Source organism: Ruditapes philippinarum, unplaced genomic scaffold, assembly GCF_026571515.1.
Source record: "Ruditapes philippinarum isolate M1 unplaced genomic scaffold, ASM2657151v2 ctg4697_1_1_1_1, whole genome shotgun sequence".
NCBI lineage: Eukaryota > Metazoa > Mollusca > Bivalvia > Venerida > Veneridae > Ruditapes > Ruditapes philippinarum.
The window spans coordinates 1-144,179 of record NW_026857280.1 but is presented as its reverse complement, the minus strand read 5'-3'; the positions used below and the strand labels follow the sequence as shown (position 1 = coordinate 144,179).

At 32.1% G+C, this 144,179-nt stretch overlaps 5 protein-coding genes and 1 long non-coding RNA gene across 10 annotated transcripts in view; 5 read left to right on the top strand and 1 right to left on the bottom strand.

Annotated features, from left to right (window-relative positions):
• Positions 1–20,330, top strand: part of LOC132749266 (fibrillin-1-like) — a 20,839-nt gene extending 509 nt beyond the window's left edge. The window contains exons 1-17 of the mRNA XM_060738988.1: positions 1–855; positions 3,412–3,528; positions 5,506–5,585; positions 6,053–6,151; positions 6,652–6,774; positions 10,591–10,854; positions 11,146–11,268; positions 11,634–13,484; positions 13,747–13,844; positions 14,138–14,199; positions 15,110–15,258; positions 15,967–16,069; positions 16,239–16,270; positions 16,560–16,668; positions 18,599–18,633; positions 18,998–19,080; positions 19,403–20,330. The exon at positions 1–855 is cut by the window's left edge and continues 509 nt beyond it. Coding sequence (XP_060594971.1) covers positions 779–855; positions 3,412–3,528; positions 5,506–5,585; positions 6,053–6,151; positions 6,652–6,774; positions 10,591–10,854; positions 11,146–11,268; positions 11,634–13,484; positions 13,747–13,844; positions 14,138–14,199; positions 15,110–15,258; positions 15,967–16,069; positions 16,239–16,270; positions 16,560–16,668; positions 18,599–18,633; positions 18,998–19,080; positions 19,403–19,429 — 3,432 coding nt within the window. The 5' untranslated portion in view covers positions 1–778 and the 3' untranslated portion in view covers positions 19,430–20,330. The remainder of the gene's footprint in view (positions 856–3,411; positions 3,529–5,505; positions 5,586–6,052; positions 6,152–6,651; positions 6,775–10,590; positions 10,855–11,145; positions 11,269–11,633; positions 13,485–13,746; positions 13,845–14,137; positions 14,200–15,109; positions 15,259–15,966; positions 16,070–16,238; positions 16,271–16,559; positions 16,669–18,598; positions 18,634–18,997; positions 19,081–19,402) is intronic.
• A 13,903-nt stretch (positions 20,331–34,233) lies between these two features.
• LOC132749264 (uncharacterized) lies at positions 34,234–39,275 on the top strand. The gene is made up of 3 exons (XR_009628387.1): positions 34,234–34,322; positions 38,569–38,685; positions 39,196–39,275. It is a non-coding gene; the product is annotated as an uncharacterized LOC132749264 (long non-coding RNA).
• A 1,757-nt stretch (positions 39,276–41,032) lies between these two features.
• On the top strand, positions 41,033–64,428 carry LOC132749263 (uncharacterized). Its single transcript, XM_060738987.1, has 21 exons — positions 41,033–41,152; positions 41,965–42,087; positions 42,617–42,739; positions 43,349–43,480; positions 45,332–45,454; positions 47,545–47,658; positions 50,624–50,749; positions 51,244–52,120; positions 52,715–52,826; positions 53,273–53,426; positions 53,637–56,846; positions 57,270–58,259; positions 58,648–58,745; positions 59,020–59,081; positions 59,618–59,766; positions 60,222–60,324; positions 60,491–60,522; positions 60,822–60,930; positions 62,104–62,138; positions 62,843–62,919; positions 64,145–64,428. Exons 1-21 carry the CDS (start codon positions 41,071–41,073, stop codon positions 64,151–64,153), a joined length of 6,840 nt encoding a protein of 2,279 aa, XP_060594970.1. The 5' UTR covers positions 41,033–41,070; the 3' UTR covers positions 64,154–64,428.
• Positions 64,429–66,644: 2,216 nt separating this feature from the next.
• LOC132749262 (clavesin-2-like) lies at positions 66,645–107,216 on the top strand. Of its 4 annotated transcripts, none has more exons than XM_060738985.1 (6): positions 66,645–66,830; positions 97,914–98,075; positions 99,673–100,103; positions 100,773–100,883; positions 103,442–103,626; positions 104,944–107,216. In XM_060738985.1, exons 2-6 carry the CDS (start codon positions 97,943–97,945, stop codon positions 105,080–105,082), a joined length of 999 nt encoding a protein of 332 aa, XP_060594968.1. In that variant the 5' UTR covers positions 66,645–66,830; positions 97,914–97,942; the 3' UTR covers positions 105,083–107,216. The 4 variants fall into 4 exon arrangements, with proteins under 4 accessions (XP_060594968.1, XP_060594969.1, XP_060594965.1 ...); XM_060738986.1 differs by lacking the exon at positions 66,645–66,830 and adding an exon at positions 91,158–91,189; XM_060738982.1 differs by lacking the exon at positions 66,645–66,830 and adding an exon at positions 91,198–91,400.
• Positions 67,866–91,168, bottom strand: LOC132749261 (uncharacterized). Of its 2 annotated transcripts, none has more exons than XM_060738981.1 (10): positions 91,056–91,168; positions 87,694–87,925; positions 86,352–86,476; positions 85,604–85,740; positions 83,622–84,646; positions 82,471–82,660; positions 79,870–79,938; positions 78,743–78,834; positions 71,775–71,864; positions 67,866–67,987 (listed from the first exon to the last, which is right to left on the bottom strand). In XM_060738981.1, the coding sequence occupies exons 2-10, from the start codon at positions 87,895–87,897 to the stop codon at positions 67,910–67,912; spliced, it is 2,010 nt and encodes a 669-aa protein (XP_060594964.1). In that variant the 5' UTR covers positions 87,898–87,925; positions 91,056–91,168; the 3' UTR covers positions 67,866–67,909. The 2 variants fall into 2 exon arrangements, with proteins under 2 accessions (XP_060594964.1, XP_060594963.1); XM_060738980.1 differs by having other exon boundaries at positions 90,997–91,135.
• Positions 107,217–113,372: 6,156 nt separating the features above from the next.
• LOC132749260 (uncharacterized) lies at positions 113,373–144,013 on the top strand. The gene is made up of 12 exons (XM_060738979.1): positions 113,373–113,554; positions 119,313–119,438; positions 120,045–120,100; positions 121,151–121,266; positions 129,743–129,888; positions 131,078–131,255; positions 132,212–132,346; positions 133,286–133,309; positions 134,185–134,265; positions 135,867–136,033; positions 140,623–140,737; positions 143,917–144,013. The coding sequence occupies exons 1-12, from the start codon at positions 113,401–113,403 to the stop codon at positions 144,011–144,013; spliced, it is 1,395 nt and encodes a 464-aa protein (XP_060594962.1). The 5' UTR covers positions 113,373–113,400.
• The last annotated feature ends 166 nt before the right edge of the window (positions 144,014–144,179 follow it).

The following is a 144,179-nucleotide window of genomic DNA, read 5'->3' as shown; positions in this document are numbered from 1 at the left end:
ACTTTACATTTGAATATCTTTTATATATCAAGTATCTTCTTAAATAACAAAGAGCATGTGTTCACCTTGGCAATGTTGAAAATATGACATTTCATTTTTGTACAAGATTTACACCAATTAAAACAAATAATAATGTAATGAAATATAATATTTTAAAGAATGTTTGTGAAATTGGGTTGGTCGTGATTAATAAAAGAGTAACTAACATTTCATATGGACGCCAGGCCTTTTTTAAAAATTGATTATTAAATTTGTTTGGAGAATTGATTTAGTGATTTGAAAGAAATTCTAGTATGCGCGTTATATATCATGGAATTCATTAAACAAACCTGAAAAACAACATACAAGAAATGTTGACATTGGTATAACACAATTCTATTTTTTTAACTAACGGTGAAGGAGTATAAATAGTATGTTGGAATTATAAAGTATGGAAGTATCAAATGCGATTAGCTATGTCTGTTCTGCAAATCTCGACAAAAGTTTTATTTATTAATTTATTTATTTATTTTTTACTTATTTATTTATTCATTTATTTAATATTTATTTACTTATTTTTATTTATTTATTGTTTTTGTCTCGTCGACTTCTCGATACATATGTTTATACATGTATAAATAATAAACCTAATCGAGCATAATAGCATTTTATACTTAGTTATACACGTACTTTACGTATTCATGTATTTTCATTGTGATATGGTAAATATAATGGCCAATTCTTTTGGGCGGGTTCGGAATATCATCCAATCGTGACTGTTACATAATTATAAAAGTACATGCATGTTTTATTTAGTGTCATTTGTGCGATCATGAGCGGTGCAATAAGGATAGCTTTAATCGCCTTCCTTGTAAGGTAGTTATTTTATTCGGTTGTAAATAAATATCTTTTTTTAATATTTATTTATTATCATTTAATTTGTTGCTTAATTTTAGATGAATTTTTATATTATTTTATTTGAGTTCTTATCTTAATTTTCAGTAAACATTTAGCTCTTGATGAGGTTACATCTATGTCATTTTTACGTAAAGTACAGACTGATTTCTTTTTGAACATTGAATATGATCTTTTGAAATAATTGTTGTTTGTAAGTATTTGTTTATTCAGAAAATGAATCGTTATCTTTTAGGAAGAATTTATTTATGTTTTGAACGGGAATGCTTTTTGAAAACTTCAAACAAAACCCACTGCATTAACCAAATTTTATTACAGAAATAAAATTTGTTGTGAAAGAACTGTTTAATTTTACATCACATGAGAATTACATAGGGGCCACTGATTGTTATATTCCTTTCAAACGAATTAGCAAAGTGTCTTACAAAGATTGTTGTTGTTGTTATTGTATATCGCTGGAGATGGTGCTAAAGGAGCATGATAGATCTTACACCTGTCATTATGTCCAATTAAACGATTCAATCAAACATAATAAACCTTTCAATTTTAGAAATAACTTTATTTAAGTTTAGTTTAATTCAAATGCAAATTATACATTTACGGAGAAGATTACCATAATGGCAATGTTAATGGTTCACCAAGGAATTAATGCATAATAATTATAAAAATAGTATGAATAGTAGTAATAACTATTTTATCAGCAGTTTTTGCATCTTTTTAAAGTCATATTATGTTTTGAGTTGTCTTTCTTGTCTTGGGGATGTCAAACACTTAAATTTTAAAATAGAATCACGTGTTGTTTTTTTTTCCTGGTAGAAAGCCTGTAGTCCAGGAGTTACATACTCTCTTATCTTTTTAAATCCCTTTCAAAGCAAAATTCTGTATATATTTAATCTTATTCAAACTAGCTAAGTCATTCTAGATAGGTTAAGGAATTCAGATACCTTTTTGCAACTTTTACAATGCTTGAAGATGTTTATGAATTAAGTATTATCATAAAAGCTATACCTGGACACTGGTTTGAGTGGATGGAAAAAATGTGCAAACCTTGATTCTGTGAAAAAAGCCAGTTTGTTTTACTTTTATGCTTGTATTTGATTTCGAAAAAAAATGCTACCAGCATTGATCATGTGATACATAATTAAAATTATTATTGTAACAACAAAATCTTATTTTATATGCAAAAATAACTTCTCAAACTATATTATGGAGATTCAATTTTTGCAATAATATTAATGGGAATTGAAGCATCAAAGATTGATGGTGAAATGTGCTAATATTTAAAACTATATATGTATTCAACTATCAAGAAAACAACATAAGGAAATGACAAGCTGATTCATATCTGTGTCCCGTCTGGGTTCATTTTTCTTAAATTTTTAATACGTTTGATAAGATATCACTGATCATTTCCCCATATCATGCCAATTCCGTATGGTATGATATGATCAATACATTTTGTACAACAGGGACATTTTCCTGTTCGGAATAAGATAATATTATGCTGGTAAAACCACTATCAGTGTTCTAATCCACATTATCTGACGGGTCATTCTATGTTTTCCTACACCAGATGTTTGTCATGATTTGGTAATGAAAAATTATAATTTGTTTATGTCTGACATGTATGAATCTACGCTATCACACATTCTTTCTTTACTATAAAAGAAAACTATGACCACTACTTTAGGGAATCGCTTCAATGAATCAGTGATAAACAGAACAGTAACTTCCTTTACAAATTACATAATAAACGCATACGAACGCTCAAAACAGCAAGAAAAATGACGTTGTAAAAGGACCAATTGGTTATCTTTTTTATTTTATGTTAAAGATTGAATTGTCCTTATTTTTGAAAATATGCAATGTATTTTTTTTATATTTATGATAATTGATTTCTATTGACATTCGTAAATATACATATAGAGGATATTTGTTAAGTTCAGTGTAAGATCGGAATATATTTCACCGAGTGAGCACCAAAAGGTATATTTCACGAGTGGCGCAGCCACGAGTGAAATATGAACTTTTGGTGTTCACGAGGTGAAATATATTTCGATCTTACACTAAACTAAACAAATTTTCTTTTTATTACATGCTAAGAAACGTTTAAAAAGACATTTTATCCTAGTACTTAATGAAAAGCGCGCCATATTCTAATACAACGTGTCGTCATTTACGACGTCATGTCATTAAGCTGGTTTCCAGTACTGTGTACGCTGGTATTTCACTGAGACAACGTAACGGGCTTAAATTCAAAACAGTGAAATTATCAAATTGATAATTTCTCTGTTTCAAACAGTGAAATTACCAGTTTATAAATCACTGATATATTTCTATAATCCACCGAAAATGTAATAAATTGCATTTATGTTTAGATATCTGCACGATATATTTCATCATATACATGTTATGTCTAAATCGGTGTACAATGTTAGACGTGTCTGCACAATTGACTATATTGGCGATTGATAAATCAGTTATGAAACAGACATATTTGCACTTTCGGTTTTTCAGGGGTATATATGCTGGGTATTGTAATACCACGTATTCATGTCAAGCAACATGTTCTAATATACAGACGTACACAAAAGCATGCGGATGGTTCAACTGGGGCAGATGTCCAGCATCTCGGTAACTTTCAAGACTATTCAGATTGAAGCGTTTATCTCTATTATACTTTTAAAATTTATTAGATAACAAAAAACTAAAATGTGATATTTCAACATTTCTCTACAACAAAATAAAATAGTTGTCAAAATTCAAATATCATTTTAAGTAGTGCATAAGTTGACATTTTTGCATCGGAAACAGAACGTGAACTATTACGTTATCAATACATATTTCCTTAATAAACTACGAACTTTTTTAATTCTGAAATCACTTTGCGATGTGGAAACTTCCCGTGGTCCGGTTTCCGGGCACCTGGGATCTTAGATGTATATATATACATACCCCCTTTGCCATCTATATCAGCAAACCTGCCATGCAGATTGCTAATCACCTTGCAAAATTTATACAAAACACGCTTCCTTGCTGTTATTTCTGCTATCCTCAGTCATCTGTCTAATTCAAACTATTTGTGTAATAAATTTAGAAAGGTTTATGAAATATATGCCTATGACGAAATAATCAAGATAATAGAAATCTTATATTTAGTCATTGAGGATTATTTTGCATTAACATGGCATGAAAGCATGATTGAGTGATTAAGTGATTCACTATTATTTCATACGAAAGGTGTTCCAAAATTTATGTTACTTTTGTGTTTTCTCTTTGATATAATTCGTTAAAAAGCATTGTATCTTGCACTGCCCCTCCCCCTCTACCCTAATGAACGTTTTCAGTCGATCAATCCACTTTTTGAAACAGTTTTCGTACATTTCAATGGGTATACTCATAAGATACTGGTAAATGGCAAAGCCCACAGCATTTCTAGATTTGTACTTTTATCCAGACCGGTGAAATTTTAGGTTGGGGAACAAGAAATATTTACAGGGAGCTAGGTCTGGTGAAAATGCGGGGTTGTGGAGGACAGTGACCTCTTCCGCCATCAAAAAATCCGTAACAATTCGTGCCTTGTGAGCTGGCGCATTGTCATGCCAGATCTGAGGTACTTCAAACCTGTTTGTGGGCGGCGGCGTTTACAGCGTTACTTAAGTTTGCAAAGTACAATGTCTCTGTAGTACGTGCCTGCGACAGTTTTATCATTCGGCACAAGAATTTGCACGACTGGGCCCTTGTTATCAAAGAAATATTACATACAAAACCTTTTAATTTCTTTTAGCAATGCTTGGGCGCCTTGCGTTTTTGGTCGCCCAGATTTGATTAGAGCATTTTCGTTTGGGTTCGAAAAAATACACCCATGTTTCGTCACCTGTGACCAAGTTGCCGAAAGCCTTTTTGCTGTATTTTTGGTTATTTGTTTCAACAAAAGTTTGGCCTTTTCAACTCAGGACCTCTTTTGGTCGCCAGTTAGTGAATGTGATATCTACCTAGCATTAATCTTACTTAGCCCAAGATGTTTCTTCAAAATGCAATGAACACGTACTAAAGGCTAGTTTGTCATTCTAGCCAACTGCTTGACAGTGTACCTTGCGTCTTTCTTCAGGATTTGTCAATGATATCAATGTTATGATTTGTCGATGCTGTTGCAGGGCGGCCTGTGTGAGCAGCATCTTTCAGCTGCTGGTGTCTCGACTTAAATCGACCAACCCACCTACAAACAGTCATATACGACCCTTGACCCTTCCCATAAAGAACACACGTCTCGCGATGAAAATTCTTTGGCTAAAAACCAAGCAGAGACCTACTTTTGATAAAGACCCTAACTTCAATCACGTTTTCAGTCCTCTTTCCAGCCATATTTGTATGAGTGTAACGATTACGCTGCAAAACAATGTACACAGTACCAAGGTTAGTGTAATTGTATGCGAGATATTGACCAATACTACTCTCCAGGTATCACGCTATCGACATGTATTGGATTTGAGTTCATATAGCATGATTTCCCCCAAGAGATAGAACCCGAGTAACATTTATTTTGGAACACCCCTCGTATGCACTATCACGTTTGACAAACAATTATTTGCATTACTTTATTCCATTCAGAACCGTCTACACGCATTGTACAAAAACATGCTACAAAAAGAAATGTTGTTTTGGCTATACTGGAATAAGCTGTAACAGACGTAAGTCTGCCTATTACTTATCCACTCTACCTTTTGAAGCTATATTTAATGACTTTTGTAATTTCTATTTTTACGAACTATTCTTCGTTGGCAGAAATTATTTACAATAACAAAAGATCAGCATATCCTACCATTTCAGCAAATTTCAATTAGTTTATACTTATTTCTTTTTTCAGTTAAAATGTATTCTTGCTCATTTAATCAACGTCTTGCCCCTGACGGGGCTTGAACCAACGTTGTCAGCAACCGACGAATTAACCAATTGGCCACGCCGCCACACAATATCATATTTACTATTCAGTACCATTAGCAAAATTAATTACAGTATATTTTGTGAGGATTTTTTTTAATTTTCTAAAATAAAATATGTTTAATAATATTAATAATATTTGTGAGTCATAGAAATTGAATTTTTAAGTTCAACGTTATCATTTAAATGATATAATTATACTTTATCATTTGTACAGCTTTGTGTTTTGGTTCATATTCGTGTCCTAACGGTGGTACATGCCAATCTCCAGACATGTGTAGATGTCCACGTGGCTTCAACTCGCCCAGGTGTACTGGTAATTACAATTATTTTCAGATTGCGTACAATGAAGATTATTTTGGTAAGGAGCTTGATAAATATATCTGTACATAATTTGCCAAATAAATTATACTCTCTGTATCACTTCATTAAACACAAGAAATTTTGTATCGTAATAACGTTAATGCAAATATGTAAGACTTAAATAATGCTGAATTTCACTTGCCTGAAAATGAATCACACTTTCTGACTTCCGTGCATTTCTGGCAAAGCAATTTTAACTATAGTAAGATGCAAGATGAAGCCCTTTAATGTTGTTCTTGTATTTGAAATTCTTGGTACAATTTTTGGAAACTAGAATGTGATAAAAATGAAATGTATTCAGATATAACTAAAAGTCTTTTTTAATAAATGACATTAACAAAATTGAGTAAATGTGTGATCCTACTTATTGTACAAAAAATCAATAACTATTTTTGAAATTTTGTAGAAGTGTTTTTGCTGGTTTGTTTTTATCATGATCTAATTTTTTTAAAGATATTGACGAATGTAGCAGGAACACACATGGGTGCCAGCACAATTGTGCTAATACTTATGGCTCTTACCATTGTTCATGCAGAGCTGGCTTTAGCCTGACCTCGGATCTCAAGTCTTGTATAGGTATCGTTGTGTATCATTCTAATATCAGAACTAATAAATGTCCTAGTTATTAACTTGTGTTTTGGTGATTGCTGGAATGTTAATTCTTAATCATTGTGACTCTATTTATAAGTTTATATTTATGACTCTGTGAAACCTATATTGACACGGTCTCATTAATTGAAGACGATTCTAGACAATATCTGTTTTTTGTGTTTCTTTATATGTCTAAATATCTCGAGCATTTTTTTCAAAGGATATCTTTAGGAAATCTTTATGTTAATTCTATAGATCATAAATGTATTGGATTAGATTTACTAAGAAAGTTTAGAATTAATTTAATTTTCAATGTTTTTTGTGATTAGATAATTGCACCGTTCAAAAAGTATAGAAATTTATTTACTAAAAGTTATTCTGACCTTTGCTGGAACAAAACAACATTTTTAACAGAGATTTTAATGGTGCAGGCAAGAGTGTGTGTTTATTTTGGACCATACAATATTATTTTAATATCGAGAGATTTTAAAGCATCTTGAACATTGTAAAATGACCTTATATAGTTTACATAGTTGTTTGTTTAATAATTAAATAAAATGATGTTTTAATGGTTCTGGTTATTCTTTATGATACATTTTAGGGTTAGACCGTATGAGTATAAATAACAGTATATCAACATTAGAAATGTATTATTACATAAAATGTTTAATAGTTCATCTAGTGCTGGATGTAAAGAATTTAGTTATTAGTAATGAAATTCATAATTTTTATAGCAATGGAATGACACACAAACAATTGAAAGAAGTTTCTCGACAGGATTCGTATCTACAGATATTTTACATCAAAATTTACGATATCAGTATATCATTGAATCATATAAAACATAAACATCATGGCAATTTTGCATACTACTGTCTTTCTTTGGTAAACTCTTTAACGATCATATCACCATGTCTGTGTTTTAACATGTACCTACTGGTATTAAATTCTATAATATCATATTGTACCGTTTTAAGTATTAATTTATTTGTTCCTGAATTTTGATGAAGTAAAGATCAAGTGTGTTAAAGAATTTGACTTCTTATTTGTTATTCAACAATAATAATAAAAATATTTGTCTAACATAATCAGGTGTTTTATTGAACAAAACTAAGAAACGCATGCTCACGTATTTTTTGTGATTGAATTTAGTTGCTTTATTAAGTGTATAGAAATATTGTTATGTAAAAGCTTATTTACAAAACATGTAAGCTATTTTTATGAATAAATTTACCTAACTCTCAGTATGAATTCATAACATAATATTTTAGAAATAGTGTTGTCTATAATGAGGAAAACTTTTGTAGGCACAATACAAAAATATTCATTCTTATTTTGAATCTAAGGATAGCTTCCACAAAGGAAATATCCAATATTTCCTGGCGATAGTTGATCTCGAGTCAGAATACAGCAAGTGGCCGTTATTGTGAAGCCATTTCATATCGATACACAAAATCAACAACGTGATAATTTCGTGTGAGACTTGGAAAAGGAGGGTATAAACAATTATGTATCAAAATGACCATGGTTCACATAGATTGTGAATTGAAAAAGGGGTATAGAAGTTGTAGTTTCACAAAAAGCAAAATTGCAAAATGAATGTGAAACAAATACTTATATAGATATGTTCAGTCAAATGCTTGTAGGTCACAAGGGCTTCAAATATACTTAACCCTTTCCCCCATGAGCATAATTGTGAAAAATGGCCGTTTTTCAAACTGACAAAGCCTGTTACAAGGTTCAAACTGCTATGAAAAAGCAATGAAAAATGCTTCAATACTAAATAAACTTGGCACAAAATGTTGACTGGACCATTGCCCATTGGTAATACATGCTCAGTCTTAAATTTCCTGTTACCATGGCAACGAGGGGACATTCTCAAAATTGCCAAAAAAAATCACTATTTTTACCTCGATTTCTTCATCAAAAAATTTATTTCAAAGTGCTGCAAACTTCTCAAAGGGATTGAGATAGAGTCAAAGGCTTTTCAGCGTTGGTTACACGTTACATTATGATCGACCTGGGGTCATTTTTTAGCCTCTCACAAGTCCAAAATTTTCTTGGCGATGAGGCGGAATCCGCCCCCCCTTCAAACCCCCTAACAGAAGGGGGCACATCCCCTTTCTGGCAACCCCCTGATGTATCTTTTGGATGGGGGGCGGCGCCGAAAAAAAGTGCTCAATTTTTTTAGCAACATTTCTGAAACGAAAACATGTGTTTGGGGCCCAAATAGGACATTTTTTCACTCTTTGAGGCCTAAAAAAAAGGGGGGGGGTCGAAAGTGCGTTGTTTCGCGTATATATGAGGTAAAGGGTTAACAAAAAATGATGAAAAACTTTGGAATCACCTAAAAACTAAGTTTTTCCATGTTAACATGTGGTCTTTCACCTAATTTTGGTGAAAAATTGTTGTTTTGTAACATCTTTATTTTTTTAGTTAACCCTCTCCCCCATGAGCATATTGTGAAAAATGGCCGTTTTCACTGAAAAGCCTCCTGTTACAAGTTCAAACTGCTATAAAACTATGAAAAATGCTTCAATACTAATCGAACTTGGCACAAATGTTGACTGGACCATTGCCATTGTAACTACATGCTCAGTCTTAAATTTCCTGTTACCATGGCAACGAGGGGACATCTCAAAATTATCAAAAATCACTATTTTACCTCGATTTCTTCCATCAAAATTTATTTCAAAGTGCTGCAACTTCTCAAGGGATTGAGATAGAGTCAAAGGCTTTTCAGCGTTGGTTACACGTTACATTATGATCGACCTGGGGTCATTTTTAGCCTCTCACAAGTCCAAAATTTTCTTGGCGATGAGGCGGAATCCGCCCCCTTCAAACCCCCTAACAGAAGGGGGCACATCCCCCTTCTTGCAACCCCCTGATGTATCTTTTGGATGGGGGGCGGCGCCGAAAAAGTGCTCAATTTTTTAGCAACATTTCTGAAACGAAAACATGTGTTTGGGGTCCAAATAGGACATTTTTTCACTCTTTGAGGCCTAAAAAGGGGGGGGGTCGAAAGTGCGTTGTTTCGCGTATATATGAGGTAAAGGGTTAAGAAATCTTTTCCTCATATACTGCAATACCCAGAGCTAAGATATTTAACATGTTGCATCACATTGTGTACCTCGATATAAACAATGCCCACGAGGTCAGAATTGGCGACCCCAATTAGGGAGTTGTCAAATAGTTATATAGTGTAAGGTAAATTCTACCCTCCAAAATTGCCAATGTCAAGAGCTCAAAAAATTGGCATGAACCGTCACATTAATGATCCTCTAAAGACGTTGTATAAATTGTGTCCCTTGGAAACAAAGATTGGCCCCTTTCCGGGGTCAATTCATTTTTAAATATTTATACAGTTAAACATATCTAATGCAATGCAATATTTCTCAGCGGACATCAACAAACATTTTGTCAATAATGTAGTCTTGATCAAAACTGACAAACCCGAATATATTATATTAAATACTTATGCATTGACGGTGGCAATCTTTATCTAACGCCCTCATGGTCCAATTGATTTTGATTATCAACTTCGGTTAAAATCTGACTTGCTCCGCATGTTACTTGATTTCGTATAGTTATATATTCTTTTTAACTCCTGACCAGGTTTTTATAAGTCCCTGTTGTATCCATAATGTTTTGGTGTGTATTGAGGTATAAAGATAATATTGAGTTTTCTTTTCGCCTAAAGAAATAGACAAATGCATGGAGTATGTCGCATTACGCTGTCAAACTTGTGGCAACAAAGATATTTGGTACCTTTGAGTGTAATTGCATTTTTTTTATGTTCAGAGGTTCCGAAGTTTGAAAATCAGCTTTACAATCAGACTGTCTTATACGGCAGCGATGCTACATTCTTCTGCAATGCTACAGGTGATCCGGAACCTGATATATTTTGGTTAAGGAATGACACAGTTATCCCAGGAGACCGTTTAAATGTGCTAACCGTTTCAAAAGTTACCGAAAATGATTCTTATGACAAGTACAATTGTATTGCTGGGAATGAAGTGACTAATATCACCTCTTCTGATGCTTATATAAATGTGGTACTGCAAGGTAAATACGCTACATAATGTTAAGAAATAATAAATCTTAAATACGAAATAATTGTATAGTGGTAATTTCAAATATTCTCATTCTCTATTGTTATGTTTAGACAATATGTCAAATATTCATGTTTGCAATGGTAATCGACTAGCGTGTATGACAACACATATATTGCGTTTGTAATTTAAGTTCCTACTAAAATTTTCAAGCTAAATACAGCGTTTTACTTTGAACAACCTATGTTACTTACAGAATTATTCTAGTGTTCTGTACGTATCATTTTACAATTATATCATACAGATGTTAATGAATGTAAATATGGTGGACATAACTGTACACACGTGTGTAATAACACGATAGGGTCATACATTTGCTCCTGCTTTGACGGATACTCTCTTGATGAAGATGAAATAACATGTTCAGGTAATTTAAATGTCCTTTTAATCTTGTGCCACATTAAAATGTTTTTAATTGTACGTAAGGTATTTGTTAATAAAACAGAAGCTATTATAATGAATGTTTGTCTTTTTTCAACGGGTACAACTGAAAATAAAGGTTCAAAGAGGTATAAATTGTGACCTTACATTTGCATCGATACACAAAACTTATTTAAGGGCGATAAACACACGTCATGTGTGTGGTAAATAAATAATGACTTTGTGAGATGAAAAAAAAGGTTTTATAAATTATTAAACTTATGTCGATATATTATAGAAATTATAACAATAACAATATACGTAGCAAAGATATTATTCAATTCTTTTCATTTGTTATCACATAACACACAGATATCGATGAGTGCAGTACAGAACAGAGCGTTCTTGTTTGTGATCAAATATGTAAAAACCAAGTAGGCTCATACACTTGTTCTTGTACAGATGGATATACACTACAAGAAGATATGAGAACATGTGTCGATTTTAACGAATGCCTGGATAACAACGGTGGTTGCCATAGCATATGCAACAACATTGTCGGCTCATTCATTTGTACCTGTAATGAAGGATATAGTTTACAAGATGACAACAAGACATGTGTCGATATTGATGAATGCCTGAATGCAAGTGGTGGTTGTGATCACATATGTAGCAACCTAGATGGTTCGTTTACATGTTCTTGCAAAGGCGGATATAGTTTGCAAGAAGATATGAGAACATGCATCGATATTAACGAATGCTTGAATGCAAATGGTGGTTGTGATCACACATGTAGCAACCTGAATGGTTCATTCGCTTGTTCTTGTAACGATGGATATAATTTACAAGAAGATATGACAACATGTGTCGATTTTAACGAATGTCTGGACAACAACGGTGGTTGCCATAGCATATGCAACAACATTATTGGCTCATTCATTTGTACCTGTAATGAAGGATATAGTTTACAAGATGACAACAAGACATGTGTCGATATTGATGAATGCCTGAATGCAAGTGGTGGTTGTGATCACATATGTAGCAACCTAGATGGTTCATTCACATGCTCTTGCAACGGCGGTTATACTTTACATGAAGATAGGAGAACATGCATCGATATTAACGAATGCCTGAATGCAAGTGGTGGTTGTGATCACACATGTAGCAACCTAGATGGTTCGTTTACATGTTCTTGCAAAGGCGGTTATAGTTTGCAAGAAGATATGAGAACATGCATCGATATTAACGAATGCTTGAATGTAAATGGTGGTTGTGATCACACATGTAGCAACCTAGATGGTTCGTTTACATGTTCTTGCAAAGGCGGTTATAGTTTGCAAGAAGATAGGAGAACATGCATCGATATTAACGAATGCCTGAATGCAAGTGGTGGTTGTGATCACACATGTAGCAACCTAGATGGTTCGTTTACATGTTCTTGCAAAGGCGGATATAGTTTGCAAGACGATAGGAGAACATGTGTCCACATTGATGAATGCCTGAATGACAACGGGGGTTGTGATCACACATGTATCAACCTAAATGGTTCATTAATATGTTCTTGTAACGATGGATATAGTTTACAGGAAGATATGAGAAGATGTGTCGATATAAACGAATGCCTTGTCAACAACAGCGGTTGTGATCAAACATGTAGGAACCTGGGTGGTTCCTTCATATGTTCTTGTAACGGCGGATATAGTTTGCAAGAAGATGGGAGAACATGTGTCAATATTGACAAATGCCTGTATGACAACGATGGATGTAATCACACATGTAGCAACACTAATCGCTCATTTTCCTGTTCATGTAGTGACGGATATAGTTTACGTGACAATAACATTACATGTGACGATGTCGACGAATGCTTAATTTATAACGGTGGTTGCGGTCAAATTTGCATCAACACAAACGGCTCGTTCAGTTGCCTATGCAGAGATGGATATTTCCTACATGCAAACAGAACATCGTGCGTAGACATCGATGAATGTCTTGATAACAATGGCGGTTGTAACCAAAAATGCGAAAATCAAAATGGATCCTTCAAATGCTTGTGTAATGAAGGGTACCAACTCGACATGGGTTCTCTTTCTTGCCTTGATATAAACGAATGTGAAGAGAAAAATGGTCAATGTGAAGAAACATGCATCAATTTTGATGGAACGTTCATTTGTAATTGCCAACAGAAAAGACTTCTGAATGAAGACGGCTTAACATGTAAAGGTATGATGGCTAATATTGTAACATATTGCAGATTATTTCATTTATGAAAATCAATATAGTCAATAATGATAATAAAATACTATTCTTTTCAGTAATGGAATAGATTTATTATATTTTTAAGCAACAAGGCATTTTAATTTATGATGCAATATATGGACGCGAAATAAATCTTCCTATTGAACCTTAAAAATTGAAAATAAAATAGTAAATGAAAACGTGCTGAAACAGCATTAACTTAATTACATGTATCGTTTCATTACAGATGTTTCTGGTACATTGGTATCATCAACTATACGTCTATCTATAGAAAGTGACACAGCTTTAAGAAACTATACCTTGTATACAGAAATCATGAATGCAGTAATTATATATCATCGCTGTCTATAATGTATTTTTAAAAGTTTCATTAACATAATATTATGTATTTGGCTTGATTTTAAGTGAAATAGATATTAGAGGGTAGAAAAATATACCAAAAATATGTATTGTGTATTTGTACTTTTAAACCTTTTGATATGATCACAATAGTAGTATGAAACTTTGATATACTTGTCAATAAATCTTAGAAACAAGAAATGCAACACAGACAAAATCTACAGTTTTATTTAAATACTTTTCTATGCAATTGCTAAAGGTAATTTATTTTGTTGTAGTTGCAGAGTTACTTCGAAGCAACATTAAAAGATTTAGTTGTCGTTTCTGTCCACTCTATAAGGTTAGTAAAATATATTCTGATATGGGAATTTTTATCAATGAATAAATATTTAAATAAATCAATAAGAAAGATAAAAAAAGAACATGAATTAAAAAATTGAAAAGAATAAAAGAATTAAAAAAATAATTTAATAAATCTTAAATTCGGGGTGATTATATACATGTATATTTATAACTTTTTCCTGTGACTTTTTGTATGACGCTGATTATATTCTAAAAAGATTACACCATAACATTTTTGTACAGTAGATGCAGGAAATATGTTTCATATTTTAAGCTAAAAACTACTATTTCATCTAATGTTGTAATCCATAGATTGTTTTTATTATTTTTATGTACTGTATATATAAAAATTGGTACATATTCTATATTTTGGTTTATACATAATTTATTTTAGTTCGATTTTGTAGGTAGCTATAAGCTTATAGACACACTTTCGAATCCATTCCTGGAAACAATCAGTACTGAACAATGAGTAAAAAGTTTCTTGCTCAGTGAAACAAAGTCTTGCCCCTGACGTGGTTTCAACCCATACGGCTAGCGATCATTAGATTACTTGTCCGACTCGGTAACCACTCGGGCATGCCGCAACAAATTAATAACTTTTTTTTTCTTTCGACTCATAAAATCTGATAATATGATGCTGTCGTATTTAATACAAATTAAACTTTTGTCTCACTGAATGTTCTTGTTGATGGTTATTTGTTAAAACGATAGATTTAGTTTTGGTTGAAGGAAAGAGAATTGCATGAAACATAACTAGTGCATGTCATAACTTGACATACCCTTAAACACAACTGCATTAATCTCAATTTGAAAACAAGCATTTTATCAAATGTAGTCTAAAGCGCTGACAAACTTCAATCATAACAATAAGTATTCTGATAAGATGAATGCATTTGTATTTACAGAGCCGGAAGTATTATTGTAGATTACACAGTCATTATTGATGACAAGGAAAATCAGACTATGTTAGCTGATACAGTTGTTCAGACGATTATCAATTTAGACGAAGATGGAAGCCTGGTTATTGATGGAAAACCTGTTCCTGTGAAACCAAGTAGTTTCTATAACATTAGCTATTCCTTTAATAATTGCAATTTAAGCACAATTTAAGCAAAATACTGAAGTTACTTCATTCTATCCATCTAACGTTTGACCATCAATCCGGTACATGTCAAAAATCTGGAAACAAAGTGATCCCTCGGAAGCATCGGAAGTACAATCACAACACAATTACATGAAAATTGCAGACTCGGTTTGATTGAGTCTGTACATGAGGGATGATTAATGGGTGCAACATCCCTCATGCCCCCTAGCACCGGCTTGAGCGGTACTCAATTTTCAACACTTAAAAGTGTTTGCATCAATAATCCCGATTTGTAGTTTCTTTTTATTTTTTTAATATTTAATAATTTAACATTTGACAAACGGAAACTTTTATGTTTATGACAACATGAAGAACCACTTTTTATTTTATTATTACAATCAAATCCTTTATCTGTCAAATAACATACATTTTTTTTTACTTCAACTAATCTTTAAACGTTTGATTTACAATCATGCCAAAGTTAACACAAGAAATGTCTATCATAACTTATTGTTCTATTTATTCAAATATCCACTTCCAAAAAATTCTCTAAACATATAATATATACATTCTGTATTATATTCATGTATTGAACTTGTGATCGTACATGTCACACTTCAGTTAAATTGTGCTTAACTTCATGTATCATTTATCTATATATATCACATATTTTTTCAGTATTTCCAGCAAATGCTGGTCCATGTGACCTACGTGAACTTCTAGCAGGACCTTGTGATAATAACACAGTTTGTCAAGTTGTTAGCAACAAGCCAATTTGTCGGTATGAGCACAGATTTTAATAATTAAAGTAAAAGTGTGTCAATTTCATAACAGATCTAGCTTTAAGTACAATGACTTGAGGTATCCTTCCTTACAATGTAAATTTAGGGATATGTTTTACACAAATAAACTAAATAATTTATTTTATTTTTCATTTTTTATATTTTTAGGGAGGCAAAAAACAGCATGAAAAACGTCGAAGGTAATACTGTTTTAAATATTTTTTATGTAATATGTTGTAATTCATTTTGTATTTTACATGTAGAATGACATAAATTAAGAAATCTGTCAAAAAGTTTATATTCAATGTTGACCTTGTCGTACTGCAAAATATTAATTTTTATGTTTCTTTTTGTATTCAGTTATGTTTGAGTTCATAGTGTTTTTTTTTAGTTTTGATCAGAGATTGACGATGCGGATATTCCATTTCATATTTCGAAGAATTGTAAAGATGGTTTCTATTGTTCAATACTTCGTGATGTTTATTGCAGAAGAGAGTGATCGTATCATTGTTGGTGTGGTCTTGGGAGTTGTTACTTTCTTAGTGACAGTGGTATTGTTGATAGTTTATGTGTTGAAGAAAAGAAATCATATAAAATGGTAAGGCAATTCTAAGGTACTAAACGTTAGTTTAAATATATGTGTGTTCATCTTCTTGAGCACTACGCCCATAAACATTTTCTTTTTACAAACATTTTTTTCTTATACAACTTAACCAATGTTAAAATACACCTAGGGATTATCCCTTTCAACAAGTGTCAATTGTTTTTTAGGAATTGACACTTTGATTACAATAGGTCTCCATTATTTGTAAGACCTATAACATGCTTGTATTCACAAGTCATATGTGATAAAATAATAAATACATAAATGTTCAAGAACTTCAACCATTATCTGATTAATTCCAGTCTGAAAAACACCCATGTTCTGAAAAAGATATTTTTCAGCAAGAATTTTAAAATTGATATATCAATGAAAACACTTGCTTATTAGCCAACTAGCGAAAAGGATAGTGCATGCACGTGTATATCATTTTATGCATATCGCAAAATATTAATCTAAAAATATAAATCCAATCATTTATTTTAATTAATTACAAAGCATTTGATCGAAAAGCTGTGCACTGTATTCTTTGATGCACGAAGAATTAATATCTTTTATCATTCTAACACTCTAACTCGTCAAGAAAAAAATATATAGTTGGACTTTATGTTCGGTGGTTAAATTTGTTTCCGCCTCAGAGTTTCCAATAGAAACATTCTTTAAAGCCTGCTCTAGTCGGTTGAAAAGGACTGTCGTTAAGTATACTGTTCGAAGAAACATTTTGAGATTAATGAATTTTGTAAATGTTGATAAAATATTTTTGTGTGTGTATATTTTTCAAGTAATTTATAGTGAAATAAATGTGAAATTTAACTGGTTTGTGGCATTGAAAAGCGTTCTTGATTTGACTGTTTTTACTCGCGCTGTTTGGTGCTACATTGTGAGGTCACGTAAACGACACTTTAAACGTCAATTAAAGAAATTGCTGTTCGGATTTATTTTCTTAATTAAGATAGTTTTCAGTACAAAATTCAACAAAAAATGTTTTTATTTATAAGATTTTTTCAAACAAAATGGCGCCGTTAATGTGTCGGATTGAAATTACAGAAGGAAGAAATAAGAACGGCGAGTGCATTGTTGTAGAATAACGCACGTTTCCGGTCTTCTTTGTCTATATAGAAACTTTTCCGATCGTGTTAGACTTCCTTATTAAGCATCCAGTGACATTTTGGTATAGGTTTTCGAATTAGTTTCAACGTACAAAGATATCCAAAATTGTCTTTACACACAGTACCACTGTAAACATGTATGCCTGTTGTTATAATGTGATATATATTTTAACCGATATTTTCTTGACAAAGCCATTTACACAAAAGAAAAACACTTGAGCAATTCTGCCCATGGCGATAACAACAGTTACTATTGTGTAGACTCTCCATTTTGTCAGCGTTTTACTAGTGAGCTGCTCAGAAACAAAGTACATAAAGGGGTCCCAATAAATTTTAATTATTCGCAAAACGTTGATCAACTTAGCATTATCTGTAAAGAAACTGTAGTGGTGTATTTTAAGTGAGAGAAACTCGTATCTGTCCATTCCAGAGAAATAATTAACACTCGGCTTCTTTGGGGCCTCTCTCCATTATTTCTCAGGAATGGACTGATACTTCGCCTTTCTTCCTTGAGTAATTCTTGTCATATTAGTTCTGTGCATGCAAATCCTTAAATTTATTCACATTATTACACAATCCTTTACTTCAGGAGAAAGTGCTTACTACCGGTTAGTTATCAAAGGTTTCGGGGATAGAGATATGACCGGAAATGTACTAAATTTGCCCTAAATACACACAAAAACAAACGAAATCAAACAAACTAAATTGTCTGTCGTAAATATTACCAATTCAATAGTGAAAAATGTAGGATCGCATTTTATTTTATTACATTATTTAATTAGCTAATGTAAGCCATTAAAATTTAAATACATTTGCAGGACACTAAACGGAAGAAAATTATCACGTAAATCAGGTTAGTGAAACAATATTTACACATTTTATTACCACATCAATAATATTAATGGTAACCATTTATATATCTAACCTACCTACGATTTTGAAAGCTTTTCTACTAGCATTTTTTTATAAAAAGGTACTTTCACAATGTTTTAACGTTGCGCCAGGTTCCATTTAGCTTATTATTTTTTTCAATTTCTAAACGATACCTTACAGGACTTGTAAGTGCTCAAATCTCATAAAGTTAATTAAGTAATATCAATATCATACGATGAATATTCCATCAAAACATATTTTGCGGCTAATTAATAATTTGTATGAAGTAAAATAATTATAATTCAATATATGAAATATTTCTGTTGACTTTTTTTCTGGGGTAGAAGAAAATGTTGCACTACCTTACTTAAGCCGGTGGATCCGGAATCTGTCAAAAAAGGCCCCAGTCACCGCTTCTGTACAAAGTGTATGTATGCATTCATAACAGTCTTACTTTCAATTTATATCACTTTCAGAATTTGTATTCATCAAATTAATAATAATAATCAAATTAAGATTCCATGCTTTATCATGATTGAAAACATATTCTGACACACTTTTAATTAAATGTATTAACTACATCTTCGTAACATGCACATTTAATCTTTATTGTAGTTCTTGTTTTTTTTTTTTTTTTTTTTTTTTTTTTTTTTTTTTTTTTTTTGTTTTTTTTGTTTTTTTTTTTAATTTTGAATTTTGACGAATAACGTATGCATACAATTATAGCTGAGCAACCTTTCTTTTTACAGATTGATAAGTGTGTTGACCAAATCTAAGTGCCAGGGATATATTTCCAAAGCTGGTCGCAAGACTTTTACACAAAAACAGTGTTTTTTTTATCCTTCTCGTTTTGACAATTACATTAAACGCTTGAGTATTGCATTTTAATATCATACATATATTTTTTCCAGAAATGACATTAGATATAATATACATTTTTTCCCTTTTTTTGTATTTATAGGTTTTGTTATTGCATTTGTTGTTTTATTATTAAAATATAAATGTATATTACTGTTTAGGGCCGTCAGCTTCTGTTCTGTACAGATAGCACCATGAACGAGCAATAAAAAAACATGCGGTCAAAAAACAGGAAAACCAATAACACCTTATAATGTTTCCCGTCGATAATTTTTGTATATATTTCATATAATGTGTCTCTGTAAAATCATGCAATCATTCCAGTTAAGTCTGGTAATACTGATTTCTATTTTAAATCATGGACGTTTTTTATCAAATGACCACTATTTTACATCAACGGAAAAAAATTGCATCACGATATTGACTTTGAGAACAGGACTGTCTTCCATGTAAAATGTATAATATGTTTGGAATTTCATGGTTTCTGTAAATACAACCATCATTGGTAATTCTTTCAACTTTTTATCTTTATCTTTCTACAATGTTGATCTGTAAATATTATATCAAAGATATTTAGCTCAGATGAGTATAAAATAAATGAATTTTCTTATCGGTCAATATAAATTTGATTACTCAATCTTTTGAATTATTAAAAGAATACTGCTTATAAAGTTAGATGGCAATTTTGACGAAGGTATCTCCGTTTAGTATGCTCTTGGTCTATGTTTATAGCCCTAACCCATTATTATCATCTTAGATCTGTTATACTGTATTATGTTGCTGTTTATGCTTATTGTGGAAGTTTCTTCTTTTCGAAATAAATCCTCTAAATAGCAATGTTTTTTGTTTGTTTTTGGTTCTTTTTTTCTTTTTTTTCTTTTTTGTTTTGTATTTAGTTATGTGTTCTCCAATTAGTAATTAAATTGCTATTATTCGTTTTTAAGAAGTTATTCTTCATACTATTTTTGATATCCAGACTTCATAATCTATGTTCCCCTTCTAAAATTCTGTTTAATTTAGTTCCGCAAAATGTTTTTACGTTTAGCTCGTACGCCGCTTTTCATTTAATGACCCTAACGTTCCAGGATAACCGCCTTATGAACACATCTGCGGATGTTTCCTTATTCGAATGTCCAACATTAAATGTTAAAAATGTTGGTGATAGAGAGGGGGCGTAGGCAGTAGCTTACAATTACCAATACCGTTCATAAACAGACTCAATCAAACCGAACCTGCAATATCTTCAATTCTGTCTCCTTGTTTTGGCGTTATTTAAGAGTTCCCTTTTTCTCAATGTATGTACACGAATTCCAACTGAAATCCATGTATAACAGGAATTTCAATCGATACAGAGCGTAGTCACGTTGGTTAACTCCTTTTTATAGAGATCGACCATTTACACTGCCAGTTTTAGTACAATATAATTGGGTGAACTAACTCCAGTTTCAGGTCTCATATGCATGTAAGCAATATAATGATAATTCAACAAGTCAAGACAGTCAACGCTAACAAGGTCATACTTCTGTCACAGAATCACAGTGAGAAAAATATGCAACATGGCCAAGACTTAAACCCAGGACACTTAGAGTAACGTTCTGTAACTCTACCACTAGAGCTTCCAAGTAGCTTTCAAATTTTCTCCCCTACAACAGTTGAATTAACTTCCATAAAATATACAATGAAAGTTTTCTTTCAATACAATACAATATCTTTATTGCTTCATGGGCCACCAGCCTAAAACAAAACTTAGTTTACAAGTAATTTTACATATGTACAAAACAGTGTAAAAGTGTTATGGTAATAGTACAAATATTTAGTAAAATACGGTAATATACATCAAAATTCACTGCAATTTAAATAGAGAAAAATGTTTTTATACAGTTTGTCTGGAAGAACAATTGCAATTGAGAATTAATTTGATACATTTTCAACAGTTTAACCTCATCCGAAACAAAATGTAAGGCAAAATATGCTACAATGTAGGTAATCGCAAAGCCAAATGTATATATTGAAAAATTTGAACATATCAACATTTCAATATAAGATCAGTTTTACTTTAATATATATGCATATCTCACTCTTCAAAATATGAAATTTATTACACACATAATTGCATCACTGAACATGGCTGTCAGTAGCCAGCGATTGTCTATGTCTAGTGCTTTACAGTAAAACAAGACCCTGAATAATTTGATTTTTATCAAACAAATAGATGACTTAGTTAAGAGTCTTGGATATTGATTTTTGTTGAATTTTGCTGAGTCTCAGATATTGACAAAATAATTTTGTAAGTTCGCAAAAAGCTATTTTATTTGTTAGACCTTGGACTGAGACTGTTCTGATCCTGCAGATTTGTTAGAAGTTTCAAGTGGGTGCAGACATACGGGGTACTTTTCTTGGAGAAACCATATGTTTCTACCATATGTAAAACATGAGTGTCACATACGTTTAACATGTGGTGCATATTTACCTGTGTACTTTTTTTAAAGCTGCATGCCTCTGGACGAGCCAAATTATTTCAAGAAAATTAAACTTGGGGAATGTGTACTAAGATTTTAAGAAAAGTAAAATATTAAAGATTCAAGTGATAATTTATATCTTGTGTGCAATTAATGACTAAGTTTTGCAGTATTTATCACCATATTTCTATTGCGTTTGTAACGCAGTACAAACGCAGTAGGGGCTATTTTTGCATGTTTTGATCTCATTTTGGTAAGTTACATGGTTTATAAGTGCCGATTGCAATGTGTCAATTACATTCTTTGTTCACTTAACAATATTTTACTTTTTATTACATTTTCAAAATTTTCATGAAAATTAGGACATATCTGGAGGCTAGCTGCTTTAATTTATCAAAAAGTAACGAATAATAGGTTGAAATATATCTCTATAAGAAGTATTATAAAATGTTTTAAATAGTTTTTCCTTTTTTTAATTTTACTAGGCTGGTCTAGTTACAATTGTTATTTTGTTTAAGTATGAGTTATTTCCATAAATAAATTATTAAGTAACAAGAAAATATAAGCAATAACATTTGACCTTTGATGGCCAAGGTCATATATTAATTATCCAACATATACGTTTCGTCACAATTGTTGTTTTGCCCACGTTTGATTTTAATCCCTACACAAATAACAAAATTATTACAAAAGTTGACCATGATGGTCAAGTTCATTTCATGCAAGATCAAGGTATATTTAACCTTTAAACAGGTCTTGTCCAAGATAATCCATTCATTTATAACAAATAACAAAGGTTAAGCCATTTTTTATTTATTTATTTATTTCATTTATTTATTGATTAATTTTGCTTGTTTTGTGTTGCACATGAAGATTTGAAATAAGCAATTTTTCATGACACAATTGCAGAATGTCTGTGATACATTTGATATATAAACTAAAGAACCATGCTTGCAAATTTTGCGTACGTTACAGTTACACTATGGTTGCATATCAAATATAACTGCCAAACTTAATTGAAATGCGTAATTAATGGAAAAAAAACCATGAAATACTTATCGAAAGAATACCGATGGCAGTTTTTTAATAAGGGGTGTTTTCAAGTCAAATTACGCAGCCTTTTCAATGTACGCACACAAAAAAACCGTGCCAAATAAACCAACGAAAACCAGTTTTATTGTCGTTTCACTCGGATGAGCTTTGAGAAAAATGATCTCGTCAAAAATTAAAGTGATTTATTTCTTAAAAATAGATAAATCTGCTAAATTACAACAATCTAAAATCTGAAATTTTTAGATGAAAGTTTTTAATTGTTGATAATTTGTGTATAATTTGTGTATTTCGTAATATTTCTCACAATTTGTCCTTTGTTTACAAACATTGTACTTAATAACTAAATAAAGCATGTTACTGTTGGAAAATTTATTATATATAAAATAAAACCAAGAGTCGTTTCATTATGAATGATAGATCGTTAAAATGGCACATTAATTTAATTTTGAATAGATTCATACATATTTGCCACGAGCAACCCGTGATCATGGTTCAAATAGTTTTGGAGACCGCCTACTTGACCTTTGTAACGGTTTAAATTTATGTAAAAGTAACTGTCGTTTAGAAAATGATTTAAACATAGGTAAAACAAACTGTTTTACACATAATGGGAAAAGCCAAGTTGATTTATTGTTGACAGATTTAAGAAATTTTGAGGTACACTTTTTATACAGTGCACTCAAACCATTCACCTGTTCCATGTTGCACAGATATCCCGGACCGCATTTGCTATAGATGGAATCCGGATTATATAAGCATTATATGCAATTATCTTTACATTATATAACACAAAATGTATAACAGTCACTGGTCAGCTTGTTGACATTTTTACTCATTTTTGACAAAAAATGAAAATAAATATTTTTGACACGACGTAAAAACCCAAACCAAACACGTGTATTCTTAACCAATACAGCAATATATTAACGCAATGTCTCGGTTCAATTTTAAATTAGCTGAAAATGAAAATAATTTATACGCTAAAAGATTTGCATTTGTATACATGTATATATGATGTGTAAAGTAAATAACTGCACTCTCGCTATGTTACATGCATGTACTTGAATATGTGAATGACGATGAACTGTTGAGTTCAAGTCAATTTTGTTGAATAAACTTCTGTTCTGTTTTCAGAAAACCATATTTTTTAATTCTCTAGAAATGTTAAATATTTGTATAATAATGTTATTTTTATACTTCTTCAAACCTTTCCGACATTTAAATGCTAATTGTATGTACCGCTATTCGCTAATACAATTATATAAGATGGTGGGAAATGTGACCTCCGCCACCTTTGCAACCGTGATGTCATGGGTACTCCTGACTCCCGACCACCACTGGGATGTCAAGTCGGGAGAACACCTGGCATGCCATCGCAGGAAGACCTTATTGGAGCGTCTGTGCCCCAGGCCGTGCTCTGGTGGAGTCCAGGTCGACGATAGAGTAGGCGGGAACTACCAGTTCCCTCCAATCTGAAGACTTTTTCTATAAAAATACATTATAAAATACATGTACATTCAATTGACTTACATAATAAACGCTAAAAATAGTTGTATTTTCTAATTAAAGGGAAGCAAATGCAACGATACATGTGTCAAGTAAATCTATGTTTGTTATCTCCCCTCTTCTGTCAGTGCACTTTATTACATTGAGAGAATTTAACTATTCATGGAATTTCTTTTTTATTCCTTATCATTTTGTTGTTGTTAAGCACCAGACTTCTCCATTTATACCTTGATAATGATTCTCATGTTTACTGAAATAGTATATTCAGTTAAATACTTATCATGCACCGTGATATTGTGCTATATGTATAAAAATGCTGATATGTATGGTGGCATATTTCTGCCACCAGATAACCTGATAATTAACTAGTTAATTAAGAGGTTAACTAGTTACGTAACTAGTTAACCTCTTAATTAACTAGTTAATTATCAGGTTAACTAGTTACGTAACTAGTTAATTTTTTCAATAAAGAAAAGATCATAACGGGAAATAAATGCATGTTTGTGCCCGCAACTGCCATCCCTTATTGTCAGCTTAATATTAAGAGGTTAACTAGTTACGTAACTAGTTAACCTCTTAATTAACTAGTTTGTTATCAGGTTATCTGTTGGCAGAAATATGCCACCATAGATATGGCTATTGAAATCGTCAATTTAATACTACGCACGTATTTGTTATTATTATTATTTTCTTTCTTTTTTAGTTTCCGTTTTTCATTAACTTAGGAAACTTAATTACATTTTCAATATTGATGTTCTATGTCAATCCAGTGACAACTTGTATTTCAATCGAATCACGTTAGTAAAATATGAAAAAATAAGAAATAAAAAAACACCATTCATACCATATACCTTTTTACAAAGAATAGAAATTGAAAATTGAAACATTTTTTTGATTCACAACAATACGCATAAGCAATATTTATTGTAAAATTACTTTAATGGTTGTATGTTCTTTTCCCAGTTGTGTATTGACCATTCCCACTGCTTATAATCTTGTTTATAAATTTGAACACATGTCATTGCATAAATTAATACATGTATTTTGTATTCTATGTTTTCCAAATAAAGAGTATGTTCTGTTTTGATAATGCATTTAGAGCATAACGACTGAAAAAAGTAGTGCTGAATGTGTGGTAATGTGTAGCAAAGATAGAAAATGTAAACAAAGTAGTATTTTGACTTCCATATTCACTATAATCATACCAATAGCCAACAGAGCAAAGAAGTAAAACGTCATGTATAATTATAGCTAAGGATGTTGTTTTCTTTTTTTCGGAAGATGTAGTAAGATACCATAAATAAAAAGATTTTGAGAAACAAAATTGATAGCATTCGTCAGACATAACGTGTCTTGATGAGTTTTTAATTTACAGTTTTGAAACTGAAAGAATACGATAACCACCAATTGTATCATAGTTTGGGGACCTTTCTGTTGAAAATGTGTCAGAGTAAAATCGTATACGTATACATGCACAGTGCGTTAACTGGAGTGCAGGTATTAGTTACCCGCACTCCAGAGCATGCCCATTGATTGGCTCATTTTTGCTGGGGTTTACATTTTGCGACGGCAGAGGAACGGAAAGCGACAGAAATATCATATTCAGATGTTCGTTTATTGGTTCCTTTTTCCCGGGGTTTCATATTGTGACAAAAGGGAGCGTGTTTTTATGTTTGTCTATGATACAAAAGAGAAAGAACATCAAAACACTCGGCAATCTGATTAATACTCGGGGGGGGGGGGCTACGCCCCCTCGTTCAAATCAGATAGCCTCGTGTTTCGATGCTCTTTCTATTACATACCAACATAACACTGTGGTGTCGCTTTGCTTTTCATCTTTTTTAATTTAATGTTTTGGCGTTACATGTTCAAAAAGATGTTCCAAGTATATTAATAGCCTAACAAGTATTATTTCTTACTTTGATTCTTTATAAATCTATGCGTCGATACACACCACGTCAACTTGATAATGATTTGCAACGGAAAGCGTACCTGAACACGCCCACCAGCTATTGTGAATCGTGTTTTTTATTTTGTGACTCCGTCTCTGACCTTTGAAATCTTTAAATGCCCATTATCAATTAGTCTGGATTACCTGCCCTTTGTCCTATTTGTTTACAATAGAAGCTGGGAACCAGACTAATTATCAATCTCTTACGCAGTGATCCCCCCCTCCTTATCAGTACAGAGCTACCACAAACATTTTTATCAATATTTTGAAATTTTATGATTTTTAGCTTTTTAGCTTTTGATTTTATTTCTTATTATTTTTTATACTTTTGATATTTTTTGGTAAACGATAACAAACGTAGGTACGTAAAGTTCAGAATAAAACAGAAAGAGAAAAATGACGTTAGCTCTTCTATGTAACGGTCGATATTTACATTTGAATGTCGACGTCATGTGACTTTCATCATCATGTGACGTCTGTAAAGGCAGTGATTACGATTCTGCCAAGGGAGGTAATCACTGTGAGGGGTTTGGCCCATTATTCCTAATTTTTATGATTGGTATCTTGAAAAAGTTTCAAAAACAATAGTCGCTTATTTTTTAATTCACAGTCATGCTCTTTAGGAAAGATATTTTTCAAAAGGCTAAATATACACACAAACATAGTTTATCTACACTTTCTAATAAACGTTATATATAAAAACCATAAAAGCAAATGAACTTTGAGGTCAGGATTGTAAGAAAAGTGACGATATTTACAATTCAAACTAGAACTGTGTCCAAAGGACACGGATGCCCCCACTGACAACATATATATGGTATATAGTGAACAAATTAACAAAGGACCATAATTCTGTTAAATTTGGTCGCAGCAAAAATTCCTTCCTTTACTTTCATCTACACATTAAGGTTGTTCATCCTTGGAAGTTTAAGCAAAATCTGCCATCCGGTTTAAAAGGAGTTGCTTTCACAAAATTTCTATATGGTATATAGTGAAAAAATCAACAAGGGGCCATAATTCTGTAAAATTTGGTCGCAGCAAAAATTCCTTCCTTTACTTCCATCTACACATTAAGCCATTAAGCTTGTTCATCCCTGGAAGTTTAAGCAAAATCTGCCATCCGGTTTAAGAGGAGTTGCTTTCACAAAATTTCTATATATTATATAGTGAACAAATCAACAAAGGACAATAATTCTGTTAAATATGGTCGCAGCAAAAATACCTTCCTTTACTACCATCTACACATTAAGGTTGTTCATCCCTAGAAGTTTAAGCAAAATCTGCCATCCGGTTTAAGAGGAGTTGCGTTCACAAAATTCCTATATAGTATATAGTGACAAAATCAACAAAGGGCCATAATTCTGTTAAATTTGGTCGCAGCGAAAATTCCTTCCTTTCCTACATCTACACATTAAGCTTGTTAATCCCTAGAAGTTTAAGCAAAATCTGCCATCCGGTTTAAGAGGAGTTGCGTTCACAACTTTTCTACATAGTATATCGTGAACAAATCAACAAAGGGCCATAATTCTGTTAAATTTGGTCGCAGCGAAAATTCCTTCCTTTACTACTATCTACACATTAAGGTTGTTCATCTCAGGACGTTTAAGCAAAATCTGCCATCCGGTTAAAGAGGAGTTGCGTTCACAAGATTTCGGGACGTACGGACGGACAGAAAATATAGATATAGATGAACTTTACGATCACATTAATAATCTTTTCGGGGAAATACCTGAAACTAATGATCAAGAATCAGAATTTAGACAAGAAACCAATATTTATGAAAATTTAGATAAAAATATTACCGAGAATGAAATTCGGAACGCAGTATATGGACAAAAAAGTTTTTAAGGCACGTGGTCCCGATTGTATATCCACAGAAATTATTAAGTCGTCGTAAGATATCATTTCTCCATACTTACTTAATATATTTAATAGATTATTCTTAAATTCTGATTACCCTGAAGCTCGGGGAGATGGATATATTATACCAATATTTAAAGGTGGAGACGAAACTGACGCAAAAAATATATCGGGGTATAACTTTAAATACTATAATAGCAAAAATATATTCTCATGTACTTTTAAATAAGTTTACTAATTGGATTATACAATATGAGAAAATTGCTAATAATCAATTCGGATTTCAAAAAGGGAAAGTACAGTCGATTGTGTTTTCATTTTGCATTCTGTTATTTCAAAATTATTAAATTCTGGTAAAAAATGTATATAGTGTATTCATTGATTATGAAAACTGTTTTGATAAGATAAATAGATCATTTCTCTGGCAAAAGTTTTTAAGTGAAAACGTTAGCTCTAGAATGGTAAACACAATAAAATCTATGTATAGAACTGTTCGATTACGTGTAAGGTTTAATAATAGACTCTCCGAGCCAATTCTCTCACACTTGGGAAACAGGGAGACCCGAGTTCTTCTTTGATTTTTATGATGTTCGTAAATGATATTGACAATATAAATACTAATCTAGATAGATTATTCACATATGAATATTTTATTTTATTTTTAATTTTATACGCAGATGATCAGGTGTTATTTGCAAAATCACCAGAATCCTTACAATCAATGATAAATGCTATTGAAATATATTGTAATACATGGGGTCTGAAAATAAATACTTCAAAGACTAAGGTTATGATTTTTGAAAAAGGCAGTAGACAAGGCACTAAGAAACAAAAAGAAAAACGACATTGTTATTGTGATGATTTATTTTGAAAAAAGAGACTTTAATCAACAACAAAAAAAACAATATAAAAGATCTAGGATGATGAATAAAGGTGTTTGATCTAAATACATAGACACAGAGCATACTGAACAAATAATCAATACTCTTCTCCAACTTTATAAGTAAATGATTCAAAAGTTTGTGTAAACATGTTTGTATTACCCGATAAGAAAATTTGTATATCTTGTATTCATCTGAACTTAGTTTCTTGTATATAATCTATCAATTTCAATTTAAATTACAGATCAGATAAATAGTTGAAAAAAGCTCCAGAATTATCTATGATGGTTCTTTTTACAGGAAATTTGATGCATGTTTTACATGTAAATTGGAAGGCAGACATTTCATCTGCGTCAATACCGTAATACAAAGATTCTATTCAGATGATTTCAAAAAGTATATTTATGATAAAAAAACGTCCATGATTAAAAAAAGAAATAATCAGGATTAACAAGTTTTGTTTCAAACTTAAATGGATCAATGGGATACATTATATCCAATATATACAAAAAAAAACCCGACGATGATGACGTTATAATGTGCTGTTAGCTGAACGGTACTTTCATCGTATTTTTTTTTGCTCGTTCAGCAGATCAGAAACCTGACAGCCCTCGAAGATCAAGCAAGCGACCACTTGATTAAAGATAAAAAAAAACATCTGCCTATTGAGCTTTACTGTCTGAAATAATTAGAAGTTTTAAGAAATGTATTTTATATCAAAGTCTATGCAAAAAAATGATGACACGCTAAGTGATGCTTTACATGCGCAAAAAGGCAATATTCATCAAAGCTTTGGGTCTAGCTGTTTTGGACAATAATACATTTAACAAGAACCACGCTAAATATATGACGAGAACTTGCCAAACTATCAATCTGGATATATAAATTCATCGTTATTAATGAAAATTCCAGATTATATACTGACCGAATATTGAACGGTTCAGACCATGGCTAAACGGCTATTCTTAGAAAGCATGGTTAGAATCTTTTGCGGACAGCAGTTTAAAGGTTGTTTTTTGCTATAATAACCGACGTTCTGTATATAAGGAATAATGTGAATATATTTATAACGGCGTATGTAAAGAACTTAAATTGCAAGTATCACCATTGGCCGAGTTGTATAACAGAAAATGTTTGGGGCATAGTACTCACGAAAAGAAACACAAGAATAGTTTAACTGACATCTTGTCCAATTGAATTGACTTACCATTTTATATAGTTTCTTTTCTTTAACACACAAACTATCAGCAATATCATTGTCACTAAGAAAACAACAACTCCCAATACCAGTCCAGCAATTGTAAGATAATCCACCTCTGCAATAAACATCAAGAAGTATTGTATGATAATGATCAATAAAAACCATCTTTATAATCTTTCGAAATATGAAATATCCTCCTGAACATTTTGTGATCAAACTCAAGAAAGAACTGTTTTAACACAATATAAGTAGATAAGTGAATATTAAAAGAAACATAAAAGACAATAATTTGTAGTTAGAGAATTTCAAGTTTTGATAACAGCTTTATTGACAGATTTCATAATTCGTGTCATTCTACATGTAAAATATAAAGACACATGATTTGATTGTCAAACAATTTTTATAAATGATATAATACATGTAATAAAAAGCGCTTCTTTTGACATGAACAGTTTCCGTTTGTCAAAAGTTAAATTATTACATACTTAAAGAATATAAAACTACAAAATATTATATTGAAAAATACTTGGTTGATGAAATAGAGTTAAATAATTTTAATACTTTGCTGAAAGTGCTATAATTAAAATATCAGCTAATGTTAAAGAAACTACTTGGTTTCACAGGAACAGGTTTTCCAACAATGTCCAGGCTTCCATCTTCGTCTAAATCCAAAATCGCTTGAACAACTGCATCAGCCGCCATAGTCTGATTTTCCTTGTCATCAATAACGACTGTGTAATCTACAATAATACTTCCGGCTCTGTTAGAACAAATGATAGGATGAATATGTGCAGTCAATATAAATATTTTTTATTTTTATTTGTGATTGAACAATAAAAAGACAAAGTCATATTCTGAACGGTACCTTTTCAGTTTTCAATTTTATGTTTTCAAAGTTGTTGAATACACCTGGTGGTGTTACGCCTGGTGATATAGATATGAAGAAGATTTGACAGGCTAGGAATACGCTGATGGACAATAAACCTACTCAGGTATGTAAAATTTGTACAAATATTCATGTGACAAGGCAGTTGTCAAATCTGTATATTTCATATTAAGGTGCTTTACACTTGATGTTTACCCTTTTAGGGCCAGAATTTGTATTACAACGTATTTGCTATGCAAATTTCTAAGAATAACAGGAACATTTATTACATTTACTCGTAAAATATTTTAACTGACCAGGCTCTTTGTGGGCTGCTATAACTCTTATTCATAATTTAGGGGACAGATAGTGGTAGTATCATGAGTGAAAGTTTTCAGGATTATCCATCTCCTGAAAAGCATCTGTTTCCTATGTAAAACTGTAGAAAAAACTGCTAAATTCAGGATTTTCAGGATTTTTAAAATTATCGACTTTCACTCATGTAGTATTTATTTTTATCACACACCCGTGCCGATTTTGCGACTCCGTTGACTCAGAATATAATTTTTCGAGATGAATGTCCCATTTGATGTACATGTAGTTAGAGACCAAGAACTTGTGTGCCAAATTTCACATCATTTGCTCTTATCGTTTTTCCAAAATACTTAATCTAATTGTGAAAAAGACCAAAATTGGGCTATTATTGTCTTAAAAATACAATTTTCAATTTGTTTCTATGAATATTTCTTTATTATCTTTTGAAAATCTTGCTGTTTAAAGTGCACCATCTGAACTATGTAAAATGTTCAACTCAACTATGAGTTTTTAACCCTAGTGGAGTTCCTTTAAACTGCTAATGCTCTAACTATAAATATGGTAGCTGTCTTGTTGACCAAGTTTAATGTAGGTTATGTTATGTTTAAAGGTATCAGATTCCGTGAGTGGACAAACAGTTGTTGATCCAAAAGGATATCTTACAGATCTACAGTCTATGTTACCGTCACATGGAGGGGACATCAAGTAAGACTATTACTAAGTAAAAAAGATATCACATTTTCATTGATAGAGAATAAGGTCAAAGGGGTAAAGATCATCCAGGTTACAGAAAGCTTTATAGTTGGCAATTTGCTGTTGCAATTTCTTCAATGTGGCTCCCGAGAGAATTCATTGATGTATCAGATAGTTCTTAATTATTTCATCCTCACGGGAGATTTTTTTCCATTTGTAAAATTTAAAAAAAAATTGATGAAAGATGATGGTTCTTTGTATTAAAGGCACATTATGCCTCAGAAACAAATAAATTTTACTTCCTCAGAAAGAGCAAACATGCATTTTATAATGTTAAATAATAGTTTTAGAGAATGTTAGCTTCTTGTTACCTAATGTATTTTGACATCCATACAAAATACCAATTCACTATAACTGTACTTATTGCCAAAAAGCAACAGGTGAAAAATATAGTTTAGGTACTTAGCCAATAAGTAACCTTTTGGATACTAAAAAGTACACCAAAATTAAAAAGCTTTTGAGACACATAAATAAAAGCAGTTCTGAGGCATAATGGACCTTTAATGTTCTCTATATTGCTTGAAATATTGCATGGTGAGGTACTGCACACCAGTAGGTTTTAAATTGTCATAAACTGATAGTCATACTGATGGTTTAAGTTAAAACATAAATAGATGATTATTTTGAAAGATATTGTGTTCTGGAAGATATTGATTTGTGATACTGATGTTATTGCTTTGTGACATGGTGACATGGTGAGCTTTTGTGATCACTTTTCGTCCGGCATCCGTCTGTCTGTAAATTTTTACTTTAAATGACATCTCCTCATAAACTGCAAAGCCAATTTCATCCAAACTTCACAGGAATGTTCAATTCGTAATCGACTTAAAAATTGTTCAAAGAATTAAATTCCAAGCAGAACTCTGGTTGCTATTGCAACCAAAAGAAAAAACTTAAAATATCATCTTTTAGAAAACCGAAAAAACTAGAGCTTAAATATTTGGCATCATCTAGTCAGTGTCTACCAAGTTTGTTCAAATACATGCCCTGGGGTCAAAATTGGCTCCGCCCCAGGGGGTCAATGATTTTCCTTATACATGTATTAAGTAAAAACTTAAAAAAAATTCTTTAAAAAAAAACAAAATAGCTAGAGCTTAGATATTAAGCATATACTGTATATTAAATGAAGCACAAACTGTCGATTTAGTTGTGTCCACGAATTGCAGTTAAACAATCGTCATAGAATCCATTTAATATTTAATTCGTTTTAAAGATGTCGAAACATAAAAGCGAATTATAGAATTATTTTCATATGTCGATATAATAATAGTTTTACTTTGTTGTAGCAAGGAGTCCAGTTAATCAAGCTTATAAATAGCTACTCTAAATACGGGTTTCTCATGACATAACTACATGAATTATATTACATTTTCTCATCATTATCCCCCTGTAAAACGTTAAAATCATTTTCGAGTACGAACATTTTTATATACTAGATAAAGTGAATTGATCCATAATTGAGGGTCCTCAATAATTTGGTATTATTAAGCATTATACATAAGAACATGTCATGAAATAGCTTTAAATGGATGTTGCTGGTAATGATACATGATCCGATATTACATATTCTGATATAGCAGATAATTTTAATAAGATATTTTAGAACAAAATATTATTATTCATCATATAAATTTTCAAACAAAACCACTTAGAACTTAACCAACATTTAATTTACAAGCAATTTCTAAAAGGGTAACCAAAGTGACACGTTTCTAGTGTTTAATCAATAATTAAATTACTTTTAAATAGAAAATGTGTCCATTGTAGACCAAGCCACTTTAATATAATATCAAATTTTTTATTCGTTTGGCAAAATTATATGTTTTACACAATACAATTAGAGTAAAAAAATGATCTGTCGTATACGCCTTATATAACAAAAAGAAATACCACGATATGTTATTTGATATTAGAAGAATGACAATGAACGGCGCACTATGGATTATTAGTGTTGCCCTCCTCATAAGGTAGTAAAATTTAATACAAAATGAAATATAACTTTTAGTAATCTTTCCATTTATTTTATTGCATTACTTTCGTTGTTATTGTATAATAAATACCCTTTTCTTATATATTCTTATATCACTTTTTTCAAGTAAAAACTGATTACCTACTGAATGTTACTTTCAAAAATAAGTATGTACGTTCGAGTAATTTTCATTATTTTTAATGAATTCGTGTTTGATTTTTTAATTATAAGCCGCTACGTTCCAATCTAAATTTGACAATACCTCGGATTTCATGATTTTTGGAATGCAAACATGTAGATATGTAAGCTTTAGTTCCATAGCATTATTTTGTAAAGAAAAAGCGTAAGTATGACGTAAGTATGACGTCAAAGCGCCCCCTATCGGCGGCGAAAAAATGCGTTTTTTATCAATAAAACGGCCCGTTTTTTATCAATTCTTATCCGATTTTCTCTGTTGTTCAGTAGACATATGTCTATTGAAGTCTTTCTTTTATTTTTGCTGAATATTCTGCGATTCTAGAATAAGCAAGAGAAGAGATGTAAAGATAATGTGCGCGATGTGCACGTTCTTTGTGACCCTTTGAAATTGTTTATTGTCTATGAAATGATTCATGGTTTTACGTTGACTCCTGTGGAGATGTCATTTATTTCGGAAGGGAAGTTTATATTAGTACAGACTTTGTGAAATACTTGTGTCGTTAAATTCCCACCGCTTTATTATTATTGCAATAATGTTGAAAACGATGTAAAACCCACATTTTTTCAAAATATTAAGTATAGGTTAAAGTTTATTACAATACGTACTAATAAATTTTAACCGGCTTGGTGTTTTAAATTATCTTTTTAAACAGTCGATTTACTAGACTGATTAACAGTTTGCGGATTTACCAAAGTAAATGTGACGATTCATTTGAAATACTGCAATCTTATTGGACAAAAAATAATTTCAAACACAAAAAATATTTCAAAAATGACAATCTAAAAATGTTCCTACTTTACTGATCTATACTATTCGAAATGGAAGTTTATGCAGTACCGAGTCCCTAAAGAATCACGAGAATGAGCGCACGCGGCACGAGTCACGTGCGTTACTCTGCAGACAAGTTTGAGAGGGAGACATGTATCTAGAGAGGGAGAAATGTATCTTGGTAAAATTATAACAATGACTGAAACGGGGCTGTGATTAACGATCTATATCAACTGCCACCAACACTGCATCGAGTATTACAGTGAACATTTTGAAAAAAGCCGGCTTTATTGTGACGTCACTGACGTTAGCCATGCGCCGGCGTATAAAGTTTAAATCCTTCATTTACATGTTTTGTTATTTGTTATTAAACTACAATAGGATAAATAGATAAAATTCCAACAAAACTAAAATTTTATCAGTAAATGTTTCGCTTTAATAAGCTTCATTAGCAATTTAAATTACATGTATAATATAACAAACACGTGATTTATAAAGTCTTTTTCAAAAAATAAAACAATTAAGTCTAACATCGATGTTATAACAAGTTATATTATAACAAAAGTCGACATAATTTCTGAACATCCTTCGTACCATTGGATGGACAAAATGTCAGTATAAATATATTATTTGTCTTATATTTTTTGAATTGAATAATGATGGTTCACTGAAGATCTCCACGTTGCACCATATACAGTATATAAACATATAATTTATCTTACAATTGATCTCATGAGAAACCATATTAAAAAAACAAATGCAAAAATGTTTATTTTCTATCGTATACGAAGATACAACACAATGTAATAACTGGGCATAGTTTTTTATTGCATTGTTAAGCTTCGATATGTTTCTCTTCTTTTTCGTTATCGTGTTATTGATCTACTAAGTTTTTAATTGTTAGTATCAAACTTTAACATGATATTAAATATTTGTCTGATATTTGATATAAAGTTATTGTTCGTATGAAATTTGATATATTGCCATGTCTGTTAATCGTGAACCGTTTTAAAAATGCAGTAATTTCTATTTATAATTTTCTTGTCAACACTGCGATATTAAATTATTCATTTACGGGATTATATATACTTTTGTTATCTTCAAGATTTAAAACTTCCCTCTACAAAAGACACTGGCAACTGCGACTCTTTTGATGAGCTGTTGACCTTTTTTATCAATCTTTCAATTGTTTAGACTTTAATTGGACTAGTGATACTAGTTTTTGCCATGACTCAATAGTATATAGAACGCTGTGGTCTTGTCCAAAATTAATCTGATTTAATTAGCATTTAAAATAAATGACTGTAAAAAGATCAAGTCGTAGGATTTTAATATTTATTTGAAGAAAAAAAAATTATGTTCTATTAATAGTATCCTTATCTGTGTTATTTTAAAGCAGCACGCTTCCAGATTCATGCAAATGTTCATGAAAATTTTGAAAATGTATTTGACTTTGTAATATTGTGAAGTAACCAATAGGAAACAATTTACACATTAGCACTTAAAAGCCATGTAAATTACGAAAAAGTGACAAGATGTAATTCTATGTTGAACTCGAGTTTCATTGTTGTATTGTATCAATTAAATCTGTCTACTCAAGACGAATTATGTCTGTTTGAAAGCGAGTGATTTTATTATATATGGAAATGCGCTGCAAATTATATAACGATAATACTCATAATATTAATAAATGTATATTGAAAAATCCATTCAAAATATAATCATCTCGACAAAAATGTCTCTGCACATTTAAAGATCCTGTAACACAATTTTTTCATGTTTTTATTTCATAAATATGATGCTCAAATTAAGATATGTCAATATTATAAGTTCCAATAAGCATTTTTTACAAAGATATTACCCAATTTAACATTTCATGTAAATAAAGGGAGGTAATTAGAAATTTATTTTCTATAAATTCTAAGTCAAATTTTCCAATAAGAAATGAATGCATGTAATTTATGATTAAATATAATATGCACAAATATTTGCAGTACACATTTTACATATTCTTCAATGCTTGAAAATCGTTTTATTTGCATAATTATATACATATATATTTTTTGCAAGTGTGGTATACACACAGTAACAATATCATTCACAAAACATACAGGATCTTTAAATATAATAGAAAAACCACGTAGTTTGTAAAGACTGTAATGAGGTCAGAATGTATAACTCCTGTATGTCAATCTGTAACAAAAATTGTGTACAGTATACCAGTACATTGTGGGGTGTACTTTTTTTTTTTCAACAAAATTATTTTTGTTTTTTTAAGAAATATTAATGAAGGCAACGGAACTTAAAACTTCGTGTACAATATGTCAAGTCGTAAAAGGCATACTTCAAACTGATATAATCCCACTGGTGCTGCCAGTAATTACATGGTTGAATAATAGATAATAACTTGATAACTTAATGTAAAAGTGACTGTTATATGCCAATAATGCATATACATGTATATAGTAAGGTAGTTTTCTTTTCTCGAAATGCAACAGTGGCGTTAACAATAAATGTACACATAAAGTATTGATTTATTATGTTGACGTTTTCTGTTGCTACACCATTTCTAGTTGAACCAATCATAGTGAAAAGATATTTTGTTTCAATACTAGATACACAAATCACGTTACTTTAATAGATACAAAGACAGAGGGTGTTATCTGTGTATATATGACAAATCTCTATTAATTTATGGATTCTAAACCTTGGAACTATTCCATATATTATAATAATCACAAAACAATCTTATTATTGAATAGTTTGTTTTATTTATTGTATGGTATTGTGATTTATTCTATTGTATTATTTATTCAGTTGCGTTTAGTTAAATTTTATTGTGTTTATTTGACTTGTATTACTAGTATTGAATCTTGACATGCTTGACGGATGAAATACTTTAAACAAATCATTAAATGTACCGTGAATCGTTATTATAGTATATACCGGCGCCATTGTTTCAATGTTATTATTGTATTCATTTGCTGACATATTCACGAGCATTGCTTTTTGTTGTGCATTATTATTAAAGATATTCGATACCTATTAAGATTTATATTTACACGCGTGCACATTGTTTTTCTTTTCATATTTGTAAATCTATTTTGTATAAATAAGAAACTTCCTCAAAATAGATTTATTGTCGGTACGCATTTTTGTTTAAGATGTTAGCATTATAGTCTATGGGTTACAGTTATTTTTGTCCGCTGGATTAAATTTTTTGTTTGTATTTGTTGACTAGTTTATCACAATCATACATGTCCTATTGAATTTGTAGGAGTGGTTACTCTGATTATTGTACGACACCTTACCCTTGTCAAACCACATGCCTGACATCGGAGACTTTATACACAGGATGCGGTCTGTTTTGGTGGGGCAGATGCCCAAAATATCGGTAAGTTAAGGACTGTTCAAATTAAAGCGTGGAGTGTTTATTTGTTCGTACTTTTCTTCTTTTTTATGTTAATAGCATTATTTATAAGTTGGGTAATTCTGTGTTTTTAATAGTCTAAATATTTATAGTTTCCAGTAGATAGATTTCTACAGGAAGATGTGTTTGTGAAAATGTAAATGACCAACTTAACAATATCTACAGTATATGTTATTGTAATTTCCATATTTTTTTTTCTAGTTTAAAACTACTCGGTGTCTCTTTTTGGCGTTCTTCATTTCGTTCAACGTATAAAGATATAATTACGCTTCAAGCCGAAAATAAACTGTACATTTGTATTTATACAGAAATTCATGCTTAAATGTCATTTTAATATAATTTAAGTACATAAGAGCAATCTTATATTTTTGTCATTTGCCTAAATTTCCCTTCAAGGAATAATCTGTGTGGTTATTTTTAAAGATAATGACTTTCTTTTCACTTTCAATCTAAAGAAATATTACTTAATTTCAGAAATGTTTACAAACAATGTACAAAAACATGCTATAGAAGCGAATGTTGTGACGGTTATTCTGGAAGAAGCTGTAGCATACGTAAGTTGCTAAATCTGCCCCGTCTTAAAGCATTAAAAAATAACTGTCCCAATTTTTTGAAAAGCGAACCTATGATAATGCTCGTGAATTGTTTAGCTCATTACAAATACTCTTTAGTGATACTCAAACTTTATAAAAAATATTTTGTCTCCTACCTATAAACTACCTTCCTACACTATTTTTGTTCATTGCTGTTAGCTTTAGCCCGCTTTTGTTCTTCATTTATTTACTTGAAAATTGTTTTAAATAATTTATTAACTTTCATTTTTCAATCATAAAATTTGTTTCCCTTTAAATTTTTAAAAACTTGTTTTTTTAAATTTTAAAGGGATCCAAGATATAACATAAATTTTTTCCCTTTTTGAAAAAACAAACTTTGTTTCATGGATCGGGCTTCCCTGTCTAATGGGGGTTTTATGCCAAAATCCAGAAAAAAGTGGGGAGTTGTCTACGTGGGTTTACTGAGCCCCGATGTCAAAGGAAATATATAATTTTTTCCCACAATTAAATAATTTGTTGATTTCTTCTCAAGTAAAAACGTTTCTACATTTAAGGGATGTTTAAAAAGCGGTTTTATCACATCAAAAATTTCCCAAAACTTTTCAATTTTTTTTTTAAATTTAAAAAAGCTGAAGTCGGGGTTTCTTTTGGGTGTAACGAAAATTAACTTCCCAAAACTATCACAAATCAAAATCCCTTTTTTTTTACATTTTTTTGTAATTTTTTCTCTTTATTTTATTTTCATCCACCATTTCCAAATGCAAGAGGTAAAGAAAATAATTTAAACCCAATATTTTAAAACTGAAACATTGCCCACAGTGTTTTTTTAAACCAAAAAATGGGAAAAAAAAAAAAACAAAAAGGCTTTGGTTTGGGAAAAAATTTTCCAACCATTTAAAAATTACGACAAATTCCCTTTTTGAGCCTTTTTTCTTTTTAAATAAAAAAAATGTATCGAGATATCAAGGGGATAATGTTTAAACAAGGTTATTATAAAAATTTAAATTTTTTTTCTTTAAGATATTAACGAATTGCAACAGCACACCCCGGATGTCAAACAAAATTTTGAAAAACTCACGGGGCCCTTTCCGGGTTTTACCCTTTAAACCCGGTTTGTTTTTAACCCGGGGAAACTCAAGTCGTGCTAGGGATAAATTATTCACTAAAATTTAAAAAACCCGTTAAAAAAAAATGATTTTTTTTAATCTTCCCGAACAAAATTCATTGCCGAACTCGTCATTGTTTTGTTTAATAGGCCTTCATATATATATACCATATAACAACTGAAACATTACGTAGCAAATATTAGAAAAAACGTCATTTATAGCACAGATTTAGCAATTTAATTAATTAAAGAAAAAGATGATATATGTTGCATTTTGGAAAAAAGCTTGCGTCGTTGTAGAGATCTATTTCAAGGAAGAAAACAACTTTACAGACAGGCGTTCTTTTAAAAGTCATCCTGACAGATCAATAAGATCCTGTTTCGATCATGTCTATACTCCTTGTATTTCCTTAAAACAGACGTCCAAAGCTTTGATTCTTTTTGCATGTATTTGTCTTTAAAAAGCAAGTCTGTGGTTGATTTACTGCAAACCTGACCGACCTAATGATGATTTTTCTCAACCCATTCATTGTGCTATTTTGCTAAATATTTGAAAAGAGAGTTGAATGGTTTTGGCTTTTGGATCTTTTGTGTCTGTTTATTGCTATGTGTTAATTACTGATATATTGCTTCAATATATTTATCATAGACCTGGACGAATGTAATGAAGACAATGGTGGATGCAGCCACATGTGCACAAACATTGTCGGATCTTTCTACTGTAGTTGTAAAGAAGGATACAAACTGAACACAGACGGACGATCATGCGAAGGTACGTTCTGCAGCAACCAAACAAACAAAGAGATTGTTCATAAATGGAAGAACTCTCAAATAAATATATCATTAAAATATTGTTTTGAACTAAACATTGGGAAAAGGTAGCTAATTGTTAACAACTTTTAGCCAGGTTCATCTTCATAGGATAGTGGTAAACAAAAAAGATTATTGAAATAAATAGATAAAACGTACGAAATTTTTGTTTAATCAAACGAGCTGATATAGCTAGCGCTTATAGTAACATCATTATAAAATTGAATATGGTGGCATAATTTTGCCATCAGTTAACTTAATGAATATTGCGTTAACTATATGATTAACTTGTTAGTTTTTGGGTTAACACGATAAATAACGATATTTAACATCTAAACACTAAAACGTGACCAGAATTGCCAACACTTACCAGTTAAATAATAGATATTTATCTGTTTATCTATAAAACTTTTTTGTTTGTAAACTTAAGTATCAGCTAATTATCTCTTTAACTTGATAACTTTTAGTTAATAGATAATACGGAATGTTCCAGATATATTCCTAGAGTTATCTAGATAAATTTTCAGTTAACTAACTGAAATATGCCACCATACTAGGACATATTTCAATCTACAAAGATATACACATGGAGATGTGTGATGTTAAAATACTTTTAAAAAATACATCTCAGGTTTATAAGACTGAACGTTACCGATCTTTAAATCTTCACAATACATAAAAACGTCTCATAAGGCACAAATTACAAACATGAGATTACACTTAGATTGCATTTCTATAAATAACCGATAATTATATGTGATTTTGATGTTTTAGATGTGGATGAATGCAGTCTCGGAACAGCAGCTTGTTCTCAGAAATGTACAAACACTGAAGGTTCCTTTAAATGTTCCTGCACCACTGGATATATGTTGGGTGTTAACAGACGTTCATGTGAAGGTATATTGATTATTAAGCCAAACAAAAACTCCCAATTACATAACAATTTGATCTTGACGACAACGGTGACGAAATAAGATGGAAATAGATTTTTAAATTTTGGATTTGTTTAATTAACAACTTTGATATCTAAAAACAACCAACAAAAACAATTTGGTGTTTATTATTATCAGTAGAAAGTTGATATTTAATAGTTCACTTCGTTAAATTATTTTCATTGTTTCTAAAATAGAGGAAATAATACCTAATACCTAATAACACGGCTATATTGAAAATGCTGCAGGCTCAGTTTGATTGAGCTTATTCATGGACGATACTGTCAAGTTCAAACTACTGTCCGGGCCTTCTAGCACCGGCTTAAGCAGAATTCAACATTTAAACAAGAAATGGTAAAATTATTAATTAAGAAACAACCGCAGATGCGTTCACGAGTTTAAAGTAAGATTATGTTCTATTTATTTTGTTTTTATTTAGATAGCATTATCATAATTACATCGGTAACATTTAAGTTATCCATATATTTGTCTAGATGTCGACGAGTGTGTAGATGGAACAGCCAATTGTGAGGGTTACTGCAACAACACCCCTGGATCTTACACGTGTTCCTGTGCCTCAGGTTATATTCCTGATATTGATGGTTCTTCGTGCAAAGGTCATTGCTATCTTCTTTATATCCTTTTTTATTAATCCAAGTTTACAGATATAAATATTTTAGGATACATGTATAATGGACACTTACTTATATTTGTCAACAAGACATGTTTAAAAAAAAAGAGCTCCCGGCCGAAGAAAAACTGGTTAACTTGCATATGTCATTTCTAAGTGTTAGATGAATAGAAAGTTTAACATGCTTGCATAACGATGACTTTTGTAGCTAAGAAAGAAACATGTGAACAGAAATTGAATTATGAGCATAGTGACATTGATGTCTCTTTAAAGTAGTATAACTTCTATTATACAGTATGTATTCAGGTGTCCCAATTTCTCGTCTTTACCTGTGACTTTAATAAATTTAACCATGTAATATAGACAGTATTATTTAAAAAATAACATAATGTATATTGCTTATAGAAATAAACGGATATTGTATGCTATGAAATCAATAAACGATTTAGAAAACGTTTTATCTTTAGCTGAATGCTTAAGTACCTGAAGTACTCAACCCGACCGCAGATGTTTCATTTTGTTCAATATTAAGATATACTTAATCAGCCGAGTTATTGCTTTAAAATTTGTTGTTGTTTTTATATATATTATATAGATGTTGATGAGTGTGCCAGTGGAAACGGTGGGTGTGATCAAATATGTATCAATGAACCAGGTTTTCATAGGTGTGAATGTCGAAAAGGTTACAGAATTGCAAATCGAGGCACAAATGTTGATTTGTGCAAAGGTGAGCGGTTGCATTGATTTACAAAATAGAATATAGTTTGCCGTTGATCCCGCAAGGGATCTAGCGCTCTTAGATAACATGTATGACTTGAATAAATTAAATTGAAATAAGAGTAAAATCATTAAAAATATATATATCTTACGAGTTTGAGAAAAAATTAACAAGGCGCTGCCATTTTGAAATCCTTCTGAAGTGTATATAGATATTAGGGCGATTTTGAGCGTCTACATTATACAGACTATAGCTAGAAGACGCACCAGTCCTCTGTGCCAAATAATACTCCAGGTAGAAGAATGATGTACAAAATAAGAAAAATAAACATACTTATCATTGATAAGAACTATAGTATGGATGATATATAAAAAGTTTCTTTAACGCGGAAAGAGGGCTGCAGCGCTCTTAGATTACATGTTTTACAGTATAAAATCAAATGAAATCAAATCAAAAGTTAATAGAAAATTTAAAAAATATATATCTATCTTCCATTGTGTCAAACCCCTGCTGGGGACCTAGACTTTGCGCGTTACTAGTTAGACTGATAAAAACAGGTATAAAATCAGGATAAAAGTTTTTTTATCAGATAAAATCATGACAGCTGTGTCATGGGTGAGACATGTGTTCAATCTGGCCATTACAGCCTTACTGAAAATGGGACCAGACATGGTAAGAAGGTTTGGGGGTAAAGCATCCCGACGGAAAATTGTCCTAGGGATATATGAATATTTGTAATAATCAGTAGTTGTTTGGATTTGTGGGTTTTAAGAGTTGGTCTTGTTACTTGTTTAAGATAAACTGGCAGGAGAACGGCAACCTTATTTTGTAGGATGTTGTGAAACATGACCAGACCCTGGTCTGTATCTTTGTTCTTGGCTTCTCCACTTTAAGGAGTTGAGTATAGCGGAAATACTTGATGTGCTGGTGATATCTACAGTGTTAGGGGGACAGACGCAGGAAATGTACTACATGTATATACACCTAACGAGTTGTGACAAAACTCCTTAGTAAGTGGGCGCCGCTATTTTGTGCGCCGCCATTTTTAATCTACGTTGTCAGACTTTACCAAAATTATAAACGTGTATTTAAAGCGGTTATGACCCTACTATTTTAAGATATACCGCATGCTTAGTGTTCAACCCTTTTACTGTTTGACGCTACGCATTCCCCTTTTGACCTCTCTGGCGGTCCAAGTTGGATACCCTATGATGAACTGTTCTTAAAGCCCTAAGGGGCTGAATGGTCTTAATGTTCTTCTTCTGCCTTGCTTCGTCGGGCCCTTGTAGATGATTTTCTTGTTGATCTGTCTTATTTTAAGACACTAAGTAATTTCGTTCTGGCCATTGGGTTTCTTTTGTATGTATCTACATGATCATTTCTGTCTTTTACATATTTCACCTTTTGTAACCATAACAACTGTTAGAATATCACTTGGTGCGGATTGATTTTATTTACACTGTCCCGTTTGAAGGAACATGGTGGAGCTAAGAGTGAGGTTGGTGCACCATTAACTGGTTTAAACTCCCCAGCAGTACTTATGCTGTTGGCCGTTCCAAGGCGGCCCTCCTCTGTTTCCTCAGATGTATGTCTTTGTTGTTTCATACTATTATGGTAATACTTTGTTTCACTCTTTTTTGTTCTTTTTGTTGTCTTTGATTTCCTTGTCTGTGCTCTGCCTTGTGCCCTTTCCTAATTTTTGTTTGGGGTCCACCTGGTTTTCTTGTCGCTGATCGTTCTTGCTGGGTGTGGGAGGTTGCAATCATTAAACGTTGCCTTTCCTTGCTGGTCTCATATAAGTTGTTTCCCATGTAGTTTATAAAACATGAAGAAATTGCAGTTTAGTCCTTCTATCTATAGATATTGATGAATGTATGGCAACTAATTCATTGTGCTCTCAAACTTGTGACAACACAGATGGCTCCTACAAGTGTAGTTGTAATACTGGATTCTTTCTAGACAGAGATGGTATTTCTTGTGTAGGTAAGTATGCAACACAAAATAATGTAATATTTCCGAATGCAAATGAACTAGATATATAAGGCGTGGGTTCGATCCCCGGGAGATGCTTTGGTAGTTTAGCGCGGAGGAAGGTAGTCTAGTACTGGTGTAACTCTCCAGGAATGATGGCTAGGAAACTACCCGCCTATATGACTGAAATACTGTTGGGAAAAGGCGTAAAATGAAACAAACAAACAAACAATATAATAAAATAATAATATAGATAATATATACAACCTCATTTCATTGTAAAGGGTATTCTTTTTTGTAACAACAATAAAAAAAGTTTGCGCTAGCCTATAAAACTACATTCCTGTGTGATGGTAATATTTATTTAGAAATGTCTTAATAATTGATGAAAATCGCATCATCATTTACAACATTTTTATGCTCCCGCCATGTAATGGCCGGGGCATATAGTGTTACCCTGTTCCGTCCTAAGGCTTCCGTCATTCCGTCCTTCCGTCATTCTGTCATTCCGTCATCATCAGTTTCCGTTCATTATCTTAGTAACGGTTGCACACATTCAACTCAAATTTGACATATGGATATGTCATGAGGAAATACAGGTCAAGTTCGAATTTGGTCATGGTCCGATGATTTTTGGCAGAGTTATGCCCCTTTTACTTTAAAATAATATGAAATTTTCAGTTTCCGTTCATTATCTCCCCAACGATACAACACATTCAACTCAAATTTGACATATGGATATGTCATGAGGAAATACAAGTCAAGTTTGAATTTGGTCATGGTTCGATGATTTTTGGCAGGGTTATGCCCCTTTTACTTTGAAAATAATATGAAATTTTCAGTTTCCGTTCATTATTTCCCCAAAGGTACAACACATTCAACTCAAATTTGACATATGGATATGTCTTGAGAAAATACAGGTCAAGTTCAAATTTGGTCATGGTTCGATGATTTTTGGCAGAGTTATGCCCCTTTCACTTTGAAAATAATATGAAATTTTCAGTTTCCGTTCATTATCTCCCCAACGGTACAACACATTCAATTCAAAATTGACATATGGAAACATCAAAGAAATGCGCAGGTAAAGTTCAAATTTGGTCGTGGTTCAATGATTTTTTGCAGAGTAATGCCCCTTTCACTTTGAAAATAATATGAAATTTACAATTTTCTGTTCATTATCTACCCAACAGTGTTACATATTCAACTCAAATTTGACATATGGATATGTCAAAGGAATTGGCAGGTCAAGTTGGAATTTGTTCATGGTTCGATGATTTTTTTGGCAGAGTTATGTCCCTTTCACTTTGAAAATAATATAGATACATCTTAGGAATAAGCAGTTTAAGTTTGAATTTGGTCGTGGTTCAATGATTTTGGACAAACTTATCTTTCTTGAATGTTGGAAAAATTTTGAACTTTCATTTTCAGCACTCATACTTTTGTGGAAAGTTTGAATTTGGTCGTAGTTCAATGATTTTGGACAAACTTATATCTTTCTTGAATGTTGGAAAAATTTTGAACTTTCAGTTTCAGCACTCGTACTTTTGTGGAAATGTATGTAGCCATTATTTTGGCTACAAATATGAAATATGCTATTTTCAAAAGGTTAAGACTGAATAATTTCAGTGCTTTGAACATTGTATGAAAATGGTTTGTGTTAACATTGAAAAGTTTTAAGGGCTTTGAACTGCAAATGAAAAAAATAATTTGTGCAAACAAATTTGGAACTAAATATTATAACATCTGAAATTTTGGCTGCATGCGGGGACATCCGTGGCATGATGACACATTTCTAGTTATTTATTTATTTATTTTTATTATTCTTTTTTTTTTACTTTCTTTTTTGCTTTTTGTTTATTTTGTTGTTGTTGTTGTTGTTGTTAATTATCATTATAATAATATTAACATCATTATAATTCGTTTTGTTTTTGTTAGTTTATTTGGTTGTTTTGTTGTTGTTTTTTGATTCATAAAACTTTGTTCAAGTTACATACATGCTCAATTATATCAAATTGATGTTTCCATTGTAAATTGTCAGTATTTTCCTACATATTGGCTATGCTGTCGTCCAAAAGAAAAAAATAATCAAAAATGAATTCCAGATGTTGATGACTGTGAAGATGTTGTTTGCATGAACAAAGGTACATGTGTTGATGGGTTGAACAAATACACATGTATGTGTGAAACAGGTTTCAGCGGCAAGCATTGCGAATTAGGTAAGTCGACATTTATAAAAACAATGGTTTATATCTGCGTATTTATATATTGATGAAGCAGCTCAATGTGCCCTCCAGGTAGTCCAGTGTGCCTGAATGTTGTGTTTCTATCTTTTATTTTCCAGTTCGTAGTACAAACAAGTATACCTTCTATAAATCTCAAGTTGTATTCATTGTCACAATAAACCATAATTACAAAAGAAAAAACATTTAGAAAGAAATGAAAAAATTGTTTGTTTTAAGATTATGAAAGTAGCAAGGTAATCTAGAGCATAATATATACTTTTGAAGATGAAAAAAAATGTTCATTTATCAAAAAACGGAACATTTCTAATTAGAACGTGACCAAATAAGAATGAAATAAAATCCGATTAGTAACGTGTGTATTATGTTGTTAATGTGTTCCACTTGTTGCAAAATTTGACATCTATCTAATTTCCAGAATGAAAACATTTGCATCGACTCTCGAAATTTACTAAACATTGACTAGCAAAGAATAAAGAATAAAAAAATCCTCCATATAACATGTCTGTTTATGTTCAATATACTTATCTCGTAGACATTGATGACGTCATTCACGAAATCAATTATGATGTCACTTCAGAAGTAAGGGACAATTGAATTCTAAAAACAGATGTTGTTTTCTTTTTCTTTTTTTTTCTTTCTCTTTTTTGTAATTTCGAGCTACTTGTTACAAAATGAAGATTGTCGTATTATATCAACTTATAAAAATCCTGAAAGTCTTTAACGAGAATCAGCTATCGATAAAAGTCCGTGATAATAAGCGGAGCTTTTTTTGATACCAAAAATAATTATCAGGCAAATGTTACCAACTAGTTATCCCCCGACGAAAAGGCGGCAGGGGATATAGGATATTGTGTAGTGCACAAGAATGATAACTCTACCCTGCATAATTTTTGAGTTATTGCCCTTTGTTATTTTTCAAAATTCATTTTTGTCCAGAGCATAACTCAAAAAGCCTTTGAGATATCAACATGAAACTTCATAGGTGCATAGATCTCACTCAGGAGGTGTGCAATGCACAGGAATGATAACTGTACCTTTTATATTTTTTGAGTTGTTGCCCAATGTTATTTTTCATACTTAATTTTTCACCTGAGTGAAACATAACTCAAAAGTGTTTGAGATGTCAACATAAAATGTCATAGGTGGATAGATCTTATTGAGGAGGAATGATAACTCTTCCCTTTATAATTTTTGAGTTATTGCCCTTGTTCTTTTTCATACTATTTTGTCCGGAGCTTATCTCAAAAAATATTTGAGGTATCAACTTAAAACTTCATAGGTGGATAGATTTTACTGAGGAGGGGTGCAGCACACAAGAATGATATCTTACCCTGCATTATTTTTCAGTTATTGCCCTTTGTTATTTTCAGCCATCAGTATTCACATAGGTTTCAAATCTGTAATCACTTCAGCGATTAGTTATAATTACCAAAAGACCAAAAGAATTATTCAGCTCTACTACATATACATTCTTCCAATGAGCATGCCAATTCGGCGGGGGATGGCCATGTTGACATGGCTCTTGTTACTTTAGCAGTAGCATAAAAACCCTCCATGTTTTCGAAAACAAAAGCTAAATGTTGTTAAAAATATGTTCTTATGTTGAAAATTGTACAGATACTCTCCTTCACAGACGTGAATGATTTGTTGTTGTATCATTTTGTCTTGCTCGCTATGTAGTATACTGTACATGCTAAAGACGTGTAATTCATAATTATATGCATATTCATAGTAAAAGCATTTCACATTCATATGCATGACGATATGTTCATTTTTGTTCAACCGCAGTCTCTTTTCTGTGCTGATCCGCATAACAAACGAAACGGTCACACGTACCTTCTATTTTTTTACATCACTACAAATTTCCGATTTATAACTGTTTTAGTGTGTCATAGTGAGCGTTAATGATTAATATTACTATGAAATGTGTCTTAACGTTTATATGAAAGTGTATGTTTTGGTACAGATATATATATAACTGGTTAAGATAACATTTATATCAGATCAGTAACGAAATGCACGGTATCAATCATTGCCCTTGAACGTGAACATCATTTCTGCTAAATAACTAGATAACAATTTGACCCACAGCCTTCAATAACTATACCCATAGCATTCTTACAGCATAAGATGATCCCCCACATTGATTAGAAAAACCTTATTGTTTTGGGCACAAGTGCATGAGCGAACCTAGCTTATTGAAAAAAACTGTTTCCGTTTAATAACTTAAGCACGGGCAAAAATATAATACTTTGTTAGTTTATAGAGAGAGCTTAATGTAAAATGTAACCGTGTCTTTCTAACATAAGATAAAATTGAATTTAAAAGAAATATTAAAATGAATAGATAAAAAAAATTATCATAGTTATTGATATGCACTAGGAGTATTGACAGCTTAACTTCTTTGATTAAGACACTAACTTAAAAGAGATACACAAATTGCACAGAATAAAAGTGAAATTAGTTCAGTTGTTATATTAACTTAAAGCATGTTAAAAGCAGAGATAAAGTTATATACATGTATTACAAAGACACCAAAATGGGTGCATATGATAATTAAATGTCAAACATGTTATTTATTATATAGTTTTGTATAATTGCGCACTAGAAATGAATATCATTGTTAAAAATGATGTAAAACTACTACTTGTTTTCTTTATTTATAAACACATACAATTACATAAACAGTTTCTCTGTAACTTTCATAATGGTCATTTATTTTTAGTACACATCAAATGTAAAGAAGGGGAGGGGCATATCTGCTATTTTGAAATTTCCTGTTAAAATTGCGTTTTTCTTTTAACCAGTCGCGCGACCCAGCGCGAAGAAAATTTCTGTATGGCAAACATGTTTTAATTCATTCTCTGAAAGAAGAAGTGTTCATTGAACCTTGTTGATTTTGTTTATCATAACTTATTATAAGTTTATATACTTTCAGACATAGACGAGTGCGAAGTTTTAAATGGTGGATGTCAAGATTTGTGTACAAATACAGAGGGCTCATTTAACTGCAATTGTTCAGGAAATCGTCAATTACAAGACGATGGTATTACATGTGCTGGGGGTAAGCAGATACAACCATTGATAATGCTTTGGATACTGAAAGAATCATTACTTAGAATGTAGATAATTTTCCATATAATTAAAAATATACTATACTGATCCTTGAGTAAAATTTTTTAGAACACTGAAATTTATTGAGCACTGAATAGAAAAGTCGAGACTAAACTTTTCATTGCTAAAAACTGAAAATGCTGATTGTTTAGTATTAACTTAATGGGAAAACAAACTCATTTAATTTGAAGGTAGGACTATTTTGAATGTTTTAAATTAATATAACGTTAAAAACTAATGAAATGTACAAAAGTGATGATGATCACATATCCTAAAACATACATGGAAGAATGTACTATGTAACAATACTTGACTTTAACCAATAAATTAAACATTCCTCTGGAATCTGTTTATGTCATGACTAACTATAATGCCGTATTCTATATGAACGTATGATACTTAAACTTTAAAACTCAGGTCATAACGTTAAATGTTTTATCACAGGGGTCGTAGAAAAAGAAAATGTGTTTGAACGACTCAAAATACCTCGACAGCTCCTACCGAAACCATGTTTTACTACTACGCTTGCCAAATGCATAGATGGAAATGACATCACTGTCTACCTTAGCTCTACCTCGGAATGGTACAAACTGACTGCAGATAAGAGCGTTATGTTTACACTCGGTGTCGTCTATGTTAACGTAAACAGTTTGTCTGTTCCGATATCACTGACGGGAATTGAGGTGACTGTACAAAATAACGAGTTTGCATTAAACTATCGAGTTCTGCACGAATTGATTCAAGGAACAATAACAGAAAGCGGAAAAGCAGATGCATGTGAATCATTAGACTTGATAGAAAGTGATTTATTTGATTTTATAAACATGGATTCCTTTATGAAAACATTATTATTCTCCATCAAACCAGCAATTCCTTCTTGGTTGAGATTCGAAAGATCAGGAACTGAAGTTTTGTCTATTGAAGATACAAATAGTATTCTGGTTTATGGTAGAGACATGGATGACGTTTTGTGGTGTGAGGGTGCACCAGTTATATCAGATCATTTATACACAGTATTTAAGTTTAGCACAGGGTTTAATGTCAGTGTTTTAGGCAACGAAGTAGAAATGCCTGTTGCTAGTGCGAGACGATTTTGCCTGATTGTCGACCTATGTCAAAATAACGGCGGGACAGTATTTTTAATGATACCAGAAGGATCCCGAGATATGTTGCTAAACATCGATTTGTTTAAATCTCTAAAGAATAATCAGAATTTATATATTCAACCAAAAGGAATCGGAATTTCACATTCCAATGGTATCAATGCAAGCTACCACACTTTATATGGACAACTTTGGAATGGAAATAACATGTTCACACCGTATGTTTGATATCATTTCTATACTTCACCTATGTATTATTTTACATTTATCCACGCTGTACTTATAGAATACACATGAAATCATATGTTATTACATTTTACTAACTTGAATCACTAGTAAGACTCTATTACCATTATTTGTCTCAGAATAAAAGCATACCATTGGTATTTTAATGTACATTCATGTTTTTCGCCTAAATTTAGTAATGGTAGTGGACTATGTCCGTAAAGCCTTCTAAAGCGATGTATTGACAATGGTTTAGCCAATGTGTAATGGATTTTCCTTACACTTTGCAATTATACTCACCGATAAAAAACAACCTCCTTCGCAAATAGATAATTAATTGGTCAAGATCACATAAAAAGGCTTACTTAAGTTCAAAAATGTTTTCTACATCTTAAATGCCCAGTCGACAGCTATTCATTGTTATTTTCATATATTCTCATATGCCATTTCTATATTGTTACAATTTTAAAATCTTTGATCAATACTCCATTTGCTACACACTTATCATCTACATTTATTTGTTGTTTGCTTCTGTAACGTATGTTTTGTTGGTATTGTTTTAATTATCCAAAAATATTATCTTGAAGATCCCAACCTACTGTGAATGTCTGGATAGGTGGTAGTGTGAGAAAGCATGACAAATATTTTTCTGTTCACGGAAACGCTGAAATTTTCATCGGTGTTCCAAACGTTGAAACAGTGAGTTTAACTTTATTTTATTTTTCATTTATTGTTGAGTTCATTACACCGTACATTTGTATGGATTGGTAAAATAATACCTTCATCTACAATTTGTTATAATAATAATAGTAATTTGTTTTAAACGGCAAACAAAACTGATTTGTAAATTATTTACCGGATCATTTTTTCATTATCAAATCCTTAAAGAAAGATTTCTTTTCAATGAAATAATATATTAATACCATCATATAAGCTTACATATTGATATTTTAAATGTATAACTTAAATGCATTATCATGATCAAATATCCTTTAAAGCAATCATATGACTGAGAAAATACTAATATTGCGAATATGCATTTACTTATGAATTCAGGTATACATCTAAATACAATTACCTCAAAACACCATATTTTGTTGAAATAACATTATGTTGCTCATACAATTTATATTTGAAACATTCAGATGCTGACATCACTGTTTGTCGAAGAATGGACAGGATTTGTCGATATCCAACTTTCTCTGTCACCAACATTGCGATTTAATCTTTTTGGAAAAGAGCGAACGGTGAATTTTCCGTTGCTCTCATCTAAAGTAGATGCATATATTTCTATCGGAGGTAACTTTTTCAAGAAATTCACACAGTATTATCATTCTTATTGTGTTTATATATTTTCCTTTTGTTTTAAAATCTTTAAATTATCAAACAATGTGACAAAATAGCGTAGTATCTATTTTACGTAACATGGTGTCTGTTCCTCTTTCAAACAAATTCAGTGAAGTATGTTCTTCTATATAGTGTTGAATATAATACGTATCTATTTCAAAGGTTCAAATCGCCAATGGTGCGGTGATGATTCCAACCCAGAAGGACTGTTTCTCTCAGTAATGCTTGAATTAAATCCATTTAAGGGAATACCTTTTTTGGAAGACTTCTTATTGTCATCAATTAATCAGGTACATATGTTCGTGAGCACTGATCCGAAATTTAATAAAGTAAACGGAATGCAGTTCAATATTACAAACGATATACTCGAACTTATAAGTTTTCTTGATGTAACCACGAATATACTTGACGAAGCGATAAATAGTACTGAAGTATCACTTTCAAACACATTGAAAGAAAATGTTGCAGAAATTAAAGATGCTTTAAGTGTTATCAAGGCTACTATTGGTGTATATCTTAATGGTTTCTTTTCCGGAAATGTCAAAGAGTTGATGAAACATATTGAAGACATTTGGCGAAACATAGAACGTATCAGATCAATATTTAACGTACTACTGGATGAAACTGAATTCGTCATCAATGGAGCAAATAATGGGTTCATAGGATTGCTAGGAATTCAAATCAATGTCATTAGAGATAATATCAATAATATAACTACAAGATTAACTGAAACAATAGCATATACTGTAGGAAACTATACAGGCTTTGGATTAAAATTCACTGCAGAGTGGACATTTTTGGGGTTAAAGTTTTTGGGATTAGACTTGGAAATGATATATTCAGAGTGGGATCTGTATAGATGTAGCCGATTTCAAAAAGTGAATGAATTACTGAATGGAGAAAACGCTATACGGATACTTGGAAGGTTTTCTGAAGATAAAAGATTAGGTTTCTTTCTGAACTATGTTAAAGGATTTAATATAAGCATAGCATTCTCAACAACATCTTCTAATGTCATCTTGCAACTGCAGGCGCGCATACAAATGCTAGGAATGATGGTTACAGCAGATCTATCAATAAGCAAGAAAGGTATATATTTTTATTTAGAAGGAAACATCTGGGACATATTCTTAGCTCAAATAGATGTTTCAGCGGAGGTTGGAAAAGATTGGGATGAACTGATGTTTCATCTTCGTGGACGATTCATTGCAAAAGAAACGAAAGAAAGAAAACGCCGAGAATATATCTCTGAAACTGTATTAGTGCAACACCACAAAGTGAATTTTAAAAGAATACGTCGACAATTACAAACAGAAAGATCCTCCTTTCAAGATAGTTATTTAGGTGGCTTAAAAAATGTAATTCTGCTGATTTCTAATGAGGCCCAAAATAGGTTGACTCAAGTTCAAAACGCGATAACATCAGCACAAAAAGGTGTCACTACGGCACAAGACTGGTTACAAAGAAAGCAAAATGACGTCAGGACTGCCAATGTTTTTTTCAACCAGGCCGTAGAAAAGCTTGAAGAAGTCAAACAAAAACTTGAAGATGCAAAAGGTCCTATGCATGAAGCAATAAAAAAAATAGAAAAGGCACAACGAAACGTCGATAATCTGTGTAGAATAAGGACGTGCAATATGATTTGCATACCTGGCATTAAATGTAAAGTTTGCTTCAATTTTTTATTTCCTTATCCATGCTGTGAATTCACAAGTTGTATGCTCAGTTTTCCAGATCTATTTTGCGTGGTGGCAAATATAGCTTGTTCGGTAATTCGAGCTGCAGCTTATCTTGTACTTGAAGCTGCAAAAATATTTGTAAGGGTTGCAATGCTTGCATACGACGTAGCTTCAGCAGCTGTTTCAGTAGCACAGTTCGTTGTAGATAAATCTCGCGCTGTTTTAGTTGTAGCAGATGGAATTTTAGAATTAGCTAAAATTGGCTTAGAGGTAGCAAAAAACATTATGGAGGCAGCAAAAATGGCTTTAGAAGCAGTCAAAATTGTAATCGGCGCCGCGGCTGAAGTTCTTCAGTTTGTCATAGAGTATGGCTTGAAAAATATTATAGATGTAAGAAACTGTGGATTTGATATTACAATGTCAACAAAAGATCTTCCTGTGTTTGAAGTTTCATGTGAAGTGAATGCTTTTAAGCTAGGCTGGACTGAAATTAAATTAAAAATAAATTTTAAAAACATATTGCAGAGTATTTGGCAGGCAGCACGGGCAACAATTCAAGCTATAATTGATACTTTTGGCGGAATATTTTCTGGTCGTAAACGTAGAGATATAGAGTTCGATGCCTCATCAAGAATGCATGTGTTGCTTCGTAAAATTCGGGAAGCAGACGATATTGACAATACTTTACTGAATGAAACGATTGATTTGAGTAAAAATATTAGTGGTTTTCGCGGATCAGAGAAAAGCGATTCTGAGAATAGAGTAGAATTATATAGGGAAAAATGTATAACAATAACATTGATACAGGACTTTATGCAAGACGCTTTTAAATATTTGCAAAAGGTTGTAAATGAATCAAAAGCCTATATTGGAGTAATTGACAACGTAAATAGGCAGCTTCAACAGTTTAGCAGTATAAATGTAACATCTTCAAATTTGACGAGTGCCAGCGCCGGGATAAGTAGAGAACATGCTGCTATGGATTATAATATGACAGAGAATGACATTGACAAAGCGATTAATGATGCAAAATCGGCAGCATCTGAAGATCCATTGTTTATTGAAATTCAGTCGGCGGTCAGTGTTTCACGTAAAATTGTTGACGATGAAATAGAATCTGTTGAAACGATTGATTTTCAATCTGCTTGGTTCACTTTGATGAAAAATATCACAAAGCATTATTTCAATGAGTCAGAATGTGAAGACTTCCAAGATTGTATATTTCACGCTATTTCCAACTTGTATGTCATTTATGAATCAGAGAATGTTCCAAACATATCCAACATAAAACAGTACATTCTTGACCTTGAAAATTTACTGATTGAAACATTTCAGAACGAATCTTCCACTATAGTGGAGACAGCATCGGCGTTTGATTCTGTTCTCTATCACATTAACAGACTTGTCAGCATGAATTTATTTTGTTCAGAGGCTCCGAAATTTGTTAAACAGCTTGACAACAAGACGGTTATATACGGCAGCGATGTTACATTCTTCTGCAATGCTACAGGTGATCCAAAACCTGAGTTTTATTGGCTAAGAAATGAAACAATTATCCGAGAAGAACGTTCCAATGTGCTGATCGTTTTAAACGTTACAGAAATTGATTCTTACGACAAGTACAATTGTATTGCTGGGAATATAGTTACTAATATCACCTCTTCTGATGCTTATATAAGTGTTGTACTACAAGGTAAATACATGTTGCGTTATGTTTACAAATAACTAATTCAAAACTTTGTAAAAAAAAGTGGAAAATTGTTAATCCAAACATTCCCAATACACTATTATCTTTAGACAATACATGTACAATGTATTTCAAGTCACCATGGCAGTTTGTAATGTGGTTGATATTGACTAGCGTTTAAGCACACACACACACTTTGCGCTCGTAATAAAAGTCCCTACTTTATCAATTTCAAAGCTTTTCAAATCATTAAGCTTTTGGTAGATAAATATTGAGAAAATAAATTCGAGTTTTATGACATGAAAACTATAAATTAAACATGTGTCGGTACATTATGGAAATTATAACAATGAGTAGATAATATAGCAAAGATAAGATATATTTCAATTTTTAATACATTCTTTTCATTTCTTATCACATGTAAAACAGATATCGATGAGTGCAATACAGAAACGAGCGTCTTTGTGTGCGATCATATCTGTAATAACCAAGTAGGTTCATACGCTTGTTCTTGTAAAGATGGATATACACTACAAGAAGATATGAGAACATGTGTCGATTTTAACGAATGTCTGGACAACAACGGCGGTTGCCATAGCATATGCAACAACATTGTTGGCTCATTCATTTGTACCTGTAATGAAGGATATAGTTTACAAGATGACAACAAAACATGTGTCGATATTGATGAATGCCTTGTCAACAACGGTGATTGTGATCACACATGTAGCGACCTAGATGGTTCGTTCACATGCTCTTGCAACAGCAGATATAGCTTGCAAGAAGATATGAAAACATGCATCGATATAAACGAATGCCTGAATGCAAATGGTGGTTGTGATCACACATGTAGCGATCTGGATGGTTCATTCACATGCTCTTGCAACGGCGGATATAGCTTGCAAGAAGATATGAGAACATGCATCGATATTAACGAATGCTTGAATGCAAATGGTGGTTGTGATCACACATGTAGCAATCTGGATGGTTTATTCACATGTTCTTGCAACAGTGGATACAGTTTGCAAGACGATAGGAGAACATGTGTCGATATTGACGAATGCTTATCTTATAACGGTGGTTGCAGTCACATTTGCAACAACACAAACGGCTCGTACAGTTGTCTATGCAGAGATGGATATTTCCTACATGCAAACAGAAAATCATGCGTAGACATCGATGAATGTCTTTATAACAATGGCGGTTGCAACCAAAAATGCGAAAATCAAGACGGATCTTTCAAATGCATGTGTAATGAAGGGTACCAACTCGACATGGGTTCTTTTTCTTGTCTTGATAGAAACGAATGTGAAGAGAATAATGGTCAATGTGAAGAAATATGTATCAACTTTGATGGAACGTACATTTGTAATTGCCAACAGAAACGACTTCTGAATGAAGACGGCTTAACTTGTAAAGGTATGAACGAATTTTTTTAAGAAATATTTAACATTTCAAATCAAATGAAATATTATATTTGTTGATTGACTTTTTGATGTATCACAATATATCAAATTAGAAATGTATTGTATCACAAGAGGTAATTGTGTACTATTGTATATAGTGCAGATTATTTCATTTATGAAAAAAAGTCAATAATGCTAACAAAATAATATGCTTTTTTTGTTATGGAATAGATGAATCCGATTTTATTTACTTGAAGCAACAAGGCTTTTCATTTTATGATGCAATTTATGGACGCAAAATTAATTTTCCTATTGAACCTTAAAATATTTGAAAATTAAAAAAGTAGTTGAAAACTTGCTGAAACAGCATTTATTTAATTGTATGTATCGTTCCTTTACAGATGTTTCTGGTACAGTGGTATCATCAACTATACATCTATCTATAGACAGTGAAACAGCTTTAAGAAACTACACCTTGTTTACAGAAATCATGAATGCAGTAATTATTTATCATCGCTTTCTTTAATATTTTTTAAAAATGTTTCATATATATTTAATTAACATAATATTATGTATTTTGCTTGATTTTAAGTGAAATAGACATTAGAGGCTAGAAAAATATACCAAAGATATGTATTGTGTATGTGTTTTTTTAAATCTTTTGATATATATCACAATAGTAGTATGAAACTCTGATATACTTGTCAATAAATCTTTTGTTTTATTTGAATACTGTTCTATGCAATTGCTTAATGTTATATATCTTGCTGCAGTTGCAGAGTTACTTCAGAGAAACGTTAAAAAATTTAGTTTTCGTTTTTGTCCACACTATAAGGTAAGTAAAATATATTACGATAAGGGAACTTTGAGTTACAAATATATAATAAAATAAATAAATAAATATTTAAATAAATAAATAAAAGAAAAGAGAGAAAAAACGAACATAAAGTAATGGGTGTGATAGTAACCTATATATAACTTTTAAATGAACAGATGTACCGTTTTGTATAATGCAGCCAGATTATATTCTAATAAGACTGCAACCATAACATTTTTATACAGTAGATGACAGGTACTATACTGAATGTTCTTGTTGATAATAAAGTATTTGTTAAAACAATACATTTAGCTTTGGCCGAATAAAAAAGAATGGCAGGAAACATAACTAATATATGTCATAAGTTGCTTAACTTAAACACGACTGTTTAGTCACTAAATCATTTATTTTTCTAACGAAAATACGCTTCAACTTGAACTTACTTACCTTTAATAGATAACGTTATCAATGTTCAACTTTATCTTTATTGTTGAAATCGAAAGAAGTAAATTATGTTCTGATTAGATGAACGTATTAATCATTTGTACTTACAGAGCCGGAAGTATTATTGTAGATTACACTGTCGTTATTGATGACAAGGAAAATCAGACTAATGTAGCTGATACAGTTGTTCAGACGATTATGGATTTAGAGGAAGGTGGAATCCTGGTCATTGATGGCAAACCTGTTCCTGTGAAACCAAGTAGTTTCTATGACATTATCTTATCCTTAAATTATAGCAATTTAAGCAAAATATTGAAATTAATCCATTCTATTCGTCTAACGTTTGACCATCGATCCGGTCCGTGTCAAAATTGAAATTTAACTTTTGACAAACGGAAACTGTTTATGTCAAAGGAAGCGTTTTTATTATATCATCTATAACTAATTTATTACAATCAAATCATGTGTCTGTCAAACTACATACATTTTATTTACTTCATCAAATCTTCAAACTTTTAATCTACAATCATGCCAAATACAAAACAAGAACCATCTTTAATCATTTATTGTTTTATTTGTTCAACTTTGACTTTCCAAACCAATCCCTTTCTAAACATATACTATATACATGATCGTACATTTCGCAATCCAATTAAATCATACTTACTTCATATATCATCTATTTATATATCTATCACACATTATTTTTTTCAGTATTTCCAGCAAGTGCTGGTCCATGTGAACTACGGGAACTTCTAGCAGGACAGTGTGATAATAACACAGTTTGTCAAGTTGTAAGCAACAAACCAGTTTGTCGGTATGAGCACAGATTGTAATTATTAAAATAAAAGTGTGTCAAGTTTCATATCAAATCTGGCTTAAATTATAATGACTTGTTGTATCATTTCTGTTCACTTTATGTTATGTTTTACACTAAAAACATAAAAATATTTTATTTAATTTTTCATTTTTTATATTTTTAGGGAAGCAAAAAACAACATAGAAAACGTCGACGGTAATACCGTTTTAAATTTTCTTTATATACATTTTGTTATTCATTTTGCATTTTGCTTGTGGAATGACATGAATTAAGAAATTTGTGAATAAAATTGTGAATAAAATGTCGACCTTATCTAACTACAAAATATTAGCTATTGTGTTTCTTTCAATATTCACTTATCTTTGAGTTCAGATAGTTTTTTTTTCTTGAGTTTTGATCAGAAAATGTTCAGGAGGATATTTTATCTTTCGAAGAATTATACAGATGGTTTCTATTGATCAATATCATACAATACTTCGTGATTTTTATTGCAGAGGAGAATTATCTTACCATTGTTGGGCTGGTATTTGGAGTTGTTGTTTTCTTAGTGACAGTGATATTGTTGATAGTTTGTGTGTTAAGGAAAAGAAACTATAAAAAATGGTAAGTAAATTCAATGGGACCAGGCGTCAGTTAAACTATATTTGTGTTAGTCTTCGTGAGTACTACGCCCGTAAACTTTTTCTTTACAAAACATTGTCTCTTATACAACTTGACCAATGGAAATACTTGCAAAATAAGTTATTTCCATGCAACCCTTATACATATATCATATTATTTATTCTTATATACAGTACTGCGATTGTCATAGCACTTGTCCACCTTCAGCCTGCTGTCCACAATCGATTCTAACAATGTATTCCAAGATCAGCCGGCACATTCGTGCCGATAAGTCATGGTCTGGACCGTTCGCTATGTAGTCAGTATACATGTATATAATATAGAATTTTCATAAATAACAATGAATGGGTGTGTCCAGATTGAAAGCTGGGCAAGTTATCGTAAGATATTTAGCGTGGTGTGTGTTAAAGGTAGTCATTGTCATGTTAAAAAATCACTAGACCAAATTCATTGGTAAATATTGTCTTTATGCTCATCAAACGATGATGACACTTCACATGTCATCATTTTTGCATAGATATTAACATTAAAGAAATTCCTTAAAACGTTTACATGTCATATTATCTTTCCTAACTTAATGAATTCCGCTCGTGAAGCTCAATATACAAGGGCCAAGGTTATAAAAATATAATCAAAGCTCAACCACAGATCTCGGGTATTTTGATTGGTCAGAATGTATGTACACTGACCAATGAAAATCCTGAGATTTTAGAGAGAACTCAGAAAAAAGTTTTATAACCTTAAGGTTGTATCAGTAATCCAGTGGTCGCTAGCTTGAACATCGGGCGAGGTTGGCAATTGATCTAAATATTTGTCAACTATTTCTAAACGCTGAATCAGAAATCATATGAAATTAGCAGTCCGCCACTTTAGGAGGAAGTCGTAACTACTGATAAGTTATCCAGGAATGCCGGTACGGGGGGTCGAGGTATGACCGAAAATGTACTAAAATTTGTGTAAACACACACACACACACACACACACACACACACACACACACACACACACACACACAAACAAAATCAAACAGAACTAAATTGTCGTATATTTTGTATATTTTTATCGTTTCTATAGTGGAAAATGTACACTCGCATTTTATTTAATACATTCTGACATTAGGTTATAAAAGCATTTCAAATTTGAATACAATTGCAGGACACCAAACAGAAGAAAATCCTCTCGTAAATCGGGTTAGTGAGACAATATTTATACATTTTATTATCACATCAATAATAGTAATGGTATTGTCCATCAAAATTTCGTATACGATTGCATAATGTCTTAAAGAGAACCGTTGAAAGATACTGTAATAAAATATAAAAAAACACCACATAATAAGAAGGTACATGTATTCTAAAACCAGGCGTAGTTAAACGATTTCAAAGTAAATAAAAGAAAATATATCACAACTTGGTGATGGTAAGGAATCGAACCAGAGACCTTCAGATTCGTAGTCCGACATCTATACCAATACACCAAACCTCACTAATGAGTGAAGTTAGCAAATATATCGATATATTCGATAGCTACTGGTCAGTGTTTATTCAAATGACCTTGACGAAAGTTAATGAAGTGTCAGGTCAATATTGTTGGATAATAACCGTTTGCATATCTAGCCTACCCACAATTTTGAAAGCTTTCTGCCAACATTAATTTGATTCAAACGTACTTTCACTATTGCTTACGTTACGACAGGTTGCATTTAGGTTATTTATTTTTCAATTTCAAAACTATACCTTGCAAGACTTGTAAGTACTCAAATCTAATAAAGTTAATAACGTAATATCAATATTGTACGATGAAAATACACTGCGGCAAATAAATAATTTGTATGTAATTAAATTATAATAACTCAATAAATGAAAGATTTATGTTGGCTTTATTTCTTGGATAGAAGAAAATGTTGCACTGCCTTACCTAGGCCGGAGGAATCTGCCAAAAAGGGCCACAGACACTGGCTCTGTACAAATGGTATGTATGCATTCATTACAGTCTTACTTACAATTGATATAACCACTAAACATTGTATTCATCAAAATAATATTGATAATAAAATTAAGATTTCATGCGTTATCTTGATTGAAAACGTATTTTGACACACTTTTAATTGATTAAGTGTATAAAGCTACATCTTCGTTACATGAACAATCATTTTTTAAATTTTTTTTTATTTACTTTTAATTTGAATTTGAAAAACAATAACTCCAAAACTCTGTATGAAAGAAATGTGTTGGTGTATTTCCTTTTGAGCGAATAAAGTATGCATGAAATTATATCTGAGCAGTTATAATCCTTTACAGAATAGCATTATAACAATTTGTTCCTGAACATTTTATTTTGTTTACATACATTTTTTATGTTAAACAAAAGAGTCAAACTATGTCTCTCCTCTTTCGAGAATTAATGGATATGGAAAAAAACACAATTCTATCATGTATAAATTTTATTTAAAAAAATGCTATTTGATATAGCTTTAAGTTAACAAGAGACAGACAAAAACATTTACTTCGAAATTTGGTAGGCATGACTTTGCCTAACAAGTGTGCACCTTAGCAAATATACAAAGGTAAGCTAGATGTAATGGACTTATAACTCATGCAAATTAATAGTAATAGATATTTAGATAGCGTAATGTGTTCTTGTACAGACAAAAGTTGTAAATGACGGGAATTTTTGTTTTGTTTTTCTGTTAAAGGCAAGTGGTGGTCGTGTTGACCCATAGATGTCTTTTACAGTTAGTTGAAATCTACACCGATTACGCACGTATGTACTTTTATTGCTATCAAAACGAGACTAGATGTTGTATTTATCTAATATGTTTGTCATTTTTTATTACGTAATAGGTTTGTCGAAATAGCAACATTTCTTCATCATTCCCTGTCCTTTTTTAAATGTCATTATTATTATTATTACGCTTTTTTATTTTTTTTGGTATGGGTCGGTTGTGTTTTACGTCGCACAATAAGTTCTAAGGGTATAAATGGCGACTTTCTAGCTTCCTTGTTGTTAACAGCCCCCTTAGTAAAACCTTCGAAGTTCTGCAAGCTAGCTAAATAGATTCTTTACACGACAGAAACTCAAGTCCCTGACTGTAGCAAAAACAATACTAGTATTGTATTTCGCAATTTAAGCGTTTTAAATTTTCACTGGCTTTTTAGACCAACTTTAACTATTTCATAAACCTTGTTTTTTACAGATGGATTAAAGTGTTGGCCACCTCAATGGCAGGGACAGATTACTCAATTTGGAAGTTTTTTAAGAAGTGTACATAGAAGGATTATAAATTTACGCAAAAACAGTTGTTGCTTTTTTCATCTCGTTTTGATAATTATTCTCTATTCTCGAGTGTTGCTTTTTATACCATACAAATATTTTTTTCCAGAAATGACATTTCTAGGATACAGTTTTAATTTTTATATTTTTATCTTTATATTCGTTGGCTTTGTTAACGCATCTGTTTATAATAACAATACATATTACGCCATTTACGGCGTAGGGCTGTCTTGTTCGGTACAGAGAGCACATGTTCGAGCAATTAAAACATGCGATCGAAGAGAGAGCAGGAAAACCAGCAACATCTTATAACGTCAGCATCGTCGTAGGTTTTTTTTTTTAAATATATTTCATATAATGTTTATCCATAAATAATGCAATCATTCCATTTAAATCTGAAATCCTTTGTTAATACTGATTTTCTTTTTGAAATCATGGACTTTTTTCATCATAAAGTTATTTTTTTATATTACATAAATAAAATCTTTGCTTCTCCGTATTGACTCAGAGGACAAGTCTGTCTTCCAAGTTCCATGTAAAACATGTTTCGAACTCCCTAGTTCCTGTATATACAACCATCATAGATCATTATGCAGCTATATATGTTTTATTTATTATTTCAATTGACATTGAAAGGTTATATCCAAGATATTTAGTTCAGATGAATTCAAGATAAACGAATGTTCTTATAAAAAAATTGCTTATACAATATTTTAAATTATTAAACGAACATTTACTTTTAAAGGGGAGCGGTGGCCTAGTAGTTAAGCTGTCTGTCTCTCAAGATCATGGATTTGAGCCCTACCTGGGTCATGACCATTTTTCTTTATATGCCACCACCAGTACTGGTTGGTTCCAGGAAGTGGACTCGGAAAGTTATTAGTATAAGTTGCAAGAACTTGTTTCGCAATCGAGCTTAAATGAATATGTTTAAACCAAACCAAACTTATATTGCTAGAGGGGCAAATTCATCTTAGAGCTTTTGTATCGTATTTTTGTAGCTGTTTATACTTACTGTGAGTTTCTTCTTTTCGAAATAAATGATCTATAAAACAATGTTGTTTTTCTTATACCTCATTTAGGTATGTGCTCTCCAGCCAATGAGTTTTAAATTATGATTATTCGTCTGTAAGAAGTAAGTCCTAGTAATGTTTTTTTTTATTTTCATATACAGACTTCATAACCTATGTTCCCGCCCATTGTTTTCACATTTAGGGCACTTACGTCGCTTTTCATTGAATGACACTTAAAAAGTTCACCATTTCATGTTTAAAATATTGAAAACTGCTAAAGTTGGTGCTGGGGTCATTGGCGGTAACTTGCATTTACCAGTTTACAAGTACCGTACATAACAGGCTCAAACGAACCAAGCCTGTAACATCTTCAATTTTGTGTTTTTCGGCGTTCTCTTTTTTTTTCTTGTTAGTATTCATATTAAAATCTGAAAGAAGGGTGATCGTTCGGAAGCAAAATTGCATGACAAATGCAGACTAGGTTTGATTTGAGTCTGTACATGAAGAATAATGATAAAATATAACACCCCTCCGACCCCTAGCACCGGCTTGAACGGTACTCAATTTTCACTTAAAAGTGTAAGAATCAATGATCTCGAAGGACTAGCAAATAAATATGAAGTGAAGTACAGGGCATCTTTCCCTGCTTCCACACGGCACCTGACACCTGCTGTTGTAAAGTATAAAAATTTGGAAGGAGAGTGATTCCTCGGAAGCATTAATCACAACCAAATTACATGAAAATTGCAAGTCTCGGTTTGAGCCTGTACATGAGGTATAATTAAAATATGCAACATCCCTCGCGCTAGGTAAAAGGAAAATACATCGGTACGGAGTGAAGTCACATTAGGGATAACCCCTTTTTTATTGTGATCTATGACACTGCCAGCTTAAGTATAACATAATTAGGTGAACTATCTCCAGTTTTGGTGTGTAATATAATAACAAGACAGTCAATGCTAACAAGGTCAAACTTCTGTCACATAATCAAAGTGAGAAAAAATATGCAACAAGACTTTAACCAAGGAGCCTTAGAATACTGTTCTGTAACTCTACCAGCAGAGCCACCCAGTAGCTTACAAATTAATCCTCTACTACTGGACAGTTCTATCTCATGATATTCACAATAAAAGTTTCTTTCCAATGTTAAATGATTTAAATTAATATGCATAGTATAAAAGAGCGTTGATAATGCAGGAATGAGCTATTATGAAGATTATATTCCAATAAATGATGACATAGTTATGAGTTGTGGATATGATATAAAATTTTGTATGTTCATAAAGGGTAATTTAATTTGATTGGCTTTGGAATGTGACTATTACCATCGTGAAGATTTGTACGAACTTTCAGTGGTTGCCTTCAATAGTTCTGAAGACTGGTGTTGCATACAAAACAAAATATTTTGTAAGTTCACACAGGGCCACAATTTTGTTTAAATCAATGCTAGAGTTACAGGTCTTGGATTATGACTATTATTTTCGCATATGAGTGTATCTTTACAAGCAAATATATTTAGAGTTAAGATATGACATACAAAAAGTTGCAGTAAAACTTGTGCCACAATGTTATGCAAACACAGACCCTGATGCACAGGTGAGTAGGATAGTCCCATTATTATTTGAATAGTCCATCTTAAAAAAGGTAAATTACATTTAAAGACTCTACACGGGACAATTACTTTGTTTCAATCCAATTTCCTGAGGAATCAGTTTTGTTTCAAACACAAATCTATGTAGTGCCTGAGCTGTGCATTGAATCAAATGGAAAACAACAAGAGCTGTCACAGGAGACAGCGAAGCTCGACTAATTAAATACTGGATGCAGTAAGGAAGACAAAACTATGAAAGAAAAATTAATTATGATATAAATATATTTCTTTTCTTCTAATGACAAAAAGTTATTGCTGTTAACATAAATTCCAGGTTCAAGGGGGGGGGGGGATTATGGAAATAGTCACACTAGAGTTATGGACCTTTTAACACAACATGTGTGTAATGATAAGAAATATATATTTGAAGTTTGAAGCAGATACCTTAAAAAGTAAAGAAGTTATTATATTTCTTAAAGAAATTTCTAAGTTCAAAGGGAGATAAATCTAAAAAAATTGCTTCAAGATCAAGAACCTTGTCAGATAAGATCTGGTTGATGATAAGATATAAGTATTTGAAGTTTGAGGTAGATACCTTTAAAACTAAAGAAGTTCTTGTCAAAAATAAAATTTTTCAGGTAAAAAAATCAAAGTTAACGGGGAGATAATTCTTGATATATTGGTACTAGAGTTATAAATCCTTGTCACATAAGATGTGGTTAATGATAAGGTGCATATATAAGAAGTATTAAGTTGATCCCTTAAGAAATAAAGATGTAACAGTAAAAAATAATATTTTTAAGGAAAATTCTAAATTCAAGGGGAGATAAATCTGAATAAATATTGGTGCTAGAGTTATGAACCTTGTCACATAAGATGTGGTTGTTGATAAGGAAAATATATTTGAAGTTTGAAGTTGATACCTTAAGAAAAATATTTTACTGCACCAAAACTTTAATCTGAAATCTGGACGCGGATGCCGGAGCGAGTAGGACAGCTCTGCATATACTTTGTATAGTCTAACTAAAAATGAAGTCAGATTAAATGTTTAAAAATTTATTAAGACTTAAACAATCAAATCACACTAGCTGTCTGGTAGATCATCTATAACTCTTTCCTTGTCCCTTTCTTGAGAGGAGATCCACCTTTGTACTGTCTGTAACTGAAATATAGCAAAAAATCATCACTTTTTATATTTAAAAGGCACATTATGCTTAATTCCTTCTTTAGAAAGGTCAACATTAATATTATGTTGTTTTTTTAAACATTTAAACAATTGTTTTAGAGCATGTTTGATGCTTACCACCTGAGAACAAGGGTGCCATAGTCACAAAATACGCCCGTTTACGAAAAAGCTTTAGATGGAGATGGGGGCATTATGGATAAGTGTTATCTAGCAAGCAAGTTTTTATTCTTGGCACTGTGTTGTTAAATGAACCTTAAAACAATTCAATAGGGAAGATATGCACAGAATGTGTGACCTTGACCTTGGTCGCAGGGACCTGAATTTTATGCACGGCACTCAGCCTCACAATGATGAACATTTGTGCCAAATTATATTGAAATCCCTCTATGCATGTAGAAGTTTTGCTCCAGACAAGTGTTTTTCTATGAGCTCTAACTGTGACCTTCACCTTTGACCTAGAGACTTGGTTTATGTGCAGGGCACTACGTCTCATGGTGGTGAACAATTCTATAAAAGTAACATTAAAATTCCTCCATGCATGTAGAAAATATGCTCTGGACAACATCTGGATATTTAATCATCTCCAGTGACCTTGACCTTGCAAATATTAACCTAAATTAAATGTGTAACACCTGTAGTCATGATAGTTACCATTTGTGCTACAATCCATCAATAAATGATGACTAAATGGTCCCTATAACCATCTTCAAATTTTTATCTGAACTTTGACCTCTATGTGTAACCTTGACTTTGGTCGCAGGGATCTGAATTTTGCATGCAACACTCAGCCTCACAATGGTGAACATTTGTGCCAAGTTATATTGAAAACCCCCTATGAATGTAGAAGTTTTTGCTCCGGACAAGCGTTTTTCAATGAGCTCTAAGTATGACCTTGACCTTTGACCTGGAGACCTGGATCATGCATGGAGCAATACATATCATGGTGGTGAACATTTCCATAAAGTATTATAAAAATTCTTTCCATACATGTAGGAGATATGCTCCAGACAAAATCTGGATATTTCACCATCTTTAGTGACCTTGACCTTGCATATATTGACCTAAAGTACATGTGTCACATCCGTAGTCATTATAATGACCATTTGTTGTTACAATCCCTCAATAAATGATGATTAAATCGTCCCTATACACATCTTCATATTTTTATCTTTTTTTTTAAACGGGCGTATAAAAGTACATGTAATTTAATAACTAAAAAAAATTCTGATTTAAGATTTTATTCTAGGGAAATACATTTCATTACAATTCTTAATCTTTGAATGAGCTGAACTGATATTTACTTGAAAATTAAAATATAATTAAATTTCTATGAGAAAGTATTTACATTTGATAAGGTAATTACTGTATGATCTTTATGAACAAATACCAAGTCTACAGAACACCATAGTTATCACAGTTAAGAATCTTGACCAATGAATGAAACATGTGTAAATAAATGTTACATTCTTTAGAACATACTCAAGTCCAGAAAGAGGATTATTTCATGCCCTTTGATTAAATTCTATTTTTAAGAATTGAAAGTGAAAATAGATCAAGGGGAGTAATTGTGTAAGTCAATTATGAACAAAGTAATAACTTTGTTGTCTCCCTTTGATTAAATTCTATTTACAAAATCTGGATATTTCATCATCTTTAGTGACCTTGACCTTGTATATATTGACCTAAATTATATGTATCACAGCCATAGTCTTGATAATGACCATTTGTGTTACAATCCCTCAATAAATGATGACTAAATGGTCCATATACACATCTTCATATTTTTATCTGAACTTTGACCTCTATGTGTGACCTTGACCTTGGCCGCAAGGACCTGAATCTTGCACGCGACACTCCGCCTCACAATGGTGAACATTTGTGCCAAGTAATATTGAAATCCCTCTATACATGTGGAAGTTTTGCTCCGGACAAGCATTTTTCAATGAGCTCTACGTGTGACCTTGACCTTTGACCTAGAGACCTGGTTCATGTGCGCGACACTGCTCCTCATAGTGGTGAACATTTATATGAAGTTTCATTAAAATCCCTCCATACATGTAGGAGATATGCTCCGGACAAAATTGGACGCCCCCGCCCGCCCGCCCGCCGACCGCCGCCCGCTCAGGGGCGTTCCCATAATACGTCCCGTTTTTCAAACGGGCGTATAAAAAGGCATTGAATGTTAAATAACAGAAGTAAAATATAAACAAAGTAGTATTTTGAAATCCGTACAAAATTCTAACTGACTATAATTGTATTTATGCCAAAACTCATCAGAAGCAAAAGATGTTTCAAGTAATTTGCCAATAAGTAACTTTTTGAAATTTATAACAAGACATCAAACATAATAAGTTTTTGAGAAGTAAAATAAAAATCATTTCTAGAGCATTATGGGCCTTTAAATAAATAATGCATCAAATCTTTGTATAAATAATGCAAAAAAATATCTATGTATCAACTAACTCTATATCAATAATGTCATAAAAAACATAATGAGGGTTCAAGAGTTTCAAGGGTAATACAAATAAATGTCACCGCTAAGTAAGACTGTTTTAAACTAAAAAAATTTAATAAAAAGTTCTTTATAATATATCAATTTGCATGAATCTGCAAAACACAAAACAAATTTATCTATAACATAAATTATTGAATATCTCAAAATGTCCTAATGTATGTTCAGTTCATATACAAACTTTAAAGACCCATTTTGTCGTATAAAATGCTATAAATTCTATTTCATAAAAACTTTCTATCTTGTTTATCCTGTCACAGTTACCAAAAAGAATACGCATTTGTCATATACATATATTATCTTTTGCTAATTTTACTATGTTTGCAAATGGTGTACTAGTATTCAAGGAATAAGTATATTGTATGGAAATCAAAATACTAACTTGTTTACATTTTGCCACCTTTAAGACAAATTACTTTATGGTTTTCAACTTCAGCACATTTTTCTTTCGTTGCTGAATATCTAACATGCTCTTAATCCATTATTAAAACATTATCAAAAACATGTTTTTCTAAAGAATTATAAAACTATGGATTTCTGAAGCATAATGTGCCTTTAAGGCTTTTGTAAAATGCATTCACCATGGTTGATTTAACTAAAACCAAGTTTTCTCCTTGAAAGTGTATAAAGCTATATATATCTACTGGAACATTTTATTCTGTTAACATACAATTCTTGTGTGTTTTAAATAACAGAGACTTTCTAGGTTACATCCTTTTGGGGAATTGGTCGTGATATAGCTTTAAAGCCTTTAAAGAGATCCCACCAAGGTCTTTTGACATGACGGGACTGGAAATAACTTTGTGAGATTATTACTCCATAATATGGATATAATATATTATAATGTAGGTCTTTACCAACAATTTGCATGCAAAATTTCAGATCATTAACTTGCTTTGTTTTTCCAGAATAATTGTTCTTATTGTAAAAAATGACCGAAAATTGAAAAGCATTGCAACGCTTTTCACTCAAATCGGACTAAGCATAACACAAACATACGATTTTCAGTGTATTTCTGGGTAAATTTCTTAATTATCTTTTTGTATATATTTTTAATTTAGATGCTTTAGTTGATGTGTGAGAAATTAAAATTTTATTTTTTAGGCTTATGAACCTCAGTGGAGTTCCTTTAAGTAAAATCATTGAAAACTGAAGGAAAAAAGGTTACAAATGTAAGATATCACTTAGAAAACAAATTATACTGAGTCATAATTTCTAACCTACATACATTAAGTATAAATCAACACATACCCTGACTTTAAATCTTGCTATACAATCTGGAGATTTCTTTTGTTCCTCACTCAAGTCTTTTGGCATAATAACATAACAATAAACAAGAGTCTGAAATAGTAAAGATAGTAAAAATCATTATAATATCAGTACTGTATCACACTATCATGTTGTATATTTTCCTTTATCAAGGCTGATCAATGTTTCAATAAAAAAAATAAGAAAACTTTCTTTGTTAAAGTTGACCTTATATTTGCTTGAAAATTAAACAAGAGGGCCATGATGGCCCTGAGGTCGCTCACCTGTATATAGGCCCCCGGAGCGGGCCAGTTTGAAACCCCAGGGCTTTTATTTGAACAAACTTGGAAGACAATCATGAGAAGATGTTTCACAATGTTAAGTTTTTACTACACACATGTAATGAAAACAATGATCTCACCAGCCCCCGTCCTCCTCCCTGCTTCCTCCACCCCCCCCCCCCAGCAGGGCCAATTTTCACCCAAGGGCTTTTATTTGAACAAACTTTGTAGAAATCCATAAGAAGATATTTCATGCTAAACATCTAACTCTAGCTCATTGGGTTTTTTAAAAGAAGATTTTTAAGGTTTAACTACACACATATAGTTAAAAACAATGACACCCCTGGGGCGGGGCCAGTTTTGACCCCAGGGCTTTTATTTGAACAAACTTTGTAGACGTTTACTAGAAGATGTTTCATGCTTAATATCTAAACTCTAGCTATTTAGGTTTTTTCAAAGAAGATTTTTTAAGTTTTTACTATATGCATATAGGGAAAATCAAGACCCCCCGGGGCGGGGCCAATTTTGACCCCAGGGCTTTTATTTGAACAAACTTTGTAGACACTCACTAGAAGATGTTTCATGCTTAATATCTAAACTCTAGCTATTTGGGTTTTTTCAAAGAAGATTATTTAAGTTTTTGCTATACACATATAAGGAAAATCAATGACCCCCGGGGCGGGGCCAATTTTGACCCCAGGGCTTTTATTTGAACAAACTTGGTAGACACCCATTAGAAGATGTTTCATGCTGAATATCTTAGCTCTAGCTCTTTGAGTTCTTTCAAAGAAGATTTTGTAAGTTTTTACTATATGCATATAGGGAAAATAAATGATCCCCTGGGGCGGGGCCAATTTTGACCCCAGGGATTTTATTTGAACAAACTTGGTAGACACTCACTAGAAGATGTTTCATGCTGAATATCTAAACTCTAGCTATTTAGGTTTTTTCAAAGAAGATTTTTTAAGTTTTTACTATATGCATATAGGGAAAATCAAGACCCCCCGGGGCGGGGCCAATTTTGACCCCAGGGCTTTTATTTGAACAAACTTTGTAGACACTCACTAGAAGATGTTTCATGCTTAATATCTAAACTCTAGCTATTTGGGTTTTTTCAAAGAAGATTATTTAAGTTTTTGCTATACACATATAAGGAAAATCAATGACCCCCGGGGCGGGGCCAATTTTGACCCCAGGGCTTTTATTTGAACAAACTTGGTAGACACCCATTAGAAGATGTTTCATGCTGAATATCTTAGCTCTAGCTCTTTGAGTTCTTTCAAAGAAGATTTTGTAAGTTTTTACTATATGCATATAGGGAAAATCAATGACCCCCTGGGGCGGGGCCAATTTTGACCCCAGGGCTTTTATTTGAACAAACTTGGTACACACTCATTAGAAGATGTTTCATGCTGAATATCTTAGCTCTAGCTCTTTGGGTTCTTTAACTCATTCAACCCTGTACACTGTCTACCACTTAAACCCTACTGATAACTGATAAGCCAACTCCTAGGTACCTTATTGATTTTATCTAAACTGTCTCCCTGAGGGATATTGCACTGTTTTATTGACAGGTCATAATATAATAGGGGGTGCATTATGTAATTTGCCTCTGGCAATCTCATTTTTAATCCAATCAAGCTGAAATGACACACAAGTGTTGGCAATAAAATTACCTAATCACTGGTGTAACTTCCATCACTATGGCAACATGTTGGACTGACTTATTATCAATAAAATAAAGAAGATTTTCAACATAAAATCTGTTTATTTGTAATAAAAGAACTTTATTTATTGTATAAATTTCTATTAAAACATTCTTCTCCATAATATAATAATTTAAAAAAATATATTGAGAAATTTACTGCTAATTTACAAATTAGAAATGAATACTTTGGAAGCATTATGCAAATAAATAAGTATAGTAATGACTAATGAGCAAATATAAGTATTATGTTATGGAGCTCATAAAAACAGACAAGAAATGTAACATTTATGGTGCAGAGGTGTATATACATCAGAAATTCATATTCATTAAAAAAAAACTTTTATTTTCCTGTTGTTTTTTTAAAGAAAATTTCAAAGAAAACAATAAATAATTTATCTTTACTACTGTGTCTAAAAGTAAGAAAATATTAGCCGGAAAAAATAATCCATATATGAAATATGAATGAAAATTGTTATATGTGTGGATTAATTTTAGATAATTTCAAAATTATATATACTGGTTGGGGACCACCAAAACCGGACAACCACCAAACCCGGACGGCCCCGAAAATGCTTAATTTAGTATTTTCTTTGTTCGGTGAACTTGTCAGTCACTTTTTTATCAACAATAAGTGCATGTTTCTTTTAAAATTAAGTAAATAAGTTTATTTCAACCTCCGTAAATGGTAATATTTTAATGTCTATTTCAAGAATGTTGACGTTGAAATTCGGGGGTCAAAAAAGCAATGCCTGACCTCATATACCAGCTATAATCATTTGCAGAGTGAATAATAGAATATCCAAAACTTCAGAATTTGTTGCTGACATATTGTATATCATGTTACAAATATAAAATCAAAACACCCAAACTTTTATCTGAATTAAATCACATCATGTACATATCTGTCCGGCCACATGGTACTGTAATGTAGACAATTTAGGTTATTTTGATACCCTCCTTGTCGAGCCTCAGATATAAGTGTCAATACAATCAGAAATAAACAAACTAGTTTGTTAGCTAGGAGAAGAACCTAGCTGAACTGTGTCAAATTTTGTGGTCTCTAGGTTAACTAGAAATGTGTCCATAGGACACGGATGCCCCCACACGCCACAGTTCTGTCAATCTTATGACTCTAGGTCAAATATTTTTTGGACTACATGTGCCACAAGTTGAAAACTAAAAATCAACAAAGGGCCATAATTCTGTTAAATTTGGTCGCAGCAAAAATTCCTTCCATTACTACAATCTACACATTAAGGTTGTTAATCCCTGGAAGTTTAAGCAAAATCTGCCATCCGGTTTAAGAGGAGTTGCGTTCACAAAATTTCTACATAGTATATAGTGAAAAAATCAACAAAGGGCCATAATTCTGTAAAATTTGGTCGCAGCGAAAATTCCTTCCTTTACTACCATCTACACCTTAAGGTTGTTCATCCCTGTAAGTTTAAGCAAAATCTGCCATCCGGTTTAAGAGGAGTTGCGTTCACAAAATTTCTACATAGTATATAGTGAAAAAATCAACAAAGGGCCATAATTCTGTTAAATTTGGTCGCAGCAAAAATTCCTTCCTTTACTACCATCTACACATTAAGGTTGTTCATCCCTGTAAGTTTAAGCAAAATCTGCCATCCGGTTTAAGAGGAGTTGCGTTCACAAAATTTCTACATAGTATCTAGGAAAAAAATCAACAAAGGGCCATAATTCTGTTAAATTTGGTCACAGCGAAAATTCCTTCCTTTACTACCATCTACACATTAAGGTTGTTCATCCCTGTAAGTTTAAGCAAAATCTGCCATCCGGTTTTAGAGGAGTTGCGTTCACAAGATTTCGGGACGTACGGACGGACGGACTGACGTATTGACGGACTGACGGACGGACGGACGGACGGACGGACAAGTGCAACACTATATGCTCCCACATTGTGGGGGCATAAAAATTATGAAATTTGTACAGAAAAAAGTTCCAAAAGTGTCCGGTTGATGGTCTCCGACCAGTAGATCTAATAATTATAAAAATTATATATATAATAATTTAAAAATAATTACAAAATAAATACAAAAACTGTAAGGTATTTACATTTTTGTATTTCTTACATTAGAACAGTTACTCTTATTTTCTAGCGCTTTCAATTATGTTACTTTTCTTGATAAAAAGGAATGAAAAAAAGGTCATCAGTTAGACTAAATATTTTTGTAAACAAAATCAAAATTACTGTCTACAAAGTAGCTCAATCAGAAACACAGAAAAGAACAGTTCAAAGAAATCAAATTCATTTGAATCCGAATCAAGATCTGGATTTGGGCCTGCGAATGTCTCTTAGGCAATTCTGACCGATCGTTTGTCTTCCACTGAGAATATTTCACATTTTCGTACGCACTATTATTTTCACTTTGACTGTCACTCGATCTATCAGATTGATTCTATCTCACTTTCACTATCGAGACTAATGTCACAATCTGAATTTGCGCCATTTTCCGTGTCCGTATCAAACATAATGTCAAATAAATTCTTCCGATTTTCCATTTATTTAACGCAATATAACTTTTTTTCAGATAGAGATATTTCGATAAAATTTTCACTTTCGTATAGGTAAACCTTTATACTATACATATAACGCGTTTTCTGATTGGTCAAAATACCTCAAATCTAAATATAACCCGTCGAAACAACCAATGAAATGCGCCGACATAACTCGTCACGCGGTATACAGTAGTAGTTCAATACGCGACGACTACTCTCGTCATGCGGGATAGCCGATAAATTTTATACGACGACTATACTCGGCGCGCGGTACACGCTAACAGATAAAGACGACGACTATACTCGGCGTACGGGTCGAATGAGTTAAAAGAAGAATTTTTAAGTTTTTTCTATATGCATATAGGGAAAATCAATGGCCCCCTGGGGCGGGGCCAATTTTGACCCCAGGGCTTTTATTTGAACAAACTTGGTAGACACTCACTAGAAGATGTTTCATGCCAAATATCTAAGCTCTAGCTCTTAGGGTTTTTTAAAAGAAGATATTTAAAGTTTTTTCTTTCGGTTGCCATGGCAACCAGAGTTCTGCATGGAATTAAATTCTTTGAACAATTTTTAAAGGTGACCACCAAAGGAACATTCCTGTGAAGTTTGGATGAAATTGGCTTAGTGGTTTATGAGGAGATGTCATTTAAAGTAAAAGTTTACGGACAGACGGACGCCGGACGCCGGACGAAAAGCGATCACAAAAGCTCACCCTGTCACTTTGTGACAGGTGAGCTAAAAAGGAAACAGGCATAATACTCAACTAAAGTTACCTACTAGAGAAATAAAAAAACTCTGAGGAAAAGCTCAACTTTTATTTCCTGAAGAAAAATAACATGACAGTCCCCCATGACTGAGCGGTTACAGTCACTCACATGAGGGCCATCCATGACTGACTGGTATTAGTCACTGACTTAAAACTAATAGCCTCTTACAGCTGTCAACACAAAGCACGACATGAACTTTGGATTTTTTATGTAAGAAAGCTATCAAGCTAGCTAACTGAATGATGGTGGTTCTACTCAGGTGCCTTTTTGTGCCTGAAATTATGTACAAAGGGGTACCAAAAGTCTACCCCCATCAGTAAAGCTGAAAAGTTGCCATATGACCTTAACTATGTCAGTGTCACTTAAAACCCAACCAAATAAAAAAGAAATATATAAATAACAAAATAAAACACAGAAAAGATTGCTCTGAAGCAAAACTGAACTTAAGAATTATTATCCAGATCATTTGTAAATCAGAACAGTAAATAAAACTGTTAAGACAACACTAAAGATAACAAGAGCTGTCACAGGAGACAGCGAAGCTCGACTAATAAAATACTGGACGCAGTAAGGAGGATAAAACTATGAAGAAAAATCAATTATGTATAATTATGTATAAAGTTATAGTAAAAAAGTAACATTTGTTAACATTAATTCCAAGATCAAGGGGAACAATTCTAGAAATAGTCACGCTAGAGTTATGAACCTTGTCACACAACATGTGTGTAATAATAAGAAATATATATTTGAAGTTTGAAGTAGATACCTTAAAAAGTAAAGAAGTTATAATATTTCTGAAAGAAAATCCTAAGTTCAAAGAGAGATAAATCTGTAAATATTGCTGAGTTATGAACATTGTCACATAAAATGTAATTGATGATAAGGAATAAGTATTTGAAGTTTGAGGTAGATACCTTTAAAACTAAAAAAGTTGTAGTAAAAAATAACATTTTTCTAGTAAAATAATCTAAGTTTATGGGCAGATAAGTCTTGCAATATTGGTGCTAGAGTTATGAACCTTGTCACAAAAGATGTGGATGATGATAAGGTACATATATTTGAAGTATGAATTTAATCCCTTTATAAATAAATAAGTTACAGTAAAAAATAATATTTTTAAGGAAAATTCTAAGTTCAAGGGGAGATAAGTCTTGCAATATTGGTGCTTGAGTTATGAACCTTGTCACAAAAGATGTGGATGATGATAAGGTACATATATTTGAAGTATGAATTTAATCCCTTTATAAATAAATAAGTTACAGTAAAAAATAATAAATTTTTAAGGAAAATTCTAAGTTCAAGGGGAGATAAGTCTTGCAATATTGGTGCTAGAGTTATGAACCTTGTCACATAGGATGGGGATGATGATTAGGTTCATATATTCGAAGTATGAGGTTGATCCCTTAAGAAATAAAGAAGTAACAGTAAAAAAAAAATTTAAGGAAAATTCTAAGTTCAAGGGGAGATAAATCTGAAAATATTGGTGCTAGAGTTATGAACCTTGTCACATAAGATGTGGTTGATGCTAAGGAACATATATTTGAAGTTTGAAAATGATACCTTAAGAAATGACAAAATTATATAAAAATACTTTACTGCACCAAAACTTTAATCTGAAATCTGGACGCGGACACCTAGGCGAGTAGGACAGCTCTCGATATACTTCGTATAGTCAAACTAAAAATGTGTTACCTTGGCAACTTGCTCAGTGACCCTGTTAATACCAAAGAAACTGGTCCAAGTAACCCTACCATTGTTGTAATCTTCAACTTCTTCAAATGTACCTATACCAATAAACAAAATAGAAATCATATATAAACAACTGTTTATAAATCAATTATACATGTATGTTAATTGTATCGTGATATCTATTTCATACCCCGACTATCTAAAAGTGTTGAAGACACATTATACCACACTAATTAATGACTTTATTCTTCTATATAAGCTGCAAACGTCTGTTAAAGGCCCATTATGCCTCAGAAAAGCATTTATTTTTATTTCTAAAACACTTATAATTTTTAATGTCCTGTTATCAATTGTCAAAGATTACTCATTGGCTTATGACCAAAACCATCTTCTGCCCATTTCGCCTTTTGGAATATAGTACATATTAAGTGATTCAGTATTTATGGAAGTGAAAATACTGCTTTGTTTACAATTTTGCTACTTTTATGACAAATTATGTCACATTCAGTGCTACTTTCTTCATGCAAAAAAACATTTATCATGCTCATAAACCATCATTTAAACAACAAAACTCATGTTTTCTCTTTTTAAAGAAGGAAAAACTTATTTGTTTTGTTAGGCAAAATGTGCCTTTAAGTAATGATTGAATAATGAATTTAAAGCATATTCAATGTTTATAATAAGAAGAAGGAGTAGCACTGAGTGTGATATAATGTGTAGCAAAATGTAAACAAAGTGGAATTTTACTGCCATGCAAAATACCCAGCCATTACTGTAACTGAAAGAATTATCAAAACACAAAAGAACATAGGGCTAAATAAGTATCCTGTCAGAAATTGTAACAGGACAGTAATCCAACAAAATGTCCTTTGTCACATAATTAAGAAACCACAGTATTAGTTATTCTTCGCCTCTCTAAATTTTGTATGTAACCAGGGTTTTTTTTTTTCAAAACTTTTCAAACTGCTTCCTGAAGCTAACCTTCACTGGTATCATATGAAGAATCATAACAGTGACCCCTGCCAAATTCCACCCCCCCCCCCCCCCCCCCCCAGAAGTGATCAAACGCATAATTCTGGCGTTAAAGCCTTAACATGACATGAACACCAATGAAATAATAATAAGCTTACCGTCATATACAGTCTTCACTATCACAGAATACGAGGCATGGTAAAATTCAGGACCAACTTTATACACAACTGAAATAATTATAAAATTTGTGTTAATAATTTCCAATGTTGATGATTTTAAAGCAACAAGGCAGTCTGTAAGTTTTGAGTTTTACTCTTGTCAGGTTTTAAGTATAAGAAATGTATAAATATTCACTACGCAGGTGAAATTTTGAACGTAAAAGAGGCCATACATTTCTACTTTTATCAGCAAAATTCTGCTCATGCATTTACAGTTAAAGAGAATTTTTGCATATTTTCACATTATTTTGGTTATTTTCATGGATTTTTATTGCCTAAGGCTATGTTAAATCATATAATTCAGACACTTGTCAACAAATTAAGTCACTAGGACTGTTTTAAAGTTTACACAAAAAATTGAAAATTAAAACAAATCTGCAGGCATGCTACTTAATGGTAGTCAAACTGTAATGCTTTCCCGCCAAAAAATTCTAACATCAGCCAATAGCGTACAAACCTGGTTATTCCAGAACTTTTTTTCTTCAAAATCTAGGGCATAGGATTATTTACAATCACTCATCCTTTATTGCTATGTACTTAATTCCAGTTGTAAACAGTAACAAGAGGGCCATGATGGCCCTGAGGTCGCTCACCTGTATATAGCCAATTAAGAAGATGTTTCATGCTAAACATCTAAGCTCAGGCTCATTGGGCTTTTTAAAAGAAGATATTTTAAGTTTTTACTTATAATACACATCTAGTTAAAAACATGACACCCCTGGGACGGGGCCAGTTTTGACCCCAGGGCTTTTATTTGAACAAACTTTGAAGACACTTGCTAGAAGATGTTTCATGCTTAATATCTAAACTCTAGCTATTTGGTTTTTTTCAAAGAATTTTTTTTTAAGTTTTTGCTATACACATATAAGGAAAATCAATGACCCCCGGGGAGGGGCCAATTTTGACCCCAGGGCTTTTATTTGAACAAACTTGGTAAACACCTATTAGAACATGTTTGATGCTAAAAATCTTAGCTCTAGCTCTTTAAAAGAAGATTTTTTAAGTTTTTACTATATGCATATAAGGAAAATCAATGACCCCCTGGGGCAGGGCTAATTTTGACCCCAGGGCTTTTATTTGAACAAACTTGGAAGACACCCATAAGAAGATGTTTCATCTTAAACATCTAAGCTCTAGCTCATTGGGCTTTTTTAAAGAAGATTTTTTTAAGTGTTTACTATACACATATAGTTAAAAACAATGACACCCCTGGAGCGGGGCCAGTTTTGACCCCAGGGCTTTTATTTGAACAAACTTTGTAGACACTTACTAGAAGATGTTTCATGCTTAATATCTAAACTCTAGTTTTTTTGGGTTTTTTCAAAGAAGATTTTAAGTATTTGCTATACACATATAAGGAAAATCAATGACCCCCGGGGCGGGGCCAATTTTGACCCCAGGTCTTTTATTTGAACAAACTTTGAAGACACTCACTAGAAGATGCTTCATGCTTAATATCTTAACTCTAGCTATTTGGGTTTCTTCAAAGAAGATTTTTTAAGTTTTTGCTATACACATATAAGGAAAATCAATGACCCCCAGGGCGGGGCCAATTTTGACCCCAGGGCTTTTATTTGAACAAACTTGGTAGACACCTATTATAACATGTTTGATGCCAAATATCTTAGCTCTAGCTCTTTGAGTTCTTTAAAAGAAGATTTTTTAAGTTTTTACTATATGCATATAGGGAAAATCAATGACCCCCTGGGGCGGGGCCAATTTTGACCCCAGGGCTTTTATTTGAACAAACTTGGTAGACACTCATAAGAACATATTTCATGCTAAATATCTTAGCTCTAGCTCTTTGGGTTCTTTAAAAGAAGATTTTTTAAGTTTTTACTATATGCATATAGGGAAAATCAATGACCCCCTGGGGCGGGGCCAATTTTGACCCCAGGGCTTTTATTTGAACAAACTTGGTAGACACTCACTAGAAGATGTTTCATGCCAAATATCTAAGCTCTAGCTCTTAGGGTTTTTTAAAAGAAGATATTTAAAGTTTTTTCTTTCGGTTGCCATGGCAACCAGAGTTCTGCATGGAATTAAATTCTTTGAACAATTTTTAAAGGTGACCACCAAAGGAACATTCCTGTGAAGTTTGGATGAAATTGGCCTAGTGGTTTATGAGGAGATGTCATTTAAAGTAAAAGTTTACGGACGCCGGACGGACGGACGTCGGACGGACGGACGCCGGACGAAAAGCGATCACAAAAGCTCACCCTGTCACTTTGTGACAGGTGAGCTAAAAAATTATTGAATACTGAAGATTGTGAAAAATAACTTTCTGAAAAAGATTGATTTATTACAATATATGCCCATGTTAGAAATTTTTTGGGGGGAAGCATTACCTTAATGCCACATGTCAAAATACAGAGAGAACATTATACCAAATCATCTTATATCAATTGTATGGGTATAATTCATTAACCTTTTGACAACTAGCCAGTTAACAAGTATGATAAGCAATCGGGCATAATAGTCATATAGAAAAATATAATTTTTACTCTAGATCAATCCAATCAAATATATATAAATACTTACGAAAGTCTGTACCAAACAAGATAGAAGGTTTCGGCACCCATCCTTTACTCCTGAAGTAATGATATGCTACATAACGTGGAAGAAACTGCTTCTTGTGACAAAATCTACACCAGAGATCAGTTAATGAAAGGTTGGTACGATTCTCATCTTGAACAGTAAGACAGCCGAGTCCATATGTTAGAAAATAGGCCTGAAATAAAGTTAAAACACATAAGGTCACATGATTAGGACAAATGACTTTTCTGTCAGTTTGGTTTTAAAACAAGGGTCATGCAGATAACTATTGGTCTTATGAAAGGGATCTACAACCAATTCTCAAAATAAATGTGAATTTTCTAGAAAATTAAACGCTTATCAAAGTGTATCAACTAAATATAATTAGTCTTTAGGTATTGCAGTAAGTTTTTTTTGTCGCATCAAAACAGTATAGGTCATATGGCGACTTTCCAGCTTTACTGGTAGAGAAAGACGTAAGGCACAAATGGGCACCTGAGTAGAATCACCAACATTCCATAAGTTAGCTAGATAGCTACCTCACATGAAATACATAATTCAAACCCACAGCGCTAAAGGGAGAGTGGTTTTAAGTCAACAACCTTACCCACACAGCCATGGACCCATTGCAGTGAGTAAACCATATTACTGAATAAATCACTTAGTGTATATTTACATTTCTCAAGACTTCTTTCATAAAACAAATCTCTAAAACTCTTTAACTGATAGTGGTATAATAGATCTCTCTCAAAATTATCATCAATATAAACTTGCCAACACCTTCTGCAACACTGGTCTCACTATCTGTGATTTTTTTCAAAACTTAACAAAATGTGTTTGTTACTTCATAATTTTTCATTATTCAAATCCTTTTAGTATGCATAATATTATATATGCATGGTGTAAAATTCACAGCACTTTTTGAGAGGCAGAAATTACATCTAAACAGTACATATATATATTTTGCAGATGTACAGTAAATACAAATAAACTTGGAAATCATTTATCATTAATAAGTATTTGTTTTCAGTTCAGGTTATATTTGTAAATATAATCTGATAAAAGCTCACAATCTATCATCAATCCTTTGAAAAGCTCTCAGTACAGACAAAAATAATTGCTATATTGCAAAAAGATGAAATCAAACCTATTTCTACCTCTTCAAGGCTTAACAACAATGGTTCATTGAAATTAAATATTTCTTTCTTTTTGACAGGTAACCAGGTGTATTTTTCCTTCCTTTGCACAACATAGGTACTGTCATCAACGTCTGAGTCATCTATGACAAGATATTCGGTGACTGCAGTCTTATCATTTTCATCATCTTCCAAGTCCCCATTATCATCACCATTATCATCATCATCATCTCTACAATAGGGATGTACTGGTAATGGTTCTGGTTGAATGGCTTCTACTTCTCTATTGTCAGTATGTGAATCATTTAACTTATCACCACTATCACAACAGTCTGGTTTCTCAATACCATTACTTATTTCCATTTCAACATTGCATTTTGTTTCCTCTGTGTCTACTTCAGATTTAGTTCTTTCTTTAATTCCCTTTATGCCCTGATCATGTTTAACAAACACCTTATCTTCTTGTGTAGTGCCCAGTTCATTTATCTCACTATTACACTTGTCTGTATGTTGTTTATTATTTTGTCCATTGTTCAAATCTGGTTCAGCAAACTTACATTTTGAAGTATTAGTTATAACATCAGCATTTCCAAGTGTGGCGCTATCCTTGGAAAATTTCATTTTCTTATTTGGAATGTGAAACAAATCATTATCCTGTATTCTTTTCTTGTCAGTTACTTGAATGTCACTATTATCATAATTTTTTAATACCGTTTCACTTATGTTTTCTTGGCTTTTGTTGTTTTCACTTGTTTTTTCTTCAGTTGCCCAAAAGTCTTCGTCTGCCTCCATGTTATCCCATGAATCAGCACCTGCATTTTCATTGGCAGTTTCATTTTCCCATGATTCACCTTTGACTTCCTGTTTTGAACATTCTTCATTCCATGACCAAGTTGAAGTGTTTCTATTGGTTAAACTCTGTTGCTCAGCAACACTGGTGGCATTAGTGGTGTTTAAAGGCATATTTTCAATCACAGAATTAGTGTTTAAAGTACACCCTGGGTTAGACTGTGGCATACATGAATCGAGGCAATCATGCTCATTTCCTACAATGAAAATATATAACTATTGAAAATATTTTTATTACATATACATTTCATTAACATGTTAAATTTACCCTTTCGCTGCCAGAGGGTTAATGTTTTATTGATCACCAATTTGCCAGAAGGTTTTCTAAGAAATTACTATATTATTAATTAATATGATTATTATTATTTGTTATTAGTATTATAATAATTAAATATGTTTCCAAATCTGCTAGTATAACAATAATTATTGTTGGTGGTATAATTATCTATACATATTTATTATTATTATTATCATTATAATTATTATCGTTATAATTATTATCTATTATTATAGAAATGGCAAAAGCCGTCCATATGGCAAATACGCCGAAAACAATAGGAATGGCATATGCCGTCCCTTTGGCAGTGAAAGGGTTTATGTACTTTGTTTGATTAATTTAATCAAATATGTACAGCAAATATTGATGCCATAATTTAGCTTGTTGCCAAAGGATGTTATAATATGATTTGTCATGACGAAATGCTGATTTTTATGTTGTTTAAATGTTTTTCTATCAATGCCTATTTTAGCGCATTGTTTTAATTGCATCTGGAAGTTGCACCACCTATTCCTACTTCCCCTTAAATTTTGTATATTGGCTGAATAAAGAAGAAAGTAGTCTAGCAATGCACCAATGAAAATATGGAAAATATGTTTCACTGCAGTGAAAAATAAATATTTACAATTAAAATACTGAAAATGAAAATATGCATTTTATTTCATTTTTTATTTATATTTCTCAATAATTCATTTTTAAGTATAATAAATAGCTTTATACACTTGAAGTGGTTTTAGAATCAAATGCCCTGATAACAATGTATTTTTAATATATAAAAAAAAAAAGATTACATTTTACAGTCGTTTGTGTTTCAAATAAGCGTTTACTTCTTTAGTTTAAAACACACAGTATGCTAAAGTTTGTATGTTAGTTTTACCTGTCTGTGTGTAGTCTACATCACTGTCAAACTCCTCATCTTCCAATGCATCATCTATCACATTATCTGCATCACCTTCACCCTGATTACCCAGTCTTATATCTTGTGACTTTTTCCACTTCATGTGTTTCAAATACCTGTTACAATACAAATAGGGAAAAAAATATTAACATGTAAAACTAACAGGATGTTTCATCTTAAAATTAAAAAGTTTATGTAATTATGTTTATTTTTGTTGGTCACAGATTTACATAATATGAACTTTGTTATAGTCATTTGGCAAATTTCACATTGTATTCATTGAGCCACTCCATGAATTATTTTGGGTATATGCAAACATCTGGGTAGAACCACCAGCCTTTTTACTTTGTAAATAAACAGGTTGCTCAGATGAATAAATTAAAATATCAAATTAAAATTTAAAGCAGTGAGAAGTATGGAACTTAAACTTTTGGCAATACTGGTACCCACAAAGAAAAATGGAAAAAAAGAAACTCAACTCAATGAAATGGAGACTGACGAAAAACTTAACAAATCAGCCATTGATGACCATGTAACTTAACCTATAAAGAAATTACAAAATAATCATGGAGATCCACACAGGAAGTTATCTCTCACTCAAGAAAGCCAACAAAAAATGAAGGCCCACAAAAATGGAGTTCAACAAAAAAGTTAACACTCTCTTATGGAGGGTTCAGAAGCAGCTAACAATCTGTTTCGAATGCTTATAAAAAACAATGAAACTTACATTCTTCTTCTCATGACATGAACAACATCAGGTTCACCATCTGTTGTTGATGGTAAATGTACATAAGGCAGATCTCTATGTGTTGAAGGTGCTCCTCTAGACGTCAAACCTTTCCCAAAAAAGCCCTGTACATACAAAATTATATTTCTAAAGCTATACTATAAAGCAATGTTTTATAAATTGATCTTTTCAAAGAAATTTGATATTATTTCAACAACATTATCACAAATTGAAAATTGTGAATATTTGCTTCGCAATTGGGAAAAAAACAACACTAAATTCAACTCAAGAAGGCTTTAATTTATGTGTGATAACTATTTATGAGGGACAAAAGTCCTTATTAAATACATGTATTAAATATGGTTCCAATGAAAATTACCAAATCAAATATTGTCTTTTAGCACACTTGTCTTATAGTAGTGAATGAATGATGTTATTTTAAAGCAATTGCTTAAAATTTTCTAGAACAAGTATTAACACTATTAGGAAATTTGATACACAATATACATGTATGTGTATTTACTACTGGTAAGGGGTAAGCATTAAAGCAATATAATGCAACATATTCCATATCACAATATTTATCTGGCAATATATTCAAAATGTTTTCAGATATCGCAATATATTGGAGGTAACTATGAAGTTTTAATAAAAAACATAAAATTATATTGAAGTAAAAACGAGTTTGTCAAGTTTAACTTCAAATGGCATTTGCATACAGTTTCATAATCCTTCATTTACAATATTGCTTTTAGCACAATCACGCCAATTTTTTCATATGAAGAACTTTTTGTGTACAATTAATTTGGATATATTACGCTATAATCTATTAAGTCAAGGATCTGTAGGTCTTACCCTTGATTTTCAAGCATTTTAGATAGTTCACAATACATGTATATCACAATGTATCGCAATATGTCTATAAATATTGCAATATGATTGTTCTTTGCAATACCCAGTCCTTCTACTGGTTTACTAATATGAAATTTGGCAAAGCTTAGAACAGGGAAGTTAGTTAAAAAAATAGTTCATTTTTTCGTTTTAAAGGTGTCATTCTGTATTTTATGCACTGCTTCCATTTTCACTTGGAATGCTGGATGATTATTATTAATCTGAAAAGTTGTGATTGTTCGCTATTAGAATACTCTGCCTATTATCATTGAATTACATTGAAAATGGCAGCGCCTGACTAGAACTGACACTGAAAATTTCATTGATAGGTATAGAATTCTATAATTATATTCTTTAATTGTATTCTATTTGATTTTCTTTTAAATATACAAGTGTAGTCTATAGCTGGGCAAGCCAAAGCCTTTGACTTCCCTGTATAAGCACTACTTACCATTCTCTGAAGATATGAAATATCACCAGAGTGAGTGACGATCACATAGTCTCCTTGTATTTGCCCAGTGTAATGGAACCAGTAGTTCTGGTTTGGATCCTCTCTTGTTATAGATGCTATTGGTACAGGAAATGGTGATTCTCGTTCTTTAAACACATATTTCTTTTTTCTATGTTGACTTAATTGGGTTTTATTTGCACTCATATTTAACTTTAAAACTTCCTTTTTTTCCCTGAAATACAGAAATAAATCTATGATAAATAAAAAAGATTAATTTCAAATGTAAATTGAATTATCTGACTAATTTTCTAAATAAATATATCAACTGATTTAAGGGATGAGAGTTTGCAGACAGCTCTCAGCCTCTGGTAGAATATCATTCAATTAATATATTTTAATTTCGCTTTTATCATTTTTAATTTCATGTATAAAAATAACTTTGTTCAAATCTGAGCTGGTCTCATAATGTTCTGTGATTGTAAAAAAAGACAAGAGGGCCATAATGGCCCTGAGTCACTCACCAGAAACAACTGCTTTTCAGTGTTGGAAATTATCCATTGTCAATATTTTCTAATATTTGATTTGAGCATAGAATGTTTAAAGAATACTTTGAAGAAATGACATGACCAGCGCATTTAAGCTTTAGTTAAAATGGGGCGAATCAAATTAATATGAGCAAACTTGATAAAAGACTACCTAAGGATGCAACAGACAAAGTTTGGTGATCATCCATCCATTAGTTCTGTAGAAGATGTTTAAAGGTATTTCTATTTTTAGCCCTAGAGACCCCTAAAAAGGGCCAATCAAATTCATATGAGCAAACTTGATAAAAGACTACCCAAGAATGCTACAAACAAAAATTGGTGATCATCCATCAATTAGTTCTATAGTAAAAGATGTTTAAAGGTTTTTCTATTTTTAGCTCTGTTGACCCCTAAAAGGGGCCAATTGAAATGGCATGAGCAAATTCAAGTGTGACTGTCATGACAATGATGCTACAGACCAATTTTGAAGTAAATCTGCCCACCAGCTTCAGAGAAGAAGACGATTGTGTTAACGCATGACAACAGACACCGGAGCATCTCCCTTTGATACTAACTAAGCTCACCCTGAACCTTCTGTTCTGGTGAGCTTTAAAAAAAAAGAATCATAAATTTTATATTGTATTATATGATTTTATTAATATGAATGCATTTCAAATTTAAACATGTTTGGGTCATATCTATTCATATCTATTCTCTCAAAGTGACCAACTACAACTAGTGATCCACATCAACATGATTTATAAATCAATAGTGAGGAACAAATTACCACAAGACTCAATGAATATCAATAAATGATCAACTGTTAGTCACTTACAGACTAATTTAGCCTTGACTGAGAATCGGAACAAGCTGTCCCTAGAAAACAATCAAAATAAATGCTAAGTGGGTGGACATGCACGAGCGTATTGTATATAACAAGCAAGCTTATAACTTAATCGAAAACAGCTTTCGGCATCATAGGTACTGTAACAAGAAGCTTAATTAAGCGTGAATGGTTTGACCCATTTAACTTACTGTTTTTTTCATCTGTCAATGCATTAAGCCTACATGTAATTTTAACTGTTATTTTTACACACGGAAATTTATCAGCAACACTGTTGCTAGTTTGAATCAATTTAAAATCAGAAAACATCTGTTAGTTCTTCAAAAAATCAATAAAATATAATTATATTTTGTTACATATCTCAATCAAAAATTTATTCAATGGCGGCTCTCTAAACACAATTACCAGCAATTTATTTTAAATTTTTATTGTAAACTATTTTTTCCCTGGACATATTAACCATTAACCCATTACCAGATATATACGCCTTTCTACGCCTTTTCCACCCCACCCCCCCCATTTTTTGCTTTCTCAAATGGTGAAAAATTACCTTATTTAGGCCTTCAAACACTTGTTTTTGTTTGAGAAATGTTGTTTAAAAAATTGACCACTTTTTCGGCACCGTCCCCCATCCAAAAGATACATCAGGGGGTTGCCAGAAGGGGGATGTGCCCCCTTCTGTTTGGGGGGTTTGAAGTGGGGCGGAGTCCCCTCAATGCCAAGAAAATTTTGGACTTGTGAGAGGCTAAAAATGACCCCAGGTCAATCATAAGGTAACGACAGTTACGTGTAACCAATGCTGAAAAGCCTTTGACTCTATCTCAATCCATTTAGAAGTGGCAGCACTTTGAAATCAATTTTGATGGAAAAAATCAACGCAAAATAGTGATTTTTGGCAATTTTGAGATGTCCCCTAGTTGCCATGGTAACAGGAAATTTAAGACTGAGCATGTTGTTAGAAAGGCAATGGTCCAGTCAACATTTGTGCCAAGTTTGATTAGTATTGAAGCAGTTTTATAGCAACTTGAACTTGTAACGGGAGACATTTCAATGAAAACAGCCATTTTTCACAGAATGCTCATGGGGTAATGGGTTAAGACATTATTTAAAAAAAAATCAATTGTGTGATAACTGAAATGAATTATCTCAAGAGATAGGCAAATACTATCTAGAGACAATATATAGACTGTAAAATTTATCTTTCACTGAACAATTCAAATGAGAAAGATTGATAAATCAAATATGTGTAGCTGTTCCCCAGTCAATTTGTAGGTCACGAGGTGCAGAGAATTGAGATCGGAAATTTAGAAGGGTAATGTTTACATATGTACCAGTTACTATTAAAGAATAAAGATGATGGATTTAAAACTTGATTATAATTGAGAGAGAAATTAAGTGGGATCATGTGTTTTTATTCTTTATTGGAAAATGAAATCTTGGGAATTTGTTTAAAAAAACAGATATTTATCAGGTAAAGTGGACCATTTTTTTCCTTTCATTGCTAGTTACCACTCCCACCAACTGCTAATTGGACAGTGTCCGTGTAGAAAAAAGTAGTTCATGGTTGGTGTTGGAAAAAAACATTGCCCATTCAAAACAATCTTGATGTCTCTTTGATAAGTTGGGACTTACATGTAGGTAGCACTAGCAAAACTGTATAACTTTGTAAGCTGTCAGTAAATTCAAGTAAGGTTGCACTACATGTAAAGTCTATAGTATGCTGAACAAATAAAACTTATAATAAAATTTACTCCACGCCATTGGTTTAACAAGGTTTTACAAAGCAAATTAAAGCCTTTTAAGTAACAAAACTGATATGTTAAAACTTAAATCGACAGAACAGAAACTCTTAAATAGCTGAAATTTGTAATTTGACATTTTGTGATGAAATTAATATCGCGAAAACACATGACGATAAGTAATATTGTATCTTACTTCTGTTCTGAAATATGTACTTCCTGTATTTGAATGAACAAGAATGTAAATTTTTGTACCCAAAGTCAATTTAAAGGATTATTATTTATCAAACAGCATCAAAAGTGAAAAGAAACCCAATTTGATTTTAAAAAATCATGGAGGCTGACATTTTGTGACTCCATGAGAATAGTGTTGCTGTGAAAGTCACAAAGTCAGTAAACCAAATTATTTTCCAATAGAAATTAACATGCATAAGTACTTAAAAAGCACCACCACTTTTCTTGAGATTATTTATCTGGCAGATGTTCCTTTTCCTGAAAAACAACTTTCTATAGAAACAAAGCACATCTATTGATGTTCTGCATAATTTATTGATTTCTCTGAGAGGCAGCTAAATAGCTCCTGAAATTCCACAGCATGCTGTGAGTAGAATAGTAATAACTGAATATCGATCAATAAATTAACTTAAGCGTGTGATGATATGTGTGAATCGAATCTTAAAGTGATGGAAACATATTTACATTACATGATAATGTTGGATTTAAGTCTGATAAGCCATTAGGCTGGGCATTTTATCTTTTATGTGTAGCTTGTAAGTAATAATTTGCTTTATGAAAAATTAAATGCTTGTTAAAAAGGGTTAATGCTTCTTTATTGTGTTTTCAGGTATGTTTGAGATTATTGCGTGATTAATCGCTAATATTATGATACATTGACCCTCAGGTACTTAAAGCAGCATGCCTCCAGATTGATGCTATATTTTCATAAAAAATCTAAAATGCAAAGATCTGAGAAAGTTATTTAAATTACTAATTGCAAACCGAGCTTACAGTTCACAGAAACTTTCAAGAAGAGGTGACATTATATGTTAGAGAAATACCCCTAAATTACTGGTTTTTTCGTGTAGTGAAAATATTGCAATAAACTCAGTAAAATCAGGTAATAATATTAAACACAAGTAGATCTATAATTGTCATATCTTAAATTTTCTTAATTTTCATAAAATTTAATCCATTTTTCTTTAAGTTTGATTTTCTTGAAATATTTTTGGCTCATCTGGAGGCATGCAGCTTTAATAATGGGACATAAAAAATATAGAAAATCGGCTCATTTGTTAATTATAAATGATGACAATTATCTCAATCTAAAACAGAATGAATGATCTATTAATTAGTACTTCTAAGGACATAATAGTTAAACTTTTTTGCAGTCAAAATTTCAGCTTAAATAATATATATTAAATATACAGGTATTGCAGGGTTTATTAAAAACGGGGCTTCATGCAGGCCTCGACATTAGCGGTGGTCCGTTGGTCCGAGACCACTTGATTTTGGCAAGGACCACCTAATTTTAAAAGCCACTGGTCCGTCCGACCACTTGAATTTTCTGGTTGATGCAAGGCTCATTTGGGAGAATGGCGATTTGGTCAAAAACATGTTATATAATTTTGTTTAAAATCTATGTCCGATGTACATGTATATGGTTCATTAATCTCTGATTAGTTAAAGAAGTTCTTAAGTCATCAATAACTTTCATTATAAGTCGCTAAAATTTTGTTTATGCAAGTTAAAAGAGTTAAGAGTTTGTGATATAAATTTAGGTACAAAATTCATTCAAATAGTGCTAGTAATTATGCATCGTCTGATAACCACGGCGGAACCATTGACATTTATGTTATGTTACATATTAATCAACCGTGAGTATACGATGATGGTAATTATATGATATCGGATAAACTTAAATTTCAGATACTTGAATAACGGCAGCAAACGAAAGGAACTGGAAAGAAAAACATCAAGTAATTCTATGCTATTTATCTTCCCTTAGGAAAAGGAAAGGCATTTAACTTGCAGTTATTTAGCATTGTTTTTCTGACCAGTTTTAACCATTTATTAAGCAGTTTTCCTTGACAAATGTGATTATGTAGAAAGCATTTAAAATGCAGTTAAAATGCATTTAAAATGCAGTTATTTAGCATTGAAAAAGCATTGAAATCAGCCGAAATATGTAAATGAGATGACATCATAAAACTGCCTCCAAATATGGAGATAGCATTTCCAACCATTTATATGACCTCATAAATAACTGCCAAAAAATTGTGTTTGCATTTTCAACCATTTATATGACATCATTAAAAAACTTTCAAAAAACTACTGAAGCCTTTATATGACCTCATAAATAACTGCAAAAAAACTTTCAAAAAACTGTTGCATTTATTTGAGCTAATATAATACTGTTAACAACTGTTCACATCTGAAAATAATTGTACATGTACATGGAATTTCTATTACATTGACACATATGTATGTACATAGATTTCTTACAAATCACCAAATCCCCTAACTTTTCATGAACTCAAAAGCATTGCCCTTTTAGTTTCATTAGGCAACCAGTTTGATTACTGTGTGGACTTAAAGTTTTGGACACTTTTTAATGTATTTAACATTAGAAATTGTTAAGACGAACAACAGACATATTGAACTGTCAAAAATCTCACAATAAGCCTCTGGATCTTTTGAACTTTGAGATTAAAGGCCATATATGCGTTTGTAATGAGCAAAAATGTTAAGTACAAAAATCTTATCCAATGACATTGTTATGAACAAAAACGAAAAAGAAATCATAGTATTTCTCTTCTAAAATGGTCAAAATGTTGAAAAACACCACATAATTCTTGTAACGCCTACAAGACGTTACACCAAATAGTGCTTACATTTTAAAAGCATTAAAAGATTGGATAACATTTTAAAAAAGTTATTTTATTTCTTCTTTGATGGTGATATCTTTTATATTCTAAAGGCCTAGCTGTCTAGTGTACATCATTTACGTTATATTGCAGACTATCAAATTTCCATAATCAAAGTACTGAAGGTACTAACGATACAGAAACGACTGGGGTTTATTAGTAAAAAACAATATACAAAGGCTAAATATTTTGACATTTGGTGTCAAGAGGTAAAACCCTTTCGATACAGAATTCTTAAGAAATACATGGGGCTTTAAAGTCTAGCTTAAACAAAACAAAAAAAAACAAGATATACAAGAACTGTTAAAAGTGGACATAAGTGATTCATGCATATGTCAGCTATAAAGAATCGTTTTAAGTGTACATAATGAGAAAATGAGGGGACATAATTATTTTTGAACAATTGCCATAAATAAGATATCTATTCTCAATCTGATCCTCCAAATATCAGAAATTTTATATTAATACATGCTGATGTCTAATGCTGACTAGATTTACTATAGAGCAACAGATAAATTTTAGAGCTAGTGTCTTTACTCCCTATTGTTTTTTTGGAAAGAGTGAGTCACTCTCAAGACACAATAAAAAAAAAAAAATTTGTTTTACAATAATAATAATAATATGTAGGACTTCATAATGTCTTTTCATACCATTTAACTTGTCTGTCAAACATGCTTTCTTTCATTTACAGTGAAAGTTCCTATTTTCGCGGTACTAAAACAGCTAACAGTAATTTTGAAATCAAAGTTATATACTATTGTATAGTATTTTGCAAAGCTTCCTTTTGAAAGAAAATTGAAGAAAAGAATGCTGTAGAAATTTTGTTTTGGTTTGAAATTACGTTACCGCAAGCAGTATAATTTATAAAATACAACAGCTAGTGTCTGAGTTTCAACTCTGTCGCAGGCATTGTAAACTACAACCTTCACATTGTACAGACAAACTATCTGGCTCATGAGTTTTAAAAAAAAAAAAGAGAAGACGACAGGGTTTGTTCATGTGATTTCTTTTGCTGCCTCTGGACGGCATGACTCAGTTTGAAAGTAAATTTACACCCCACACCGGTGAGTTGTACACATACAATATTGCTATGATGCACTACAAGGTATTAAGTGAATATTAGTGTGCATGAATTATATTTTCCTAAAGGCATTTAAATAAAACTTGTAAAAACTGCAGCTTCTGTCACAATCTTTTAGCTTAAAAAAATGGTTCAAGAAAATAACTTGTAAAAAATGGTAATGTAAGTATTGTTTAACATCACCATTTATTTTTAAATGTTGAAAAACTGGTAAAAAATGCTGGACACAAGTTTTTTAACAACAAGTTTTTACCAGTTTTTTAAGAACTGCTGTTTAAATGGAATCCTACAAATTAAGATGAAGGGCAAAAAATTGTAAAAAAGGCATTTATTTGAAAAAACTGCTAAATAACTGCAATATAACTACAAGTTAAATGCCTTTCCTTTTCCTAAGGGTTTATTTTAACTGTTTAACGATAAGAGATCCGTTTCTTCTAGAGTTAAAATTATTTAAAAAGGTTAAAAATACCCAATGTCAAAAATGAATATCAACCAACAAGCAACAGGGAGGTAAAATTCTGTATCATAAATCTGTGAGAAAAATAAGATAAGTTATATAGTAAATAATAACGTTGTCATTATTTAAATAATATAGATATTTCCTTGTTTTCAAAGACAAAAATAAGATAATTTATTAGTTCCATTAAAAATGTTAATCTGTAAAAGATGCTATGTTATTATCATGATTATAAGACGTACCGCGTATCAGCAATGAATATTTGAATAACAGTAAGAAAATAACAGACACAAATGGCTTCAATATTTCCTAACTTGAGTTGAGAGAGAAATCACTTTAATATAAAAGTTAACATAAATAAAAGCTCTGTTGTGTATTTTTGACTGAGATAAAAACAAATACACAAATAACTCTACGATAAAATACCTACTGACTTGCTCTCCCTTTTCTGATTAGATGAAAAATATATATCTAAAAATATCTGTTTTCTTTAAAGATTAATAATAAATCTTTGTCATAAAGTTTAAACATTTTTTTTCTACATTTGCAGTAAAAAGATATAATAATGATAACTGACCACCTGACTTCTGGAAGGACCACCTAACTTTCAAATCTAGTGGTCCGGCGTACCACCTGCTAAAAAAGTTAGTGTCGAGGCCTGTCATGGAGTTAGATTTTATCTTCATATAGCTAACTAAGTGTGATAAAAAAAATGATACTTTGACGAATATTTAAGGACCTTTATCAAAAAATAATACTTTGACAAATATTTAAGGACCTTTATCAAAAATGATACTTTGACGAATATTTAAGGACCTTTATCAAAAAATGATACTTTGACGAATAAATTTTAAGGACCTTTATCATTTTATGACCATATGGACCTTTGTAGAATGTATTTATACATTCTTAAATTGCCCCTTTAAAAGTCAGTTGGTAATTCCTGGACCGCTCATTAGCCCTCAGAAGATTGTATAATATATAGCACATTAAGAGACGATTTTTGCCATTTGTACAGAATGAGTGTTACAGCTGAGGGTTAGAGTCACCTCTGGGACCAGAGTGTTTGAAAATCCATTTAATAGACATAATAATTCCCTGCCATTCCCCAGGTTTACAATTAATTGAATTTTTAAGTCTGAGATTGGGAAAGGTAAAAGGGAGGACATTTTTTGATAGATGAATATTAACATTTTTTCTTGAATAATCAATAGAAATTTAGTTTCTTATAAATTTGTAAAATTGTGATTTGAAAGTCAGATAGAATTGCCACAATTCAGTAGAGAAGAAGGTGTTTTCATCTAGCACTTATAATTATATATATCTGATTATCTTTTTTTAAAGTCTTTTTGATTTAATTCAATTTTTAATAATAAAAAAAATATATATACAATGTATATAGCATTTATTACACTTAAAATCCCATGAAACTTGATTTGTGTTAAATGCACATTATGTGTGATAAAGGTATACTGTAAGACTTATTGAATGTTGTTATAATTGTATTCCAAAAATACAATGTTTGTGCTGGCGCATTAAAGCGGCATTATGTCTCTCAGCTGTGCACAGGAGTTAGTTGTAACTCAGGTATAAGCAGGGATTTTGTCGAATAGTCAGAACATTAAGTATAGCAAAATGTTGTATAGCAGGCATTGCATTTGAATAGCAGATAATAGCTTTGTATAGCAGGGACTTTAATATGAAAAGCAGGAACATTGAATAGCAGGGATTTTGAATATGTAGCAGGGACTCAAATTTGAACAGCATGAGGGGCTTAGTATAGCAAATATTTTCTATAGCAGGGACTTTGAATAACAGGTACTTTAAATAACAGGGACTTTAAATAACAGGGACTTTAAATAGCAGGGATTTAAACTTGAATAGCAGGGGCTTTAAATAGCAGGGACTTAATTGAGTAGCAAAGACATTATGTATCACTGGGACTTTGAATAGCAGGTATTTTGAATTTCAAATAGCAGGGACTTTGAATATCAAGGGCTTTGTGTTTTGGTTAATCAGACCTGAATTAAGAACCAGTCCTGACCATTGCATGGACAGCTTAATGGTAAAATTATTTCTATAATAAGAACTTATGCTAAGAGTTGGAAATACTCCCTGCCCTGAATATTTACGAGACATCCACCAGGTGGAAGTTGATTTCCTCAATTATCTTCACTGACCCTGCCCTGCATGTGGGGAAAGGGTTTATACTTACTGATGTACATATAATTATATACATGTATCAAAAAACTTAAACTATATATGAGCCGTGTCACGACAAAACCAACATAGTGTGTTTGGGACCAGCATGGATCCAGACCAGTCTGCTCATCCACGCAGTCTGATCAGGATCCATGCTGTTTGCTTACCAACTTTATTACAAGTAGAGAAACTTATAGCGAACAGCATGGATCCTGATCAGACTGCGCGGATTTGCAGGCTGGTCTGGATCCATGCTGGTCGCAAACCCATTATGTTGGTTTTGTCATATTGCAGCTCATATGATATAAATTAAATGAAAAATGTGGCATAAACACATTTTGCTTCAGAATGTAACTGAATTTCATTTATTCTAACAGAAATTTAGAGCAAAAGACAAAATGATAATTATACTGAATGTAAATAATAATTGATAACTTTTTTATGAACAGGTGATGATTGCTGACTAAGCGTAGACAAAATGGCAGAGTATGGCTGGGGTTTGAGCAGTGAGTTAAAGAACAAAGCTTCTGTAGAACTGAATGAGAACCCCGAATACACGGCAGAAGCCATTGATGTTGTTCGTGAACAGATTGATACAAGGCCTGATATTAGTATGTACATTTTCCTTTTCCACCCTAAATATCTTAAATGGACTTGACTTGTCCATGCTTCAATCTGGACAAAACTATTAATCATCTTTAGAGAAAAATTACAAAATGAATACTGACTGAATTATATGGGAACAGTGCTGATAGTGAAAGATGATACAGAAGTGCCAGCTGATCTTTAAGTGTGCCCTTGTTGCATTGGTAGAATCGGTTGCAGCCAGTTGGCTAAGGGTTAAATAAAGTCATGATGATCTTGCTATACTAAATGTCTATAACTGGCTTGCTCTGTTTTAAATTCTGAATTTGCCCAACATAATTGTAGATTTTGATATAAAAATGTTCAAATTAACATTTAATCTGTTGAATTCCTTAAATGGAAACACATTCTTATTATCAGATTGGTGGATTACAATAAGAATTTCATCAGAACATATTTGTTAAGAAAACTGAGCACATGTCAATGTTTGTGGTTAAATCTATTGTTATTCAAATAAAATGTCAGACTAGGGATTTATCAATCTATTGTTTGAAGAAATAAAGGATCTGATATACATGTAATACATACTGCAAGTTTTTTAATGTTGCATTTCTTTGGACATTTGTAATAACATCAGGGACTTTGTATTTTAAATAGTGAATGATCCAAGTTTAAGAATTTTAGACAGCCCGCATAGCTCAATCAGTTAGAGCGAGAGACTAGTAAACTCACCATTGTGGGTTCAACTCCCAGGCTGGCCAACTAGAATTACTAATCGGTCTTTCAGATGAGACTTTAAATCAAGGTTAAAACAATCAGCATGTTAAAGAACCAGGAGACTTAGCTTCTGGAATTGGGGCATCTTTCTGTCTCGAAAAATATAAAATGACTATTACTCTTCTGGAGGACTCACCCATATGGGCAACTGGTGGGGAGTATATAAACTCAAATTATGACACACACTTTTAAGAATTATTTTTCTTAATAATCTTTATTGTTATTTATCAAAGAAAGAAATTGTGTGTAACATTGTAATAAACAGTTTTAACCAGTTATATGGTCATGTCCAGTTCTTAGCAATATAACCATTAACTAATGGCTCTGTTGGTTTTCCTGGTTAATTGTATTCAAGCTAGGATTTTAAGCATTTTTGTCACAGATTCATAAGGGGAAAAGGGACCTTTCATTCAATTTCAGGCAAAAAGAACATTGTGTTTTTGCAAAAGGGAAGAACAAACTTGATGCAAATTGAATTTTTTAAAGAAAGGCTGCTTGATTTGATAGAATGTTCCTAGATGGAAGATATCTGTAAATGGCCCTTGCTATAAAAAGAAAAAAAATCTGACATCTGTTTAAACTAAGTAAGCCATATTTATAATCTGTAAAAATGTTGAAACCAAAAATGCTATACTGTGAGGACCAACAAAATCTCGTTTTGACGTTAACACCTCTCTGTTTTATATCAGAAGCACTTCTTTAAACTTGTCCATAAATATTACATTTATAGAGAAAATTCTTGAAAATTTGAACTTGTCTGTACAAACTTTGGGACAACCTATGCAATATGCCACTCCTGTGATATGACAAAACTTCCATATTTATTGCAAATCATTTCTCTTCCAGGTTTTCTAAGAACAGATGATGCATTTGTATTACGATTTCTTCGTGCTAGAAAATTCGACACGTTCGAAGCCTTCAAATTATTTGGTCGCTATTTTGAATACAGACAAAACTATCCAAACATATTCAAAGACTTCAACACTTCTGAACAAGGCGTTAAAGAAGCTCTCTTTGACGGTATCCCAGCTGTACTAGAGAACTCTGACCATTTTGGTCGTAGAATTATAGTGTTATACTCTGCTAACTGGGACAATACCCGCTATGGTCTTGCCGCCATATATCGGGCTATATTATTAACTTTAGAAAAACTTATTGATGAAGAGGAATCCCAGATTAATGGATTTGTGATTATTGTGGACTGGAGTCAATTTACATTTAGACAATCAACCTGGCTTAATCCAAATGTCCTCAGACAAATGATAGAGGGGTTACAGGTAACTTGTTTATCTATATAAATTTGTCATACATTTCCAAGTTAATTCATAGTCTTATCAATATATAATAATAATTAACTGTTAACTAATAAAATGTTACAATGAACATGTGCCTCATCTCAGCTTTGGTATTTATTTAATGGAATTTTAGCTTTAGTCATTTGAGAAAGCTATCCAACTAACATACTGGTCAAACGATACTGGTTCTACTCAGGTGTTCAGTCATGCTTGAAATATTGCACAGAGAGGCACCTTACACATGTTAAGTCTTCTTCCACCAGCAAAGCTGAAGTGGCCATAAATTTTGATCTTTACCATGTTGGCACCATGTAAATCCCAACCAAAAAAATGTGTCCTTATACCTGTCAAGGGTCTATAATATATGAGTTACAGAGAGTCTGGAGCCCATTAGCATGCCTTTCAGGAAATTTTTCTAATTCTAGGTCATCTCTGAAAAATATAGAGAGCCAATGAATAATTCTTACCAGAATTTCTCTTAATTATTTTCTCTTAAGTGTTTAATCATTTAAAATATTCCAAAGCAATACAACAATACAGTTGTACTAAGACCTGTTTCTTGCTCCCTTTTATTGTCCCCTATACATTATATCGGACTTTAATATGTACTTATAAATTATGTTATTAAAACATTTCTGTATTTATTTGAAGGATTGTTTTCCAGCAAGATTTGCAGCTGTTCATTTTGTCAATCAGCCATGGTATATAGAGGCAATGTTTAAAATGTTGAAACCATTCTTGAAGGAGAAAAACAAAAATAAGGTTAGTGTCCTTTTTATATGCCCAAAAGAATTTCGGACATATTATGTTATACCCCCTGGCGTCCGTCTGTCCGTTAGCAATTTGGTTTCCGGAGCATAACTTAAGTTCCATTTGGCCCACAATATTCAAACTTCATAGGATGATTGTCCATATTGGGGAGAAGACCCCTATTGATTTTGGGGTCATACGGTCAAGGTCACTATGACCTTAAAACTGAAAACAGTTTCCGGAGCATAACTAAAGCTCCATTTGGCCTACAGTGTTCAAACTTTATAGGATGATTGTCCATATTGGGTAGAAGACCCCTATTGATTTTGGGGTCACAATGTCAAAGGTCAAGGTCACTATGACCTTAAAACTGAAAACAGTTTCCGGAGCATAACTTAAGTTCTATTTGGCCCACAGTGTTCAAACTTCATAGGATGATTGTCCATATTGGGTAGAAGACCCCTATTGATTTTGGGGTCACAAGGTCAAAGGTCAAGGTCACTATTACCTTAGAACTGAAAACAGTTTCCGGAGTATAACTTATGTTTCATTTGGCCCACAGTGTTCAAACTTCATAGGATGATTGTTCATATTGGGTTGAAGACCACTATCGATTTTGGGGTCACAAGGTCAAAGGTCAAGGCCACTATTAACTTAAAACTAAAACAATTTGCGGAGCATAACTAAAGTTCTATTTGGCCCACAGTGTTGAAACTTTATAGGATGATTGTCCTTATTCGGTAGAAGACCCCTATTGATTTTGGGGTCACAAGGTCAAAGGTCAAGGTCAATATTACTTAGAAATTGAAAATAGTTTCTTGAGCATAACTTAAGTTCCATTTAGCCCACAATATTCAAACTTCATAGGATGATTGTCCATATTGGGTAGAAGACCCCTATTGTTTTTGGGATCACAAGGTCAAGGTCACTATGACCTTAAAACTGAAAACAGTTTGCCGAACATAACTTAAGTAGCATTTGGCCTACTGTGTTTAAACTTCATAGTATGATTGTCCATATTGGGTAGAGGATCCCTAATGATTTTGGGGTCACAAGGTCAAAGGTCAAGGTCACTATTACCTTAGAATTGAAAACAGTTTCTGTGGCATAACTTAAGTTCCATTTGGACCACAATATTGAAACTTCAAAGGAGGATTGTTATTTGAAGGAGGTAAATTATACTTTATTTAATTCCCATGTCTTACAAATGCTTCATCTTTACTAAAAAAAAAAATCACTTTCGGGCATATAATGCTCCACCTAGTGGTGCTCTTGTTTTGCTCTTGTTTTGCAAGTGCATCGATTTAGTTTCAACATTATTTATTTCAAGTCAGTATTGTTATGGAGACAGATTATTCCTCACTTCTCAAATCTGCCAGTACTTATGCTCAATGTACCATTTTAAATGATTATAAGAAGATATTTAAATAAATTGTAGCAGTTTTGTCTTTGTCCACTTGCACTTTAAAATATTGAATAAAGAGTAGTATTTATTATATTTCCACATTTAAAGCAGCATGCCTCCAGATTCATGCTAATTTTCAAATGCATTTAAAAGTAAAATACTGTGAACAAAGAAAGTAATTTACACATTGCAAATGGCACTTACAATCCAGGTTAATTACCAAACAAAAAAGATGTCAAAATATACATGCAGTAGAATTATAGTGATTGATACTGCAAAATCATTCATTAATCGCAAATAACATGTAAATAATTAATTAAATATTGAACCTATTTACTTATGAATTTTTCTCAAGATTGAATTTCTTGAAATATTTTGGCTCATCTGTAGGCGTGCAGCTTGAAGGTGCATTGTCTATAAATTTCTGGTACAGAATGTTTTTATATTTGCAGTTAAAAAAAAATATTTTAGCACTTAAACATTTAAATTTCTATATTTATCTTTTAAGAGTTACACAATCTTAAAAAAATCTATATTCTACCAATGTTATGGTTGAAAGCCAGATCTGCCTCTCCCTCCCTTAAATGCATTTGCAAGGGTATTAAGTTATAACTGGACAAAAAAAATGCTTTTTATTGTAAGGGAAGCATCAGAATTGTAATCCAGGAGTGGCTGCTTCAATCCCTGAACGAGGTGAAATATCACCATAACAATTGATCTTGGTCATCGAATCTAATGGTCAATTGAATCTAATGGTCAATTGTCCCTCAACACTGATTCAGGAAGCATGAAGAATAAAATAGTCAGAAATATACATGTAGTCAGTAATACTTGCAGAGAAAATGGCATTTACTGGTTTGTTATCCAGGAGAGTTGGTATTAGGTAGACCAACCATTGTTAGATATGACCAAAAATGTGTCGAAATTCAGATGTGAAATCGAGATAAACACAACTGACCAATTTAAACCAATTTTTATATTTCAAAAGTGGTGAATGATGTAATCAAATTGTTCTCATACCCTTCCAATGCTTGTTTCTTAAGTAACTTAATAAAGAAATGATTTGTCTTGTTTTTTTTTGAACATATGAATATTATGTCAGCTTAAGGGTCATGTTCATGTAAGACTTTGATGAAAAAGAATATTCTTCATATTTTTTGTACAGATTCATTTTCATGGAATAAACCTTGGTACATTACATAATGAGATCCATAAAGAGGCACTACCGGCAGAGCTTGGAGGCACTCAACCTCCGTACAATAATCAGTATTGGGCAAAACAGCTGATTGGGGACGAGAACTTCAGCTTTAGTGATAAACATATCTACTGGCCAAACCAGACACAAATAAGGTATGGATAAACATGACATAAACATTCTGAGTATGTGTAAATTGTAATGAAATTTGCATGATTATAAATTATATATATAAATTATATATATTTATTTAATTTTACCCATGAAATATGGTGCTAGATTCTATATCAGTCAAATATATGTCATGTTTGTGAAAAATAAATATGAAATATAAATATGAAAGTAGGCGGAGTAAAAACTCATATTTATTTTAGGGGACTTCTTTTGCCATTTTGTTTAAAAAATCTGATCTGATAAATAAAACCATTTTTTGTTGAATTTTGTTTTGAAAACTATCTAGAATGATAGAAAATGGTTTAACTAAGAAAATAAATCCAAACACCAATATCTTTCATGCAGTCATTAACACTGTACAGACGTTTAAAGAGTTGTTTACGTGTCGTCACAATGTAGCGCCAAACAGTGCATGCAAATACAAGCAAAAACAAGACGCATCAATATATTACTGCACGCTGTAGGCCTACAATTGCATTTGCGTAGCAAGCAAGGAATTCATAACCATTTTTTTTTGTTGACAATGAAATTAAATAAAAAGGTTATTTGTTTGTTTTTTATGAAATATGGTAATATTTTCACTCAACATGATAAAATGCCACACATTTTCACTCGTCGTCCCAGTTTGTGAAAATATGTGGCATTTTATCATGTTTCGTGAAAATATATTCCATATTTCACTAAAACGAAAAAATATCCTCTTATTAAAAAGAGCATTATTATTTGCTTTTTGGTAAATACCAAAAAATATTATAATCTTAAATATCTGTATAATTGTGCAGATAAATTATTGCTTTTTAATTAGAGCACCCATGGCTGAGTGGTTCAGAGGGCATGAGTTCCGACCAACTTTGGATTCTGTTATGTAAGGAAGCTAGCTAGCTTACAGAACAGCAGTGGTTCTACTCAGGTGCTCATATGTGCCTTCCTCTACCAGTAAAGCTTGCATGGTGCCATATGATCTTAACTGTGCTAGTGTGATGTAAGATTAAATTTTAAAAAAAGACATATGATTAGATTAAATGCAGCCAAACTTCAATTTTCATGCTGACAAATACAATGAAGCTTATGTGTCATTATACAAGTAGAAATGTTAGTCAATATAATTTTCCTATAAATACCCATAGGCATTCTTATTTAGAGAAGAATGGTCATAAAGTTTCAGGCATTTACAAAAATTAATATTGTAGCTTTATTCAGGTATATCCTTAAAAGTACTGTATTGACTGTGTAAATATACATGCATTCAAATTTTAAGGAAATATACTGTAAAATATTTTTCACTGACCGTTTTACAGGGCACGATCAAAATCATTTCCATCAAGTTTTTACAACACGTCTTCCAAACCTACAGAAGATGTGGAGACTGAAGTTTATTCGGACGACGAGAAAGCTCACGGGACGTACCTTGATGAAGAATTCTTCCTCATAGATTGAATGAGATAAAAAAAACTTTTAGTTACATATAACCTTGTTACTATAAATAGCAATACATTACAGGTTATTTCAGTTACATGCTGAAAAGTGTCACGTAAACGTTTATAATGTAATTTTGTTGTGGCTCGGGCTGAGAACATGTAATCACTGCCGAGTGCCGGCCATGATTGGATAAAATTGTTCCTGTTATTCTTGAGACATTGTACCTTAAGCAGGCAAATTTTTACATTCTGGCCAAACCCCACAGTGCATTTATCTCTAAAACAAATGCTTTTCAGAGATATAAGTTCAACAGTGTATGATATAAACTTAAAATACCTAACAAATTTCTATAAAGCTAAGATAGGTTGACATCTGGCCTCACCAAATGAAAAAGTGGTAGAGGAGAAATACAGTACCATGTAATCATCACTTTTAATGAATTTTTATTTACATGTTGGAATACATGAAAATACGCTAAAACATTTTACTGCTATACACACATGTTTTATTTATATTTTAAACAGAAAAAAAAAGAGCATTGTTTTTAGAAATGAATCAAATTTGTGTTATTTTGTTGTTATAAAAATGATATGTATATATTTTAATGCTTACCAAGTTATTGCTATTGTAGCTAAATAGCGTAATTATTATACTTGCATCAGGTTGTAACAATTGTTGTTACATATTTTTTCATCAGCTATTGTCCAATAACCTGTTGAATTTCTTTATTTAAATAGTCTTGTTCAGCTCCCATTTTGGAAGTTTCCACTTTCAAATTTTAGGGATTATCAGTATAAAATTTAAAGTTGACCAGTCTACAAAATAAACTATAGCCAGGTTAGGCTGCAGTGACTCGGGCAGACTAGTCTGATATAATAGTGAATCTGGTTCCAGCAGATTAAGGGTTAAAAACATCCAAACATTCAAAACTCCATGCATGTATATTAAGGGCCATATCTTTATGTTAGTAAACAAGATCCATAACTCTAGCATAAATTTGTACAGAATTATTTCCCTTTGTAATTTCAAAAAAAATTGTGGTTAAACATTAAAATTTTGTAACCATTTCTCATCAACCAATGAAGGTATTAACATATAGAAACTTCACAAAAGTTCTGTGGTCATCATCATAGGTCATTAATAAGGGTCTATGACTGAAGCATAGATTCCAATCCTCTGGATTTTTTTTTTTTTGCTGTCAAACAATGAAAAAAGGTCCAATGTGCACTCCCTGTAACAGATCTTGTTATGGTTTTGGCCTTTATTGCCTAAACATTTATTCAAATATAACTGAACAGAAACCATATATTCTGTAATTTTATTTTACACAGACAGATATTAGGATATGTATTGATGTATTGTAACATAATTAATTGTGCCAACATTGTATTGAAGCTGCTGTTATGTTGTTTAGCATGTGCCATGTTTTTCCTGCTTTTTGTTTTTGTTTTAATTTGTTTTTTTGGGGGTATTCCTTGTTTTCTTATCCTTTTCTCAATAGTATACAGTATAGACTGGTGAAACATAATGGCAATATACCGGTATATGACAACGCAGCATCAAGCAATATTATCTCATATGGAACAGGTACAGAACAGATGTACCATTATATTCCCTGCAATACTGACTTGAAGTTTTTTATATTACTGATGCATTTGTATTTGAAACTGCATACAAAAACTTTTCTTTGAATTCATGAGGCCAATAGAACTTAGCCATTGTAACACATGTTTATTTCTTTTAAAGGTAAATAGTTAATTTAAGTATCATTGTTTATATTTGCATTCTTATACATGTAGTTTAACATAAATAACCAGGTTGGGTGGTTGATTTGATAAATATCGTTACAAAGGTCAAAAGGGTAGTTTGGTATACCTTTCATTTAGAAAAGGAAATCAAATTTAAATAAGCAATTAGTTAAATGCTGAAAAATAAGTCACCATACTGTTGAGAGATTTTGCCAATGATGGTGTCAGTCTACCTTATGTCACATTACCTGATCAAAATGCTGGCTTTAATGTTTTATTTGTTTGATTATTTGACAAATACTAGGTTAAGCATTCTTAACATGATTTCATTATATGAATAAAAACAGCTATTTATAATTTGTTGAGCTTTTCATGATTTCTAAAATAAAAAAATAGTAGTTTTACTTTTTTATTGTTTTTTATTATAATCATCAATGTATTGCAATATGTTTAGCAATACAGGTTGTTGGTACAGCAATATACTGTAATACAGATTTCAACTAATTTTTGCACCCTTAGTGATTTATATGAATAATTTGTCACCAATCTCGTACACTTTTTAATTTTCTATTTTTTAATTTTGAACATCTACTGCATAAAGCAATCAGTAATTAACTGTCTGTCAGTAAACTGTGTAATAGATAAAAAAAAGTAAATTCCAAAATATCACTAATTACCTGCCCTAACATTATTTTTGTCCTAAAATAAGACTCAAGACCTCTCATAACATCTTGTAAGTCCTAAAAATACGACTAGCGGTCTCTCCTGACATTGTGTTAAATGGTAAAATATTACTCTTGTTACCTTTCTTGGCATTGTTTACCGGTAAGTATCAAAATATGATTATAGTTATCTCCCCTGAGATTCTGTTAGTACCCAAAAAATGTCTACTTAAATATTGTTAAAATATACAGACAAGCCACACAAACATGAACATTCAGTATTTATTTATTGCATACATTCCGGCTATATGCCTTCATCAGTGCAAAACATAATAAAATTGAATAAATATTGTTAAAGGAACTCCACTGAGGTTCAAAAGCCCAAGTATATAAAATTTGAAATTCATACAAGTAGACCAACCGGGACACATAAAACATGGAGATATACAAAAGATAACTATGAAATATACTCAGAAATAAATTGAAATCGAATTTTGTGTGAGGCTTAGACCCTTTTGAGTGAAAAGCATTGCAACCCTTTCAAATTTTAAATAAAAATGACTTACATTATAAAATGAATACCATGGCAAAGTGTGACTTATTTTGATTTTTACCTGTTCACTTCATTTACATTTGGATGAGCATAATGTCACTCTAATTTTATCTTTAATCTGCTGTTAAAAATTTAAATAACAGATGAAAACGTCGTCTAATGATACGACTTTTGTGTGTGCCTTTTGACCATTGGATTATTATAGTCCCGCATATTTATTATATCTGTTATAAATATCAATTAACGTTTTAAGTACTTAACCGCTTTAAGTCATCCAAAAATTACTGTTTTCTGGTTGACATAACATGGAATCACGACTATTAAAGCCTAAAAGTATCATACACTGTTTTTTATATTACTGCGTTTTTGCCCTACGCAGAATGCGCATGCGCGAAATGCAACATTGGTTACTATATGGAAGAATCGTAGTGTAAAAAGGTCTAGTCTTGGTAAATATAATCCATCTTTTATTTTGTTCTTCAGAAGCGTGTATAAGTTCAAACCTTTTCTTTTGCGACACATTAAACAGTCTCTGGAGAACTTTAAATTTCCTTCAATGAAATAGTCTATATACGAGTTCTTGCATGTAAGAAAGCTACCCAGCTAGCTAACGGAACGTTGGCGGTTCTACTTATAATTATAGGTACCCGCTCGTGTCTGAAATAGTGCATGGAATGGTACTGCTTTATCAGTAAAGCTGGAAAGTCGCTATATGACCTTTACAGACCCTGACCTTTTCTTTTTTTAAATTCAAATTTCACTTTTACTACGATTAGATGTTGAATTCTGCTTAAAAAAGAGAGAAATAAAGTATCCCTCAAGAACGCGCAAAACGACAAAATTGAAAATGTTGTAGGCTCGGTTTGACTGAGATTCTTCATGGACGGTAATGGAAAGTGCAAGTTACCGTCCACGCCCCGTACCTCTAAGCACCGGCTTAAACAGAATTCAACAATCTTATCATGGTGAAATTTCAATTTAGAAACATCCGCAAATGTGTTCATACGGCGGTTATCATGGAACCTTCAATGTGACACTTTCGTGCCATTCCATGAATAGCCGCGTATGGTCCCCAGGGCTGGGAATCAAAACTGCGTCGTATCCTACAAAATGTAAACAAACGCCGCCATCTTGGAACGAAACATGTATGTTTTAGTTTATAACTCTTTTTGTTGGAAATGACTGAAAACTAGATATATGTATTAACACGCTACACTATTTTCCGCTTCGTTTGGTATATGTTGCTTGCACAACTATTTTGTTAAACAAAAGTTATATACATGTACTCATTTTCAGAGTTCACCATAAACTTCAAAACATAATTTTGCGTCATTTACTAAACTTTCATCAAAAAGAGATGTTTATTTTCCAAGACAATAATGATTTTTACGAAATGATACGACGCAGTTGAAAATAAAATATGATACGACGCAGTTGTATTTTCATTGCAGGCTGCATATTAGTTAAACTATTTAAATTATTTGCTAGGTTTGCTAATAACGTCCAACAACATTTCTTGTTTACAAGTTAAGTCAAAAGCAGAGAGGTCACTCATTGGTTCCATAAAAATGAAAATGTTATGCAATTCTATTAAGGCTACATTTTTCGGTCGCATTTTAGTACCTATCATAAGCATCTACAAATTCCGAAAAGCTGTCTCAAATGCAATTATACATTGAAACACGTGATCGCACTTCCATATGACAACGTGTTCCAGTGTTGCCTAAGCATGCTTCTAAAATTGTTCCCATTAGTTCGAAATGGGAGTGATTCAAAATTCAATATTCCAGTGTAACCTCTCCTGGACCCTGTATTAATCAGGAATGACCTTTTTTTTTTTAAAAAAAAGAGAAAGAATTACAAATTTTGAAAAGGTCTCAGTGCTATCGGAAGAGAGCTATGCGCAAATTGCATGCCTACCTTTGTTACTTGTAATAGCAACAATTTCCGTCAATTCCGTTATTACTTATGTCTTTTACGTACCGATTTTATTGTATTCATTTTCTTAATAATCGGTGAGAACAGATGAGCTTTATTATTTGAAACTGAACATTGAATTTTTAAAATTATATTACAATATATTTTTGCAAGTAGGTTATGCGTTCCGTTTAGTCATTTTATGTTCAGCGCCGCGGAACTTTACCGCTGATTTTGTTGTATTGCATTTCTTTATCGCCGATGAGGAAAGGTCTACGGACCTTTTGTCGTTCGGATGCGCATCATTATATCACTCGGGCTACGCCCTCGTGATATAATTCCTCGCATCCGAACTCCGAACAGTGATGTTATTGAGCGATAAAATCACTGTTTGGGATATATTATTTCTTAATTCTGTTACATGTTCATGTTTAACTAAAAAGTAGCTTCCGCAATGTAAACTTTCAAATTAAATGTTATATTAGACATGACACAATGTATTCTAAATAATCAAAAGCAACATAACATTGCTATACACCGCAAATGATTTGGGTTTTAATTGTTATCTAGGGCAAGTGATTATTCCATAAAATAGAAATATATTGCCAAAATTATCCCTGTTGAAAAGACAAAAAATACACCCATGAACTGCGTCGTATCCACACAATTTCATAAAAATTCTCTCCCGCTTCGAGTTGCAAGTTCGCTATAACTTTTGTTTTACAAAATACACTGAACAAAAGTTCTAACCGATCACCCTGAGTTTTCGCTTATATATGAAAAAGAATAATACCAATAGATCCGACTTTTATTTTATTTCGAAGAGAATGAACACATTGAGAATAATAAAATTATAACATTTTTCTATTAAATACTTTATCGATATTAAAAAAAAAAAATTATGAACAGCCACTCACCTGTCTGAAAGAGGCTCCAGCATTCAACATTCCAACTGCTACGGCACGACCCTGCATCGACATTCGTGTCATGTTTTTTCACTTATAAAGTTAACAAGGATTTATGCAATGTAAAATTTAATACTCACCACGCTCTGCACGAACATTTCGTGCCAAAATGTGTAAACCGCGCTCTCTCTCCCCGCGTGAGTGCATGGAACCGTATTAAATTATTTTTCTTTCCACAAATCGGTAGAAAATGACACAAAAATCACCTCTGCAAAATTTTATAAGGATCTATTGACCGGTTATAAAATAATCAAAATTTAAAAAGTGATCGGTTAGAACTTTTGTTAAGTGTAGTTGTGCAAGCAACATATACCGAACGAAGCGGAAAATAGTGTAGCGTGTTAATACATATATCTGGTTTTCAGTCATTTCCAACAAAAAAAAGTTATAAACAAAAACATATGTTTTTCGTTCCAAGATGGCGGCGCTTGTTTACATTTTGTAGGATACGATCGACGCAGTTTTGATTCCCAGCCCTGGTCCCCAAATAAATGAATGCGTGCGTCCTAAACGAGAAAATAATGGGCGGAACTAAATATATAGAGGATATTGAATGAGTGCAAGTTTAATTCTGAATTTATATTGAACGAGTTGAATAAAATTATGCGAGCCTCTGGCGAGCATTATATTATTTTTAGTCAACGAGTTCAATAAATTAAGTATTAAACTTACATGTCACTCATTAAATGTCCTCTTTACCACATACCAAAAATACAGACCGTTTGAAGTGAAAATTAAAGAACCATTTTTCATTGGGGCGCCTTTAGTATAACGTTAACATTTAGCGTGTCTTAACGCTTTGTTTATAAATTATAAAGAAAATGACGTCACATCAAAATATATGCACAGCCGTGCAATACCATTTTTACGGAGTCGCAAAAGCGGCACGGGTATGTGGTAAAATGGAATTTTGAAAGGGGTCAGAAGTTATATGCAGCCTGCATATCACAAAAAAAGATGTCGAAAGACAAAGTTAAAAAGTACACCACATATTCAAAGGGTATGGTTGCTGATTTGTGCCATTCGTGTTTTCGCCCCGCGACCCCGCCAAGCGAAAAGTCGAGAATTAACAAGTATAAAAGGCGGCGGCGCGGAGCGAAACACGCTAATTAGCGAGGGCGCGGGGCGAGTTTAATAAATAAAACTTCGCTCCGCGGAGGCGTGGGGCGAGATTTAAGAAATAAAAGGGCTGGGTCGCGGGACAAAAACTCGCTAATTAGCGGGGGCTTGCGATGAAGTTTTATTTATAAAACTTCGCCCCGCGCCCCCGCAAATTAGCGTGTTTTCGTCACGCGATCCGCAAAGCGAAACGTCGATAATTAACAAGTTAACTTGGCGGGGCGCGAAGCAAAAACACGCTAATAAGCGGGGGCGCTAATTAGCGTGTTTTCGCTCCGCAACCCCGTCGTTTTATTTCTTAAATCACGCCCCGCGCTCTCGCTAATTAGCGTGTTTTCGCCCGCGCCACGCCATTTTAAGCTGTTAATTTTCGACTTTTCGCTTGGCGGTGTCGCGGGGCGAATACACGAATGGCACAAATCAGACACCATATAAGGGTGATTAAACGGTATTCAAAGTGATGAATACTTGAACCACCCAACTAGAAAATAGCCGAATACAAAGAACTAAAATATACCACTAGCATATGCCACAATAATGTAGTGCTGAACGATCTTTAAGGATCGGAAATTTAACATCCCTTAATTGGTTGTACAGGGCGACTTTTTACGGCCTCCACACGGCACAAAAAATGCCTATATAATGTGGCGATCAGATACATAATTTATTATGTAGGTAGAAATAAAGAATCCATAAAGAACGCACAAAACGACAATATGAAAATGTTGCAGACTCGATCCTTTGATTGAGCCGATGTTGAAGGGCGTGGACAGTAACTTGCACTTCCCAGTCCTGTCAGTAAAGCCGAGCCTGTAACATTTTCAATTTTGGCGATTTGGACTTTCTTTAGGGATTCTATTTCACTCAGTATTATAGTGTTGGTGCCACGTAAATTAATTACAACCATGTTCATTTTCATATTTTAATATTATGTAACAATGCCTGTCGTAGAAATCAATCATGTTGTTTATTGATAGGTGTTTATTTAACTGACTGGGTGCTTGTATATATCTTTTTTTTACAACTTGTGCACATCGTTTACGTAAACGTTTGGAAATGGGGTGGAAATGTCATCAATATCACATTCAATCAGTACTGGCAAATTTGTATAAGATGCATACTGCTCATCAAAATTATTTGAGAAAAAAATATTCTAGGTCATACTGTTTACGTAGATTTTATGATAATTTCCTTAAAAAATCTAAGAATAAGGAAGATTCCTACATTTCTATTAATTAGTGCTACATGCACCTTGTCATTTAAAAAATAAATGGACAAATAAGATCTAAACAGAAACATTTTATTTTTATATATTACATGTACATGGGAGATCCAGTTTGCATATCACATAGCACGTACATAATCACATAACATGAAATTTTCAAGTAACTTTAATATACAAAAATGTACATCAGGTGTGACAAATCTGAAACATTTAGTGGTGCCTAGGACTATTAGTGTCCTGAAACCACACCCACGTGATCGACTACGAAAAATAGCAACGAAGTTGTTTACATTTGTTACAGGTGAGGGATTAGATATTTGTGAATTATCTTATTGTATTACTACTACTATGTCTGATAGTATTTATTAATTATCCTTTGCATTGATTTCTATTCATTTTTGCACTAAAATATGGGAAAACCCTTTTTTCATCCAAGTTAAAGCTATATGTAGGGTACCACTAAAATACGCAACGGAGATTTTTTGGCGCAACGGGCGCAACGGAGATATTTTTTTTAGAAAAACCGGCACAACGCCTTTTTTTTAAAGTCAATGTGCTATTTAAGCATCTAAAATGATTGTTTATAACTAATTAGTAAGTAAGTTTTAAAATATTTCATAAATTGTATATGTTTAATTGCACTGAAAGGTCATATGCCTGGTGAAATGGAAATTTCATGGCGCAACGGAGATATTTTTTTTTCAGAAAAACCGACACTACGCCTTTTTTTAAAGTCAATATGCTGTATTTGAGCATCTAAAATGATTGTTTAGCACTATAAAGTAAGTTTGATTTCAAATGTTTCATAAATTGTATATGTATACACTTAAGGATTATAATATGCCTGGCGAAATGGAAATTTCATGGCGCAACGGAGATAATTTGGGAAAATCGGCACAACGTTTGTACTATTGTACTATTATATGAAATTAATTAACACCAATGTTATTTGAATAAATAAATTTTAAAAACAGATTTAAAAACCTTAATCGTATATCAAATAATCAAAGAGCTGCAATGTTGATGTTGTACATAAAGGATTGTGTGTTGGCGAAATGGACATTTTGTCTACGCAACGGAGATTTTTTTTTCGCGCAACGGAATTTAAAAAGAAAACAATGTTTGTCCGAGTTAAGTAGTAATATGAAGAAGTAAATCATTGAAGATATTAACTGAATTACTGAAGTGGTGTTATAAATGTCTGTTTTATTCATTTAAAAATAGAATGAAATACGTTTTTATCGTTATGGCTGACACTGGAAGACAAGTATAGATTTTACTATCTGTTTCATTTTTCCCCGTTCAATTCGTTATTTTTACGAAAAGTACTGTAATAGCTTTTCTATACATAATTTTTAATTGAATTTGCATTAGTTAACTAAATAAAGGAATATGTTGATATTACAGAATCAATGTTCAGTAATTTTTTTATTATAAACATTCATTGTATTTTTGTTATACCTTTCATAAACTCCGTTGCGCCGATGGATTATTGCGAAACGGAGATTTTATTTTCAAAACTGTGTACTGTTTTTTTATGTCTAAAACATAAAATAATCATATTAGTTGGTATTGTTGATATTTTATACATATTTTTTACATATACTGTATAAGTTTGATTTTATTAGGTAGAATACTGAATATATCAGATTCTAAATGGACGGCGAAATGGACATAATTTTGGCGCAATGGAAAATGAAGATTTGCATAACGGGTAGTTCTTATGTAAACATAACTTAAGAATTTGAGAATAATAAGTAACAGTCTTTTAAAAATGATTTACTTTCCTTTATTTTAGAAAATGTTGAAAATAGGATATTGTAAAAGATATTTAAATTACGGCGAAATGGACATTTCGGCACAACGAGGATTATCATAACAGTTTTATCATATTATATTATTTTATTATCTTTCATTAATCATTGTGTACCTTTTCAATAATTGTTTGTTGCGTATAAATTGTATATTTCATCAAAAGCAATCAAAATATTTCATAATTGTTATATTGACAAACGGTAATCAATAACGCGAGAATTGTAAGCAATTAGCAACGTATCGTGCACGAGTATGGCACGGGTGTTTAATAATTTTAACACTTGTAAAAGAAAACTTGACCGTTATCAGTGGCGGATTCAGGCTCCAAAATGTTTTATTACGTTTCACATTTCATATACACAATTTTTCTCATAGTTTGAGTGAAATATGGCATAATAAGCTTCAAAAGCAATATTTTCGACAATAATAAGTTATAAAAAATATGTAATACCTTAAAGTCAATACATGTTCCTCTTAATCACATTATCTAAATGGTGTGAAAACGCTTGTCCAATAAACATCAACCACATGTAATTTAATTATCGGTACTTAAGACCCGTGATAAACATTCTGCCAATCACCAAAATGCTTTTGATTAACGGGGTTTTCTGATTGGGAAGGAATTGTTATAAGTAACGTTCAATTTAATTATCTTATGTTTTAAAATGGAAAGTCTAAGCAAATTCTACAGGCATGTCGTTTTACTATTTTAATAATTACGTCAAAACAATAAATATGTTGTATAGTTTACTATTTTTTAATTTTAAAAATGCATAAAATATTACAATCATTCGAATATCAGCCATGACGGAAATAAATCGTATTTCTTTGTGCATCAATAAAGCCATTAATGAACGTTTTGTTGAAATTTGGTAATTTATTGTTAAGATTACATTAGAAAGTCAACAGCGTATGCTTTACGGACTTTTCGTATTCTTCAAGTAAAATTCTGAAAATTATGTATAGAAAAGCTATTACGGTACTTTTCGTAAAAATAACGAATTGAACGGGAAAAAATGAAACAGATTGTAAAATCCATACATGTCTTTCAGTGTCAGCCATAACGATAAAACCGTATTTAATTCCATTTCTAAATTAATAAAACAGACATTTATTACACCACTTCAGTAATTCAGTTAATATCTTTAATGATTTACTTCTTCATATAACTACTTAATTCGGACTAACATTGATTCCGTTGAGCCAAAACAAAAAAATCTCCGTTGCGCAGACAAAATGTCCATTTCGGCGGCACACAATCCTTTACAACATCAACATTGCAGCTCTTTGATTAATTGATATACGATTAAGGTTTTTAAATCTTTTTTTTTTAATTTATTTATTCAAATAACATTGGTGTTAATTAATTTCATATAATAGTACAATAGTACAAACGTTGTGCCGATTTTCCCAAATTATCTCCGTTGCGCCATGAAATATATATCCATTTCACCAGGCATATTATAATCCTTCAGTGTATACAATTTATGAAACATTTGAAATCATACTTACTTTATAGTGCTAAACAATCATTTTAGATGCACAAATACAGCATATTGACTTAAAAAAGGCATTGTGTCGGTTTTTCTGAAAAAAATATCTCCGTTGCGCCATGAAATTTCCATTTCGCCAGGCATATGACCCTTCAGTGCAATTAAACATATACAATTTATGAAATATTTTAAAACTTACTTACTAAATAGTTATAAACAATCATTTTAGATGCTTAAATATAGCACATTGACTTTTAAAAAAGGCGTTGTGCCGGTTTTTCTAAAAATAATATCTCCGTTGCGTCCGTTGCGCCAAAAAATCTCCGTTGCGTATTTTAGTGGTACCGCTATATGTAATCTATTTTCGGATAATAAGATATTCGGATGGAAATTTATCACTAATGGATTCATTATTTTTTTTATTTTATAACTGAGCTTAAGTCATAGCCTTATTATGAAACACCATTCTGTGTGGTTAAAATTTCATCTGTGTGCCTCCGTGTTAAATATAAAGGAAAAGAGTCAACTCGGCCCTATACCAACTCGGCACGGGTCAACTCGGCCCACTTTACAAATATATATATAACGTATTAACTTTGCTTTGTATGTTGTTAAAGTAAGAATAATAAGAAATATCTTATTATTATATAGTTATACATTGTACTTCGGTCGAAATAAAGTATATTTAGATTTTTTTTAGTTATCTGTCTTATATTTAAAAACTCTCTCTGTCAAACTACGTAAATAAGGTTCGAGGTATATTGACTGAAAAAGCAAGACTTGTTTCCCTTAGTTTCCCTTCGAATGCAAAAGAATGCAAATTCAGCCGTGTTTAAATCGCTAGTTTGGTGCGATTAAATGTCCGATTTTTAAATTTTTTACGCTAATTATAAAAGCTGGTGATCTTAGTAGCTTCCTCTCAGTATATATTTCAACACATTGTTTGACACTGAAGGTATTTAAATTTACGCAGGTACGTTTATATACGTACCTGGTTAAACCTACCACGTGTCAGAAAAACAGTGAGATACACATCGATTATCTTTACTCGCAATTCTATTGATAAGAAAAGCCCGTGTCTGCTGCTACATGTAGTTCTAAAACTGTCAATCCGTGTTTTATCAATAATTACAATAATGACTATAAAAAGTGATAACACAAACCTAAATATTATTGATTAAAAAGTGGGCCGAGTTGACCCGTGCCGAGTTGGAATCGGGCCGAGCTGACTCGGGGGCCGAGTACGCTTTAGGGCCGAGCTGACCCGGATTCAATATAAAGCCTAAATATTTCATCGTGAACAGTTTGGGTAGACAGACATTTCACTATTGAGACAGTTCACACAAAGACGTTTCACTCCCAATTCATAAAAAATATTATTTAATGCTCACACTCCATAAGAAAGATTGTTACACATTATATCAGTCCTATTTTTCATTTATAATCGTTGAAATTGCACGTAACAGGCTTTATATGGCAGTATTTCTGCATCTTGCAAGGATGAATCCCCAGTGTTTACATGGTCAAGTGATTTAAAATGAAATATTATTGTACCTACTGCCGAACTGACTCATAGATTTTGTCTAAATCACATATATCTACATGATTTGATACAAATATTTAAAAACTCATGTGAAAGTTAAGTATTTATACAAAAAATACCAGTACTGCTCTTCTGTATTGTAATTACTCTAGTGTTGTATCTAGCATGGAATAGTGGGGCACGTCACCCTGCCCTTTTTAATCTTTACCACGCTCACCCAATCAGCACCACACTGCCTTAATATCAAAGTAAAAAGTCCCCCTACCATACTTTTGTTAACCCAATAATCCAGTGTCCAAATCTTGACATATTATCAATAAATATTCATATCAATGAATAATTTAGTATTGTAACTCGCGGCCTTAGGGGAGATTGTTTTTGATGCAACAGTGCGATGTCACACAACGTGCTTTAAACAAGGCAATCAATGTAATAAATTAAGTTCCCTATTCAAAACTATCATTTTGATGTTGCCGGATTTTACCGGTGTGATTTTGAAGTTCAGAATGTTGTTCACGACTGGCAAGGATGAAATAATATATATTTGTATAAATTCAAGATATGTTTTCATAAATGTATTTGAGCCTTTATATTCTGTTATGGTAATTAAAATTATGCGGTCAATCATACCACAGTATGCCTTTAAAGTTTAATCTGTCTTAACATTATCTTGAAATCCATGCATATATTTTTTCTTAATTTTAGCACAGTTGGGGATAGTGTCTGTTTTAGTATTATAAGGTATAACAGTCAATAAATTGGTTTAGTCTTAAGATGTTTATTTCTGAAGGGCTGCATGCAGGTATATATAATTGAGCCGCGTCACGACAAAACCAACATCCGCGCAGTCTGATCAGGATCCATGCTGTTCGCTACAAGTAAAGAAACTGATAGCGAACAGCATGGATGCTGATCAGACTGCTCAGATGAGCAGGCTGGTCTGGATCCATGCTGGCCGCAAACCCATTATGTTGGTTTTGTCATGACGCGGCTCATATATATATATTTTAGAGCCAGTAACAGTTACTCACATGTGTACAAGTAAACATGACAGAGTTATCTCCCATATCATAACACATATCATAACAGTGCCCCTATTAAATCTGAGATGATGATTAAAATCTGTGCCTGCATATCCTGAACAGATCATATCATATATGTAAAGATAATACAAACATATCTATAAAATAATTAAACTAATATTTCAGGTGCTTGTTGTCACGACAACCTTGTAAAGATGGAGAGGGTGTTTATACTTTTCCTGCTTGTTGGCAGTTATATCAATTTAGTATCATCTGCATGTAATCTTATCACTGATGCAGCAACATTCACAAGTAAGATTTTGAAAATTTCAATAGTGTTATATATACAATTTATATATTCCTAAATTTGCTTCAATATGTCTAAGGTACACATGACTCCACTGATGTTTTTTGACATGATGAGACTGCAAATAAGTTTTCTGTAATTCTTACATTTCTATTTTTGCAGCCATTCAAATTTTTTTTGAATATCTTTTACTCTTTTCTCTATCCTCCTCTATATTTTTCTATGTTTACATAATATTATTTGCAAAATTATACTTTTGACTCATAAATATTTTTCCCTTTTATAGATATAGAAAGTGATTATAATTACAATATTTGCGGTGTATTGTATGTTTTGTTATAGGAGAGGACAACTATGAGCTAATGCAGCCCTCGGTCAAGTTCCTTTCTGCTTTAAATTGCATTCATTATTTATATGTATATATTTTGAATAGAAATATGTTAAAAACAAAAGCAACGAAAGCTCCACCTTGATTTTGAAATGATTATACATTTCCTAATATAAGAATATATTTTTATTATGTTTGTGTTTTTGAAGATTTATTTTACTTGTCTGGAGATTATAGGCTGCTTTAATGTTATAAGGTTTATTAATTGTGACTTAATTTGCAGGTGAAAGATCATCCAATGGTGTAGAGATGAAGTTTTATAGAGTACAGACCAGTGAGGTAAAAATAATTTAATTTTATAAATTATAGGAAATAGATTAAAATTTTTCTTGAGCCAATTTAAATTGTTTATAAGCCTTGATTTTATTTAAATACACTAGATATCTCTGCACATCAAACAAAATCTTTGTCTCCCAAAAGCGTTTTGTTTTGCAGAGGTTGTTATTATATGAGTTTCAATTCTTTTATTATCCTTATTTAAATAGAAAAAAAAGAACCATCGATAATCATTCAAGTACATTAAGTAATTTACTCTTTTTTTTGTCATTATCTGATGTCACATGACATGTATATGAAAAGCGGTTTTAGAATTTATTTCAAAGTTTCAAACTTAATGCCGTAAAACTTAAAAAGCAAGAAAGGCAAGAACTCTCAACAGAAATGAAAATAAAGTACATGTACATAGAAGAGTAGTGTTTTTTTTTTCCTTATATAACTGATACCGAAAAACAACACCATTCCCAATAGAAACTAGACAACAAATTTCCCAATTCATGACTGATAAATTCCCAAATTAACACTGAAAATGTCCTCAAAAAATTCGGCAAATTTAAAGGTAAACAAAAACAGAAATGCCATGTATAAGTGATATGCAATAAAAACCAAGTATAACCACATGAGTGATATTCGTACTACTTTTAGTGTTTCACACCTTAACATTATTTAGGTACAATTGTTATGATTATCTTTTTTTTTTCAACCTCAAGAAGCAAAAATAATCATTAAAGTAAATAATATATGGTTTTAAATTGTTAATTGTGCATAATTTTCATGTTGTCCTGAATAAAAGAAATTCCCAAAGAATAGTTTGCATCTTATGTAAATTCCCAATTTGAGTTAAACCAATGGATTTTTTCCCCAATCTGTCCAGTACCAAAGGAGGGGAAACAACACTGAAGAGTAGTTTGAAAGAAATTTTGTAATTGGTTATCTGCAAGCCATTTGAAATAAAATTTTGCAAATTTTATTTAATTAATTAATTTAGAATTGCCTTTTGAATACCACCTATGATTGTCATATTTGTTTCTGATTGATTCTCTTCTCATACAGTGGGTGAACGATGGTTTAACAAGCAAGGTTACAGCAGTGATTATAAGTCATGCCAATTCCTACTGTGGGAGTAGTCCAAATGCATGTGGTCTAACATCCTGTTGTGATAACAACAAGTAAGTGTTTCATTTATGAATCCTGTATAAATCAAACAGCGGCACTTAAATTATATTGCTTTATATTTCAAATTTATTTAAAAAAATATCATAACCAAATTCCTACAAAAATTAATTTTCCAGTCATGCCCTGCACAACAACTTTAGCTATTTTTCCACAGCCTTTGACATTGAGCCACTTTAGTTTTTGATATTCAGTCACTATCTTTAACATTCAGTCTCTCTTATTGACATTTAGCCACTATAACCTTTGATATTCAGTCACTATCTTTACATTAAGCCACTCTTATTGACATTAAGCCACTTTAACCTTTGATATTCAGTCACTATTTTTACATTCAGCCACTCTTATTGACATTTAGCCACTTTAACCTTTGATATTCAGTCACTATCTTTACATTAAGCCACTCTTATTGACATTTAGCCACTTTAACCTTTGATATTCAGTCACTATCTTTACATTAAGCCACTCTTATTGACATTTAGCCACTTTAACCTTTGATATTCAGTCACTATCTTTACATTAAGCCACTCTTATTGACATTTAGCAACTTTTAACCTTTGATATTCAGTCACTATCTTTACATTAAGCCACTCTTATTGACATTTAGCAACTTTAACCTTTGATATTCAGTCACTATCTTTACATTAAGCCACTCTTATTGACATTTAGCCACTTTAACCTTTGATATTCAGTCACTATCTTTACATTAAGCCACTCTTATTGACATTTAGCCACTTTAACCTTTGATATTCAGTCACTATCTTTACATTAAGCCACTCTTATTGACATTTAGCGACTTTAACCTTTGATATTCAGTCACTATCTTTACATTAAGCCACTCTTATTGACATTTTAGCAACTTTTAACCTTTTGATATTCAGTCACTATCTTTACATTAAGCCACTCTTATTGACATTTAGCCACTTTAACCTTTGATATTCAGTCACTATCTTTACATTAAGCCACTCTTATTGACATTTAGCAACTTTAACCTTTGATATTCAGTCACTATCTTTACATTAAGCCACTCTTATTGACATTTAGCAACTTTTAACCTTTGATATTCAGTCACTATCTTTACATTAAGCCACTCTTATTGACATTTAGCAACTTTAACCTTTGATATTCAGTCACTATCTTTACATTAAGCCACTCTTATTGACATTTAGCCACTTTAACCTTTGATATTCAGTCACTATCTTTACATTAAGCCACTCTTATTGACATTTAGCAACTTTAACCTTTGATATTCAGCCACTATCTTTAACATTCAGTCTCTCTTATTGACATTTAGCCACTTTAACCTTTGATATTCAGTGTTCAATCTAGAGCGCGCCATTGTGCCATTGACCCCCTGAAAAGACAGCCGGCGCAAAACAAATTCAACTGTGGGCCCGACGGGCGCACTCATAGAAAATGCCATAAATGATCTTAAACCTGACAAAGTACATAAAAAGTTTTGTGTGAATAATATTGATAAATACTGAATTCAAATCTGAAGTTTGTATAGAAAAACACGAGCATGTTGGTAAGATAGTTACCGCACTTGGTAACCCTTTTAAAACCTACGCTTTCTCGGTCCGGGTCTGTAAATACTTACTATGCAGACCTGTTCTTTGTACCGTAACTATTACTTACTTTTGAGTCACAGTTTTTATAAACAAAACAAATCGTCACAGATAATCCAATACGTGCGTTTAGTTATAGTTTTTTAACGGTCAAAACAAATTAATATGCAATAACATCGGAGGAAAAACAAAACCATATATATTTGTGAAAAAGTGTGAGTTTATTATAGAGGTGTGCATATTATTACGAACACGCCTTGAACCAATTAAAAAAGTCTTAAAGCTGGAGCTAATCAAACACGATTGGCTAGGGAGTGTCTGACAATTAAGTAAATAAACTTTGATTGGTCTTTGGCTGGTCGGCGCTAAAACATTGTGCATATCATTAATCAATACAGACATTTTAAGCGTGACGTAAGAACTGCTGCCCTGACAAAAGATCAAAGGTACCGGTATGTCAATATACATTGTCTTAGCTTCTGTTGACACTTTGTTTTTAGCTTGGATATATTGAGAAGGGTAAATGTTTTTAGCGACTATTGTAAGTTTATAAGCTAATTGCAAAATATGATTTTCCTTTATATATCGGGCGCTGATTAAATAACTGAACACTGTTATCAAATATCTCTAGTAACATTTAAATAAGATTAATATGCTTCTTCGAACATTATCATTGTTTCTTTACCAATCAGTTCTTAAAATTGAGCCTGCATCAACGCTAACAGAACTCTCGAAAAAGATCCAAATAATGTCATTTTTTTAGTTGAGTTGATTGTTATGGAATTTTGCAACCGTTTTTGGTCTATATATGGTACGTGAACAAGTAACTTAAAAAGATACAATACCTTATTTGAATTTGATGTTCATATTAAGTGTTGGCCCCCTTTTTTCTCAAATGACCCCCTTTTGAAAAGTTTATGGGCCCGAAGGTCCCCCTGGAAATTTGTTCTAGATTGAACACTGGATATTCAGTCACTATCTTTAACATTCAGTCTCTCTTATTGACATTTAGCCACTTTAACCTTTGATATTCAGTCACTATCTTTACATTCAGCCACTCTTATTGACATTTAGCCTCTTTAACCTTTGATATTCATCACTATCTTTACATTCAGCACACTCTTATGACATTAAGCCACGTTTTGACAGTTAATTTGAACATTACAGCCACTCTTAACCAGATTGAAAGATCATCACTCAGCAGTGTCGAGCCGATCTTAATTGGATAACATGTTATCACAGTCACTATTTTACATTCCCAGCCACTCTTATGGTGTGACTGTCCTGGGTGGACTAAGGTAAGGGTGCACTTGGTCGTTAATTGGACGAACGAGTGATGTGAGCCACGTAGTAATGAAAAGTCCCCAAAGTTGTTAAAGGGTATCAATTACAGGCCTCACGAATAAGGGTGCCCTTTAAGTGTGTATAGACAGTAGGTGTATATAAAAAGGAAGCCAGGCGTGCTCGAATGAGTTAATTGAAGGTAATCATTTATGGGCATGACTTGAAGAGAGGCCTTGATAAAAGTTTCAGTCCCCTATACTTGTGAGCATTACAGGCACGTCTTTAGTTTGATGGCACGGGTTTAAGCCACTTTAACGCGTTTATGTTCAGTCCATCTAGTCGGTAACGAGATTATTGACCAGCTTTGAACTTTATTGCAAACATAAATGTAGTTGACCAAGAGCTTTAAAGGCGCTCAAATTGATTTAAAGTAATCATTGCGGAATACTGACTTATAACTTTACATTAAGCACAATTCATCTTGAGTTGGACATTTAGCCAACTTTAACCTTTGATTATGTTCAGTCATTCACTCAACTTATACATTTTAAAAATGTCCATACTAATCTTGTTACTGAACATAGTTGTTAGGCCACTTTACATCTAAATATTTTGTGAATATTAACAGACATTACGACCAGCTGTACGCTAGATATTAATTACAGAAGCTATTAGTGGCAAAACATGTCTTTCAAGTGAGGGTTAGTGTGTAAGAGATAGGGCTCATAACCATATAGCGTTTAACACTTATAACTGGCTTTGACCTTAATATGTTCAGTACTATCCATCTAATTAACGAGTTAAGTTGGCACTCTTATTGACATTATAGCCACATTGTTTAAAACCTGATGTTGATGAAAACTGAATTTTCAAAGGTTAACGTAGCGCCTAAACATGTCTAATAAAGATGCGTTGGTTTACCTTAATGAAAAGATGGCGTCGAACTCTTTCTGATATATTAAAGGTGTATGTGGACCTAATGTCATAAGACGTGAATATAATTAATATTGAAATAACGAAGCAAGTCATAATATAATGTTATAAACAACTCTGACAATAGTATAAGGATTGTAACAGTCCACAACGATTAGTAGGACGGTCTCTATAGTAATTCGAAGTTCCTGAAAATGCTCGTCTACAAGTGCAGTGGCTTAATGTTAAATAAGTTTACGGGAAACATATCCAAAGGTAAATATAAATTGTATCCAATAAGACGTGCTTACGTAAGATAGGACTCGTATCAAAGTTAGTGCTTAAATGTCTAATTATAGAGTGGCCTTAAAATTGTAAACTGTATAGTGAAATGATGAATTACAAAGATTTCAGGTTAAGATTGTGGCCTATCAATCTGTTCAAATGAAGGAGCAGCGTGCTTGAACCTATTGTTGCAAACGAAAGGGACTGAATATCAAGTCCTATACCGTCTGGACAAAATGTAATAGATGTGGGACCTCTAAATGTAGCCGGAAGCGATAAGGTAGAACTGAATATCAATAAAATGGCGAATCAATAAATGCTGAATAGTACAAGAATAGTAGAGTACTCAATATCAACTAGGTGGAAGGTCGTTCATGGGCAGCCGATTAACTCGATAGAAAAGACTAGGACAATGTAAAGGTCGGCATTGAATGAATGAATGCAGTTAAACCTGACAAAGTACGACAATATAGCAAAAGGGTTATTTGTGTGAATAGGAGATTCTGAATAAATACTGCAATTCAAATATAAGCTGAATTTGGAGGTAAATATAAGGTGAACTACAAAGAAAACACGGATTAGAGAGGGCCATTAAGTTGTCCGAGTAAGTGGCTGAATGTTAAAGATAGTGACAATATCAAAGGTTAAATGGGCTTTAAATGTCAAGAAATGAAAAAGGATGAGTATGGATGCGACGGATGTACCGCAGACACTGTGGCTGGGTAACCCTTTTAACCTAAGCTTCTCGGAGTACCGGCTATAAATTACTAGACTAGCACGACCATTCTTTGTACCGTTCAGACTATTATTACTTTTGAGTCACATTTTTAGTAACAACAACAAATCGTCCACACGATATATCCAAACGTGCGTATTAGTTATAGTTTTTTAACGGTCAAAACATAATATGCAATAACATCTGTAAGTCTGGTATAATTAATGAATATAACTAAGACGCATATTATATTTAGTGCAAAGAGTGGTGTGACAGTTAGTTATATCATGCGCCCGATATATAAGGATGGGATTAGACATATTACGAACACGCCTTGTTACATTATAATAATGTCATTTAAGCTTGAGAGGCTTCTAATCAAACACGATTGTTTATAACTAATTAAGTAAATGATTTTTGGTCTGGTCGGGCCGTCTAAATACTTGATAGCCTTATCACACTCCAATACAGGCGTACCCCGTTAAGCACCTTCACCTACAAAAAGTGATATCACAAAGCTAACAAGGTCAACAGAAGCTGAAATACCTGGTATTTATTGTGGTACAATGTTCTTAAGCTGTCGTGTTGACACTTTTTTTTTAGCTTGGACTATATGAGCTAAATTTTTTTTTAGCGACTATTGTAAGTTTATATAAGCTAATTGCAAAATATGATTTTCCTTTATATACTCCGGGGCGCTGTCTACGTTTGATCTGTTAATAACTTGTATGGAACACTGTTATCAAAATATCTCTAGTAACAGGTCCTGTCCAAATAAGATTTAATTATTTGCTTCTCCCTCGAACCATTATCATTGTTTCTTTACCAATCAGTTCTTAAAATTGAGCCTGCATCAAACGCTAACAGAACTCTCGAAAAAAGATCCAAATAATGTCATTTTTTTAGTTGAGACTGATCTGTTATGGAATTTTGCAACCGTTTTTGGTCAATTATATATGGTACGTGAACAAGTTAATCTTAAAAAGATGCTACAAGTACCTTATTTGAATTTGATGTTCATATTAACGTGTTGGCCCCCTTTTTTCTCAAATGACCCCCTTTTTGAAAAGTTTATGGCCCGAAGGTCCCCCTGAAATTTGTTCTAGATTGAACACTGGATATTCAGTCACTATCTTTAACATTCAGTCTCTCTTATTGACATTTAGCCAACTTTAACCTTTGATATTCAGTCACTATCTTTACATTCAGCCACTCTTATTGACATTTAGCCTCTTTAACCTTTGATATTCAGTCACTATCTTTACATTCAGCCACTCTTATTGACATTAAGCCACTTTAACCTTTGATATTCAGTCACTATTTTTACATTCAGCCACTCTTATTGACATTTAGCCACTTTAACCTTTGATATTCAGTCACTATCTTTACATTCAGCCACTCTTATTGACATTTAGCCACTTTAACCTTTGATAATTCAGTCACTATCTTTACATTAAGCCACTCTTATTGACATTTAGCCACTATAACTTTGATATTCATCACATAATCTTTACATTAAGCACTCTTTATTGAACATTTAGCCACTTTAACCTTTATATTCAGTCACTATCTTTACATTAGCCACTCTTATTGACATTTAGGCAAACTTAAACCTTTGATATTCAGTCCCTATCTTTACATTAAGCCACTCTTATTGACATTTAGCCCACTTTTAACCTTTGATATTCAGTCACTATCTTTACATTAAGCCACTCTTATTGACATTTAGCCACTTTAACCTTTGATATTCAGTCACTATCTTTACATTAAGCCACTCTATTGACATTTAGCAACTTTAACTTTGAATATTCACTCACTATCTTTACATTAATCACTCTTATTGACATTTTAGCCACTATAACCTTTGATATTCAGTCACCATCTTTACATTAAGCCACTCTTATTGACATTTAGCCACTTTAACCTTTGATATTCAGTCACCATCTTTACATTAAGCCACTCTTATTGACATTTAGCACTTTAACCTTTGATATTTCAGCACTATCCTTTACATTAAGCCACTCTTATTGACATTTAAGCCACTATAACCTTTGATATTCAGCCACTATCTTTACATTAATCCACTCTATTTGACATTTAGCCACTTTAACCTTTGGGATATTCAGTCACTATCTTTACATTAAGCACTCTTATGACATTTAGCCACTTTAAACCTTTGATATTCAGTCACTATCTTTACATTAAGCCACTCTTATGACATTTAGCCACTTTAACCTTTGATATTCAGCCACTATCTTTTACCATTAAGCCACTCTTATGACATTAAGCCACTATAACCTTTGATATTCAGCCACTATCTTTAACATTAAGCCACTCTATTGACATTTAGCACTTTAACCTTGATATTCATGTCACTATCTTTACATTAAGCCACTCTTATTGACATTTAGCCACTTTAACCTTTGATATTCAGTCACTATCTTTACATTAAGCCACTCTTATTGACATTTAGCAACTTTAACCTTTGATATTCAGCCACTATCTTTACATTAAGCCACTCTTATTGACATTTAGCAACTTTAACCTTTGATATTCAGTCACTATCTTACATTAAGCCACTCTTATTGACATTTTAGCAACTTTAACCTTTGATATTCAGCCACTATCTTTACATTAAGCCATTCTTATTGACATTCCACTTTAACCTTTGATTATTCAGTCACTATCTTTACATTAAGCCACTCTTATTGACATTTAGCCACTTTAACCTTTGATATTCAGTCACTATCTTTACATTAAGCCACTCTTATTGACATTTAGCCACTTTAACCTTTGATATTCAGTCACTATCTTTACATTAAGCCACTCTTATTGACATTTAGCAACTTTAACCTTTGATATTCAGTCACTATCTTTACATTAATCACTCTTATTGACATTTAGCCACTTTAACCTTTGATATTCAGTCACTATCTTTACATTAAGCCACTCTTATTGACATTTACCACTTTAACCTTTGATATTTCAGTCACTATCTTTACATTAAGCCACTCTTATTGACATTTAGCAACTTTTAACCTTTGAATATTCAGTCACTATCTTTACATTAAGCCACTCTTATTGACATTTTAGCAACTTTAACCTTTGATATTCAGCCACTATCTTTACATTAAGCCACTCTTATTGACATTTAGCCACTTTAACCTTTGATATTCAGTCACTATCTTTACATTAAGCCACTCTTATTGAGATTTAGCCACTATAACCTTTGATATTCAGTCATTATCTTTACATTCAGCCACACTCCTTGATATTTAGTCAAGCCCTTTCACATTCAGTCACTCATATATATTGGTTATCTAGCATTGCCTAGAATACCTGTGTAAAAGTTTTATGACCAATAGGTTTAAGCTGCTTCCCCCTGGAGGTTATTTAGTATTCAATGAATTAGTGTAAAAAAAAATTGGTGAAATTTTCTGAATGGGTTTCTTTCCTAATTTAATGATTTTTTCTTTTTACTTGAACAAAGCTTTTGTTCAGGGGTATTATAATTGTCCCTCCTTTGTGGTGCTGTTGTTAAATATTTTTCAAGTTTTGAAAAGAATTAAGGCATAGCAAAATATTTAGAAATTACCCAATACTGAAAATGGAATCATCCAAGAAAATGATTTGTCATTTTTAGACAAGTAACTTTAAAGTAATAAGTAATTCTTGTTTATACTAGAACATGTTAATTGTTATTTGTAGTTTCAAGGAAACGATGGTTGTTGCAGCAAGTGGATATCCACAAAACATTCTGAAGGACTTACTGTTCAAAGTTTCTTTGGATTTTCCATATGACCTCAATTCCACAGGCACTCCCTCATGTGTGATGGGAAAATCTGTGTTACAAAGTAAGTGGCTTTTGAACCAATGAGTTGACTTTTTACCTGAATTTGTGTAAATAGATTTACTCTGCGTTGGATTTAGAATCATCCATTTAAATTTTGAGGTATTTCAAATTAACAAAATACAAAAATTAAACGACCAACAGTTATATAGCTATTACAGAATGCACAGATGTGGGCAGACTGGATGCTGTTGGGAATGCTTAAAGCTGCATTTTAGAAATTTCATAAAAATGAAAATAGCCAAAAAAAGTTGTTAATAAAATGGGTTTGGTATTGACTCCTGTTCTTATTTTGGTGTCCAGACAATCAAAATTGAGTTTTATAATCATACAAATCTGCAACCTCGTTGTGGTGAAATCTGAAGTACAATTTCTGTTTGCACAAGAAACTCTGCCTTCTGGTCAGTCATACATCAATAGAAAGTCAACAACCAAGGCTATATATAAGAAGCAGTCTGAATTTAATGCTATATTTTCACGTAATATAACAGATGTTTTCATGTTACAGAGGGGATTTCCTTTTAGGCATTTTACAGGAGTGAAAATATAAAAAATGTCAGTGAGAAATAGAGAAATAAATCCGAGCCAAACAAGAGGGTAAAGAAATAAAAAAAAATTAGCAACTTCATAATGAAATGCCCTGTGGCATATTGTCAAATTCTGTGATCTTATCATTCTTTTTTAGAGAAATACAGCCCATTGTTTCTGTCCCAAATAATGTAAATTATATTTGTAACAGTTTCCTGTCCCCAATGTTTGGGTATATTTCTTATTAAAGTAATAGAGAATATCTGTTTAGTTCAGTGTAAGATTGACAAGCACAGCCACAAGTGAAATATTAAGTTTTGGTGTTTACAAGGTGACATGTTTATATTTCTATCAACAATTTTTTTTATTATATGCAAAGAAACATTTAAAAAGACACCTCAACCTAATACTAAATAAAAGCGAACCAACTAATAATACAATGTTATGTCATTTACAACACTATGTCATTAAGTTGGTTTCCAGCACTATGCACAAAGGTATTTCATTTAAACAATGTAATGGGCTTAAATTCACAACAGCAAAAAATATCAAATTGATATTTTCACTGTTTCAAACAGTGAAAATATCAGTTTTATAGTTCACTGATATATTTTTATAAACCACAGAAATGTATGTAATAAAACATTATATTTGTATAACACTAGCTATAATTGGTGAAGCCAGAGAGGGTATCCATGATGAAACAGGTTTATGGGTTACGTATATCGACGGTGAATTTTATGGTATCCCCCCACCCACTCAACTTAACAGGATCATTATTCCGATTGCCGTTACCGTGGTTTCTGGTCTTGCCATCCTGACCGTCATTCTTAACATCTGGAAGTAAGGAAAAAGTTATTTATTATTTTTATACTTTTAAATATGATGCATTTTTGTTTTAACACTTTCTCTTCCTTGAAATCTGAGATAGCATGCAGTTATATATTTTTCATTATTTTGGCTTTGAATATCAAAATGTTAAATATAAGGCAGATTTAGCTTTATCAGACTATACATGCTTGATGTAAAGGCTGGCCTAGTTTAATACTATTAGTGGCATAGAGTCATAATGATTGCAGGCACTTTAATGGAAACCTTTTTTTAGGCTTTACAAAAATAATGGCTTAACATAAATACTGAGTGTTTGAATTCTATCAGTGACTTTGGGGTTTTTCATGACTGGAAACTATACAGATACCTAACAAAAGGTTAGTGGTTTACTCAGATGCATAATCATGCCTGATATAGATGTCATATAGCACTAAAAGCCAAAAATATTAATCATCTGCTGTGCTGCGTCAGCATCATATCAAACGTCGCCATCTTATTTGTGCTCATAATTATAATCACTATAGAGTAAAAAATATAACTATGACTTGCAATTTCTGTGAAAATTTGATACATAGCATCAGATATACAGTAAATGTCAAAGTCATTATATGATACAGATTTATTATGTTATTGGCCACTAACTCTGTTTTAATGATCATGTGTTATGTTGGTAAAGTAACAGTTTTTGGTGTGGGCTGGACATGCACACATCAGGCTTGTATTAATATTTATATTGATATTAAGTGTAAACATAGTATTTTGAAATAAAGATTCTTATTTTACTTTAAATTGATTGAGATACACATATTCAAAATCTTTTTAGGCTTAGACATTATATTTTTCAGACATTGACAGTTTCTATGGGACAGCCCGGCACACTAAAAAATCGACTTGTATAAAGTCAGATAAAGTTACAAAACATGTCAAACATATTTTTGTCTGATCAATAAATTTTGCTATAATTACAGTAAGAAGAGGGAGGAGTCATTACGACGTAAGAAAATAATCGAGCAGAGAAAGAAGTCTAAGAAGGAGAAAGATTCCCCTGTCTATAACGTAGATCCAAGAAAACCGGTACCACCTAGTGGTCTAACTGGGTCACTGTAAGAATTTTAACAGCTTTATTGGCCATGTGAAGTCATATTATCTTGCAACATAAAAAAAAACTATTTTCATGCTATTTTTTTTTAAAGATATACTATGCTTATCCTTCAGTAAAATATTTTAATCACATAAATTTATTGAAATTTATGAATTTCTTACTCAATGTGTCTAATTTGAATAATATAAAGAATAAACTATGTTGCATTCCCTACAGGTCAAGTAAAGTAGGTCTTTTCTTTAAAACATATATTCATATTGTGACCACCTATAGTGTTTGGAGTTTTAAACACAACATATCTACTCTGTGTGAAGTCAAAACATGTTTATTTTATATTTACAAAGAGACTATGTATTAATTATCAATATTTTCTAATATCAAATTTGAGCATAGTATATCTTAAAAACACTAGCTTCATTCTATGAAAGAATTAAGGATAAAATTTAATTCAAACAGAATTATTCATATTTGTTTACACTTTGGCAATTTGTTAAGCAAGTTATCAAAAGAAGTGACTACATCAATGAATAAGCTCATCTAATGTCTTAAATGATGTCATTTATATAACAGCATTTTTTTAAAGCATTTCTCGAGATAATGTGATTTCCTGCCTGTATCTTTTGATAATACTTCCTCCCCCACAACTGTACTATTTTAACACGCTTGTTTGCTAAGGCATTTGTTTGAAGTGATGAAAATACTTTTAGATATTCTTAATTGTACACGCTGTCTTGATTTATATTTCACTTTGTTAACAATAAAGCAGTTTGCTTGAATAATAAAAATTCCTATTTTATGACATTAATTAAAACTAACAAGGTTAAAATTGTAATTGTCCAAAAACAGCAACATTTGAAAATGTCACCTTTACCATTTTTATAGTTTTAAGAAAGTCTGGTTTTAGAAAATATTAGGTTTTCATGAAAATATTATTTTACAGTGACAAGCGGGAAAAACCCAAAAGGTATGTGTGTGTGTTGTTTTTTTTCCTACTCACTAGGTGAAATATGTTATTGACAGAATTAGATAGTAAGTAGATGTCAAATCATTGGTCATTTTAAAGTCTGTGTTTGTGAAATAACCAATCAAATTTGTTGCCTGATTGTATGATTTCCATGATCTTGTCTCAAAAGGAATAGTAAATAGAAAAAAGAGGAACAAAACCTCTTACAAAAAATATTATCATAAAGTGATAAAAAGTTCTGAAATGAATGCTTTCTTCACATTTATTTTCACAAAATAAGAGCTTTCCGAGGGAAAGTGTACTCTCTTGGCTCTTCTTTCATTTTGAAAAAAACATATCGTCTCATTCTATAAGCAAATCATTGCAGTCCATGACAAAATATTGAAAGTTAAAGACTTTAGTACAAAAGTTTGATCCGTGTCATATAAATGGTCTCTCTTATAGGTGAGTAAATGTGATACAGCCTTAGAGAGGCCATTTTCTTGCTCTATCTTTGGAAAATTGAGCAAATCGTCTTCTGCAAGCTTTTGTAGTGTTTATAAAATAGTTTTACATGTACACATATAACAATGTCTGCCAGTATAATGCTTCTTTGAATCATTAACTATGCCAAACATTTGATTAATAGAATTGTCCGCCATTATATTTTGTCATTTTAAAGGGATATTTCAAAATATGTACTGACTGAAAAAGCATAAAGTGCAGACCTTGACTTAAGACAGCACACTGTCTTGCATTGGTTGCATGGGTAGATTCTCTTATCATCAACAGCCAAGGAAAACTGATTTTAAATTTTCATAAAAAATTTTATGGTACTGGATGCATGCTTCTTTAAATTTAAAACATTATAAATTGATATTTTGATATGGTTAAAGTGACCGGGTAGTGATGAGTTACAGTAATGTTAGTGACACTGACCGGGATACATCAACTAGTCGAGACACATTGTCTAGTCGGTAAGATGTGCACCGGATTTAGATATTTCAATGTGCACCAGATATACATTTTTATGTATTTTGGATGTGAAGGGTTTTTTTCGTGTTCACTGATAATATATATCATTTATCCTCACTTCTATGTTTGGGCCCAATCAAATATTACATGGTCAACAGTGTTATTTCTTGTTTGTTTTGATAACTTGATAACATTATAACAGAAAAAAACAATATCTGAAATAAATATTTTATATTCATACGCTACATGTAGAAAATTTCAAATTTTTAATCCTGAGAAAATGAAACAGAACTACAAACATGGCAAATAGCAATAGTAAATTGAATGTAAAGTTCCATTATTCATCAGTAGTGTTATAAACTGTAATATCACTTGTAATATTGGATATGAAGATTTTTTGGTGCACTGGTTAAAGTCTCGCTATGTTATACCTAAATTTTTTTGGGGAAATGCACAAATTAAAAAAAACGGACATAAATAATATGATTTGCACTATTATAAACTTCAATTTCATATAAATAATACAATGACTATTAAATTCACTTGTTATATAATACATTCATTATAAAAGAATACACACAATAACAATCATGACAATGGACATAAAGATTTCAGGAAGTTCAGGTTTAAACTTGAATTTTCTGTTAACTTTTAAACTGTTGGTGGCAATTGAATTTACACATGCAGTCAGCATACATGTGAACTCTCCCATTTTTAGCGGGAGACTCCCACTTTTTGCAGCCATATTTCAAAGATTTTTCTGAAAGTAAAGGGTATTTTCACAAATTAAAGAAATCTCCCTCTTTTTGATCTTTGTTTATTGCAAATTCAAAAATTTCCCTCTTTTTTAAGAAAAATCTCCTACTTGATCATTAAAAAAAGTTCACATGTATGAGTCAGTGCAGACCAAGATCATCTTGTATATCTGTGCCTGTTGTCTGTACATGTCTGTACATGTTTTGAAGAGTTCCATGAAAAAGATGAATGCTTTAGCTAAGAAATTAAAGAAACTTAAAATTATGCTTATATTTGGAATAGAATCTACATGTATTGCAAATAATGTGAAAATTCAGTATAATTCTAGACAATTCCTGAATTTTACAATATTTAGTTCTCTTAACAAAAGCTGCAGTCATTTTGCAGTTATAATTTATTCAATACATAAGTGTATGTGTAAATTAACAGAATATGAAAATATGTAAAGTAAATTAACAGAATATGAAAATATGTAAAGTAAATTAACAGAATATGAAAATATGTAAAGTAAACAGACAATCTAAGTGACTTTTCAGTACATGTATATATATTTTGCATATATTAGTGAGAAAAATATTAATTCAAGTACAAATGTATTAAAGGTGTTTATCTGCTTACATGAACATGATGTTTAATAATAGCTTTATTGTTAACCACTGTTTACACTCATAAACTGATTATCCCAAAAGGACTTATAATTATCATATTTAGCAAATTATTACTGTAAAAGTTTGTTGGTACCTGGCAGCGATTAGATGGGAAAAAACCAACATTTGCGGGGTTGACCGGAGTATCACCATTAGAATGTTAGAATTTTATGTAAACAAAGAAGTGTTACTATTTATAGGAAGGACCAGCTTTATCGAGACAACCTTAAGCAGAGTACGTTGTCAGCCAAGAAGACCGCTAGCATCGCCAGTGAAGATTCCGCCATCAAAGTGGACACTGTTGACTCTTCACGCCAGCGTCAAGCTTTCTCCTACGAGAAGGAACTCGATGGTGCAACAGGCTATGGTTAGCTTTTTCTTGAAAAGAAATATTTATATATGATTTATTATTAAAGGAACTCCACTGAGGTTCAAAAGCCATAAATCATAAAACTCAAATTTTTACACAGATCAGCTGGAGATTTTCAATTTTGGGTCATTTTTTAGCTCGACTATTCGAAGAATATGAGAGCTATTGTAGTCGCCCCGGCATTGGCGTCAGCGTCTGCGTTGGTTAAAGTTTTTTGTAAATTCAAATATCTCAATTATTGCTTGAGATATTCAATTGAAACTTACAATACTTATTATACCCCGAAAAACGAAGTTTGGGGGGGTATATAGGAGTCACCCGGTGGTCAGTCGGTCAGTTGGTCTGTCGGGAGGTCGGTCGGTCCAGACATCTGTTGCATTTTCCTTGTCCGGAGCATAACTTGAAGACTAATGGTTGGAATCCAATATAACTACATACAATGGTCAAGCACATTGAGAGGAAGTGCCGTGCACAAGAACCATAACTCTATCTTGACTAATTACAGAGTTATTGCCCTTTGTTACTTTTCCTTGTCCGGGGCATAACTTGAAAACTACTGGTTGGAATTCGAAACATTTTCATACAATTGTCAAACACAATAAGGGGTAGTGCAGTGCACAAGAACCATAACTCTATCTAAAGTAATTACAGAGTTACTGCCCTTTGTTACTTTTCCATTGCCTTTTTTGTCCGGACCATAACTTGAAGACTAATGGTTGGAATTCAATATAACTTCATACAATGGTCAAGCACATTGAGAGAAAGTGCAGTGCACAAGAACCATAACTCCATCTTGACTAATTACTGAGTTATTGCCCTTTGTTACTTTTCCTTGTCCAGAGCATAACTTGAAAACTACTGTTTGGAATTCAAAACAAATTCATACAATTGTCAAACACAATAAGGGGAAGTGCAGTGCACAAGAACCATAACTCTTTCTAAAGTAATTACAGAGTTATTGCCCTTTGTTTTCCCCCGCCGATGGAATCTGGATGGGGGTTATAGTTTTGGCATTGTCCGTGTGTCCGTCCGTCCATCCGTCCGTCCCAATTTCGTTTCCGGAGTAGTTCTCTGCAACTACTGGCTGGAATTCAACGAAACTTTATGGGAATCATCAATATCAAGAGGAGATGCGCATATTGTCGGCTTGTTTTGGTCCGACCTTTTAACTCAGAGTTATGGCCCTTCATTAGTTATGCAGTATGCATATGGAGTAAAAATCGTTTTCCGCGCTACTTCTCTGCAACTACTGGCTGGAATTCAACTAAACTTTTTTATGGGAATCATCAATATCAAGAGGAGATGCGCATATCCTCGGCTTGTTCCGGTCAGACCCTTTAACTCAGAGTTATGGCCTTTGATTAGTTATGTAGTATGCATATAGAGTAAAAATCGTTTCCGCACTACTTTCTCTACAAAGTGGTCTACTGGCTGGAATTCAACGAAACTTTATGGGAACCTTCAATACCAAGAGGAGATGCGCATATCGTCGGCTTGTTCTGGTCAGACACTTTAACTCAGAGTTATGGCCCTTGATTTGTTAGGCAGTATCCATATAGAAAAATATTTTTTTCCTCGCTACTTCTCTGCTACTACTGGCTGGAATTCAATGAAACTTTATGGGATACTAAGAGGAGGTATGCATATAGTCGCCTTGTTCCAGTCAGATATTTATAACTCAGATTTATGGCCCTTGATTAGTTATGTAGTATGCATACATCTCATTTGCATTTCCAGATTTTTTACTATTTAACACAAAGTTATGGCTCTGTTATTGCCCTGAATATTTATCAAGTTCAAAGAATATTACTGTTTATGCCATGATTAATATATAAATAAAACCTTATGTCTTCAGTTGTTGTGTTAATAATAACCAGTTCTCGGCGGGGGATATAAATTCAACGAATTTGCTTGTTACTTTTCCATTGATTTTTTTGCCCGAACCATAACTTAAAGACTAATGGTTGGAATTCAATATAACTACATACAGTGGTCAAGCACATTGAGAGGAAGTGCAGTGCATAAGCACCATAACTCTATCTTTACTAATTACAGAGTTATTGCCCTTTGTTACTTTTCCTTGTCCGGGGCATAACTTGAAAACTACTGGTTGGAATTCAAAACAACTTCATACAATTGTCAAACACAATAAGGGGAAGTGCAGTGCACAAGAACCATAACTCTATTTAAAGTAATTACAGAGTAACTGCCCTTTGTTTCTTTTCCATTGCCTTTTTTGTCCGGACCATAACTTGAAGACTAATGGTTGGAATTCAATATAACTTCATACAATGGTCAAGCACATTTAGAGAAAGTGCAGTGCACAAGAACCATAACTCCATCTTTACTAATTACAGAGTTATTGCCCTTTGTTACTTTTCCTTGTCCAGAGCATAACTTGAAAACTACTGTTTGGAATTCAATACAACTTCATACAGTTGTCAAGGACATTAAAAGGAAGTGCAGTGCACAAGAGCCATAACTCCATTTTGACAAAATACAGAGTTACTGCCCTTTGATACTTTTTCTTGCCAGGAGCATACATGTAACTTAAAACGTACTGGTTGGAATTCAAAACAACTTCATACAATGGTCAGGCACAATAAGAGGAAGTGCAGTGCACAAGAACTATAACTCCATCTTCAGTATTTATAGAGTTATTGCCCTTTGTTCATTTTCTTTGTCTTTCTGGACTTATTACAGAGTAATTCAATTAAACTTCATCAATGGCCAACCACATTGAATGGAAATGCAACAATTATAAGAACCACAACTATCTTTCATTGCCCACAACCATTATAAACTCTATATTTCAATTCTTTTACAAGGTATTCTGTTACTAGTAACATCCTCATTTCCGAAGCAGTCTTGTGGGGGTATTTATCACATTTAGTGATATCTAGTGTATAGTAACAATGTACATCAGATTGACAAGTTGGATAACTCTGCCTATGATATTTACAGAATTATGCCCCTTTATAACTTAGAAATTTTGGTTAAAGTTTTTTTGTAAAGTCAAATATCTCAATTATTGCTTGAGATATTCAATTGAAATTTACAATACTTTTTTTATAGTAACAATGTACATCAATTTGCAAATTGCATAACTCTGCCTGCAATATTTGCAGAATTATTTGTCCCTTTGAAACTTAGAAATTTTGGTTAAAGGTTAAAGGTCTTCAAAGATATTTACTTGAAACTTTTACTTTAATGTACTTAGGATCATAATTGGAGAGTCATAATTGTATGTCACTTACCAAGTTCCATAACTCTACTCGCATTTAGGCTGATTCATCTCCCCTTTTCTACTTAGTCTCTTGGTTAATGTTTACATGCAAGTTTTACATATCTCAATAACTATTAAAGATATTTATTTAAAACTTCACATATGCATTTAGAATCATACTTGTAGGTCCCTGACCAAGATCCATAATTCTATCTTGCATTTAGGGTGATTTTTCTCCCCTTTTTCAACTAAGAAATTCATGATAAAGTTTTACTTGTAAGCTGTTATCTCCATAACTACTGAAGAGTTTGTGCCTTTTTTGTGACATTTTTATGCATTCATGATAATAAAGCAGTGATTTACTCGATAAAACATCTTAATAACAAGCCTTTGTACCTTTTAGGTCAATTTTATGTATTCATAGGTAATTAGCATTATTATACTTAATAAAAACACCCTTGTGACAATTTTTTGAATAGTCGAGCCAATACTGTCCTCCGACAGTTCTTGTTACAAATTTGAATTACTATCCTGGATAAACCGCGAGAGCAAATGATCTAAAATTTTGCACACAAGTTAGTGATTATTAAAATTATTTCCAGTCTTATCATATAAAAAAAACTTCAGTGGAGTCCCTTTAAAGTCTCATCTATACATGGTACAACATAATACAACATAAAATAGCCATTCTATACAGAATTATAAGAGACTACAAATGTATAAAGCACATAAAAATATATGGCATATTATAACAAACAAAGACAATTTACATGATATAACTAAGGAAGAGATGCTCTAATCCTATAATGTAAAACAATTAGCACGGAGGAAGGTAGTCTAGTACTTGTGTAACTCTTCAGGAACGATGGTTAGGAAACTACCTGCCTAATAAAAAATTATGACTGAAATACTGTTGGGAAAAGGCTAGATTAAATCATCTAAGTTATTTTTGTGACAACATTTTCCTCATTATTAAAATATATATAAGTTTTCATAAAAGTTAACACAATTATAGAAATTTTCTGCCTCAAATAAAAAATTGAAACAGTTTTATATTAAGTAAATTAATTTTGTTTTATTTCACTTTCGCCCAATATTACATCTGTTTGTTAACTTTATTACTTCTTAGGTTTAAACAGTTTAGTTTTATAAAGTTAAGTATGCAAAGTTTAAGTTTTCTTCACAACCACTGAAGAAATCTATACAACTAAAAAAAAATCACAGCTATCTTCAGGGTCATCATCGGCTGTAACTGCTTTAAAGGTCAATAAGTCTAGCATTGTTATTCACTGAATTATTCCCTTTTAAGTCCTTGATAGTATGACATCATGTTTGAAGTGAACTATTTGACTGATTACAGGAAGCGGGTTCTCTGGGCCAGATGCTCCACCTGCTAGTCACTTGAAGCCGTTAGACTCCGGGGCAGACGATGAGGCAAGGTCACCTGAGAAAAAAAAGAAGAAGAAAAAGAAGAGGTTAAAAATTTCCTAACATATTTTTGATGCTTTTATTGTAGACATTTGTTTTAATTTGTTTCACCCTTAACCTGATGAATTGGTGAAATTAATATGCCCTGTCAGAGCTTCCATTAAATTTCAATAGTTTGGAAGTCAGAGACTGTAAGATCTCTAACATTGGAAGTCATATTATATAGGAAAAGAATGAAAAGTATTAGATTTTGGAAGTCACAAGCCAAAATCGAGGAGTAAAAGACTGCAAAATACCATTAACAGAAGCCCTGTGGCCTGTTGTGAATGTCCATTGAAATGTTAAAGGATTTTTATATGTTAGCACAAAAACATATGTATAGAGCTACCAACAGTGTAAAGCTCACTCTGTACTGATGGCATATAACAATATTTTACAGCTCCTGCAGGTTAAAGGTTAAGAGCTTATTAGTAAGATTTGTAGAGTATAATTATAGATAGTGCAAGTGAAATATTTTAGCATGTTTTGAAATGTATTGTGGTTGATAAGGAACATGTTCAGTGTTTCATTCTTTGTAAAAGTTAAAAAAATGAAATTTAAAAAGATAAGTCTTTGAGACTTTCTTTTGGCGAGTTTTAAAATAATAGATTATTATAACTTTTTTCATTATTTATGCTTCATTAAAAAACAATTGATGACTTGATTTTTAATAAATTTTCTTTCTGAAATTGTTTTTGAATAAACATTTGAACAAGTGCTAAAATTGATTAATAATAGACTTAGATTAAGTGCTGAAAATGATTTTTAGATAGCAATAATCCTAATAATAATAATAATAAATAATTATATTTTAAAGTAATAATTTTCATGCTATGTGTGATTAATGACTGATTTTGCAGTATCTATCACCATATTTCCACTGTGTTACATATGCAGTAAAGCCTATTTTTGCACATTTTGACATCTTTAAGGTGATTTACATGGATTGTAAGTGCTTTTTTCAGTGTACTTTTTTTGTTCTCTCCAAATTATATTCCCTTAAAAAGAAATCAAAATTTTCATGAAATTAGCATTCATCTGGAGGCATACCCTTTTAAGGTGACAACGGGAGTCAATTATCACTGAAAATACCTAAAATGAGATTTTTTTGCTTAGTAGATTTATCAACCTTTTCTGAACACATTCGTGATTTAATTTTGGAAGCAGCTAGTCCAAAAAATGTGTTTTTAAAACCGTTTTAAAACGGTACCTGTACCATTTTTTATCGGCTATTCGCGTAACCTGTCAATTATCGATAACGCTCCGCCCCCTGTTGAGGCATCAATGAGGGAAATCGGTAGTTCCATATATGCGTGAATTACCGATCTATATTGGTCCATACTACTCGTAATTCATGTATCGTACAAATACCGTACATCTTTTATGAAATCGTCTACCTTTTATTTAGCCTTTTTTATAAAATAGGAAATTATCGGCCAATGTACGTAACATAATGTATGAAACATAAATAATTAAGCATAGCGGCAAATCGCACGACCACGGGGTTGATTAGAAATATAGTTGCTAATTTTATAAAATATCCATAGTGTGTGAAAATAATTTGTCTGTCCCGTTAATCTGATAGATATAACATTGTGTTTATGGACTTTTTTTTTAACGGATTCAAGGACTTGCTTTACATTCAACCTCGTTTTCTAACAATGTCAAGTAAAAAACAACAAAATACAGACAACATTTTTATGTGAACGCCTATATGACTTGTGGTAAGGTGTCCCTGACAAATTTCTAAACCATTTTAGGTTGTCTAAGGATGATTATTTCTTCTACGAATCAATAAAAAAGATAATAAAATATATTATCAGTGAAATGCTTTGAATAAATTGTTCGCCAGTAAATGGAAACACAGTACTAATAACCTGAGACAAAGTATGGAATTTATTGTATATCCCAGTAGAAACTGGATCTCTATGTCGTGCATAGATGATACGTGTAATTCATGATAATAGAAGTCAAGAAGGCCAGATCATAATGATCGAGTGATACCTTTTATTTCTATTAAAATATGTGAAGCATTTACATCAATTTTAGAGGAAAAAATATATAATATCCCGTTTTATTTGTACATCTACCATGGACTTTAAAAGACCGTCAGAAGCTCAGTTTTTTCAGGTACGTTAATATATATACCTGGTTTTTTGTTATTTTAATTTATATTTTAACGGAATTCATACACGAATACACAGACAGATTGACACTGGTATAATATAATAATACTGCTGATGATAATAATAATAAACTTCAAAAGTGAAACAATTAAATACCCCGCTAGCGGTGCGCAAATGCATTCCATTTCCCCCCACCGAGTGCCCTCAAATTTTACCGAAAGTCACACCAGACGGACGGTAAATCACGTTAAGATTTGAAGAAAATTTCCGTTATAAACTGATATTAATCAGCAACTTTTTAATTGGTCAGATGTCACTGGGTCATAAAATGTTTGTTAAAGTATGTTAACGCAACTTGTGACCCTCTCTGGTGCGATATTTGTGTATTATGCAATTATTTAGCGTGAAACGTAGGGGTCCGAGAGAGAACAGCCGATTTATGACACTTCGTTTGATGCGGGTCGGACTAACTTTGAATCGACATAACTTTTTTAATAATCAAGCAATTAACATGCGGTTTAAAGCACATGAAAGGAAATTCATTTACGGAGGGAACCGTGTCAGGGATTTTTGATTGCTCAATCAGCGACTTTATTATCTTTAATTACGTAATATGTGTGGTGAAAAATGTCGCATAAAATTTTTGACGTTACGTAATATTTTTTTGAGAAAAGATAGAAAAAATTTGAGACACGGTTCCCCAGATATTATAAGTATGTTTATTTTCCAAAAGTTTGATGACAAAAAGATAAAAAATGACTTTGATATGACGATTTAAAATTTTAGGATTTTTATTAAAAATCAATCATTTTCAAAAGGCATTTTTTCAATATGTTATTTTTTTATGATGATCAACGACATTTAAAGCACAACGATTAAATAAATAACAATTATTACTTAAATAAAGTTGGTTTAAATGACATTTAAATGTGAGTACCACGGAAAGTGTCTGTTGTCACCTTAAATGCCAACAATAATTTTGAATACACACAGATTAAGTGCTAAAAATTGTTTTGAGTAAGTTTAGATAAAGTACTGAAAATAGTTTTGAATAAAAATAGATTAAGTGCTGAAAAGAAAGAGAAGCTGAAAGAAAAAAAGAAGATAGATGAATGGTTAGCTGGTAAGAAACAAGGGGGCTTTTGTTCTCAACTCTGACTTTAGGTTATATTGTTTCTCTACACTTGGTTGATATACTGCGTTTTGGTATTTTGCAAATTATTTCATTTGTTATGCAACAAAATGGTTAGCAACAGTTCTGATAACAAAACCTTTCAATATCAGAATTGTTGCTTTCTGTTATGAATAAATGAATACAGAAGAC

What these genes read in the sequence shown, in the direction of transcription:
- LOC132749263 (XM_060738987.1), top strand. Translation starts at nt 41,071, where the DNA reads ATGTGCACAAACATTGTCGGATCTTTCTACTGTAGTTGTAAAGAAGGA. An exon ending in TGGTATTACATGTGCTGGGG is followed by an intron (nt 50,750 to 51,243) that starts GTAAGCAGATAC and finishes GTTTTATCACAG; the next exon opens with GGGTCGTAGAAAAAGAAAAT. An exon ending in AGACGGCTTAACTTGTAAAG is followed by an intron (nt 58,260 to 58,647) that starts GTATGAACGAAT and finishes GTTCCTTTACAG; the next exon opens with ATGTTTCTGGTACAGTGGTA.
- LOC132749261 (XM_060738981.1), bottom strand. Translation starts at nt 87,897, where the DNA reads ATGAGTGCAAATAAAACCCAATTAAGTCAACATAGAAAAAAGAAATAT. An exon ending in CTTGTTTGGTACAGACTTTC is followed by an intron (nt 79,939 to 82,470) that starts GTAAGTATTTAT and finishes TAATTATTTCAG; the next exon opens with TTGTGTATAAAGTTGGTCCT. An exon ending in TCACTGAGCAAGTTGCCAAG is followed by an intron (nt 71,865 to 78,742) that starts GTAACACATTTT and finishes TTACTATTTCAG; the next exon opens with ACTCTTGTTTATTGTTATGT.
- LOC132749262 (XM_060738985.1), top strand. Translation starts at nt 97,943, where the DNA reads ATGGCAGAGTATGGCTGGGGTTTGAGCAGTGAGTTAAAGAACAAAGCT. An exon ending in AAATGATAGAGGGGTTACAG is followed by an intron (nt 100,104 to 100,772) that starts GTAACTTGTTTA and finishes ATTTATTTGAAG; the next exon opens with GATTGTTTTCCAGCAAGATT. An exon ending in CCAAACCAGACACAAATAAG is followed by an intron (nt 103,627 to 104,943) that starts GTATGGATAAAC and finishes ACCGTTTTACAG; the next exon opens with GGCACGATCAAAATCATTTC.
- LOC132749260 (XM_060738979.1), top strand. Translation starts at nt 113,401, where the DNA reads ATGAAATTTTCAAGTAACTTTAATATACAAAAATGTACATCAGGTGTG. An exon ending in TCCTGTTGTGATAACAACAA is followed by an intron (nt 121,267 to 129,742) that starts GTAAGTGTTTCA and finishes TGTTATTTGTAG; the next exon opens with TTTCAAGGAAACGATGGTTG. An exon ending in GTCATTCTTAACATCTGGAA is followed by an intron (nt 131,256 to 132,211) that starts GTAAGGAAAAAG and finishes CTATAATTACAG; the next exon opens with TAAGAAGAGGGAGGAGTCAT.